Raw genomic sequence first — 126,401 nt, 5'->3', positions numbered from 1 at the left:
AGAAGCCAGAATGATGTGACAAGCAGCTTCCAGTAAATGTATTGATGTATTAATAACTCATGTATCAACGCCTACTTCTTATTGCTCTACCGCAGTGACACAATAACTGCCACACACCCTCACATGCACAAGGGTGCGACATTCCATTCAGATTGCAGCTTTCAATTATTTTTATACAATTTTATTTTATGTTTCTTGCCATTGTGCATCCTGGCAGTATCCTGTGCCCTGGGATTTAGCCTTTATGTAAAAGCTATAACTGCAAATATTTAAACGTGAAAACTTAACTGTAACAATCATCCTCATGTGATACTTTGAGTCAGAGCTTGGCCGTTTGCGTTTAATAGAAATGTCTTGTTGAACCTCAAATCTCTCCAGTCTGATGTTTAAAAAAAAAAAAAAACACAGAACAGTATTTACTTTTAAATCCTGACTGATGCTGTCCCTGTGTCTGGAGATTTTAATAATTAATGAAGTCATGCTGCTGTGCCATCCATGTGTAAAATTACACACAGCCCACAGGGACTACACCTGTGTGAATAATGTTGTTGTAATCTTTTCGAGTCTGATGATGTATTTTGATGCACTTATCGATCTGCAGCCGATGAAAAAGTATAGAAAATGGAAAGAGGCCACACTTGACATCAGTGAAAGTTTGCTGTTTGATTTTGAAGAGGCCTGTGTGTGTCATGAAAGCCTTGGAAATTGCCCTTCGTCTGCCATAAGAGCTGGTCTGGGCAGATTTTTCCACAGTGTTTCCCACAGGTTGACAATTTACTTGTAGTGGTGGGTGGTGGAGAATGCAACCCAGCTTATTTTCTCTGCCTGCAATTTACAGATGTCCCCCCAAATGCCTCACATGCAGGCTATCAGTAGACGTTAACGAGGTGACAGCGCACAGCGAAGTTACTGCAGCGCACAGCGGCTCAGACAGGTGTGTGTCCAAAAATGACTTAGTTTGAAAATAGTGAAATAAGGCGTTGCAATGTGAGCTTTACCTGTGGTGATACAGGGTGATTACATCTACCTGGGTGAGTTTTAATCTACCTGGGCAGGCCCCTCAAGTACAGCCTATGTCTGGGGAAACGCTGTTTTCATTACTAAACTGACTGTCTTTGGGTGATGGACTGTCAGTCACACACAAAAAGGAGAATCAGAATATTTCACTTTGGAAAATTGTGATGGACATTTTTAAAATCATTTTGTAATAATCATTTTTTTTTGCTATTCTGTTTATAAGTAGTGTAAGTCCATGGTTGGCACCCTGTTATTCCTTTTCCGGTATAAACACTGACCTTGTTGGGACCAGTATTCCTCGTGAGGGACCAGAGCCTGGTCCTAATGAGGCAAAACGTCTTTAAATGTTAGGGGTAAGTCATGAACTGAGGTTCGGTTAAGGTCACAGTTACATTGCTGTGTTTATCTTCTTGGTCTTATCATTTTTTTCTGACACCTCTTGTTTGTTTCATTATTGTGTACAGATCAGACTCATGCAGGGACATTCCAGTGTGACAGAGTTACAGGTTCATTGCCAATCCACTTCAACAGCCCGCTGCATTAAATCCCACATGCAGTGTTGGGTTTTTGTTGACCGTGTGTCCCAGTTAGTGGTGGTGTATTGTACTGGATTCAGTCATAATATTGGAGCGTGAAGCCTTAAGGCTGTACCGGCTTTAACACAGCTGAAGAAAAGCACGCAGGCCTAACCTGAAATGCAGGTGAGCTCGGCTAACTTTTACTATTTCCCTGCAGTGTCATCCGCTCCACTGTGTGGTTTGTGTTAAGAACCATGCCCTGAGCTCGACGTTGGCTTCGCTTTAAATTTAGGTTAACACTCTGACAGAAACAAAACCAAAACATGTAGAAGACTTGAGAAGACTTGTGTTTGCTCTTGCTTTCTTAGGCAAGACCCACCCTCTGGAGGCTGAAAACCAATCAGAAAGCACAGATGACAGACTTGTGACCATGTCAAAAATAGGGTGGATAAAAAAATATGACTTGGGTAAAACACGAGGTACCCAGCCACTAATACACTGCTGTGTTTGTGATGTGAGTAATGTAAATGTATTACTGCAGCTAAGCTTCCAGGACTCCATGGTTTCCCATAGTGTAAGACTCAGACTCACATTAGTCACACCGGTCTGTACCAGTGAAATACTGAGGCTCAGTTCCCAGCCCTTTTGGATTGTGATTATCAATGCAAAAACTCATATTAAAGAGACAAAAAAATAGCATCAGGTCAGTGGCTATATGTTACTCTGGGCTGTGAAGTGTACAGTGCAGAAAATGACCAGCAGAAACTAGCTGCTGTGTTCAGTATTATGCGGTATGTGTGTTTGTTGTTGCATCTCTCAGCCGAGATTTTATTAAAGCCTCAAAATAGAAGCGTGACAGAAAAAAAAAGAGCAGGATCCTGAAGTCCTCCTCATGCTGTTTTTGTGTAGCCATTTAATGTCTACAAGTTGACAGTATTTTGGCTGTTTTGTTGTGTTTCGGGCTGTTGAGCTGAATCTTTTATTTGTGTGTTGATGTTTTGGCTGAGGGCAGGGATTCAAATGGTTTAATGGATTATCATATTAAACCACTGAGATGATTAGCTCCCAAAAGTGCAGCAGCCCCCCCACCCCTCCCCCGCTTCCCTGCATCCCCCTCAGCTTCTCATAAATAACACAAAACCCCCTGTTCACTCTCTGAAGCAGTTTCCTATCTGCTACACCATAAACACGCCTCAGACACACAACACAAAAAACAACTTCAGCTGACACCAAGGTCACTGCCATGCACAACTACGCAAAAATGGGAGTGTTTATGGACAACGGCACAGCATATGTGTCATGTGGACTATATTTAAAGACTAATCACTGCTATTACACTACTAATTGAGCGATATAATGACACAGTGGGTCAATATACTGTGGTGACTATCCCTTTAATATCTGTCTGTATCTGTCAGAGTTAATTAAATATGAATACGCTAATTATATAACAAAGATCAAGACAGTTGAAATGATTAAAACCGATGGTCATCGTATGCATAGCATACCAGTGTTCTTCTGTTGAAATAAACTGGCTCGGTTTGGAAGATGAGTTTTGTATCAAACATTTTCAGAGATGGAAGGACCTGCTAGTCAAGCACTTGGTAATGTACTTTATTTTTATTGTAGATGATTTTGCTGCACAAGCAGGTGTCCAGGAGGAATGTGTCTTGTTCTGAACTTGCCTGACTAAAGTGCCAGCTCAAACTCTGAGAAAGGCCTCATGTTTCAGGTTGTAATGATTTCAGAGTCAAACCGTGGGTCATATTTATACACAACGTTGCATTAAAGAAAAGCACATTATCTTTTAAAAAAAATGGCAAAGCGTGGCTTTAATATGTAAATAAGCTGTATGTGGTGTCACTTGCTTACAGGCAGTGCAGTAGTTCTCTGATCCTTTTATCACACACAGTATAGGCTCAGATAGGCTAAACACGCGTCTACCATTCAAACTCTGGGTCTGCAAAAGCTGCATGTTTCTAATGAGCCTGTTTCCAGGCAACAACTTCATCAGGTTTCCACCAGAGGAAAAAAAAAAAAAAAAAAAAAGTCTTAATAGGGCCCCTGGGTGTCATTTCCCATCATCAGCTGTGGGACAAATCTGAGACGGTTAACAAATTAATCTGAAACAGAGGATCTAGAAATTGCTTATTTGTAGACAATTAAGCACCTGCTGTTGGTGTGTGTCTGTGTGTCTGTATCTACACACAAAGCAGTCTTAAGCCGCACATACTCCTAAAAATTAGTTATTGTAGGAAACTCATGCATTCAAGAAAGTCCTACCCGCCCCCTGACAAATCATTCCGCACAGTTTCCACTGCATTTAAATCCGACAAGAAACGTGACCTTACTGTACTGTCGAGAAGTAACATTGTCAAGTGATAGAGGAGTATAGAAGAATAGAGGAGTGGACACACTGTTAAAGCAATGAGCTTTACCAGTCGCTGTCATTAATGATTGATCTTTCAGTGATTTCCTTTTTTTAAATATTGGTTTAGTGAAAGAAAGTGGCAAAACATGCCCCTCAGAATGTGCTAAAATGCAAGGTGATATTTATGTATTTATTTATTTGTGTACTTATTTAACAGTAATTTAAAGGTGTCATGTTGGCCAAGTGGCCTTTTTTCAGAACCTCTGTGGCTCTTTGTTAATCTTCCAACTGATTCTGTTGCAAAGGGCAGATCAGTCCAACACATCCCATCATCAACCAGCCCTTTAGCGTAACAGTTCTGAGCCCTGCCAGCAGCACGGCTTAGTGATGGACCAGTTTCTAGTGAAATGTCTCAACAACTATTTGATGGACTGCTTGTGGTGTTTGGTTCACACATTCATGTTCCCCTCAGGATGAACTCTCATAACTTTGGAGAGCCTCTGACTTTTCCTCTCATGCCATCATCCAGCAATATTGGATTGTGACCAAATACCTGCAAAGCTAATGCCATTCCCATCATCCTCAGCTGTGCTTTGTTTTTAGTGCTAATTAGCAAATGTTAGCATGCTAATATGCTAAACAAAGATGGTAGGCATTGCAAAAAAAAAAAAAAAAAGTACTTGCCATTCATCATGGTAATAGCACTGTCATTGTTAGCCATGTTAGCATGACGACTTGAGCATTTAGCTCTGTGTGTCTAAATAGAGTAAGTCACTTGAAAAAAAAAAAGATTTTACTTCTACACTCTGTTCACTCTGCCCTGCAATAATGTCACATCAGTGAGCTTCTGCGACAGCGTCCGAACAGCTGTCATCACACGTGACTGTTACACACAGCTGTGGTTATTTATAGAGCTGGTGTAATTATTAATGAATCACATGTACATCGTCATCAAACATCAGAGAGGTAATCAGTTGTTGACACAGAACACACGCAGCACACGCTGTTGTGTGGAGGATCAAATAGTGAAATGATACAGTCACTGTAAATTAAAAGAATGATCACATGATCTTATGCATGACACTAGCTAATAAAAGGATATTCACTGCTGGACTCAACAGTCTAGAAAGAGAAATGCTGATAACAAAGATTGTTTTCGGAGCACGTTAATCACACAATTAAAAATCTGAGGGACCAGAGTTATTAGACTGTGTATTTAATTTCTTTGACTGACTGCTTTGAAAGCTATAACAGATCCAAAGAGGGGAATTATCTTTGTAGAATTTTAATTTTCCTTATTCAGACTGGCCTGTTGTGAATAGGGTGAATAGTTTTTTGTTGAGCTTCAGTGTTAAAGTTTAAATGAACAGAGCTGGACTGATTCTTCTCGAGAAAGCACAAAACAGCATACTGACACTGGATATTTCCTCCCTTTGCTCTCATGGATCAACCAGATGTTGGAGACCTTCCTTTGAGGATCTGCTCCATGTTGGGTCAGGGTTAGGTCATCTGCACATTCAAGCTGCCAATCTCCTGTTCTACCACATCCCAAAGGTGTTCTATTGGATTCAGATCTGGAGACTGAGCAGGCCAATGAAGTCCTATGATGAGTCATGCTGTTGACGCCAAATTCTGACCCTACCATCTGTAGCCTCAGCAGAAATCCAGATCCATCAGACCAGGCTATGTTTGCCCAGTCATCAATTGTCCAGTTTTGGTGAGCCTGTGTCCACTGCAGCCTCAGATCTCTGACAGGACTGGAACTTGATGTGGTCTCTGCTGTTGTAGTCCATCCTCCTCAAAGTTGGACATGTTGTTCATTCTGAGAAGCTTTTCTGCTCAGCACAGTTGTAAAGAGTGGTTATCTGAGTTAGCGTAGCCTTTCTGTCCTCTCCAACCAGTCTGACGTCTGACCTTTGACCTCTCTCATCAACAACGTTTGTCAAAGGTGTTGGTTGGGTGTATTTGGATTGGAATACTGAATCATGTGTGATGTTTTGTCCCTGTTGAGAGAGACGGATATTGGTAATTAACTTAATAGGGTTAATAATTTAGAGTCAGGTTCATGTACCCTATGTATGGTTTGATTTTGATTTATTTTATCTTGTCAGTGAAGACTCTGCCTGGCATCCCACCTCTGACTTTCTCATCCCTCTAATGCATTATATTCATGCGTCGCCTGACATTTCCACTTCTGTTGCAGCCCTCTGCTGTGACTTAACATGTTACATAGACTGATGTTGTCAGCGTCAGCAGTTCTGTTGTCAGCTACATTCGCTGACTACATTGTAGTGAAAGCCTTGTAGGCCTGGTGGAGGTTTGGTTGTGTCATCGACTGAGGTCAGAGTCCATTAGTAGAAATCAGACGTCAGCTAGGCTGCAGTAGGCGGTGCTCAAATACCAAATGGCTCATACATGGAAATAAGGTTTAGAAAGGAATTCTGTTTTCATTTTTCAAAAAAGAAGCGTTCTTATTTTGATCAGATTATGATACTAATATGGTTTAATACAGTCTGGCATTGATAACCGGCATTGCTTTAAGCCCAAAACGGGATTTCTACTGTGAGAAACATTTTTGGGAATTACTTAAGGATGGTTTGTGCACTCCATTACATTAGCAGTTTTTTTTTTTTTGGTGCTGCAGTGTCATGTTATCATCTCTCTTTCAACTAAGATGCAGTTAAATATGATATAATCCATTTACTTAACCTGACAACGCATGTACATACAGTCAGACCCATTTTAAATCCAGTAGATGGACAGTAAACTGCTCTACATGAACAGTAATCTTCACCACAGTAGGCTGGACAGCTCTATCCCAGACTAACCAGAGTTTAGTATTAGCCCAGCATTAAATAGAGAGCATTAAACATGGCGCGAATAAACTAGTGTTATACTGACATAGGATTAGAAAGGACCTGGTTAATTAAAGTGGATAGAGATGTGTTGTTTGAAAATAATTGTTTTCTTTAAGACTGGACCATAGAGGGTTGGAAAGAATTAAGAGTCTCATCATCATATTTCAGCCTCATCATATCAGTGTGTCCAGTCACAACATTAGGAGCTACTGTTATGAATGAATGCAAAACTATTGCAAACAAATGCTTGACAAAGTGCAGCATGACGTGTGCTGATATTACCAACAAGCTCAGACACATTTAGCATTTGTCTTGCACATACAGCACTGCATCATGTTCTACTTTTGATTGCTTTTATTATTTTTTTGTCACAGTCTGTTCAAGGAGGAGAACAGACCGTTTTTTCCTAATCGAACTACTTAAAATGGCAGTTTCAGATTCTCCTGGCCTGCGACCTGGTGCTGATGTTAATGAACACACAGTGACAGCTTTGGAAAGAATAGATTGTTTTCAGGGGAGCAGGTTGGCGACTTTGACTTTGTCAGAATCTCGACCATGACCGTAATCTTTCCCACACCTCAACCAAATGAGATGAGAAAGCTCATGGCATTCATTTTTGGAACAGTTAAACAGGTTGTCAGATGATGGATTGGATGGCAAGATTTCAAGTTATAATAACGAATCAAATGACCAGAGGACATCTGAAGGACTTGCCATCTTGATATTTCTTTTATTCTGGTATTTTCTTGGCACTTGTGTGTCTGGCTGTGTTAGAGTAAGGGGACTGGATGCAGCTCCCAGCATCTAAATGAAAACCAATATAACCAATGTAACTTCTATAGTAACTGTGTGTCTCTGTCTGTCTGTGTTTGTGTTGCTTGTGTGCGTCAATGTGTGTGTGTGTGTGTGTGTGTGTGCACACTGTTTCCTTTCCTAGATGACTGGAGTTAATGTGAGGCCAGTTATACAGAGATGTCAAACCCTTCTAGTTAGCAACAACTCTTCAGCGATGGGGATCTAAAGGAGGTGAGTGACTCTTTATTCTAACTCTCATATTTGACCACATTTCATTTCAGTGTTCAGCTTTTACTTAATCCATATAGAATACACTACAAAGCTACCCACAAACCAGAAAAAAAAAACATCTCCCTCATCTTCCTTCTTATTGTTCTCCATTAAGAGGGAGGGAGAGAGCAGTACATGTTAAAGAGCACTTAGACCTAGAAGCAGCAAGACCAGTACAACTGGCAGGAGGTTAGACTCTGGTGGTATTTCTTCCATCTCAAGAAGAAACGCAGGAGCCTAATTGTCTAGTGAACAGTGCGGGCCAAGTTAGCACTAGAATTAGCTGCCTTCCCCATCTACACAAACATTAGCACAAGCCGACTTTCCGGTACAAGGCAGCAATAATGGTTATTTCAGTAAGGGTTGATGGCGGAGATAAATGTTGCAAGGGTATGGGGTGGCAGGCCCCTCCTCCTTTCCGGAGGGAGTATGCCCATTGGCTGTTAAGAGCAATTTGCATTCGCTTCACGTTTGGTCTGAATGCATTCAACTCCCGTTGATCTGTTGGCTGCTCTTGATAGTGTGATACTGTTTCAAATTTAATAATGGGTGAAAATTTTCCCATAAAACCTCTTTCAGCCTCTTTTAATTCTCACAGTTACTGACCTTCAGGGACAATATATCAAGACGTAGAGACATTTGTCCTCTCTCGCCCAGTGTTATTCTCATTGTCAAATGACGTACAGTTTTTAAATAAATCCCCTCACGAAACAGAGAGTACTGACCAAAACTCCCATAGACTGCCATGTTAAACGGAGCTCTTAAATTCTTGTCAAGAACAGAGATGATGTGATTTTTTTAAACTGTGACAGCTCCTATAGTGTAAGCAGTAGCAACATAAACAATACATCAGTGCCTTCACTGAAGCCTTGTGATGCTCATGGTGAAAACATTTTGTTGATAGGACTTGTACTTTTCAAGCTATGAGGACATTTTTGATGACAAATTTTGGCTAATATACTGTTGTTTGCTGGGAATACAAAGTGGTTTTTTTTGTGTATTTACCAGAGGTGTGGACTCGAGTCACATGACTTGGACTCGAGTCAGACTCGAGTCATTAATTTGATGACTTTAGACTCGACTTGACAAAATGTAAAGAGACTTGCAACTCGACTTGGACTTTAACATCAATGACTTGTGACTTCACTTGGACTTGAGCCTTTTGACTCGACAAGACTTGCTACTTTCCTCAAAAACCCAAAGATTAAAAAGGATGTTATTAAGGAACGCTCTGTATCTTTCTTTGTATGTGTGCGTCTGTGTGTGTGTGTGCTGTTGGCACAACATCCAATCAAATTAGATCAACGTTGTTTTGATCCGACAGCATCCATCCAATCAAATTGCAGGACAACCAATGAAGACGGACTGTCAAACAGCGCGCTAGCTGGAAAAAATGATACCAAAGATAGTTTCGTTCGGGTATAAAAACTACGAGGTGGTCAATAAAAAACGAATTGCAGTATGCAAAACATGTGGCTCGAAGATTACAGATGGAGACGCAACAACTTCGAACTTCGTTCGACATCTAAAGTTGCACAAAGAAAGGTAAGTTCTGAATGAAAGCTTACATTTATTGGCTAAGTAGCTAATTTTTCTTTGCTGTGTAGCTAAATCATTGCAAACACGGTAATTTGTTGCGTCTACTGCGAGTTCACTCCCTTATTCATACCTTTGTTAAGTATTTTTTTAACAGGGCTATGGTTGAGGTACTTATACATAACATTAGTCAAGGTATCACACAGTAGACGGCGGTTAGCAGCAACGCATATTTTAGCCACCTACAAAGAGGCAAACCTAATAAAATCAAGGTCACTTTAAATGTGCGCTATATTAAGAATATGTGTACCGTTTTAGCTTGCTGTCAGACGGATTTTTCCGACAGGAAAACAAAGTTATACTGCTCGTTGCTCTTACTCTCTAGCAATCCATTGACGAAAAAACAAGTTAGCTTGCACACGTGAGTTGCTGGTCTACGTGCTGCAACGTAACACACTAAAATACAAAATATATTATCACACAATGTTAAGATTGATATTAATAATATGAGTAATTAAGAGTAGTTTCAATACAGTTCATGTGTTGCTATAAGGGATGTTCTGACATCTGTTTAATATGCTTACCTCTTACATAATATATTATTGCTGTGTGGTTAAAAGGACTCGAAAGGACTTGAAACTCAAAGTGTAGGACTTTGGACTTGACTTGAGACTTGTCAATCTTGACTTTGGACTTGACTCGGGACTTGCCTGTCTTGACTTGGGACTTGACTCGGGACTTGAGGGCCAAGACTTGAGACTTACTTGGGACTTGCAAAACAATGACTTGGTCCCACCTCTGGTATTTACTTAGCACCCATAGCAACCAGTGACTTAGTAGTATCTGGGCAGAAGTGGACAATTCTAACTCTGATTGGATGATTAGATTAATTAACTCTTAGTCTCATGAGGGCTGTGACCTCTTCTCATGGGGACCATTTTTACTGTCGGCCATCTTGTCCTCTCCTAGCAGGAAATATCAAACAGCATCTTTAAGGCAGATCAACACAGCTTTTTATTTCAAAGTCTGCTTTATTGTCAGTACTGCCATGTATAGCACATGCAGAGGATTGAAATTGTGTTTCACTCAAGACACATGGTCCAACGGCAAAAATATAAACTACTAACGTTAACGTAAAGATGTTGTTATCCTGGTCAGGGTCAGGATAAGTCTCCATGACATGAATAAAAGTCCCTGTAATGTCAAACATGACTGTGTACCTGTGAACCACTGTGATAAAGTTACTGCCTTTAGTGGTTGTACTTAGTAGTTAGTGTGCTGTTAGTAGGACTACAAGTGCCACAAATAACATCACCCATAGTCCTTCGGGTACTGTTGGATGAATGCTCCCTTGCATCCAACCTTACCCTGAACTTTGAGATACTTAGAGAGTATGGCTGTTACATTTGTTAGCCACCCTTGACATCCAAGTCGCTTTGGCTAACAGTATGGATTATCTGCTGACGCAGAAATGCTGTAAAATGTAACTCTTGGATATGCAAAGTAATCTGTCGACCAGAGTTTGTGAGGAATATGACAGGAGAAGATAGGTGTAAGATATGATTCACGCTTCTTTCACAGTCAGCTGGTTGTTTCAGTCCCCACCTCCTTCACACATCCCACCACTGAGCTGTTCCCTTCTATCTATCTGTCTGTCTATTGTAGGCTTCATAGGCATGCACAAGCCCAGGATTTAATTTCTGAGTAAAAGAGAGCTGCTCTGCAGCTCGGTGCAGAAGGAAAGCAGGTACGAGAAGCAGGTTAAGCCCACGCTCTTCTCTTCTCTTCTCTTCTCTTCTCTTCTCAACCCTGCTCTAAAGGCTGAGTTGAATCATAACAGTCAGTGGGCGAAAAGAAAGAGGGAAAAAAAAAAATCATTTCCACGCAGATTCTGACGTACATCTCTAGACGGCTGGGGGGTCGTACAGATGGGATGATGGTAGAAAAGGGAAGGGATGGAGGGATGGAGAGGGAGTTGTTGATAGCCCCCCAGCATTGCTTAGTCTCTCCCTCTTCCTCTCTGTATGGGGATTTTAATGGCTGTCTTTGTCTTTTCATAAAATCTATCCAGCTGGATGAAATCCTCACGACTGTCTTCGCTGCCGAAGCAGAATTTTAGTCAGAAATACTTACGTCAAGGAATTAACTGTTTATAGCAAACGGTTCTACAGCAAAAGCTTTTCTCTGGGAGGGAGCTGTCAAAGAATCGGAGTAGCAGGAACGACAAAGTGATGCCCAGCATTAAGTGTTAATTCGGTGAATTCACACTTACAGCACTCAGAGACAGCTGAAAACATACAGTACATCAAGCGCTAAGTTGGAGCAATCAGTTGACATTTAATGCTTAGCACCACGGCATTCTGCAGAATGCCCAGCTAACTCACTCCCTCACAAAATACTTTACCATTTTATAGAAACAGGAACACGTGTGATGGTAAATCACGCCACAGCTTTGTCACTGGAATAACATCACCACAAAATGTGTTTGAATGTTTCCCAGCTGTGCATAGCAGCACACTGAACAACCAGCTGTATTTAGCATGGATGCTTTGTGGTTTGAGGATCCTTCTATCTACTGTTGGCCATATACTTTATTTTATACAATAAAGGCCTGCTTAACATTCATAAGACGGTGATTGTAGACATTGTAACAGGTAAACATTGGCCTCACAGATCCAGTGATGCAGTAGTCTTTTGGACACAGAGTGGGCAGAGTCATCTACATGATACCAGTTGGAGGTGGTTTTTGTCTGTGCAGCCCCAGTTTGCGATTTCAGTTTCGGTTTCATATTTATGTAGGTATATTCCCTTGAACCAACCTTAGCTACTTCCTGTAGAACAGAGTCTCCAGTGTTTGCCCTGTAAGTGTGAGGTCAGGCTTTACCCTCCGCAGACACACACCTCTCTGGTCTCATTCAACCAACCACACAGCAGCTGACACAGACCTGAATGACCTTCTAACTCTGATCATTTTACAGGTAAATATATCTGAAATCACAGCACAGTCATAGTCTTTAAAACTTCTGGTTAGAAAATCTTTGTGGTTAGAAAATCAGGATTTTAGCAGCAGCAGCTTGCAAATGTCTTGAAGTGGCTGCGGGTTCACATGGATCTGAATGGGCTGAATTTCAGTGTCTGTTTCGTACTTGTTCCATTGTCTGACACAGAAGCAGAGAAACATATCAATGAGAACAGCTTTACTGTGAATTCAGCTGAATGAAACGACTGTATATGTGAGCACAGAGAGGAGGAGAGAGGCAGATACAGAAAACTGAAATTAGGCAGAATGCAAATAAGACGCCATTACATCATTAATATACTAATTAGTGTATCTAGTCACATTTAGTGACCTTTTGAGCTTTAGCTACCTTTTGTTGAACATAGTCCTCGATTATGATCATTGACTATACATGGCCCCAGCTGTATACGAGGGTTTGACCAATTGTTAGTTGCTTAATACAGCTGATAGCACCCAGCAACCACAGCACTTTCCCTGCGCTCACCTGAACCTTGGCCTGCCTTCTTCATGGAAAGCACCAGCATTCATAATAATGTCGGTGCACGTTCTGTGTTCAAACCTCGTGAGAGATGCAGCGATATAAATATCTGAGAGCAGCTGAAGAGTTTTCACTCAGCACCCACCGTCATCACCTACAGCAGGTTACAGCCACTTCACAGACAGAGATTCTTCTCCTTCCATTCAGTCTGACACAAGTCACACACAAAGATCAATAACGGATGTAGTATTTGTTATTCAAGCAGTCTTAATCAAGTTCCAGCTGATCTTCATCACAAGCACTTCATTCAGGAGATATTGGTGATTCTATTCTGGCAGTGAGTGTTTAATAAGAACACAGGACAGGTGTTCGTCAGTGGCTCTACTTTTAGTGAAAGAGTAGTGAATCATGCTCCTGTTTTACAAAAGCAAACACACACACACAGTGGTAGCATCACTCTTCACAAATGATTTACAAATGACTCTCACAAAAATGATCAATACCAGTAGTAAGTCCAGGGCTCGCTCCTGTTCACGCAGGGGTCACAAGTGTTTTGTGTATTTGGATTATGGAAACGAACAAAATGAACCGCAGAGGAAATTTTTGCTATGTTTCAAAGGGAGGAAAAAACAAGCTTTGTCCTGTGTACAGTGCTTTGGCTTGGCTGATTTAAAGTGGTGGTGTGGCTTCTGGCAGTTTTAGTGTAGTGGTCGACCAACAGAAACCAGTGGGTCAAATATGGCCCTTCACAAAAATAAGAGTTTTCCCTGCTTAGAAAAGCTACAGTGCAGCTACAGCACATACTTAGTAAGTCAATGCCACTTAACCAGGACAGATTTGTGTCTCACAAATGAAAGCTATAATGGGATTATGTTACTTATTAAAAAAAAAAAAAACATGTCCAGCCCCTTTACATCAGTCATAACTGTAAGTGCAGGTAGAAGACAAAGAATATTTATCAAGGCTGGACTAGAAAGCTTGTTGGCAAATACACAAAAGTCAATGAATTGGACAGTGGGTCATTATTGACCTTGAGTTTCCTCTGTAAAGATTTGCTCATTTAAAAGTGTCTATTTTTATCTTTGAGTGCCACTCGGACAAACTGCTGTGGACCTATTTCCAAAACGTGCAGAGAGGCTGTTCTTGTCATCAGATTGTTGTGGCGACTTGAGGCTCAGACATGCTGTTAATGTTGAATATTTTAGCACTTGGCAGATCTTAGAAAGGAAAGTTTGCACTTCTCCCTGTTGTATAGTACAGACTGTAAAGACTGAGGCTTCGTGTTTATCAGTTGGCATTTTGCTCTCAGCTGTTTCGTAAATGTCCACACCATGGACATGATAAATATCTCCTGCAGATGTTATGAAACGCAGGCCCCCTGGCTGTCCTGTCCATACGTCTGATCATTTGGACTAAGGGATGGTGTAAGAGGAAATGCTTTAAACTTTACTCCTGCCTGTGGGGTTTGATCTTCTCACCGCAGGAGCTTAATGCTCTTCACTTTCCTAATCCGCTGGGGCCCATTCCCCCGGCCCATGATGCACCCTTCAATTCAGCAACACTGTCCTGTCTTGAGGAATGAGGAAACATTTCACTGTTTTCACGCTGTTTGTTGTATGTGCTCTGCATGTCACGTAAGACACAGCTGATCCTGAGGAGCTTCCACGCCAAGGCATCATTCAGCCAGGGCCGAGAGAGATGTAGGGGTGGTGAGTGCGCTGCAGCACCTCCATCTGACTGAGGTGTGTTTGCATTATTATTGTTATTTTACTGTTGCATTACACCCCTCTCTCCTGGTCCCCATTGACCTTTTTTTATATAATTGCGAGTAACATGAGTTTTCCAGGTGCTTTCCTTCGTACGTGGTGACTCTGTGCGGTTGGTTTAGTTATTTTGATTTTCTTCTTTACTCTTTATACTGTTGTATTGTTTTGCTGCTATAATGTCATGATGCTGTTGAGATATGATTTACTATGCAAGGGCATTATGAAAGTTTTTTGGCTTAAAAAAATGTAAATGTAATTGTACTGCAGTGGTTTTAAATGGCAAAATATTGTGGATCTTATAAGGATCAAATTGCGACAGGTGCAGCTGCCTCACACAAAAATGAACTAGAAAAAAAAAAAAACCTAGCATCTCTCACCAGTCTGGCTCTGAGTTCTTCAATTCTGAGTTACAGTACTGTTGAAATGAAATGGAAATATGGACATGACTTCCATTGTTTCCCGTGATGTTTTTAATGATCTAAATGCAAACTAAATAAAATGATTTCTCTGGCTGTGGGGCTGAATCCGCTGCAATGAAAAAACGACACAGCTCAGGCCAGTTTTCAGGCTCTGCATGTAGATTTTCTGACTGAAATGAATGGGAACAAATGGAAAATGGGGTTTAACTGTGTGAAGCATAGCACTGATGTAAGGCAGTAATGTACCAATACCAATACATCTGTGATAAGCTAAAATCATCCAAAGTGGATGTAATGATAATATCTGTTTTTCTGTAAAACATTCCCAATGTCATTTTTATGCAGATGATACAACTTTGCATACTGTAGGTACCTGTCAGCCATATCCTGTCTACAAGCTGATTTTCAGGTCTTAACACAAGCGCTCTCTGATCTTAATCTGGTATGAAATGCAAAAAAAAAAAAAAAAGACCACGGTCATTCTTTTCACAGAAGACAGATGCCTATTTGCCTTGTATGGATGTCCAGGTGAACAGGTGGCAAACACTTCAGTCTCTGGATGGATGAGCTTACCCAAAAAAAAAAAATCTCCCAACAAAAACTCAACTTGGATTGCATACTGATGGTTAGTGTACATTATTAATTGCCTAGTTGGTATAGATTTGGTACAGAGCTACAGACACAGAGACAGTGTGTAGACAGCAAATTGTGTACCTACTGTACCTGCAGTATCTGACAGCTGTGTAACATAAGACAGGAATAATCTGCAAACACATCCAGACTGCATCAGGAAAAGCCTCCTGTCCTGGCTGTTTATAGGCAGTGGTTTTTCTATGGTGCTCGCTGAACATATAGTACAGTGAATGTTTTCCACTTTAAATTTCTGTTCACTCATGTCTGTTTCAACGTACTGCTGTGGTTACCATGGTGACACATCCTTTTCTCTTTTTAAGGCAATGAGACACAGAAGGAGAGACAAGTTAAAGGGAGAGAACATCTCTGGAAAAGACACACACACAAACACATGTGACGTGTTGTTTTAATGTTGTTTCCTTTCCTGGTGGATTGTTGCAATGGTAGCTGCAACTAAGGTGGAAAACTCAGAGGATGACAAAGTCAATTCAAACTCAAACAGTGTTCCCTGTGAAAAGGTTTTCGTAGATCAGCTGGGCAGATGTTACTTGCCAACGGTTCTAATATTGTGGGCTGTAAAGCTGCCAGTGCTGTGGTATCACAGTGGCGTGGTACGACAGGATTTGCTGGCAGAAAGAGCGGCAGCGTTATGTGCAACGCTGGCAGGAAGCAGACGTGAAATGGTGGAGCTAATTAAAAATACTGAGCTGTGTGGGCTGTCCCTGTTCCAGTCATCTCAGCTGACTGATGTCATCAACCTCATCCCAGTTTCACAGAAGGTTATTTGTACCAATTTCAGGTCCGCCGCAGAGGTCCGTCGGCCTCCGCGCAGGAGAAACACAATTCATCGGCCATCGTGCTATTCGTGTTTACTTTGGCTAAACCCTTTCCATTTCTTGTGCGCACCGCTGCACACAAAACAACAATTTGCCTGAACGGTTTGTTGATCTGTTGATTGATTATTTCTCTGTCACGAAGGCAGCAGGAGGTGTGTTGTATTATTTAGCAGGACTGCATTAAACATTAAGGCAGTGTGTGTGTGGTTTGAAAAGGCTATCAATAAGTCCTCAACCTAGAGCGAGTCCTACCATATTTCCCTAGCATAGGACTGGCACAGAATATTTCTTATGTATGGGTAATTATCAGAAAGTTCTTAGACACTATAGACTGAAGCACGGTGGTGTGGACCAGTCCTTACATAAGGTTCTGTGAAGACACACGTGTGGCTCTGTTTGCATTTGCAAACATCAAATGTGGCTGCAGTGTAGGTACAGCGTAGCGCTCCCAATGACCAGAAGGCCAGTGTTCACCAGATAATTACAAGCACTGATGTACAGCGAGACAACGAGATAACAAAAGACAAAAGCCTCCCAGGAAGGATGCTGGGAAGAGAGAGCGAGCGAGAGGGAGAGAGAGGTTTTGCGAGGGGTCCCATTTTGGATTGATTTTCCTCCACCTGCACACTGATGTCTGAACAGTGATTGGTTGACAATAGCAGCCCGCTAAGTGTAGACTATTACTACAGACCATTACACCTTTTATTAAGCCCCATCTTGCACAATTACAGCCTGAACCTCACACTGAGATGTGTTCTAATCTGGGCTCTGAGTGTGTGTGTGTGTGTGTGTATGTGTGTGGTAATCTCAGCATTTGTATTTGTTTGGATAACAGCATTTTTTTAGGTCACTGAAACTCCTTTCATTGTTATATGAATGGATTGAAGAGTCTGCCATAAAAAAAAAAAAAAAAAAAAAGACTACAACAAGCAGAAACCGTACCTGATGTGAATTTGGCCTCCACCTCCTTTGAAGTAGTCACCTTGTGCCGCGATACACCGCTCCCGGCACTTCCTCCCGTGGCTGGAACGCTGGATCAACTACATATGGTGATCAAATGGTGATCTTTCTCCTTGAATTTCATTTCGTGGGGAAGTGGAAGAAGTCGCAGGGAGCCAAAATCGGGCGAGTAGGGTGAGGAGGGGATGATGAATGTGTTGGTTGTTCCTGCGTAAGGTGGACTGCTTTAAAGGGGATACTGACCAAATCTAAATCATGTCTGCTTTCTGTTTATTGTAGCTGCAGTCTGTATACTGTATGTGACTTATAAACAGAATTCATGTTTAGTAATGTGCAACGTTATTGTATCCAGATGTGCGGCTTTAGCACGTTTTGCTTAAAGTCATAGACTTGCTATGTTCGAAGTAGCTCTCTGTTGTCCCTGAGCTCCATCCATCAGTGATGAGAGTAACTGATGAGAGATGAGTGCAGACTACGCTCCTTCAGACACTGCAGTCACAGCCGACGGCCGTGCACTTGAAGGAACCTTGCAGCAGGGCTTGGAGCCCTGCGATCGATGACTGTGGATGATACCATCGCAGTCCACGCTTTGGCCCAGTCCACACACACTTTGTCCACTGTAGCTGTGTAACACTCCAAGACACTGACAGCAGAGGCTCTTCCAGCTCATGGTCCGTATTTATCAAACTTCTAAGAATCAGATGTAAGAATGGTGTAAATAGTGTCAGCAGAAAGTTATTTATCAAGCTACTTCCTTCCACTGACACTGGAATGTAGGTGTAAAATGTGAAAGAAGCATTTTCAACAGAAACTACACCGAACAAATTCTCAATAAGCACATTCATGTAAAAGACGCTAAATGAATACATTGCTGATATTATCAATGCTTTGATATTGAGGTATGTCCCTACGTATGGAAGTAAATGTCCGTTGGGCTACATTAAATGAGTATCCTGTCTGCCTCCGGTGCTGGTATCCACCCTCAGAGGGTGACTCAAAGGCTTTTTGTTCGCCAGCTTCCATTTAGCCCAAAATAACTTGATCTCAGCCCCTATTTTCATTTCTCCTTCCTCCTACACACACAGCATCAACCCAGCCTGCCTGGCACATATGGCTCTTTGAAAAATGCAGCAGGAGGTGGTGGTAAGAGATGGGTGGGGGGGTTCAGCTGTCAATCTCTCATCTGTTTTTTTTATCCCTTCTATATAATCTGGTAGAGTTTGTTTCCGTTCCGCTCCTTTGCCTCTTGTTTCTCTTCGCCTCTCGCATAACTTCCCTTTTCTCACCTCTCCTCTAGAAATTTGCATTTAAGTGTCAGTTGTATAAATCTCCAGTACAGAGAATGATGTGTTCTTGCTCCTGATGTGTTTTGATTGTACGAAAGCAGACTACGTATTCAGGCAGGAAACCAAACCAGATCGTCCCGATAACGATCGGGTTTTGATGGCACTAGCGGACGCTCTGGTCCTGTTCTGATTAGTGGCTTTGCTTCGTCTTCTTTCTGCGGCTCTTTTTGTTACGGTTCTCCTCAAGACATGATCCCTCACCAGCTTCTCACCCCCGCCAACGCTGCCAATTGTACTGAGACTTGAACATGGGTTTCAATGGGCGGCACTACGATCAGGGCTTTTGACTGACATCTACGTTCTAAACCTGATTGATTAAAAATGATGCACAGTATCTTGTCTGGAATTTAAAAAAAAAAAAAAAAATAAATCTCAATTTGTTTGGTTGAGTGGGAACTTATGTGCTGAAAAGATTTCTTGAGGAACACCAGTTTATCCATCTGCACAGCACAGAGTCTCAGGCTTTACAACAGGCTGCCAGATACAGTTGGTGAGCGTGGGTTTTGGTTTTGGTCTGTGCACCGGTAGAATGCAACCAAACATGGCTGCCTCACACTGAAGGCAAGACTGTACACAGTCCCACAAAACCACACAATAGTCATTTTCGACTCTTCTGTTTTTAAACCAACAGGGTACAAGGTGTTGATATGTGTGGTTTCACTTGGACAGGCTAACTGTTTCCCCCTGCTTCCAGTCATTATGCTAAGCTAGGCTAAGCATATCCTAACACACAGGACATGAGATTGATGTCCATCTTCTCATCTCACTCTCTCAGAAAATAAGAATCTTTTTTTTTTTCCAAATTGTTGAACCATTTCTTTAAAGCTGCTAAATTGTCCTGTTGTGATGAACAGAATTTTAAGGTGGGTTTGGTTGGCTTTGGTTTCGGAGAGAGAGAGAGAGAGAGAGAGAGAGAGAGAGAGAGAGGAGAGAGAGAGAGAGACAGGCACTTTGAAGAGTCACCTTGGACATTAGCTGTCCAGGCCAAAACTGAATACTTGACTTGTACAGGCATATATGCTGGTACTAAGCACTTGCTCATACATGCATATACAGTACATACATATGTACAGCGCAGAAAGTATTTAGACCCCTTGTTATGTTGCATCATCACAAAGCAAAGACAGAACTTTAGAAGTTTCTGCAAATTAATTCAAAAGGAAAATCTGAAACATCACACTGACATAAGTATTCAGACACTTTACTCAGTGCTTAGCTGCATTTGTGCAATTCAATTTACATAATGCAATTACACTTCTCCAACAATAAAACAGAGGGTTGTGTTAACATACAACAATTTCACACAAACATATGTGTTTTTGTATCAAAATCAGAACCTCTGGACTCCACTAATAACAGTAGATCCATATGTGCAACTTTTTTTTTTTTTTAAGATCAAACAGTTGACTGAAAAAAATAAATCAGCAGATTAGGTGATTGTGAAATTAGTTGCAGCCCTAGAATGAGAGGATTTCTGGTTGTAGATTACAAGTTTGTTTTGCGGGAGGTTTACTCATGTGTTCTGTGGTGACCAGTGCCATTAAAGTAGGGGGGCAAACCTCTGCCCAAAAGGTCACCTTTGCTATCACTGAGAATGACTCATGAAGTACATGCTCAAGTCACTTTCTCAACCCTTGTCTGATGTAACCAGATGTATATTTCTCCTGACATAACAAAGACAAAAGACACTGCTTATTTAAGCCCCTGTTATTTGGGTTCTTGTACAGTAATGTCTGACTTCACCAACACATCATTTGAAGTGAATCACTTCCTCCCTTGATTCAGTGAAGTTTTATTTTTAGACACACTGTTGCGAGTACATTGTCTTTCCTGTGAGACATAGTAATTCAGGACTTCCTACCCATAATTATCCATGGAGCAGACATCCAGTGTTCACTCCGGGGGTATTCTCAAAACGAAAGGACACATTCAAAGAGGAGAAACTAATGATGGTTAATTTACTCTACTCATCATGTACGTCTGGTGAAGTAGATATATCTAAAGTCCCTGGCCTGTATTTTCTATATCTGTGTATAAATACAGTTTATACTCTTTAAGTTGTCTGACAACAGAAACAGGAAAAATATATAAACTAGAGACCACCTTGTGATGGGTTCACACCAGCTGCAACGCCAAATCAAATGTGCTCATAGGCTACTGTTCACACACATTGATTACTGTAGACGACTTCACGCACTTTCCAGAAGGTTGGAGGTTGGAGCCCCCAATGCTAATCAGCATTCATAGCATCAGAGCTCTGTGGTCGCTATCCAGCTGGCAGGATATGACTGAGAGTTCATTGGTCCAATAAAAGAGCAACAGATTCGCAGAGTCCCCGCCCCTTGGAACGTTTATCCAATTAAGTCCGAGCTCAGAACAACCGAGGAAGGAAAATATGATTTGCAGAAGCACAAACCAAAACACAGGCCATAAACTCATAAAGCTGTAGGTTTAGATGCAAATCACATTTCTTTGCTATTTCACACTGGAGCTCTTCTACAGTCTGGGATAAACTCTCAGTTATTAGTATTAGACTGCAAATCAATGAAATCCCAGCACTTGTGTTGACAGATATATCTGTTACAACGCTTACTTGATGATTTCCAAAACTATACACTTCGCTGATACAGATCCGTTACAAGATCACTCCCTGAGCAGCAGGTGATTTTAATTGTAGTTGGCCTGTTTGCTTTGCCACTCTAAACACACCACACCATGTGTGTCACCATGACGAGACTCTCCTGTTCAGGCAGCCTCAGTCCGGTTGTTTGGTCATCACTTGATATGAATTCACTTAGACTTTCCTAAAACTGTATTATGAGGTGTTTGGATTTGGAGAAGACATGATGTACTGTACTGTATATTGATGAACTATATTAGTTATTTCTTTTGCACAGATCATCAGTAATATTAATGATTTCATTTTGAAAGGCATCTTTTCAAACAAGAAGCCAAAACCCACAGATTGTATGTGATATCTGTAAGATTTATTCTGATGGAGCTGCAGAGAGAGAGTGGGGCCTCTACTGATCTGTGTGTGTGTGTGTGTGTGTGTGTGTGTGTGTGTGTGTGTGTGTGTGTGTGTGTGTGTGTGTGTGTGTGTGAGTGTGTGTGGCTTAGCCCATCTCACTGAGAGTTACTGTAACTTGTTAGCAGCCCTTCTACCAGTGGAGCTGTCAGGTTGTGTTAAGCAGTTTTGTCATGGGCCAAGTAGGACAGAGGAAACTGTCTCGCTCTCTCTCTCTCTCTCTCTCTCTCTCTCTCTCTCTCTCTCTCTCTCTCTCTCTCTCTCTCTCACACACACACACACACACATATCTATGCCACAACTCCACCATAAATCAAAGAGTGCATGTACACACACAGCCATGCATGCAGCATACCCACCAAGACCATGGCCCTTCATGGCTGTTCATCTGTAATAAAACTGCCTTGTGCGCAGTCTGATCCCTGGAGCCTTTTCCCATAGTCTCCTGAGATGTGGCCTCACTGTTATATAAGGTCAGAGAGAGGGGGGCTTCTTACAGTACTGTTACCTGCACTTAATGAGTGCAGGCTGAATTGATTGTGTTGGTGTGGCACGCTGAGTGGAAATAAAAAAAAGACAGGCCTTGATCTTGGGAAAGGACTGACTTTTAATACCTATCGTTCCTCTGTTGATTGTGCTTATGTTTTGATTACCGACCGACTGAAACAAAATCTGTTTGGATGGAACTGCTTTGCATGCTGGTTTTAGTCCCTGAATCATCCTCCCACATTTTAAATTTGGTCCAGTGATTAAGAGGTTTGGTGTTGCCCCAAGCAACGGTTTGTTCTCGGCTCCCAGCTGAGCCACTCGGAGCCTCGTTGGCGCGTCTCTTGTAGGTATGGTCACATTACGCTTCTGTCCTACGAATGTTTCCTCCACCCCTCCTTCAGCTCAAACAACAAACGAGCACGTCTTTGCTGTTCCAGCTCCAGTTGGCCTCCGGTGGACTTGCAGTTCAGAGTTCACCTTTATTCGGCTTTGACCATGTGGATGCGCACAGTCGGCCAGTAGAAACACTGATGCTCTGCAGTATGTCTGAAAAATGAAGAAGTCGCTATTCTGTAACAAACCCAGTATACCACCTACCTCATTAGTAAGAACAACTTGTCGTTCTAGTTGTTTTATTACAACGTGTTTACCAAAGCAAGCTGTAGGTTTTGAATGCTGATAAAATAGTTGTTGCTTTATCTTTGTGTTCTGGGGCACACATTAAGTACACATGCAAGTTAGCATAAGAAAGTGTGAAAAGGTGTGGTTAGCAGGCCCTCACAAACAAAAGATGAATAAAGGCACTTCAGCTACTTTGATTGTGTTCAAAGGAGTGAGACAAACACATATTTCAGCAGTGTCCATGTAGGAAATAACATCTTATCCTGTTTATAGTGTTATATAGTGGATGCACTGGGGAGCTCATTGATGAAAGAAATCTTTTTCAGTGCTGCTTATTAATATTTTACTTCAAAAAAAAAAAAGCATATAAGTAAATATTTGAACTGGAGTTAATGTAATGGAAGATGATTGTATGATGCAAAGCCGTTTTCTGCTACATTTGATCCAAGTTTTGTTGTTATGTTCACAAGTGCATAGTTGAAGTATTAAGCGTATTGGGGTGTATGTTCAGGACACAGTTGGATGTCCCTGCTGAGTTTAATCAGGATTGCACTAAGACAACTTGAGTTCTTGTCAGTTTCCTGCTAAGCCTTGTTCTTGGCAACATTTTCTGATTGCTGGCAGATGATTTTGGACTGTTTTTGGCCATTTGTAATACAATTGTGTATCTGAGTCCTGTAAGACTATACTCCAAATTTGGCATAACAATGTCCTTTTTTTTCATATTATGCAAATTAGTAAAAAATCTACTGTCCGAGACTTTTTGTTAAAGACATAGAAATTTACATCTGTGATGGATTTCAAGTCAGGCAGACTCACAGTGTTTTGGGGGGCTTTCAAAGTTTTTAAAATTTTTTGGCTATTAATTATAGTGCCACAGTCAGGCCTATTGGAATTATTTGCATATCATTTCCAGTTATGGTGCTGAGTTTCATGTCTCAAACTCATTCCAGCTCATGGCAGTTTGAGCCATGGCTTGAGCTGTCAGACACAGATGAATAGGCCCACATTCATTATTGAGCATGACAGTTCAGATCTTGCTGTGGCGTTAGACAACAACTGTTTTCAGCTACATTTGACCCAGGTGACGTGGAATGTTTTTATTGTTATTTTTGGAGGTATATAACTGAAGTATTAAGTGTCTTGGGGTGTGCATTTTTTGTTGGTAGCATCATGTAGCACGAAAAAAATGTTGACTGAGGGTGAGGGGGTTAGCTCTAAGTTCGAATGCCTAAGACTTTCTATGTGGAGTTAGCTTGTTCCCCATATATCTGCATGGGCTATCTCCAGCTGTGCTGGTTCCCTCCCGCTGCCCAAAAGACATGCAGGACCCGTGAGCAGGAGACTCTGCATTGGCAGTAGGAGTGAATGTGACCCAGTGTATTGTGGGATAGGCTCTAGTCCTCCGAGTCCTGCACAGGATAAGTGGATATATGGGTAGATGGACTGATGGCAAAATCACAATAAAAGTGCCAAGGTAAAGTGTGTAAAAATAAATCAGAACTGATTAGACATGCTGTTTTTTGTTAATGTGTGTGCTATATAATTAACTAAAATATAGTTTAGTCCAGTTTCTAAATGCTTTTCATGTGGGAACAAAGAGGATCAAACTCTGAATGCATACAACTGTGGGCCCCTTTAACAGATGCCTGTGTGATACATGCTATAATGGTCATAAGTTCACTAGCTGAAAGCACTTGACATCTACAACACTAATACAATGTAATTAAACCCGGTGGGTTGTGTCCTGATACATTGGATCCTTTGTCATTCCCATGGTATGACTTGTTTGTTTATGTTGGACTTGTTGCCTTGCATTAACTGTTTGTCTTGTTGTTCTTGTCTTCCTCTCTCTTCCTGTCTTCCAGAGTCTGCAGCTCTCCTCTCAGGGACAGTCTTCTGCAGCCCTTCACTGATCACGGGCCTTCCTGGCATCTCTCATCCATATCATTCCTCTTTCCATTCACCCATCCTTCCCCCTGTCATGAAAGGCTTGTCCAGCAGTCGGAGTCACCATCACGTGGTCTCCTATGAACCATCATATGATCCACTGGGTCACCATGTTGACCGCAAGCCATATTTGATCAGTCAGATGGACATGCCTGTGCCCATCCCCATGCCGCATCCAGCTGAGCTGCCCTACTACAATGCTCAGCGTACCTCGTACCCCTCTGACAGCAACAGCATCGTCCCATATGGAACCTTCCCAAGGAGGTGCCACTCCACCTCCTCAACTCACCATCCTGAGGTAAAGGATGAGTGTATGGCCATGGTACCATATGTAGGAGGAGGAGGGGGAGGAGGAGGAGGAGTAGCTGGAGGAGGCTATGGAGGTAAAACGCCCACCCGGGTACCAGCAAACTTTGCGGACCCGTTTGAGCGTCAGCCGTCATTTTCCAGAGATGGCTACCATACACTGCAGTACAAACGAGGAGTGCTGGCCCACAGTGGGGGGATGGGGGCCAACAACAACAACAATGACAGTCCAGGGAGAATTCGCCACCTGGTCCACTCAGTCCAGAAACTCTTCACCAAGTCACATTCATTGGAGGGCCCACACCACACACAGTCCTCCAAGGGGGCCAATAATGGGAGTGTTAATGGTGGTGGTGGTGGCGGAGGAGGTGGTGGTGGTGGTTCAAGGGCCAGCCCAGAGGGTGAAACTCCACCAGTGGGAGTGCGCCACCGGAAGCGCAGCAAGAGCCGTGAGCGCTGTCGATCAGCGGAGCCCAAGCATCGAAGCCACCACCACCACCACCACCAGCTCCACGGCTCAGCATCTGCTCCGGGCTCCGGATATTGGAGCTCAGATGACAACCTGGAACGGGAGCTGTGTCTCTACCACCCTCATCACCACCAACCTCCACCCTCACCCTCACCCTCCATTTCCCCCTCGCCCATCGCCATGACAATGGGCCGTTACCCCGGCAACAACCCAGACAAGTTCCCCCAATCTCCCCTGCCCCCTCTCTCCTCCTCGCAGTCCCAGCAGTACTTTATGATGGACCCTTACGGCACACTCAACGAGCACACACACACCCACGCACACCATGGCCACGCACACCACCACTCTGCACTCAAAGCCTCCAGGAGCAACAACGATGTGAAGTATGCAGCATCGTCGGCATGTGTGCCAGTTAGTGGTAGCAGCAATAACAGCGGTGGCGGTATCGGTGGAGGAAGTGGCCCCTTGCTGCCACTGGGTCTTGTGGACGGGCCCCTTGTGAAGAAAGGGGCATGGTCGTCGAGCCTAACGGTGAGCAGGGCCCGAGAGGTCTACACCAACAACAGCAGCCACAACCAGCTACGAGCCAGCGCAGGATCCGGTAACCTAAACCTAGATAGAGCTCTAGTCAAATCTAAGGGCAGTCAGCAGCAGGAGCGCTCTTGCCATTTCTTACAGGTAAATAATTCTTCCCCCGACTCCCATCCAAAACCAGTCGATTCACCCTTCTCCCCTCTGTTGACTCCCTTTTCTCCACGACTTACTTTCCTCACCAATGTTTCCTCTAACTCAGTGGTGTCCAGTCCTCTGAGACTTCAGGTTTTCAGTCCTACCAAACACTATTGTCTTGGACTTCTCCGAAGAAGTTCAGCTTCAGTTAGAGAAGGGCAAACCAGTGACTGGGATCCATTACTAAAGTGGACATTCAAAATTTTAAATCAATAATGAGTTCTGGGACGTCCACAGCTGCTGTCTCCACAGCTGCCATATTCCGTTAATCATTTTTGAGTCCCATAGGTCATGAAGTGCTACTTTAGCAGGGATTCCAGGCAGAGTTTTAGGTTATCCCAATGCCAAAATCATTTCAGTGCCCTGGATTCAGCTCCTTTAAAAATTCCCAGAATGATCTGTAATATACAGTGAGCATTATCACCGTCTGTTGCCACAGTCTTTGGGAAAGATTCCCATGGTGACAACTTGCTAGTGTTACTAATAACTCTCCACTCTGAATGAATAATGTAATGAACATAATATTCACAGTAAAACTGGGTTGGAAATATATGAACTATATTCCTAGGGGCTGACGCAGAGCAAGCTTGAGAAGTTTTTGGTCTTTCGCACTCCATCTCCAGTTCTTTGGTTTATTTCAGGAGAAGAGACAGCCATCTTACAGGGGGGGGAGGGCGTTTGTCTTCATATGGAGCCCGTGGGTGTCACAAAAGAAAATCAAATTTTTGTGCAGTCCAGCCACGAACACACTTCCCTGCATTGTGACTCACTACCTACCAAACTAGAGAGAGATTTGAAACTGTGGAAGTAAAATTAGTATGAAAAATGATTTGTTCGTCATTGAGTCTTTGTTTTTATCACTTATTCGCTTTGTTATAATTGTGTGCCTTTAGGAGGTAAGAGAAAATATCATGCTAATGTCATCCACGTGTTCTGTGCTGAGGCTTCTTTTCCCTGGCAGCTGTAACTGGACCTATGTTCATCTTGATAGCTCATATTAGCTGTCTTGCTCACAGACAGTTAATGGCTTCTTTCCAGTTGGTTAATATGATTGTTTTTAGCAAGAAGCCAATTGTGGCCTTCAGCTTTGTCTTAAAGAAATGTATAAATTACACGTTATCGTTTATTCGAGGAGATTCTCCCCTTGGTTTCAAGGTTATAAGGTACCTATACTCAGTATACTTATCATCATCTACCATCAGAGTTTAGTGCGTTTACTGTCCAGAGAGACTTTAAACAGGATCACTTTGATGATTTGGATCACTTTAATTATATAATTAATATAATAATATAATAATTTTAAGTATTTAATTATACAAATATTCTGGGACTTTTTCATCAGCTGAACATCCAGAGTGCTGTATTTTGACATTGGGACACTTTAAACCTTGTTATCTAGAGATAATACCCATCAAGTTATGATAAGATGGCACTAACCTAAAAATGTGGTCATCAAGACAAGATGCAGCGGGCAAAGAAACCAGATCAAATGTATTACTCTGTTATTTAAAGGTCAGGTATGGTTAGTTTATAGTCTGAATCAAAGGCCAGAGTCTTTTCTAACTCAGCCCCTGCATTGGCTTAGTGTTTGGTTGGAATGACACCTGCAGATTAACATGGCTGGAAACTATGACTGGATATCGCTGGCTAAGGCTGGGGACACACTAGAGCTGGTAATATGAGGGCTTTTAGCATGATTCAATCTTGACCACATTCATCAACCTACAGACACTTTTTTCTAATGATATTTTAAAAATATAATGATATATTTTTACTAACCTCAAGGCTGTGGAATTCTGGAAATGGTTCATTCAATTTTGTTTCAATTTGAAAATTGATTTATCTTATTAAATTAATATTCAAATTCATTATTGGTTAATGTGCCAGTTATTATTTTTTGACTCATCACAGTTTCCTGAAGCTCAAGCTTAATCATCAGATTACTATTTTTTTTTTTTCAGACCCGTCCAAAACTCAGGTCATGTTCAGTTCAACTTCAGTGAAGAAAATCATCACATACTCAGATCTGAAGCTGAAACATGAGAATGTTTGGCATTTTTATAAAAAATTTTTTTTATAAAAATGCCAAACATTCTGTAACCTTTAATCAACTTTCAAATTTGTTGCCAATCATCTGTTTTGTCAATCAACTAATCAATGAATCAACCAATTATATGCTCTAATTATCATACTGTTGAATGACATGGGTTAAAAAATGCTATGTACTAAATGTTAGCTTTAATATCTATCTATCTAATCACTTGTGCCTTGTTGAAAGAGTAACCAAACCCAGAACTGTGTGGAGCCTCAAGTCTCGTGGTGAACAGCAGGTACTGATGTTGACCTCCTCTGTCGGCTGGTGTTTGGTGATGCTGCTGTCTGCAGCAGATGGTGACGTCACCTGACAGGTTTCTGACCAGCACCATTTCATTAACTGTCAGCGTGTATGGAGAAAGTAAGAGGAACTTGACCATGGACATGTGTCAATGTTTTTATAGTTATTGTTATTTGTCTGTGCACCTCAATCCATATAAGGTTTTTTTTAATTATTTTTTTGCGTCTTTGATTCTAATTTCTCAACCTGGTCTGCCATGAAGGAAAGAAAACCCAGATCAGGTTCCACAGCAAGACTAAGAATGACAAGAAGACACTAATGCAATTAATGGAATATGAATGAGTACAGATGGAGAGGGAGAGGAGAAGAGAGGAGCTCAGTGCATCATGGGAAGTCCCCCGGCAGTCTAAGCCTATAGCAGCATAAGTAGGGGATGGTTCAAGGCAAATCTGAGTAAGAGCTAACTATAAGCTTTATCAAAGAGGAAGGCTTTTAGCCTACTCTTAAACATGGAGAGGGGGTCTGACCCAAACTGGTAGATGGTTCCAGATTAGAGGAGCCTGAGAGCTGAAGGTTCTGCCTCCTATTCTACATTGGGAGACTCAAGGAACCACAAGTAAGCCTGAATTCTGGAAGCTCAGTATCCTATGGGTCAAGGGTAATATTGTGTATTATATATAGTCAGATACAGTATATTTGAGGGATAGAGACTGTGAAAGAAAGAGCAAAATCTCTAGTGCTTGACTATTCTCCCTCATCTCAGTGTGTATATAAACATAATGACCACCCCCCCCCCCTTCACCAAAGACCAGTAATGAGCGAATAACCATGCGGTTTCACACAGGTTTAGGTCTGGGTCTTGGTTACTTAATAACAGGACTGAAAACATCAATCTACAGTGGAGTTCAGCAGGGCAATAATTTTAATAAGCAAAATCTCCAAGCATCCTCGAACAGCCCTCTCCGCAGGGCTAATACCTGTGCAGTGTGTTTTCAGAGTCAGGTCGTAGTGTGTCCGCAGCCATAGAGGGAACATTGCTCCCTATCACCAGTCTATTACTCTAATCTCCGAAGAACCCCACTGCCACCCCCCCCCCCCCCCCCCCCCCCCTTCTCCACCACTCCTCCCCTCCCGCCTTTTCTTCACTCACCCAACTCACCCCCACGCTTCCTGTCAACCCAACCCCCTCTGCCACCCACCAACCCACCTCCACCTCCTTTACTTCCTCTTGGTTTGAAGAGCCTTCCTCTTCCTTCTCCTCTTCCTCCTCTGTCCTCCTTTTGAGTTGAAGAGAGAAGTAAGTGCAGAGCCAGTAGCAGCCTTACTCTCTGAATGCTAGGTAATGACATGAACTCATGAAGAACGACATCCTTTCCCGTTTGTAGACCTCATTTTTAATTTAGTAGTGCTTTCCCTTCCTGCCTTTCTGCCAGTTATTGTGCCTTTCCTTAGTGTTTGTGTCTTGATGGCTTGTTGTTGTTGTGCTGTGCTGTGCATTGGAGTGCTGTGCTAAGTGTTGGGGAGGTGTTAAACTACAGACTACCCAGGAAGTAGAAGTGTTGAAAACTCTGGAGTAATTGCCCAGTGTATTTGAACACAGTAGAGTTTAAGTGAATTGATTCTATTATATTGAATTTGAGTAAACTCCCTGGCTGGATGAACATGGAAGAGTGATTACATGACAGAGCTGTGAAGGCTTAAAGGACCTCACCAGTGATTTTGCATGCTCATGCCAAACAGCTACTATCTGCTTATACCCTGTGCTGATGCCAGTCATTTCCTGAAGCATGTGACTTTATTTTAGCCTTTTAAGTTTCTGTAAAACTTCAAAATGTTACACTCACCAAAACACAGTTCATCTGACTTCACTCTAAAACAATCTTTTATTCTTGGACTCATTTCCACAGTGGAGATATACATTCCCACTGTGTAGTTCTGCGTGGAATCAGTCAGCAGGACAGATGTCCCGCCTACGGGTTGTTCTGATTGGGCAGACTGTGCTGGGTGAAACACAGGAGGAATGAGGAGTTTTATCAAACTTAGTGCGGAGCTGCTAGAGAGCACTGAAATCAGGACAGCTTGTCACACTTACAGGTTCATCCACTGTACGGTTGCCTCGCTATGACTCCTCCAACCATTGTTTCGAAAATATGGAAGGTAGTTCATGGCTGCGAATGAACATTGCTAATGTTGGTCAACATTTTATATCTCATTTTCAGGCTTTCTGCCTATTATGTTATTACGAGTCTCAGTTGACTCTTTGACTTTACTTTTAACTGAACGTAGAAAGCTGAACCAGGAACATGCCACATTCAATGCTGAATTCAGATCTGATAGAATTCAGATGATGTGACAGAGAGCTGTGGAACCTTAGCTCGTGGAATGGAGGAAAGAATTCGGTTCAGCTCGTTCCAGGCTGCTGTAGCTGTAAAAATGAAATGACCTCCCCAGCACATACTGCTGCTGTTTATTTGTTACCTGTCCTGTGCTGTGTGGGATGATCGTGTGCTTGAATGTATGTGTGTGTGTATATGGTTAGAAATTCAATGATACAGTTCACATTTATGACACACAGCAGAATTACCAACATATACCAACAGAACATACCAGCTAATATATAGTGACAGACGATAATCCTCATGATCTCTGATGTCTCCAGACAGTATAATGCATACAGTGCAGTATAAATCAGCCTTAAGTTTTCTGTCCAGAAACACATTCTTTGGAGATGTTCCACAATAAAAGCCTCCAGGAACATTCTTTGCAGATGTTCCACAATAAAAGCCTCCAGGAAGCTCAAAGGATGTGTTTGAGCAAACTAGTAAGAAAGAAATAAAAAGTACAGCAACTGAGTGACAGAGCAACAGAGAGACGGAGCAGTGAGGTTGATAGGACTTTGTTGTTGTGCTGACGGAATTAGCCATTATAGCACAGGTGACTCCACTCCTGTGAATAAAAAAAAAATAAGTGGCCTTCATTAGGAACGGGCTTTTATTGGTTTGTGCTCTTCACTCTTTCAGACATTATTTCAACTTGACCTTTTATTATGATATTATTAAATAGCAGCTTCAACAGAAATGTGTTTAGCTCTTTTAACAGTGTATCACTTTGTGATTTCTGACCCTAAAAACCATTTTGTGCCTCTCATGCGTTAGCGTACCTGTGGGTACTTAGTGTATTTCTGACGGTATTTCCAGAATCCCCAGAGACTCTTCTAACCCCAGCTGGATGAAAAACATTCTGCCCACTGAATGACAAAGACAGGTTTTTTTTTTAACCCTTTCTGGGTTCAAACCTCACCAGTTAATGGTCTTTTAGAGAAACTGCTGGATCCCTCAGTAACACACGAGAGGCACAAATTGCAGCTATGCTGACCTCAGCTGACGGGACAGGACAGATCATCGGAAGCCCCGTGTATTTCAGGAGCAGACCTGTGTGGGCAGGAGACAAAGAGATCATTTAGTAGCTCAGACTTGTTGTTTCACATTCACTCTGCTCTGCCTCCTGTCAGTCTCAACAAGCTAGGCACGGTGACTCATTTATTAACTGTGATCCAGACGCTTATTCAAAATACTGCAATCATGTCATGAATTTGACAGAAAGTGAAAGCACACGCTTTTTTCTTTAGTTCTGAATATCTTCAACACTCTGTGTATAAAGAGCAGATAAGTTTTAGACCCTTTTTTGTTCCTTGCTCAGCTCATAAAATTAAGAATTTTATATAAGAAACAATAGTGACTGCATTTTCTAATATTACATTCAGAACAGTTGTTAGAGGGTTTTCATTTGCAGTAACATTTTGTGGAAATTTTGTTAAGAAACTCATCATAAATAAACTATTTTTTTTGTCTAATCCCGCTAATTAAATTCTCAAGATTAAGGCACTTCTTCAAATTGATTCAGAAATCATAAAAAAAATCCAATATTGTCCTAAATCAGTCTTGCTCATTGACTTTCCAACACACACACACCCTAACACAGTTGGTATGACAGTTGATAAATTTATATTCTCACACAGTTTAACTTGTACAATCACTTAACCCTAGTTTTAGGGTGGAAATGCTTAATAGAAGCATGATGAGTCTGTCACTTACATATGAAAGTCGCCGTTTATTTTTTTAAGTATGAAGCACGAAGGCAAAGAGAAAAACACAAAGTAAAAAAAGTGCACACAATCAAAAGCTGAACATGAAAAGAAAAGAAAAAAACTACACTTTGCTTTCAAACAACAGTCTTTCTTTGACTGAGGCAAACGGCAGCTAAAAAGCAGCGCGTCAGAGCTGCTGTATCACGGGTGTCAGGAGAACACATTAAAGCTGTCCTCGCGCTCCCCTCGGCTGTATATGTTCAATCTGCAAATTATCATCTTCAGCATCTCAACAGCACGCCTGCTGGCAGCACGGTTACAGTACCTGTTATCTCTAATGCTGCTGCCTTAAGCCATCAAAACAGCCAAAGTGTTGCCAAGGAAACAATGTACAGGCAGCAACATGAGACACACAGTCGATGCTGTGGATATACTTTATAGACACAGATTCCCTGTGACTTATTTCTCAGTTCCTCGGCTTAATTGCTAAACCTCGGCAATGCATCAGATGTCCAGCGAAGAGCATGTAATGCACTAATGACAGTGTGAAGCACATAAAGCATTGTGTTCCACTGTTCTTCAGCCATTACAGTAGAATGAGTGAGGAGCTGCAGTGGAAGCGAGGCCTGTGCGTGGGTGAGAGGCGCTGCTGATGCTACTGCAGCTGGTCCTTTCCCCGCATTCTCTTTTTATAGCCAAACTGCTCATTTGTGTTTCTTTGACGTCACACACACACGCATGCATGCACGTACACACACACAGAGAGAAAGAGAGGGTGAGAGAGAGACATTTAGCCCAGCAGATCTGTTCGGCTTCTTTCCCTCAGTGATTCATATGTAATTAGTCAGAGTAGCGGCGCAGTTCTCCTGCTGTCTGTCTCTGTTATTGTCTGTCAAATTCTCACACTCCGGGCCTGCAGTCTAAAGGCAGTAAACGCTCCCAAGTTTGACACACTGAGCTGGAATCGCTCCAGCTGGCACAAGCGTGCTTAAAAAGGTGTGGTTAATTAAAAATAATGAGCGGTAGTAGCTTGTACATATACCAACCATAGACTGTGAGATACTGAGTACTTTCATTTGCTCTTTTAAAAAAAGTGGATTAAGTCTCGCAGACCCTTATCTGGCTTGACATGTGGACTTGTCACACACAGGAGGTACCGGTAATATTAATAATGGCTGTATTGGAACTCAGGTGTGCCAGTTTCAGGGTTCTGGTGCGGTGCCTGCCGACTGTCATGGCACAGTGGCACAGCTAAATGGAGCAGAACCTCATTACTGTTATTAGTTCCACCTGTGTTTCCCCCTGCTATGGGTGGACATGTCCAGTGTGAGTGGGCTGTGGTGACACAGGCCTGCATGAGAAAGCTGAAACCATCCATACTGCTGCAAAGATGAAACCAAACGCTGCTTCACTCTGTGTGTTAGCAGAGATGTAGGACCTCTGAAGCACTGTATATGACAGTCTCTATAACATGTCAGTGACTTAACATATCTCTATACAATACATCACGTATGTCAAACAGTTATCGTAAGAAATTAGCCAACTGCACCAATGAGCCGCCCTCACACTGCAGGCTTCAGACTGATTCAGGTTTAATGCTGTGTCTCTTCATTGGTTCCTGTCTCGTCTTTATTGTCTTTATATTATTTCTCCTTTAGACTGGGAAGAACACTGAAGACTCACGCACTCACAGCATATTTATTCTGCATTGTACACTGTACACAGTATTGTTCTCTAGTAGTTGTAGTCAAGTGTCCTCTAACTCAGGACTATTACCAAACCTGAATCATTCCCCTTTGTTAAACAGCTGACTATCAGATTTTTGTTTATTAGATCCTATGACAATTATCTGAGGCACATGTGGCTCTCTGGCTTTTCATTAGTGGCACAAGGCTAATCCTTTAAAGGATCATATTTTCTTACTTAAGGCCAGTGTTATGTAGTAGTACACCTACTTTCCTTTTTCAAAGCCATGCCTACGAGTTGTGCAACCAGTCCAACACAGTGTGTTTGTGGCACTCAGAGCAGTAAAAGATTTATTTTTGAAAAAAAAAAAAAAAAAATCAACTTGACTTTGAAAAGCAATGTCCTCGGTTACTCTGGACAAATGAAATCAGAACTATCGGACTGGATTGTAATTTTGGTGAACTCATTTCTGGAAAATGAAAACCATTAAAGTCCTGTGTTATCTTTTCTCCCCCGTTTATCATTGTGAAAACATCATTATCATGAAGATGTCTCTGTTAAAGTGCAGACACATATAAACACACACACACACACACACTCTCATGTGCTCATGCATGGACTCAGTTCTGTGTTGATGAACTGAGCTGACTCCTGGAAAGCAGATGTATCAATTAGCCAGAGAGAAATTTCAGTCCGACCCAAGCACACCCATACACATACTGTTCCATGCTAATTAGCCAACAGACTGTACCACAGCAGTGAGGGAGCTGTGCATGGATGCATGTGTGTGTGTGTGTGAGAGACAGTGATGGATTAAGAAAAATGCCAGCCATCAGTTTAGTCTGTATTGCGTTTCTTTTGCACTGCATGTTACCTCTGTTCTTATAGCTTCCATGTACCATCAGGCCAGTTTAGGTAGCCAGTTTGGTGGCTGGGACTCAGACAGCAGTGGAGTGGATCCTCCTGACAGCGTTTCTCTTTCTTCTCTGCCCGGTCATCAGGTACCTCAGGATGAGTGGAGCGGCTTCTCTCCTCTGGGGAAGGAAGACGACATCCCCTGTCGGAGGATGAGGAGCGGCAGCTACGTCAAAGCCATGGCTGAGGACGACAGTGGAGACTCTGACGGGAGTCCCAAACCCTCTCCCAAGATCCAGGCACGCCGGGCCAGCTACCTGAAAGCCACACAGCCATCGCTGACTGAGATGACCACTCTACAGTAAGAGATTTAACTTTTTTTAAACCATGCATCACATTTCACATGAGTTCAGTCTCCTCATATTCCTTTAAATAAACAATACAGAGATTTATGGACATCTACGATTAAAAGCACAGTGATCAGAGAGAAAACCACAGAAAAACAAAGTGTTGTCGTGGTTAAACAAGCTTTGCAATGGCCGTGTTATAATATTTATTAAGGGATGACTGATATTTTGGCTGGCTGATAAGTCCTTGGTCTAAAGTAGAACGAGAGCCATAACTCAGTCTGAGAAAATGGACAACACTGGACCCAAGGAGGTCCTTGGCCTGATCTGACCTGATCTAGCCCTTCAGACTACTACCTCTTCCCCAAGATGAAGAAGGAGCTCAGTGGTCACCATTTTGGCAGTGATGATGATGTCATGGACCACTTTCTGGAGGTCCAAGATCCCGACTTCTACGAAGTAAAGGATAGCTTGCAGTGTTTGCCCCTGAGAGAGGTGTAATCTGAAGTCGGATCTACAGCTGGAAGCCTGAAAAATCAGCTTTGTCTAATGAAGCTCTCACAGCTCTCTGAACACAGAGTCATTGCTGTCAGTTTCTTCTGTTGTATCTTCTTACTGTGTCACACACACTCCCTCTGTCTGTAGTGAGAGGTGTAGAAGCAAACCACAGGCCAAACAGAACAGAAAGGAGCTTTCTATCATTTTTTCTTTTTCTTTTTTTTTGTAATCTACATTTTGATATGTTATCATGTTATTGATGCCTAGAGAGACCACGGCAATAGAAACTGCATAATTTGACTGTGAACAACTTGTACAGCAGAATCCTGATTATAGAAATGTGTGTGGGAGAAGTTGAACCTGCAGAGAAGAAAACTGGTATTTACCATATGTTGAATATACACAATCAATAATTAAATCCCACGTATGTATTACTTTGCTTTGTCATTTACAAAATGACAAGTCTTATATTAGTCTACTTTCTCTGAAAGACCCTGGCAGACTTCAGGAGACTGACATAGATGTTGAAGAAGAACATTATCACACAAAGTACAGGAAAAACAACATCTAGATCATCAGAGTCATTCGTGGCTTCAGGAATAAATGTCTGAGATCAATATTCCTTTAAAACAACAACAGTTCTACTCAAATATTCAATTAGAGTGACTAACATTGTTAGCATTAAGCCTAGTTAAACTGCTATTGGCCTGTATGTGGGTCAGATGTTTTTGGGGAACAGAATTTTTTTAGCCTCATAGTCTTCATTTTATCACTGTCACATCTAAGCCATATGTTTGATTGACGCTTTTTATGTTGTGAAAAAGAGCCTTTAATATTTGTGCAAATAAAAACAGCCTGGTTCTGAAATCTTGACAGCACATATTGACAAAACCACGTAATGAGCGAACCGCATGTTCCACTGTACTACAGCAGACCGCAGCTCTGAGCTGACTGAATGACAGATGTGTGACAGCAGAGAGGCTGGCAGCTTCAGAAGCTGCTGTGGTTGCATGTTGAATGAATTCCGCAGCTGAATCTCTGAACCTCCACATCTCTGTGGTTAAATTGTGGTTATTTTATGTAACAAGGATAGTGACTGAAATAAACAATGTTGACTAAGTACAGCAATAACGTGTGTTTAACTCTCCATCCCTGTCGTCCCTCTGTCAGGATTTCAACGGAGCACTCTCCCAAACTGCAGATCAGGAGCCACAGTTACCTGCGTGCGGTGAGTGAGGTTTCAATCAATAGAAGCCTGGATACCCTGGACCCCAAAACCCTCCTCGACCCCAAATCGCTGCTGTCCTCACCCCAATACCGCTCACGCAATGAAAGCTACATGAGGGCCATGAGCACCATCAGTCAGGTTGGTTGTCAACACTGCTGCCTTTTTATTTACAGTACGCCCCACCCAGTCATGTCACCACAGACACACAAAAGCTTGGATGGATGTGATAGTGTTTGAAATCATTTTCATGCATTCTGCTGTGAAACAGAATTTGCTGTTCTACACTGGATTGAAAATTCCTGACTTGTACTTAATACCTGTTGTATTATACTGCATTAGCTTAATCTGGCAAGTAAGTGTAGATTCATCTAATCAGTGTGTCGTAGTAACCCCTTCCCATAACTGGAGAACCGGTGTTTCCACTGAAGAATTTATGATGTGAATTTATTTCATCACTGGAGTCACTGACAAATGTATTTTTACCATCAGCAAGGAAAATATCTAAAAGTATGTAGACTTTAACAGCAGTCTGGAATGTTAGTTTGAGTCACTTTCTTACTCAGACATGGCCATTGAAGGAAACAAGAAATATACAAAGGTCGAATAACAACGTTAGATGATGCCTCTACCTGCTGTCACTCGTCCTTCATCACGACAACTGTGACGTAAACAGTAGAAACTCACTATTTGTGTTACAAAGTTATCTACTAGTCAAGTTACACAGTACCTTGGTGAATGACAATGCATTACATTGAGTCGAATGATAAGACTACATTCAGTCCAGGTTGAAAAACAGGGCGTCCGTTCTTGTTTGAAAATGGTTTCAAATACTACCTGACCCCGGGTCTGTGCACAGAGCACCACCAGCATGTCTGCACTGTAAGGCCTGTACTGAGGATGAGAGTCATGTTTCCATCTCCACAAAGCCATCCATCACATTACAAGTGTCTTCTTAAAGGATACGACTGGTGATATTCTAAATTCTTCTTCTTGTTAACATTATCCATATGCAGATCCAAACCAAAACTGAAGCCTTCTAATCTAAAGTATTGCGTGTGTACCCAAAGCCCTTGATATTAGATTTGTCTCTGTCCAAAAACTATTAAAAAAACACATCAAAGAGCTGCACTGTTGCACTGGGTGATATGGCCATTCATTACCTTGAACACACAAGCTGTAGTTTAAAGTAGAAAGATGAAGCTGTGCCCAATAAGCCTTCATTTGTCCCACCTTAAACTTACCTCAAACCTCCACTTGTATCCTAAACCTGTCCCTAATTATCATTACCATACTGAATTGCCTCTATTACCTGTTTGATGTCCTCCTCTGCATGGATTTAACCACAAAAACCCCCATTAAACCACTTGCCACAATGTGTTGTTGTCAATTACAGTTTGTTTTCAGGTTAAGTCAATGTGAAAATCAAGCTCATGATTAGAAAAGAATAACAAAGGGATAAAAAATGCTAAATAGAAAGAGAGATGTCAAGTATCTAATTAACTTTATTGAAAGAGGTTAGATTTAACACCATAGTTGAAATACTTCGTTGTAGAAACATTATTTTCAGCTGCAGAACCTGGCAAAGTTTACAGCGTACACAGTCTTAATGCTATTTTCTTTAGACACAAGTACATTTTTTTAGCGTGTGCGGCTGTTTAGGAAGTTGAGATTTTGTTTATTTTATACGTTGGTGCTCATTTTAGCATGGAATTGTGTTCGTATTAAAACTTTCTCAGACCACGTCTGTCACAAATGCAAGGACATTGTTATGGTTTTAGTTTGAGTTCTTCAAAATCACTCTTCAAAATCAATTATGCATGTTAAGTTTTGCCTCTTTTATTTAGTCTCATTTCTTTTGATGACATCATCACCGCCAAAATGACAACCACTGAGCTCATCTTGGGGAAGAGGTAGTAGTCTTAGGGTGCCAAGTCAGGTGAACAGGACAAGTGCTGGACAAGTTCAAATCCACATTCTTGGATGGCAGCCATCGCCACTGTAGACTTTTGGGAACATTTTCCTGTTGGAAGAGCACTTCCCATGCCAGTTTCCCAAGTTGAATCGTCTTGATTTCCTCCCTTAGCTGTCTCAGGAGATCAGCATAGTAAGCCCCTGTGGTAGTGTGACCCTTTTCCAGGTAGTCCACCAGCAACAATACCTTTGGATCCCAGAACACCGAGGCCATCACCTTGCCCACCTTGCCTGCAGACCTGAACGATTTGGCTTTCTTGAGAGCCGGAGACTCTGAGTGTTTTCACTGTTTCTGTTGTTCTTTCATTTCTGGCTGGAAATGGTGGACCCAAGTCTCATGCATGGTTACGAATTGCTGGAGAAATCTCTTGGGATCCTCCTCAAAAATGGCGAGATCCTTTATGTCTCTTACATGGTGTACCGCATCCGGTTCTCATCAAGCCCAAGGAGTTTCTGGACCCAGCGACACCCTGGAGTTTGTTATGGATAACTGCATGGTTGCATTGATGCAATGTACCGTTGTGTTACTTCAACATGTCAAGATCACGGATCTTGTAAATGGATCTTGTCAACTGTGATGATGGTGACTGGCCTTCCAGGATAGGGGTCATCCTCTAGGCTCTCTCTGCCATGTTTTAATTCAGCAGCCCTCTTCTTTACCATGCCATAAGAAGGGGCATCCTGCCCTAGTGCTGCCACCGTGTCCTCGTGGACCTCCTTGGGTGAGGTAGCAGATGACTGCACAAAGGCCGATGTTGGTCCGAACTGTACGCCTCATATCCTTCTACCTTAGGCAACAAATTAATCCATCACTTGTCGTATATATGCAATAATAATCTCCCTCTCACACCACATGGGGTTGGTGGTGGTTGTGTGTTTCTCTGAAGCATGGGTCCTCTACCAGTGACCTGGGAGTTTGAGGGTTCTGTGCAGTATCTTAGTTGTTCCTAGGGATGCACTTTTGTGGACAGAGACCTCAGATGTTGTACCTGGAGTCTGCTGGAGCCACTCTTCCAGTCCAGGGGGTCACAGCTCCTCATGCTCCCATTACCACTGGGGCTATTTTGGACTTCACCCTCTACGTCTGTTCCAGTTGTTCCTTCAGCGTCTGGTACTTTCTTACTGTCAGCTGGGATTACCATATATCACAACTTCCCTCCTCTGCTCCTTGTCAAACACCACTATGTATGGTTGGGTGGTCAGCAACTGCTTGTCAGTCTGGAACTTGAAAGTCCCACTTAGCTCTCTGTGCTGTCCTTCAGACCAGCCTTTTCTAGCCATTGGAAGGATTTCTTGATGTCAGCCACTTCCTCTGGTTGCTGGCACATCCCATGGAGGGGCTTGGTCTTCCACAGTACTTTCTCTTCCTTAGTTGTCCTCATCACTCTCTGTCTTCTGCTGCCTGAGGCACTCTCTTAGCAGTTCATCCCAGGGGGCCATCTTCATGATGTATTCATGGATGCTCCTTGTTTAATCCTGGACTGTGGCTCTGACACTCACTAATCCTCTCCATTCCTCTCTTTGTTGATCATACTGTCAGGGTACTGGACTTTGGCTGGATTTAATAGGCCACCATCAAAACGGTAAATAAGACTAGTGTTCTGGACTAGAGTCTTGCAGCAGGGCAGAAAACATCAAGCAGAAGAGTATGGTGTTTTCTGCGCCGCTGCAGCTGAGGACACACTACAAGATTTTTTGCTAGATTTTACCCACGATTCCCAGTTGGGCAACCAGTCTTCACCAGTCAGTCCTATTTGGGGACAGTCAGCATGGGTAGTTGGCATAAAAATCTGTTAGTGTGTGAGGGGGTGAAGACTCGAATCTACAGGTGTGTGAGGGGAACAGACCGGACCTCAGATGCAGTCAATCAAACGTTTGAATTTTTTGAGCCGAATCTGGACGCAATTGGGTAGTGTGAACTGATTACTGACCCAACTGCAAAGACATGTTGCCGACAGCCAATGAAAAAGATAGGGTGGGACACAAGAAATAGTGTCAGAAGATGACGGGAAGTAGCAGGAATATCGGGAGAGTGGCGTCAAAGCAAACCTGGATTACAGAAATGGAGGAGAGATTAATTGAGTCACGACAGGAGTATGAGTGCCTATATAATGTTGGTTGCAGTTCATAGCACAACCCTCTTCCTTCTTCTTTGAGTTTGTTGGCAGTTGGCAAACAACAAATTGATGCACCAACTGGTAGTTTGTTTACCCTTCAAACTGTCGCCCTCACGAGAGTTTGTGCAAGAGTTTGATGCGTTCCGTTGGCTTTAGTTGGTTTGACAAATCATGTAGTCTCCCTCATCAGGCGCAGTTGTTAAGTGCGATCCCCAGTCTTTCAGTCGTGATACAAAAATCTGCTGAAGCCAGCCTGTTAGTGTCCTAGTCTTTTCAAAATCTGTAAAAACTGTGAAACTTGTGTAATGTGTCCCCAGCTTTAAGATGCAGCCTTGCTTCATCCTATTTGTGACAGGAACGGACTGCAGAGTTCCGGCTTGTCTCCAACTCATTTCATGCCATTTTGGAGTGTGTGCACTGTATCAATGAACTTGTCTGCACACCCGTACTTGATCTTCCATAGGCCCTCCTAGCTGACACTGTCAAATGCTTTTGTAAAGCCAACCTGTGACCTGCTGGGATGTGTTTTCTGTGGCAGTTACCATCAGAATCTCAGCTAGTGCTTTACTGTAGTTTTGATTTTCACTCAACTCTTTCTTAATTTGCTCATAAATCGTTTCCAGCAGTGAGATATTTTTGCCACTCATTTTTTATGCGCGATAGCCAAGGCCGGAGGCATTATGTTTCCGGGTTGTCCGTCTGTCCCAGATTTTTCTACCCGCTATATCTAAAGAACACTGACTGTGAGTACTCCAGCTATGAATGGACTTTGTTGGACCTGTTTCGGCTGAGCTGGCCTAGACTTACACCTAGACTTGGATATGTCCAGAAGAGAAGGGAAAAGATTCGAACTGAAGTAAAGGTAACCTAATCGTACAATGTATTAACTTCTAACAATACACGCTGAAGCACTTTGGTTAGATTGATGATAAGACATTCTCCATTTTGAGAAAGATCCATTTGTGTGATTTGTGTTTCTTATTCAGATATAAAATACTATGTAGCAACAATGGTCATACCGTGTGGAGCAGCTGGACTGGAAATAACTCTGCCATAACCCTTTTGCCATTTGATTTCTGTCACTGTCTCTTATCTCTTTCCTTTCACCTCTGTGGTGTCCTTCATCCACCTTGCCATCTCCCCAGTCACCTTTTCGTCTCCAACTTTTCACTTCCCTGTTGCTCTCTTCCTGGGCTGCTAGGTAGAGACCTACATTTAAAAAAAACTCATATTTACTGTTGCCATCGATCCAAGACATCCAGTATTTATCCAGTAATGCTGACTAAACGGCAAAAATCCTTTTCTCTGAGCTTCAGTTTGTAAGTGTAGTGAAAGTGCACTCAGGCACTGAGCTTTGAATGAACTGTCACTGCACTGCTGACTAATGTGGCTTTTTGTTTTTGGGATTCAGGCCGAGTGAATTTAGTGCTTTGTAAACCGGGTGCATTTGTATGTTGCACTTTCATAACTGATCTTAAATGTGGATGTTTGTGTGCAGAATGAGTAGTTTCAGAGAGGTTGTTGGCTGCAGGCCATCAGGCAGTGTAGCCAGGTTTAATCCATCCTTCACACAATCAAACACAAGTTAAAAAAACCCGCTTCCACAAAACAACCCTGTCACTATCCGTCTGCGTCTGCACTGCATTTCTAGTTTTGGAAGTTGCCAACCCTACGCACACATTTAGCAGGAAAAAAAGCCATCAGCAGTTGTTGTGTGCGACTGGGACTGGGACAGAAAGCTGTTGGAGCAGGAAGACAACATAAGGAGCTTCCTGCTGCAGGGACGGCTAGTGGCAGCTGGGCGAAATCGGTCTTGTTACCAACCCTGTGTCCTCTCAGAGTTCCTGGCACCACGCTGCAGCAAGGCAGTTTGTTTGTGTCACATTTTATGGGGATAAAGTATGTTTTTGACCTTCCATCTTTTCCACACTCTCCCACCCTCACAACTTCTCACCTGGAAACCTCGCCTGAGCTGATTAGCTTGCTTTTTACCTTTCCGAAGTGAACACAAGCATTTGTCAGCATATAAGACATTTGAGCATGCATGACAAATGTTTAATCAACACTAGCGAGCCTTCAGACATGTTTGCTAGCTAGCAAACACCACACATTTACTCCACTAGCCTGATTATTATAATTTCTTCATAGGTGAACAGTAAGTATTCGCTCATTCCTTCACCATATGGTCTGCTGTCTTCTGAATCACATGCACACATGTGACCCCCTGCTAGATCAGCCCCTGTTTCTCACCAATAATATTATCTCACACTAGCAAGAGTGATACGTGTGTTTAAGCCCCAGTTTGTGATTTGAGAGAGGGGCTTTGTGTAATTTTATACAGCAGCTGTGAGTAAAAAGGCCTGATCTGACCTGATTGGGCTAGACTTATTATGGCTTATTATGAAGACCTATTATAATTATTGGACTATATATAAGAAATTGGCTTCCCATTCATGTCTGTGTGGGTCAGGGCAAAACACATCTGCTTCCAGTCAGGTGACCCACCTGCTTAGCTGCGGACAGGGTTCAATGCGGTGCAACTTTGATCCGTGAAATCATGAGACCGGTTTGAGAGAGGGGGTGGGACAGAACTTTCATATATGTCCCATATATATTTGTATTCCTGTTTTAAAAGTGGAGGTGAAAGAATACAAGTAGCAGAGAGGACCAGGAGTTTAGACCTTGTATGCTGTCTCAGGAAAGTCTTTGTTTAGCAGAAAGGGATTTCTGATCCACCAATTCAGCGGCAGCAAGCCCTGCCCACTGTAATGGTAGTTCGTAGCTCCACCCCTGACATCCTCACTGGCACATTGACTCTGTGACTAACAATGTGACTAACAATAGTTTGCCTTTTCAAAAAAAAAACTGTAATGTTTTGAATGACAATAGTTTGAACATTTCCCCAGTGCTCACCCTCTTCATTCCTTCCTCTGCTTGTCTCCTCTTCTCGTCTGCTCTTCCTCGAATGTCCTCTCCTGTCCTCCTCCAGTTGAGCGAGGTGGAGGTGAACGGGCAGATTGAGCAGGTGTGTGAGCAGGTCTACAGCGAGATGCAGTCCCAGGCCATGGACGCTGCCATGGACAGCATGGACACCATGGACACCCTGCCAATGCCGGGATGCTTCCGGATGCGGAGTCACAGCTATGTGAGGGCGATCGACCAGGGCTGCGCTGGGGAGGAGGAAGGAGAAGGAGGGAGACCACTGCTCCTGCTGCCGTCTTCCCCACCACGCACGTCTGCTACCACCGTCAGGACCATCCAGAGCAGTACAGGTAGGGCAATGCAAGGCGGGAATGGATGTCCAAACATTTCATACCAGGGGCCACAGAGAAGAAAAAACAATTAGTTCCGGGCCATTGGCCTTTTAATTCCAGGGACTGTGTTAATGAGTGAGTTTGAAGCATCTTGTACTGTACAGTTGAATCTGCAGTGGTGCAAAAACCATAGACCATCATCTGATTGGTACCACGGGACTATGACAAGTAAAATGGCCAACAAGCCCTTCAGCCGGACTACCACAGAGGTCACTTGTCCCTACCCCTGGATACGATCCCATAGGAGCGTACCAGTGGCAGACATAATGGACATAATGGATCTTGGGCGTCGTGGTAACAATAATAAAACCATGATTAATCTAAATTGTTAGATTAAGGATAAGATTGTGTTTTGGGTTAAGATCAGTGCTTCGTTCTGTTTGGAGGACCTTCATTGTCATGGTTACAGTAATTGACAAAGAATTGGATCAAAGAAACAACACTGACCTTGGCTTTCACTTGAGACACCAACAGTAGTCCTCTGTGTGAAAGTCCTGTGCGTTATCAAACCATCCAGTCACCCCAAACTCCTCTTAACATAATTTATATTGGCTTTTTACATTTAAAATATAGAAAATTTATTTTACTTTTCATATTTTTAAGCCTTGCTCACATTCAAATCTCACCTTTTACATGTTGCTTTGTATGAGAACTGCTGTGCTGGTGCATCATTGGCTAGTGCTTGTTAGCAGCAAGCATAGTGCTGCTTTAGTCTGGGAACCGTATTCAGATCTGAGCTGATCTGATGGTAGAATGGGCCAAAAAAGGATCAGCTCCACAGCTCTCAAGAGAGTCGACAATTATCTGGCCTCTATTTTCTAGTGTGGAGTCTCATGAGATGGAGGACTGTTTGTCACATTTGTTACCTGCATCATTTCAAACATGGCACTTCCAATGTTTTACTGCTGCAAGAAGATTTTCAGGTTCTTACATGCAAAAAAAAAAAAAAAGTATCAGAACAAGGGGGTTTATTTCAACTTATCTGTGTATGGATGCAGATGTGGAAGACCTGAAAAAAAAAATGTGGGCCACTTGTTTAACAGGGATCAGTTCAAAATGCATTTTGTTATTGTCTTCTTTTTAATCTGGACTGCAGTTGTGTAGATTACATGAGTAAATAACTGTGCTTGCTGCAGAGATCCCTGGAGGGGGCGGGGGCGTAGTCGCGCTTTTTTTTTTTTTTTTTTTTTTTGTGCTTGCTTGAGTCTGGCAGCTGTTTCCGTGGTGCAGCTGAAAATCTATAGATTTTATTATTTAGTAAAACGAAAATATTGTTATACTATCGTTACTACACTATACACTACAGTGTTTTTGAATGTTTTAGTTCAGTGGTTAACTCCATGTCTACTGCTGTATTCTCAGAGGCAGTTTGATGGGACTTACAGTAACATTAGATGTGTAACACACACTGTGCAGTGACAAACATTAACGGGAGAAGGAGGAATTAGAAAATGCTTTGCATAACTGCTCTCTGCGCTCTGCTGTGCACTGTAACAATGAACCAGATATCTCGCAAAGATAATCTTGTAAAAGCCAGAGGAGGCTGTCTTCATGCATGGTGTTTCAGATGAGAACATGCCAGAGTGGACGCCACAGGGGACTGTGTGTCGGCTGTTTGGTGTTAGGATAGTCTTTATTCTCAAAGTGCTCAACTGGAGATGACCTACATTTGCTGCTCCTCTGGGAATTCTTATACAGTAAACTAAGAGGATACATGGACACACACACACACACACACACATGCAGATAAGCACACGTGTGTGTGTATATATCATTCACTCATGCAGACTCTCACACATTCTTCTGCAGTAGACACAGTACAGTAGATGGTCAGCCCTGCGCTTCCACATGACTGGAGTCTGTGCTGGCAAATGTTGCTCTCGATGTCCACTGAACTGAATTATCCACTCAGGACAGTTGTACAGCTAAATTATCACCTCAGGACTTCAGCAGCTTCATTTGGCATTTTTAATTGTTGACTCATCTACAGTGTTTGTCTGATCAAACAGGAGTTCTGATTCATAAGAAAAAAAATATTCTCACAAAGACAGACAGACACCCCATCTCCACCTGGTGTTACAATACGATCCTACTTTTTATGTGTTCACACCAGCAGCAGCAGCAGCCGTGACAGGAGGTATTCTGGTTTCTGGTTGTGAACGGAGGAATCTCAGGAATCGGTGTGGGAATTTCCTCACATTTGTTCACAATGGATGGCCTGACACCCTTCTGTGATGAAACCACAATAGCATATCATACATTTACAGCAATTATTATGCCAGACGCAGACAAAATTAAGTGGACACTTGTAAAGACAATTGATTTATTAGTTTTCTGGAGGTTATGTGTCAGATTTTGGCCCCTGAGCCCATATAAAATCACAAAGTGTTGTTTTTACCCTTTAGTTTTGCTCCACAATAAAGGACCAAATAAAACGAATCCATAAAAATAAAATTCACTGAAACAGTTTTGCGATGACTGTGCCTTCAGTTGGCATTGATCCTCTAAAGAAAACGTTCTCTGTTCGTCTGGGACGTGCAGGTATTATTTGGCGTGTCTTGAAATGTTGAAAGTACAGACTGTAAGCCCTGTAATGCAAGGCAAAATATTAGCTAGATAAAAACTGAGAGCTTTTGTCTTTTAGTAAATACAAGGTTACGTTCAAAATGACTCACTAGTGAGAAAGGCTTAAAGAAATTAGTAGGTGGAAGGCTCTGGTGGAACTGAATCCTCAGAGTACATCTAGCTGAGAGACCAGGTCCCACACATGGTTTTCTTTCTGAGGACTAAATTGAAGCAGATTGTCATTTTAAATTGGATGATTTGACTTGGGTGTTGAGAGAGCACTCCATTAGAGCTGAATCAGTGGAGCCTGTCTCGTCATGTGTTTCAAAGAAAGGTTCCCTGCTGTAGTTTCTCGGCTGATGTGCTTGACAGTCGAGAGCAGTGTGACAGCTGAAGCGTGGTGGCATTTGTGGTTAATGAGAGAGGAAGAATAAAAGATCAGCCGTAAAGAGAGAGAGAGAAAGAAAGGCCGACGGGGGGGGGGCAAACACCAGCATCGAAAATACACAAACATGCAAAGACGAGAGTCCAGCACGGAAACGCTGCGGATGCCGACGGGACTGAAAGAGAGAGAGAACGACAGAGTCAGAAGTTTCAATAGTAAAAGGCAACTTAAATGAGGTCAGTCTGAATTAAGAAGCCGTGCAGGCTGATGAGCTGTGTAAGCCCAGATAATCACCTCCTCTCTTTCTGCTGCCTCGCAGATCCAACTTTCCCACCAGCCCTGTCTGTGTTCTCCATTCAGAGTCAGAAATCAGCCCTCCAACTTTATTCATACTCTCATAAAGAAAAGAAGAGCTTAGCCTTCATGTACCATGCTGTAAGAAGGCTTTTTGGAATGCTTTCTCTCAGCGGGACGTTGCACCAGGCCCCCAGTCCTTCCAGTCTCTGTCCATCGCATCACTGTCAGAGACAGGCAAAAGAGAATCCACTGCACAGTACAGCTCAGGTAAATAAAAGTTCTAACTAGGTTTATTTTTAGTGGCTGCTGAATGAAGTCCTCAACAGTTCACCCTTCACCAGTGCTTCACTCAACAACGCATAACGGCCTGACTGCACCTGTGTACGTGACTCAGGTTAACTTAGCAGGTTTGTTGTGTGAAGTGAGTCTCTCTCAGCGCGTGAGAGAAATAACAGCACCATAAAGTGTGTAGATCAGCTCAGGTTGCTGTATGGTATCAGAGCTAAGCTAACCCAGCGTGGGTTTAAGAAAGCGAGGAGAGAGAGAGAGAGAGATGCCCCCACCCCACCCCCACCTAAATTTAATCCGTTTTTCTGTTCCTTGGAAAACGTCCAAGTCAGCTCATTTTATTACAGCTTTATTCACGCGTCTGCTACATGACCATGTCATGTAGCCCATTAGTGCAGTTAACCAGGCAACTCACCAAGGCATTGGATTAGATGATTAATTTATTTATCATTATATATATATATATATATTACATATGGTGGGCTGCCACGCCAAAATGTTAGCATGAGAGCACAATATCAACTAAAATCCTATTATTATTATTAAAAGTCCATTGTAACAAATGGCTTAAATGGGCCCTTATGGTCTAAATGCAGCCCCCTCTGTTCCTAATGATATTAACCATAAAGTAATGGCTACACAGTGAACCCGGAGCTTTTGGGAGCCCTGGAGGGTCTGAGCATGGGGGGGGCTTTTTGCTTGCTGATAACCGAGCCTTTGTCGTTTGCTTCATTGGTAGGAATGTGCACAATATACACATGAAACCCTCCCATCAGCAACAGCCATCAGTGTAGTATGTGTTAGTACAGTACTGTATGAAGAATTCTGTCACATATATTGTCAGTATTGTCAGTAATATAGAGAAGCAGAGCACATTCATTTCAAACTGAAGTGTTTCTACTGTGCATTAAATTTCACTGCTGGCTAGCGATGCCTCCTTACCCACAGATGGAGGAGGCAGAGCAGCTGACATTGACCTGACTTTGATGCTGGTGGTCATGCAGGCCAGTTGAGTTGGTGGCACTGAGCCAAGTTGGAGATAAATGTATGAGCAGTGGAGGCCAGCGGAGCCAGTTACAGATGTCCACTGTACAAGGTCGAGCCCCATACTGGGAGACGCATGCAAGTCGGTAAAAAGTTTTTGCACTTAATTAATTAATTAAAACAGCTTCCTGTACAGGTGATGCTTGTCTTGTATGTGAAAAAAAAAGTTTCCTCCCCCCTTTTGTGGGAGTCAGGCTAAAGTTCCCACAGACTGCTGAAGGCTTCAGAGCAGAGAAGCAGTTTAGGAAATAAGGAAGTGGAGAGAAGCTCTGCTGCAGCTGAGAGTTTAGCATCCGCTATCTAGCAGGTCCTACACTGTGAGCTCTGGCAACACAGCCATGTTTCATGATACCAAACTGATACAGATTCTCATTTCAACAACTAAACCAAGAACAAAACCAAGTAAATCAATCTTCAGTGAATAAAAAAGTGAACCGTAACACGTTTTAACACAAAAACCTTATTCCACAGCCTGCATCTGTGGAATCTCACCCTTTAGCTCCTGATTAGTAAAACAGGATCCTCAGCTGTTCAGAAGATGATTCAGCCACTTGACTTGTTGCACCAACTGATAATAAGAAACACCTTACAAAGTCATGAGTCTGTCAGTAACGATCTTTGAAGTTACCCGTTCTCAAAAGAAATAGATTTATACACTGAATTTGTTTAAAAAAACAACCCAGAAAATGAAGAGTGTTTTAATTCAACTCAGTTCAGTTCAATTCAATATTATTTATATAGCTCCTTCCACAATCAAAACTGTCTCAAAGCGCTTTACAGAGACCCAGAGTCTGACCCCAGAGCAAGCACTTAAGGAGACAATGGCAAGAAAAAACTCCCTTTTAACAGGAAGAAACCTTGAGCAGAACCTCATACTTACATTACCCAAAATGCAGCTTAACCACTGACAGTTCAGTCAGAGATCGGCGTGTGTTGTAGCAGCTGTGGGTCTGGTAAGCTCACTTCTTTCTAACTCCATAGCCCCAGATTATTTGTACTTTTCAGATTTGTAGTCCTTAGACCCCACCAAGGCCGTCTCAGGTGGTGTCACCCGAGGACATTTATCAGACGTCACAGCTCCCTCTGGAGACACTGAAAGCTTTATACTACTGTTTTTCTGAAACACACACCGATGTGGAAAATCAGTGGCGTTCACCTTTAAGACTTGAAAAAAAAAAAAAGAATATCCTTAAACATACAATCAAACAGCCAAGCAGTTTCTCATCACATCTCAGTGAAGTCAGTCAGTGAAGGACTTGACCTCTAAGAGCAAGAGGCTAAAGATCCCTTTTTGAAAAGAGGCCCCAGTGAACCTTTAGCATTCTGAAGGTTGCTGATGCATCAAAAACCCATTCATGAGCTGCCCTGACCCTGTCCAGCAACCTGAATATTCTGCTGAAACACTTGAATTGGCGACAAGCTAGCTCTGTCTGGAGATGAGCAGCGGGGAGAGGAGACGGGTTCACCACAGTGGAAGACTGATTTAACAGAGACAGGGAGGAGGAGGAAGACTTTACTCCCTGCAAATTTAAATTCAAAGGGTGAAAACCTCCCTCAGTGAGGATTATCCTCATATTCAGTGTTTAGCCCTGAGGTTGCCTTAGAGCCAGCACTCAAAGTTTGTTTCTAAGTATTACAGAGACAGAGATGGAGGCGGCAGAAGACAGATGTGGGCAATGATGACTTTGATTTATCTGTAGGGATTCTGGCAATTACAGTGCACCAACCGTCTCCTACAAATGACATTTACATACCACTTACCATAAACAGCATATTTGTTTTGAAAAGAACATAATGCAGACTGGGTTATATTTTCAGCTAACATTTAAAAAAAAACTAAAAGATTCACTGACAACATATTTCATTTATTTCCTGCCTAAATATTTGATCTTAGATCAGTAGATTATCTGCACAAAGTGACTATACAGCATTATTTGGGTTCATAGAAACTGCTGATTTCCGGGTCACTGCTTGTGCGGTGACCGGTTGGCTCGCAGAGTAGTTTTTGTACATTAACTTCTCTGTGTGCCTTTAAACTGCCCCCTGGGGGACAAATAAAGTGTTTTTGAATTGGAATTGAATTGAATTGTGTTTCCACCTACACCTAAGCCTGCCCTAGCCTGTCGTGTCACAGCCCTGTGCTTTGTACTCCTGCAGTCCACCCTCCCTACAACGTCAGTGTGGTAGAGAGTGTTTCATTCACTCGGTGTAATAAAGAGATGAAGGGTGTCAGCCACAGTGTAGCTGGGAAAGTGACTGAGTCCTATATGAAAGTCATCTGTAGGAGACAGTGTTGACAGACAGTCATCACCGTTGACATTTCTTATTCTACTTCTTGTGATTGCATCTTGTGATATTTCTATAAGCATCTTTTGAAAGCACACAAAATAACATGTCAACAAAAACTGTGTCTCATCCAAATTTCATTTCATTTGAAATGCAACAAAGTGTGAGAGGAGCCACCATGAAAGGCTTACATTACAACATGAGCCTCAGAGGGGCAGTTACTGTAGAAACAGTGATGTCAGAATATGCCCCGCCCCCACCAGGTTAAAGACTTTGATTCAGAATGAAAACTAACCACAGTAACAGCTGTGACTGCACAGCACCAGAACCAATTACAACCAACCACTGGACTCAATAATAATAGAAGCTTTTCTGCTGGCCCCACAGGAACATGGACTGATAATGCTGAATGCTGAATTCCATTATTGCAGTTGTTGTTCTAACTCTTGCTCGCAGCTCCTCTGAGCCTTCCACCTGAGACCAGCTTATTACTCTTGATAATTTAAGGGTTGAAGCCTGAGATCTGAAGATAATTCAGTTGAGTCCTGGACCAACTTTTTTCTGCTTTTTTCAGTGAATGGGGACAGTGCACTTTTCCAGGTACAGAACACATGCAGCTACAGTTCAAATAAAAATATACATTGATTGATCTGCGGTTTATTTTACTGCCCCTGTAGACTCAGCTGAGTTCATCATCTGTTTCCATCTTGTTTGGTTCATCTGTACACAAACAGAAATGCTAAGATGGCAGTTTGTGTACAGCAGTGCATCCATCTGCCCCGCAGCACTTGTGTGCTCTGTTTCGGGCTATCTATGGTTTGCATGTTTTAGTCTCTGTAAAGGCACAATGGTTCCAAACCTGAAAACCTCACTGTGATGGAAAGACTTCAGGAAGCTACACACACGGTTACTGCAAAGCCTCGATGTTTGCAAGTGCATCTTGTAAAAGGAGAATTTCCGCCTCAATGGGATTTTGCCTGGTTTAAATAAAAGTAGAAAAAAAAAAAGAAAGAAAAAGTTTCCGGAACGTAACTCCCACTAAAACCACAAATAGATTTACAGATCACACAGTCTGGCATTGACTCAAACTTTTTATGCAACAACACAACATCCTGGCTGTTGTAGTTTTTCTTTCATATTACGCTTGGAGACCAGTGTGAGTGAGCTTGTTTCTTCTCCAGTGTGTCCATATAGCCCATGATGCTACAGGAACAAGGAACCACACTGAAATATGACAGATTCCAGTTTCACTTCCTGTTTAGAGTTTTCACCCTGCACCGTCACTCTGTCCGTCATCTTTGCCCTTTTTCCCCCTTTCTAAGTGAAACAAGCTGATATTCTTTATCACAGTATTTGATTAGATCAAAGTATAATACAACAATATGAACAGAACAACGGTGGCCTGGACTGATGAGGTTTAATGAAAGACTTGCATTGAGCTAAATGCTAGCATCAGCATGCTAACGTGCTCACAGTGACAGTGTTGACAGATTAGCCGAGGCTGAATTGAACGTCCTTCTTTTTGCAGGTATTTTTTCTGAAGATGGCGCCGAACAAAAAAAAAAAATCAGAGAATCACCAGCAGTTATTATAGTTCATCCTGAGGGGAATATGAATGTGTGTACAAAATGTCACTTAGTTCCATCCCATAGTTATTGTGATATTTAGTATCAATGCATACTGTCCCTGAAGCCACTGAATTAGCATGGCTAAAACCTTGTACAGCAGTGTGGTTCTGCAGAAAACTGGTTTACTCCTGACGAGACATTGGAGGTCAAAGAGTTTGGTCTTTTCGGTTGTGGCTGTGAGTATTTGTGTGTGAGAGAGCTAAAGACAGTGGCAGGGCATTGATATTTAGATACAGCTAGCTGCATATCTAACAAGCCGGTTTAGTTCTCCCTCAGGCTGCGTGTTATTTATGAACACATGAGCATGAATAAATGTCATTTCACATCTATATTTAGATTTTTGGAGCCACCGGCTAAATAAGAAGCATGGCTGCAGATTGTCAAACAATGCAGATATGGGTGAGAGGAAATGGCTGTGTTCCACTGCAGCATGGGATGAATGAAAGAAAGAAATGGATGCTCTGTAGATGCCGTGCACGCTTAGTGACAGCTCCACCAGTGCGCCTGCAGAGGACACACTCCAGTTTCGAAGCGACGGTAATCCAACAAGGCTTTCACTCATCCACACTACAAAATGGATTACTATTCAATTGAGCCAGGCTAATTATCATGAATTTAACTTTTCGCTTCTCTCTAATCTCCTCCACCGCCGTATGGAAACTGAAAGTCAATTAAAGTAAATTGAATTCCAAGCCTGTTCCTTGAATCAAATTTAAACCTGAAGTTGGCACATGAGAGAGGAGAGAAGGAGTGGATAAAAGATACAGGGAAGAGGAGGGGGGGGGGGGGGGGGGGGGCTAAAATGGTTTTGCTTTTTTGTCATATTTTGACAAGGTTTTACATATCTGAAAAGTACTGACAGAGTGTTGCTTCTCTTAAGGGGTAGGCTTCTGGATACCTAGTGGCATAGTCATAAATGACCAAAATGAACTTGCTGCCTGCCTGACTCCTTTCTACAGGGCCAATAATATCTATTCCAAGATGCTCAAAAGAAGTGGAAATGACAGGGAGTGGAATGAGGGAAGCTGGAGCTATATGCTTCCCTGCAGTGAGTTCACATTTTGGGCACGTTTTACAGTAGTGTTGAACCTGGCTATGGAACAGTATCCCCTAGCCTGAGCACCTCAGCCCTTGACACCATCTTCAACCACAAAATGCTCAGAGAGAGAGAGCTAGGCTTAGCCTCTGCTTTCTTGAAACACTCTGCTAGTGTGGTATCATTTCCCTGCTGAGGAGCAAGGTTACAGGGAAAAGAAACATCTTCCACGGGTAGCTCTGGTGCCTCAAATTCCTGCTCTGGCTGGTCAGCTTTCTGTTGTAGCCAATCCCAGACCTGGTCACTGTGTGACGGCAGTCTATCTTTCTGTGTGACTCCTGACACCACATCTACTTGTATTGGTGAGAACATTAGGTGTATCTGACTGCAACACTGCTGATGGTTGTCCATTTCTGGGAGTCCCCAGGTCCAGCTGGAGTTATGTGGCTTGGTGGTTAAGCACACTGTATTTGTGCTACAACTTTTTCCTGCCTTCTTGGGAGGCATCCTCTGCCTTGTTTTAACTTGACACCACATGTAGGATTTGGCCCACTGGTTGAAAGAAGAGATTCAAAAGTCTTCACCTGGTGACATAGTAAAAAAAAATGTCAAAAAGGAAAATATAATTAGCAGAATCACCCCTCTAGACCAGCTTACATATGGTACATTCCAGGTCGTCCTCTCTTCTAAGGCCTTTGGAACCTGCCACTTCCAGTTTGAAAGATTGATCTGAAAACTCTTCATGAGGGTGATCACAGACGAATAAACCCAAGTTTAATCCACCAAATGGCCTCAATGACAATGTCATTCAGGACCTAGAACAGTCTCAGTGCTGTGGTCGAAATCCAGACAGGAAAACATCAAAACAGTTGTCTTAGGCCAAGAAGGTACTGAAAAACATATTTACAATGATTATACTAAAAGATGGTTTGATATAGGCTTGTACTTGATCATCTGTGAGGTTTGTTCTGTGATGAAGTGGTGTATGTACTGCAGTTTTTGAGGGCCTGTGGGAAACAGCCCGACACTATTTGCAGAAAAGCTGATGTCATTCAGTTACATTGCATGTAATATAGTCCCTACACCCGATATGGAGGAACTGACAGCTTGTCTTGTTTTCTGAATGTTGTCAGTAAAGAATGATGCAAATTCATGACATGACTTGGATAAGTGGATAAAAGTTCAGAGACCACTGTCACAAGAGGGTTTGTCAGCCTGTCAACAGCAGCACAGAAGGCCACATGCATAGTTGCTGTTTTTGGCACTGGTGTCAGAGTGTAAGGACTGTCTTTGCCTTAGTGGAAGCAATGGGCATCCATAACATTCATAATTTTAGAATGGAAATTCTCTACAAGATCACTGACTGAGACTCAAGCAGGGGGCCACTGTGGAAGAGAAAGCATGAATCATTCACAGGTGTTCTCAGTGATAGATAGATAGATAGTTTTTTGATTACCTCTGATCTGTAAGAGCACCATCAATCATCAAAACCTTCCAAGTGTTAAGACCCTTGAAGATGTTTTAGTCCAGAGTGTGGCCCTTACTGTGTGTGGACATCCATTGTTTTCCAGACTACAATACAGTTCTTCAGTGCTGCTGTCCTGAGCTTGTCAACATGAATGTTAAAATCACCAACAATAACTGAGGAATTCAGCTGAAAGACAGCATATTCAAAAGGTGCCTGATTTCCATAAGTTATCTCTTTATATGTTTTCTCTTTGCTCCACACAAGACTTTTTGCCTTTTCTGACGGGTGGAACTCCTCATAATAGACTCCCATGTCCAAACGTATCAGCATCTATCTCCATTCCTGTCTCACTGAGATTGTTAATGGTTCAAATCTGTTTTTCCAGCTGTACTTTTGGGGGTGACTGTGGTCCGTGTTTATGCTCACCTCTGGCTGTCTGCCACATGTCTGGGGTCAAAGTTGGCTGAGCTAAATCCACAAATGTTGCCCTCTGTGTGACTACAGCCTTGCTCTTATCTTTAGGTTTTAGCCAAAGTATCCCAGCAGGTGGAATTCCCAGGCACAGAAGATGAATTCATTGCTTTAGCTTAAATGAGTCTTGGGAAAGTTATGGTGTCATTTAGAATTAGTTGTTCATCTAAATCTTGTGGAGTTCAGTTCTGATGAGCTAACTCACTGACAGGAGACACTGGGAGACACTCATGGAGTTCAGGCGACTTCCCCAGGGACAATATCCTTGTCTTGAATATGGCAATCTGCTGTAACAGTTTCTGACAGTCTGTGCACCTAATCGATTCTGATGAGCAGAGAGGCATCGAGCAGTCTAAGGCACAGTTCTGCCTTTAGTCCACTGAGTTACTGGTTGGGTTGCGTTATCGCTGTGGGTGACAGAGGCAAGCCAGAGTTGTTACCGATGATTTAGATGTTACAGGAAACCTCATGTGTTGAGTGTTTTCTGATTTCTCACATATGGTTAAGGGAAAGATTTTGGTTAAAAGAAACCAACGTTTATTCTTGGTATCAAATGGGATCTGAATCTGAATGGGTCCGTTGTGTCCACTGTCAAAGTCTGGACCAGTATGTAGGGTTAAGGGGGATCTACTGGCAGAAATGGGATAGAGGTTTCTAGCCCAGTATGGACAAACCAAACGCTGGCCCTAGAGAGGGCCTTTTACGTTACCTGAACGCCATAGTAGGTTTTCCTACTCACTTGGAAAGGGAGAGATGAAGGGAGGGGGGTATTTCGTTGGTTGCAATCTGCAACCTCACCAGTAGATGCCACTAAAGCCTACGCACTGTGATGATGATGATGATGATGAACACCTCCAAAATAAAATGCAAGTGCTGCAATAAATACTTAAACCATAATGTGTGATTTCCTTTCTTCTTTCTCGTACTTTGTAGTTTCATCTTGCATCACCACTTATAAGAAAACCCCTCCACCAGTGCCACCCCGAACCTCCACCTGCTCCACAGCCTCGAAGCCCTACATCTCCATCACAGCCCAGAGCAGCACAGAGTCGGCACAGGTACTGGACAGAGACATTATGATAATCTGCTCCTTGTGTAGTTAACAGAGCATCAGAACATCAATCTGTGATGAAATGATGTGCTTTCCTGCTGAGACTCCACAGATAAGCTTTATTATTACCATGCCTGTGCACAGTTAGGTTATTGGATAGCCACTTTGTTCGTCTTTCGTTTAACCAGGTAACCTCACACCCAGGCAGGAAACTCAAAGCTCCCACCTTATACACACCCTTGTTTACCTCTCACACACACACCATGTAGTCCCAGCAGCCATCTTTGAGTCCACCATCTTGTTTGCAGGTTCCTTTGTTTACACCATGAGGGCCCAGCAGCCATTTTGAATGAATTAGTTTTTATCTGTTTTCACCACAGCTTTATGTGTAACCAGTCATTGGCTTAGATATTGTCTTTGTTACCTGTTAAATAAATGATTTTGAACGGGAGATTCACCAACCTCTACTTTCATGTCCAAACCCTTCAGCCTTAACTGATGGTAGTTTTGGTTGGAGTTATTAAGTAGGTTATTCATCAGAGTTTCAGATTGATAGTTTGTGTGCTTTATCTGACTGAATCAGTGGATTGGCTGACCTCTGCCTGTATAAGGGTGGTGCTGAAGTGGATTTAATCTAAATTAAATCCAAAAATTGATAAGGTGCTGCAATTACAAATGTACTTTCACTATCAGTAGACAATGCTATGAAGATGACAGCAAATCAAATCAATGAATAAATGAAAAACACAATGTGAGCCTTTGCTGTCATTGAGGTTCACTCTGCTCCTTATGTCTTCTCAGTGTGTCACACTGCGATTCATCCCAGCACAGCAAAGGGAACGTGCATCAGTCACGGGCTGCAACATTGTGTTTTCATCCAAAATTAAAAATTCATAAGTAATGCTATAGAATATTAAAGGTCACATTAGCACTGTGTCTTGAAAGCGATGTTCCATGTTTTGTAAAAACCAACCAGGATGCATACATGGAAGAGGAGGGACCCAGAGGTGACATGACCATCCAATCAGGGCTCAGTAACTCAACAGAAAGCATTGACAGCATGAAGGCCTTGACAGCTGCCATAGAAGCTGCTAATGCACAGGTGAGTCCTTTTTTATTGTTACCAGCCATGACAGTGTGGCAGTGTTTTCACCTAGTGAGTGTGAATAAAAAAAAAAATAATAATAATAATATTATAGTAAGAGACTACTGATAACTCATGGAATAATACGGTGATGAAAACTGAGTACTCGTGGGTCATTGATGATTGTGGCTGGTGCGATTGCATTTTTTGTGAATTGAACTGTTTATGTATAAATCAATATTTGCCTTGTGCAAGTAAACAAGATGTAACTTTGTAATGACCACCCAGAAGTTATTTCCCAATCACGGGATGTGATTATTTGTATAGACTCCTTTTGGATCGCTTTTCTGAATCTATTGACAGTTTAACATGCGCTCTCATTATTCACGTGTAGGTCCATGGACCAGCCAGTCAGCATGTCAGTAACAGCACCATGACAGTCAGCACCCCCACCCCCTCAGTCCTGAGCAGGGGGATAGTTGTTGAAGACCACCGGGAGGAATACAGGAAAGAAGCACTCAGGAAGGGCAAATGTCTCTCCATAGGCATCCAGGTATTTATGAGTCATCAGTGGAGGTGGAGAGACACAGAGGAGGAAATAATGGGCTTTAGTTATTTATGCAGTATATAGAGCCAGTGTGTTCGTGTTTCTGCCTTTTAATTTCCGCTCACAAGATCACTTTACACAAAAATAAAACCAAATAAAAAACCCACCAAAAGCAGTTTAATGAAACAGTGTGCTTTAATTTTATTATTAGTCTTGATGAACAGGGATTTATCCTGTCTGTAGGTGGACGGACCAGAGGAGGTTCCGGATCCAGAGGACCCGTCCAAATTCACCTCTGTAGGGGTGCAAGTGGAGGATGACAGAGGGTGAAGCACACGTTTTTCCTTTACTCTTTACGCTTTTATAAACAAACAAGGCTGGACCTTTAGTTTCAGAGCAAGCAAGGGAAACACATTTATTTACGAATTACAGGCAGGTGCCCCTATGAAACACTGAAACAGGGTTTGCACACTGTAGTCATTCCCCCTGTTAAGACTGGCCTTTTAAAGATCATGCATTTACAGCATAAGTGATGGGGGTCAAAAATCCACAGGAGGTACTAACCTTTCTGATCATTCAAGTCAGCCTCCTTGGCTTTGAACAGGTATCTTGTATAACAGGGGAAAACAATCATTAGCCACACATATCCATCCTTTTTCGCTGTTTTCCCGTGTGCTTGTGTTTATTTCCTCCAACAGTTCAAAGAATTCTGAATTGCCTGTAAATAAATGAATGTGGTGAATGTGTTGGGACTAACCTAGCAACCTGTTCAAGGTCTTTCCTCAACCAGTCAGTTCCCGTAGCATCTCAATATCTGTGAATAGAAATGCATACGTAGTGTGGTGCTTGGTGCTAACATAGACCTACCCTGAATAGACACAGGTCTCACAATGTGTAAGAGATAAAGCTCACTGCCTGTTATGTATGTTTTTTTTAGTTAGTCACAATATTTAAACACTGTAATCTGATTAGATTATATATATCAGTCACATGTGTTGTTACATGTGATGTGTTTCCCTCAGACTTTGATTTGAGCAGATTTGGAAGTCTAGCTGAGTCATTTCCGGCTGTTGTGCAATTATTTCTCTCTTTGGTCACAAACAAACACCCACACACTCATCTTCCAAGGTTACCCTCTGCTATAAACTCTAATAACTGTTGCTGAGTGTCACAGGCAAAGGAAGACAGCCCAGACATCCTTTTTCCTGATCCACATCCAGCTCTGGAGGATCCTAAAATATTCCCAGGCTGAGCTATGTAATCCATCCATTCCCAAGCCACATGTGATATACAAATTCTCCAGCATGTTCTCCAGCATATTCTCCACTCCAAGGTCTGGCCCCCCCAGTTTCCCCTGTTCTGGTTGAGTTGCTGCATCCCTGTCGTGGCTGATTCATTCAGGGTCTGTGAAATGCTCTTAGTCTGGCCCCTTATATGGGACCAGTTTGCCTTGGGAGACCCCATCAGAAGCTAGCCCCCCCCACCCCCCAACAATACAGCCAGTTCGCTTTATTCACTTTTTGTTTTCTTCTGGTGGTCAGGTATCGTCGGTTCCAGCGCTCCAACAGTGTGACAGCAGCTGTACAGGTAAGCCCCCATTACTGCTGTTACTCTGCTCAAATCATTGTGTCCTGCATGGGACTTGTCCACTCTTTGCAGTCAGTAGAAATTAGGCATGATTGTCTGTCACTATTTGTTTTTTTTTTTTTTTATCTAAATCCAAATTTGCGGGCATATATTTCAGAACTTTATCATAAACTCTATGTTATGTGCTTCACATTTCCTGAAAACGTCTGCTGAACATCTCAGTCAGTCAGATGAATGTACATGACAGCATATGTTCACATACAAGACATATGACGTAGCTCAGTTGTCATCAAATTATGAGAGTGCTGTAAGTTTAATTTGTTCATTCCTTTACTTGTTCCTTGCCTCAGAGGTCAATGTGAGAAGTGTCTCATATCTCATATGACACTTGAATATAAACATTTGTCCATTCATTATTATTACAAATTACAGTTAGAGGATTGTGCAGTCTTGGCAGATCACTGTTCAGTGTAAGAACATCCTTTCCAGTACAGTTTATAGTTTCCGAAATGTTGAATTTTAGTGCATTCTGATTTTTTGAGAGTGAACCACTGTCTGAGTCCTTTTCATACCATTTACTGTTTGAAGGATAAGGGCATTTCATTGAAGCACCTGATAGCAGATACTCCAAAATGACCTTTCCTTTCTCTCTTAGCAGTAATTCTTGTGAAATCCCCTGCAACAGCCTTTAACTCTCCGCTCGCACATTTTCCCTGTAAAGCTTTCAAGACTGTGTTCATGAAGCTGAGGCAATGTTCAGTTGGTCGGAGAAAAAAAAAAAGGCATTCTTGGTGATTTCTCTAATGTGCCGATCAAAGCAGAGGGCGGGCTTCAAAAGTGACATCCAGATTCTTGACGATCAAACTTGGAGAGATCATATAGTTGTTGAGAGGTACTGATCTAATTGATGATTATGTTGAGCAGGGTTTTTTTTTTTTTTTCTTTTTTTTCTGAATATGGCAGTAGGAAGTCATACTATGGCATTCAGTGAGTCACAGCAGCCAAGCAGGCTCTTCTTTTCAAAATAAAGCATAATGCAAGAGCATCTGCAGTGGAGCAGGGAAAATCAGCTCCATGAGCACAGCCCTGAGGTACATCAGGGTTGTGATGATATATATATCTCATGCTTGTGATGAAAATCTCTATATGCTCCTGTTAAACACACAGACCTGAGACCCCCGGCAACACAGTGGAGTTCTACCCTGCTCAAGTAGACTGAATATAATTTGGAAGTGGGGGGACCTCTAGTGGTCAGACATGCACATAACATACCTATAATGGACAAATGGGATTGTCCATTTGTCCATTTGTCCATTTAGTCACTTATTAAGAATTTCTCATTATCCCATCCAGGCAGATCTGGACATGCCCGACTTGCTGGACACCCCTCTGGACTCCCCAGACACTGACTTGGAAGTCCTGTCATCTGGTGCCATCTCTCGACAATACTCCCGAGATGCCGCCACCTCCACCGTCAGCATCCAGGGCTCAGGGAATCACTATCACGCCTGTGCCTCTGATGACTATGAGGATGTGGGCTTCGACCCGTCCATCCTTCCCCCTCCAGACCCTTGGATAGACAGTGTAACAGACGACCCGCTAGATGTCAGCTTCAACAGCTCTTCTATACTGGAGGTATGTGGGAACTGATTGGGTTATATGACGTGAACAAGTCCATAAGGTAAAAGATGATTTCATGAAAATAAAAACAACACAGGGTGCTCTCTCTCTCTCTTTCTCTCAGATTCAGGTATCTTATCTCTGCTCTCCTCTCCAACAGTGATTAAACACAGCTTCCACTCTGCGCTTATTAATTACATCTGCTGTGAGTGCCGCTGCAGTATTTGCATTTTCAGTTGACCCTGTTTTTAATAGCACTTCTTTAGCAGAGGAGACCAGCTGCTCCCGGGTGGTCCAAATGTTTCAGTATTTTCAGGGATGTTGTTTCTGTTTTGCTCGCTGTTGTTTTATTTATACAAATTAGTGTTAAATACACAGAAATTCAAATATTAATGATACAGTTATAGAAAATAAATTCCTAAGACTAATCTGACAAGGTCATGGATTTTTAACCGTTGTTGACCTGGGGTCACAGCGTCAGCAGTAGTAAATGGAACTTCACACCACAGAGCTTCTTCTTCTGGGATTTTTCGTGCTGCTGGAAATGTGCAGACAAAAAAAAAAAAAAAACCCAAACACTTTTAGCTGAGTCAGTAGTTATAAAAGCAAGCAAAGCAAAGTGGTTCCTGACCTTTCGGGGAATAAGTCAAGGGGGACGTGATGCTAATGGAGCTGGAGGAGAGAATATTATTCAGCAAGCGATGTTACGGTGTTTTTGTGTGATGGAGGTTGTACATCTAGACAGAGACCTGCAGGAAAAACCCTGGGGCAGCTGTAAGAGTGAGACAACTTTCCAACAACTACTAACACGGAAATGCTGATGAACTTGTGACTAGAAACCCTCGCCATACCCTCGCCGACATACACCCTCGCCCAGGCGACCCAGCCAGGGTTGATCATGGCCTGTATAATGCTGTCCATCCAAAGCCATCTGGATGCCCTCTCTGCAGCCTCTGTGGTTTTGTGTTGGCTTTTTTACTGTGCCGTTTTGTGATGCCAAGGAGCTTGTTAGCATCAGACATCGAGTCTGATTTTCATAAAATATACAATAATGTCATTAATCTGTCAGCCCTTCCAGGAATTTTTAATCTTCCAAAGTCATATAAAATGAATCATAATAGCTCATATAACAGTAACGCTTATATGACCACATGATTGTCTTTATGTTATTGTGGAAAAATTGCTTCAGCAGGTGTGTCGGTACATGTTGTGAAAATGTGAAATGTTTGAATAGCAGGTGGTGCAGCGTTCAGTGTGTCAGAGAGACGGACGCTGGTTTCTGAAGCTGCTGCAGGCCGAGACCGACCGCATGGAGGGCTGGTGTCGACAGATGGAGCTCGACCAGCGAGAGAATGACCTGCCTGAAGATAGTATGTCTTTTTGTGTGTGTGTGTGTGTGTGTGTGTGTGTACTATGTAGGAAAGATTTCAGAGAGAACCTGTTTATTTTCCATCTAAATATCTGATCTTTCAGTACAACATCCACCTGTAGTGACTCCAGCATCATGGAACTGTTTTCTGGTAAAAAAAGTAAAAAAAAAAAAATAAAAATAAAAATTGTCACAAGTTAAAAACAAATAATTACACTGAGAGCGTCTGTAGTTCACGTGCTGTACATCAGCACGTGGAGATAAAACAGTGTGCGGTACAGTGTCTCAGAAACAGATGGACGGACTTTAGCTTTAGTTTCTTTCTGAACTGTGTCTTTGCTCCTAGTCCTTGGGAAGATGAGGAGTGCGGTGGGAAGTGCTCAGCTTCTGATGTCCCAGAAGTTTCAACAGTTCAGGGAGCTGTGTGAAGAGAACCTGGTGAGTCTGAAACACCTTTACTCACACTGAGAACAGGCCATCAGTCATGTACCATCATGTTTGCTGTAATGTGTAAGAGATTTTTGAACAAACTAAGATTAGAATGACATATTCTCCTCTGGAATGCAGACATTCAGCTTTTGGCTGTCCCCCCACCATCAGGTCAGAATTTCAGTTTGTCCTATTCTTTGGTTTTAAGACCAAGTACTTGAAAAACTAATGTCTTCAGTCTCAGCTGTGGCCTGGGTTAAGTGCAAAATCCTTTCAATTCATTTTGCTCATCACTGAATCGCATCTTTCATACTGCTTCTTCTCCATCTTCTCCTTCTTTTTTTCCCACTGTCACAGAACCCCAACGCCCACCCTCGTCCCGTGGCCTCAGACTTGGCTGGTTTTTGGGACATGCTTCAGCTGTCAATTGAGAACATAAGCTTGAAGTTTGATGAGCTTCACCAGCTCAGAGCCAACAACTGGAGACCCCTGGATCCCCCGGAGAGAAAGGTACACACACACACACATAGAAGCTTCTAGTGTGCCAGCAGGCCGACTGGTTGACCAGGGATGGATACATCATCTGGATGGCAGGTTTAATGTGTGCTAGTTCTTTCACTCCATGGCTATTATGACTGTGACTCATGAACGTCTCATTTTGGCAACAAATGACTCCTGTCTGTGGTGCCCAAAGGGATATTTCACTGCACCCCTGCACCTTTGCTCAGAGCAAACCCAATGTTTTTAAGATAGTTGAGGTAAAAAATTTGCTAGCTAGGTTCAACAGAAATCTCTAAAAGAAATTCTATAATAAATACTATGTTCTGCTCAATATCTAATAAATATCTAATAGAGTAGATATGAAATGAAAGCTTCATTTCGGTGACCATAATAACATGTGAAATATCCCTCAGCTACATTCTAAATCATATGCTTTGCAAAGTGTCATGTTGCCAGTAGCCTTGTGAGAGCCTGTGAGAGTACACATGTTACACCGTGCTTTGTTTAAAATGTATCGTCATATCATTTGCAAATGTGTTTGAATACTGCTGGATCTATACATTTGAAGCAACACCCTGATTGGCCTCAAGGGGGCACTGCATCCGATTTTTTTCCTTCAGACTCAGAACTATTCATACCTCTGGTGTCAGACTGCTCGGTGGTGTAAATGCCTGTGGAGTCATTTTAAGATTTAACAGCCGAACATGTGTGAACAAGAACCGATGTAGATAAAAAGTGGAAATGAATCCCGCAAAGTTACCTTCTCATTGAACCAAATTCCAAAAATATTTGCACTCCATCAATGAGATTGTTAATGTGGTGGCAATTTAACATGTCAGTCTCATGTCTGAACAAGCACCCAAGGTCTCTTTTACGTCAGTCGGTCGCTTTACATATAGCATGTGAGCTAATAGGAATTAAATGAGAGTATATATATATATATAATATATAATGATCACACACGTGTTGGGCAGTCTGAAATGCCTTTAAATAGAGATCATAATCTGCCACAGGCTGAGACTAAGACAGATAGATTTCCCTCTGCTTATCTTTAAGTGTAATCTGTATATCTTTCTCACATGTCTTCTGCCTGGTCTGTTGCTCTCTTTCAGCAGTGTGTCTGTTGTGATTCTGCATCTTTGTGAATATTGACTCTGATGGCTTCCTCATTTGTGCTCTCATTGTTGTCTTTTTCTTTCTTGTGCTTTTTTTTTTTTTTTTTGTGTTGACAGTGAAGGCGCTTGCAAACAGCCACGCATCAGTCTGCATAACTGCAATGCCACCACACCACAGGGCCTTGACAACCTCTGGGCCTCCGTAGACCCATCCTGTCTGTCCTTCCATCCCGTCTGTCCACGCTTTCCTCCTTCCCTTATTCCTTCCTTCCTTCTGCCGCCTGCAAACCTCCTCGCCATGCGTGTTTTTTTTTTTTTTTTTTTGTTCTGTGTGTCGCAACTGCCAGTGTGAAGACAGACAGACAGACAGGAGAGTGTGCGGCTAATATTCATTCTCCACAAGTACATTATGCTGTGTGGAACCACAGTTTACACACAGTATAAACTATAAATGTAAAAAAAACAGCAGGGAGCAAATATTTTTTTATTTTAAAACACCAGTGCAAAGATGGGAATGCCAAATAAGTCTATTGCTGAATGTCCATATGTTTGGGATATCTTTGTCTCGCCACATCAGCTGGTTGAACCTGTCAGATCATCTGACTTCCTCCATTTCATGACCCATCAGATGTCAGTTGTTGGAAGCCATGCGTTCTAAGATCTCAGCAGTTACTTTGCTGAGATCTTGTCGTAACTGATAGGAATGATGGACAAATGCATTTAGTTCAGTTCAATTCAGTTTTATTCATATAGTCTCAAATCACATAAGTTATCTATATAAAGTATTTATATATTAAATGCCTGCCGTGCATGCATGAAAGCTGTGTCACACACACAAGCTCACATTTGGCAGTAATGCACAGTAGGTCCAATTTTTGCTGTCCCCATGTCCCCATGTAGATAGATTGTTGTGCACAACACAACTGAAACACTGTGTGATGCTGTATGATCAAAAACAGAATGATGTATAACGTCTGATTCTTCTCACCTCTGTAACTGGCATCACAGGCACACACACGCATATACACGCATGTCTGTCTTTTTCCTGAAACGTTCTGCCCTCCCTCCCCCTACGTTCCCTCTCCCACCAGGAGAGGCGGCTCCCACCTCCAGTGCCCAAAAAGCCGCCCAAGGGCCCCCACCACCACCCCCCTCTGGCCAGAGACCGCTCACTGGAGAGCTCCGAGAAACAGCGGCAGGAGGCCAGGAAGCGCCTGATGGCCGCCAAGCGAGCCGCGTCTGTACGCCAAAACTCAGCAACGGAGAGCGCTGACAGCATCGAGATCTACATCCCTGAGGCTCAGACAAGGCTATGAGGGACACTACCAGGGACATACACAGGGACGACATGCAGTACACAAACACGCGCGCATACACCATAGATAACACAAACACAAAAATGTATGGTTGTCCACACCAAGGTATAGGAGGTGTAATATGAATACATTATTCATTATGAATGAATTATTCATGTGTTCTCAACATGACACTGCTTCCTTTCGGATTCACAACTCATCAACACACACTGGTGTCAGGGTCTGTCTCATTACAATCATTCCAGTTGTGCAGTGAAGAGTAAAACTCCTGGGGATCTTCGCCGACATACTGCTACTCTCTGGGGTCTGTTTCATTTCTGACCACACCTCTGACAGGTGTAGTTGGTTTTTGGTCCCTAAATGTGCTCTGTTGCATCTGAAACCACCACCCAACACTGATGTCTCGGGTCTTGAAGTACACCAGTACATCTCAGTAGAATCAGTGCAGCTCCCTGAACACAGAGCCCTGCCAAAGCTATTTGAATTTCACAAGATGCTGCATACCTTCACCCTTCAGTGAGTACCTTCAGGTGACCATGACCTGTAAAGAGCTGTCCAAACTTCTTATATACTGAGACAAGAAAGGAAGCAGTGTTTCAGCTCTCACAGTCCACATGATTGTGGACGCAGTTAGTTACTCCCTTTTGTACAATCCAGTATGTTTCGGCTACAGAGACACACAAAAGACAGAGCTGTTGAGAGAGCTCAGGGACGTGGAGGGGGGGGGGTGCAGCCAGGGGGAGGCTTGGATTGATGCGGTGATGGACAATCTTACACACACACACACACACACATATATACCCACACAGTAGGAAACACATAATCCTAACCTTGTGTGATGTGAAAACACTTGACATGGTTTACACACACCGAACACATCAGTACTCACAGGTAAATCTTTCAGGTCTTGTGGCTGTATGAACACTGCAGGCTGTTGTAATATAAAAACAGTGTGTCTCTCTTCGGTGTGGAGAAGAGAACGCCATGATCACTGTTTCTCTTTCATCTTCCTCTCTCTACGTCTGTATACACCGCACCGGTTCTTTATGGAACTGAGGAGCTTCACGTAACGATCAACTGCTATTTTACCCTCTTAACAATGGGGAAAAGATTTTAAAGGAAAATTCTGTTCTTTTACAATTTGGATGTTTTTTTTTTTTTCATATATTTGGACATCATTCTTTTTGGTTGAGATCTTTTTTTTTTTTTTTTTTTTTTCCCAGTGTTTTGACTACACAGGGCAACACAAGCAGGAGCCATCAGAAAGGTTCTGACCACGTTTTCTAAAACACTTCTTGTGTTGCTCTGTCTGTATTTTATCCATTCAGCTTTTGATCAAACCAAAACAAGTTGTAAAAACACAGAATTTTTCTTTTAACCCTCCTTGTGTAACATAGAAAGCCATGAAGTGAAGTATGAAGTGCTGATCGTGTCACAGACACTGTGTTGTAGGGGTAAATAACAAACAATGCCTACAGTAATAGCGTGTTGGGCAAAATGAATTCATTTGGGTGTTTGTATAATGGCCGCCTGTGCACAGGTCACACATTTCCACCCTCTTTGGTTTGACTTTTCACGTGACCTTCTCCTTCTTGGATTTCGGGGTGATTTGTCTCTTACAGGGTACATTTATACTTAAGCAATATTTAGTGAAGACGGAGGTGGACGGAGGCGCTCGGAGATGAACTGTAACATAGGACTCTATGAAAAAAAATAACACGGAATGAGTCAAATATGCAGTGTAGTATTGATCACATGGAATCTCTTAAGACGGACCAGGCGGGGACTGACGGTTGTAGAGAGGCATCAGAAGCAGAGGGGGAGAAGAGGTCAAAACTCCAGCAACACTGAGCTGATGCATTTTAGCTTGTGGCCTTCATCTGGGTCAAAACAGTCTAATCATATGCATCCACATACATCTCAGCCAGCGAGGATCCTACAAAGACAGGTTGGCGTATGGTCATTTGGCCTCAGGCCAATGGTAAGAGAGATAATGGCAGTGTCCAGTAGAGGACGTGAGTGACACCATGATTGGGCTATAGCGGGTGGTTGGCCAGAACTTGAGCTTGATGTGGCACAGACCTGTGTTTTCGAAAGACTTTGAATCTAAAAAAAAAAAAAACTTTATCAAATGTTTTACAGCCAAAGAGTGACATCATAAAAACACATAAATACATCCAAACCACAGCTGTATGTGGATCCATTTGATTGGTTGTTTTTCTTTTTTTTTTTTTTTCCTGCTTAATTCCTGCCCTGTTTAAATGTTGTCAATAGTATGATGATGACCTTGTTGAAGGCCACTAGCTGAGACGAAAAAGTTTTGACAGACACCTTTGGGGGACACAGAGCTCTAAGTCTAGCCATTGGTAGTCTTCTTAGATTTGCCAAACAGGAGCTTCCAGGGAGGTAATTCAGCATTTTCCTGAACAAAATGCCAAATGGCTGATTGTTGTTTCAGTAATACAGATCCTGTTCCAATTAGACAACACTGACTGACTGACTGACAGTGAAATTTGGCCTTCGTTCATAGCTCTGACATCGAATCTGACACAAAGTCATCCGTGGGTGATATGACCATGTTGTCTGAGATGGCCTGACATTATTACCTACTGCATATCATCACCTTTTCTACGCTGTGATTCCAGACAGCTTCATCCGGAGAACTGATATACATACTTCCTATTCTCTGCAGACGAGAGGGACAGAATTGGAACTGAGAAGCGAAATGATAGTCATGTTTTAGTATTGAGAGTTTAGTTTTCATGTATGTAAGAGTTTGGCATGACTCTGGTTAAGCAGGACAAATCGTTAACTCCACCAAACTGTCCGTGCACTGTTGAAATGTCCCCCGTGCGTCAGAACCACAGGAACAGAAATGACAATACAAGTACATTCAAACTGTTATGAGTTAATGGTTCCCAACACATTTAGCATCAGAATACTCTTTGAGCTCACAAATGAATTTCACTGTGTTTAGGCCAACATTTTGATACTGAAGTAGCCTCTGAAATCGAATTTCTCGAACACTGTGCAACCAAAGATACAAAACACTGATCTAAATATTCATTTCAGATTCTTTAAAATATTTGATTTATTCGTTTAACGTCCTAAGTTACACCTGAGGACGTTAAATGTTATTCTTAGAATGAGTGTCAAGCTTAACTCTCCATTGAAATTTGACAGTCGAGTTCAAATAAATCAGTGTAAATGTACATTTTTTGCTGTTAGCTCAGCTCAGCTGCCCAAAATATAGCTGAATATCACAGCACTGATTTTGTTACTATCTGTCAAATCGAAGTCAAAACGACAGGGTACAAAAAAAAAAAAAATCTCCTCCTTATTGTCATTTCTGCTGCTGTCATTTTAAAGGGGAACTCCAGCGACTGAGTCCTGCTCAGTCCCTGAAAACAGCTGTATCACGTCCTCTGTGTCTCTGTGGAGGACTTTAGTCAAGTCTCAGAAATGAAGCCTGAAGACATCACAGTGATGTCGAGTCCCACTACTGGGTGCTCACCCAGTAGGAAGGGTCGAACAAAGAGCTGTGTTATGGAAAATGTAGGATCCAGCATTTCGGAAGCTTGAAAAAATTGTTTCTTATGAGCATCCCAACTTTATGCAATACTAAATTGCTGGAGCTCTGCTTAAGGCAAAAAGCACACTAAACTTTTCTGTTCTCCTACAGTGAACACACCAACAGCCACTGAATTTGGTCACTGAGGTGAATCAGGACTGAGTTAACACTGCTGACAAGCTGCTGTTTCTAACTTGCTACACTTTTCGGGGGGAAGGGGGAGACTTTGTGATCAGAGTACTAAAGTGCCATAAGAAGACATTCCAAATCCATCTGGGTTTCATATATTCCACAGCTGGACTCCACACCTGGTTCCGGCAGTGACAAAGAAAACACATCTCTGGGGGGGGGGGGGGGGGGGGGGGGTTAGATGTGTGTGCGTGTGTGTGTGTGCGTGCGTGTGTTGGGAGGGGGTGTAATTTTGTACAGGATCAGATTACCTCTATGTTTAAATGACAGTGACAATGACAGTGAGCCATATTCAATGTGAAATACCCTTCTTATCCAGAGGAAAGGGCCATACAGATGCTGAATGAGTTTTCTGTTGATTTCTTTCCTTTCTTTCTTTAGTTTTTTTTTTTTTTTTTTTTTTACAGAATTACGTCCTTAGTGTTCCAGTAGCAAGCTTACTGTCTGTCTGTGTGTTTGGGAGGAACAGTAGAGCAGGAACAACATGGCACGATGGTGAACCAGCAGGGAAACAGGAAGAAATGAACGTAGTGAATCTTAAATGTTTCCGTTTGAGGCTTTGGAAGCTTCTCAAAGGAAAACCTTGATGACTCTTCAGACATGATGACTCACGTTACAGTAGAACCACTAGCTTCCTCGTCAGTGACTATAAAGTCTGGCCGTTCTCGGCCAGACTTTATAGTCAAGGTGTCAGAGGTGACAAATGTGAAACTAAAAGGTTTGTACCTCTTAGTTTTTATTCTGTGGAAGATCAAGGATGCCAGTATTGAAGCAAAGGCTTAATTTGAAATTTCATTTTCCTGCCAAAATTAAAAATGAAACTCTTTTCATTATTATTTTTTTTTTTTTATGATTCAACTGTACCACCAAAACATGAAAATGAAACCAGACTTCATTTTTGCTTTAGTTACGTTTTATTTGCACATTACACACAAAAGAAAAAAAGAGAAACTGTGATATGTCATAGCAAATACTCTACTGCCTCCCCGAAGCAAAAATAAACAATAAAATACTTTCAAGTAAACAGAGCAAAGGAGCACAAATCAGCTGGGAAGAGCTATAAGAAAAAGTAAGAATCCATCTGTTTTTTTTTACTTTCTCATCAGTCAAATACATCTTGAACATGTGTGTAGTGAATTCCGTTTACTGACACGTCTTTATATCTTTAACGCGTTTTGGTTTTTCCTTCAAATGTAAGTAAGATCGTAAGATTTGACTTGATTATAGAATTAACTTTCAACTTCTACCATCTTTATTAGTGTTTTTATTAGTATCCAATGTCTACATGTGAAAAAATCATGTTGATATCATCAACACACAAAACTTTGAACTTATAAGATAAGAAATCCTTTATTAGTCCCTCAGTGGGGAAATTGCATTCAGCAACAGCAGGGGTACAGTACAGTAAGTAAATATAAGTAAGAGGCCAATATGGCCGGAACAAGATTAAATAGGCACTATTCCAATAACAGAATAACTAAGAACTAAACTAAGAAAGATCTGTAGTATGTACATACATAAATATGAGATGAAGATTAATGTTGCACATTGATATTGCACTTATCACATTTGTGATCAAAGTTGAACTTTTGAATTGGAGATATACCCTGAATTAAGTTCATTTCTTGTCTTTTTAAGGTCAGTAGCAAATGATTTATATGGCCATAGTTCACACTTTCAAAATCCCAGGCTGCAAATGAAATTGTCAAATTTGAAAATGTACTTTTTGCCTTCAGTTTTACTGCAGTAACAGCAGTACCACTGTCTGTTATTCTAATTCTGACTTTTCTTTTTATTCATCATCAAACACAGATTGAAATTGAGCCATACATGATGTGCACGCAAATGGAAAATGAAATTTCAGTTTTTACGTAATGAAAATAAATAAATAAACAGTCCAGGCAGCCCTGGACTTCCACAGAGGAGGATATGCTTGGACGTCATGCTGCTGAAAACCCATGTAACTCCAACCAGTGGTGTGCTGGAACTGGCTTCATGTGCTGTTTTGTTCTGTTTTTTTTTTCCTCAGGAAGAGTTTGGAAATGTAGTCTATAAAATCAGGGTCTCCCAGACATGGTGGTGTGTTACTCCAACTGTGTGTGAGTGAGTGAGAGAGAGTCTGTGTTAAAAAGCTTGTATGGGTTTCATATGTATATAGTACCATAATGGAAAGTGCAATGTGTGTGTGTGTGTGTGTGTGTGAGGTCTCTATAAAGTGCTTCCTGAGTCCTTGTTTTCTATGTCGGGCCTTTCCTCAGTACGGTCTAGTAGCCTCATAGAATCATTCTGTATATTAACTCTCCACTCGTACCTGCGACCGATCTCTTGTGTTTGTACAGAAAATGGTTGAGGGTGTTTCATGACGCATGCAGACACAATATTAGTACTTATGAACCTATATCTAAGTTGAAAACATGTATTTGGTTTATTTATGCTCTTATTTATTGATTTTTTTTTAAAAAAACTATGAGATTCTGTTGAAGTGCTCTGTCATGATCTTCTGATCTTATGTTGTATTGTAAAGAGATGATTATATGTCCATAGCTATTGATGATCCCATAATAAAATTAATTATCAACTCTTCTTCTGTGATTCTGTAGGCTGCTTTACACAATAAAAAGAAGCACAACAGAAAATTTAGCAACACATCAAATAGGGTCAGAAAATCAATTTAAAAACTGAAGTAAATTTAGACATAAAAGAATAATTTAAAAATGTAACATTTGTTTCAATGCAATGTCTCTTTGAAGAGACACAATGAAGCTGTGCTGTAATTATATTTTTGTACTGATAACCAGACAGTAAGGAGGATACCGCTTATCCTCTGAGGGTCTGGAGCCTCAAAGCCAGTCTTATCACAGGGCTGACATATAGAGACAAACAGCCAGTCACACATTCATACCTATGTGCAATTTGGAGTCTTCGGTGAACCAAGGTTCAAGCCCAGAACCTTCTTCCTGTGAGGGAACAGTGATAAGCACTCAGTCCTGTAAGAGAAGCCTGCACCCTGACTCTGAATGTGTTCTCCCCTGTAACCACATGATGGCGGTAGTGTGCCAAAGATTAAATCACCTGCTGCAGGATTATACCCACTGTCCTCCAGAGGGACCAGTGCCCAAAAAAACAGTCACAGAGTCAGTGTGTGATTTGTCCCTTTGAAGCTCATAGGTTAAATAAAAATCAAAACGGATCAGTTTAAAATAAAGTCATAGCCATTGTTCTCTGCTCTGCGGGTTTTATTTTTTATCTCACCTTTACTTTTCTTTAAAAATCTCTCTATCCATCTATTTCTATAGTCACGTATATGTAGTATATTATAATGGACAGTTAAATACAAGGAAGATATTGGATGCAGCAGAAACAGAGACATCTTGACACCCATGCTTTAGCCTACAGCAAAGACAAGGAGCTGGCTCCAGAGGTCTGCTGAGCATCTTTTCTAATGAAGGAATCCCTGAACACTGCCTTTAAAGTCACTGTGTGCAGTGTGTGAAATAATAAAAAAAAAAAACACGCCTCACACACATCTGAGATGAATGGACTGAAATCAGCCACAGTCACTGTACTTGTTTTTATTGGGCTCATTTTTTCTACAACAGTAGCTCATCAGGGCTATCTGACCGGCACAGGCACAGATCACCTGAGCTGTTCCCGCAGGATGCTCAGTTATGTCCCTTAAGCTCTGAGTCAAGCCAGAGGCCAGGCAAAACACAAGACACAGTGGACGTCCAGAATACTGATCTCTTAATCCGGTCAAAAACTGCTAGAACAAAGTCATTTACCTTCAAAATACAATCAAGGACTCTGGATCCCAGTTAAGGACCATAGATCTCACTCAATGACCCCTACAACCCTGTCAAGGACCCCCTAGATACCCTTGTACCCAGTCTGAGATCTATGGTACCCACTCTGACAAGGACATTTAGAACTAAAAGACGTCCAGAACCCCCCTGCCTGACACCAAGGACCATCGAAGCTCCCTGGGAGCCCAAAATTTCCAAAAACAAATAAATGTGTTCACATGTGCATGCAGGACTTTCCCCCAGACCTTGACCTCATCTTGTTGCTCCTATAGACTAGCAGACAAACAGTTCAGCTGAATTGTTTCTGCAGGACGCCTCAGAGATCTTCGTTAATCTTCTTCAATCCTCTCTGCAGCCGTCAACAGCCCCCAGGCAGGGCCGGACTCTCTCCAGTCTCCTCACATATTAGCCTGGCTCTTAGTCTGGAGCCACCAGATTAACGCCCAAATCAATTAGAGCCAGCAGCAGATGAGTCAATTACCCCCCCTCGGACTGACCCCAGCCCCCCTCTTGCCCCCTCCTTACTCAGCTAGCACCCTCAAGGACTTGTGAGGATTATAACATAGACTTCAGTGGTGTTTATACTCGTCATCTCGTAGGGGAAAGGAAATGGGAGGGGCACTCTGGTCTCATCATGAGGTTGTGTTTGTTTAGAGGTTAAAGAGTCTGAATCGCAAGATTGCCTGGAACTGTTTGGGTGGCAAAGAAAGCCCCCCCCAACACCACCCCGCCCTCCAACAGCTACTGTGAAGGTGTCCTTGAGCAAGGCAATGAACCTCTAACTGACCCAGAAAAGCTGTTTAGTGTTCAGAAACGGGAGTTGTTGCCTCACCTTTTTTAAGTTTCTCCTTTATGTGTGTTTTCTTTGTAATTTTGTCATGTTCTCAGTGGATGTGGTTCACTTCCCTCTCCCCGACATTCACCCTTTTATTTGGTTGGTTATTGTCATTTATACAATGTATTTGATCTCCCTTTATATGTTATGTCCCTTCTCTGGAATGAACAAAATCTTGAACATTAGAACCTTGATGAAAATAAACTTGACCATTTATAGTAACAAGAAGCCCACAGGTATCAGTGCGTGCATGCTGCGTGCTGTGTTGACCCAACAAGTTGACCCAGCAGTCGGTAAAGTTGACCTGTGAACATACATGTCATGCCCTTGACGTGAACGAGCAGTGGACACTCGTTATCCTGCGCAGAGAGTCTCTTAATTTGTCTGTCAGCCTGCAGAGTGAGCACCTCCTGACATCTGTCTGTGTGCTATAGCCGCGTCCCTCGCCTGCATGTGGCGGGATTCCCAGGCCTCCCCGGTGCTAAGGCAGCAGCCTGCACACTGACACACTGTGACCTGCTTTCACCACTGTTTTGGATGCATGTGTGTGTGTGTGTGTGTGTCTGTTTGAGTGTGCGTGTGGGACAGAGATGCAGAGAGAGAGAGAGAGAGAGGGTGGAGGGTTATGAGGGGGCACGTATGTTCAGTTAACAGGTGTGGTGGGATGCATCACACTCAACAATCTGAGGCACCCACCATCGCTGTTCCTGGCTGAGTGCAGTTTGCTGCTCCAGTCAAAGTCCAGCAGTTATCAGCTGAACAGTGGAGCCCCCCCCCCCCCCCCCCCCTCCCTCCCTTTATCTCTGTCATTAGGCTGCTGCGGACATAGCAGCCCACAGGAGACTGTCTCCTCTCTTTGATCAAACAGCTTAAAACCACCTGTGTGTATGTGGAGGAGTTTCAAAGCAGGAAGTATAATGTAACATGCATTCTACTAGTGAAAAGTAAGGCTGTACCCGTCCGGGTAGTGAATGGGAGTGAAATGTCCCATTCCATTGTCCGATGAGGACCCCAACCCACCCCCACCCCTACTTCATTAGCAAGAAACTTATAAGAAACAGACAAATTCTTGCTGAAAAGCCAAAAAAAAAAAAAAAAAAAAACCAAAAACAAACACACACTTAAAAAAAAAATAAATGTGAAGTCTCCAACAACTAAGCTTTACATGTAATGTATTCACTAAAAATGGTAGAACACAGTCAGGCAGTTCTACAGCTTTGTCAAGAATCAGCTGAAGGCAGATACCTTCAAATGACCAACAAAGCAAAGGTTATGGTTGAGGCGTTGAAGATGCATCTAATCAAGCTGTTAAATTACTGTTCAGTAAATCCCTTTAATTTGTTTTAGTCATCCAGATGGATAATCCCCCTGTAGCCAGAGATTACAGACAGATTACCCCTGAATCACTCTCTGGGAGGATTAGCTCAGATCTAATTCCACACATTTTGTCTGCTTTAGTTCACTTTCTGGATTTCCTTTTCCAGTTCCTGACAGGCAAGGTGCTCACAGGCACTGAGGAAGCTTTAAAAAAAAAAAAATTAAATCATTATTTACTATAAATAGCATCAAATTCCATTTCTTCTGTAAAGGAAACCTAAAGGAAAGAATTAGAAATGTATCTGGAAATTATGGACACTTTAAACAAAGTACAACCGTGAAAAGTGAAGTCCCTTTCCATAACTTGTGTGTTCATTTACTTAGATGTAAAGTTTTAACAGTAGAGGTAAATGAGAAGTATTATATTAGCATTTCCTTTTTATTTTTTTCTCCTTTTTTTTTTCAAGATGAAGATGGCCCAATTTAAAAAAAACGATAACACTCCACATCTCATTGATTCTTCCTCTCTCTCTCTCTCTCTCTCTCTCTCTCTCTCTCTCTCTCTCTCTCTCTCTCCGTGCCTCTCTCTTTCTGTTCAGTGTTTCTACCTGTTTAAAGGTGCTTTTCCTCTCCACTGTCTCCAAGTGCTTGCTCTTGGGGGAAATGTTGGGTCTCAGTAGATCAAATTCTTAAGAGTATGGTCTAAACCTGCTCTATATGGAAAGTGCACTGAGATAACTTCTGTTAGGATTTAGCGCTGTATAAATAAAACAGACTGGACTTGACTGATTATATACAATCAACAGTGTCCTGATGTTTTTTTTTTTTTTTTTAACACATTCTCAGTTTTTCGTAAGTGTTTTTCTGGTCTATATTTCTTGATTTATTTTATTTATTTATTTACTTAGGTTTACAAGAACAACAATTTAACCCGACCAGAAGGCAACTGTGTGTATGCTGTTTTTTTTCTTTCTTTTTTTTTCTGTGTGTGTGTGTGTGCCCCCCTTTTTTTTACACGTCCGACACCACCATCCCCCGGAGTGCACCGTGACCGGTGTGGCCGGTCTTAATGCACCGTCCAGCCTGCTGCATGCTGCAGACCGAGGCTCTGCATGGGAACTGGAACACTTGCTCCGCTCGCGCAGGTCGGCCCGTTCAGAATGACAGCGCGTTCATCAATGAGGCGGCGTGGAGCGCGCGGTCACGGCGCGTTAAAAACCTGCACGGTCCGAATTATCATCTGGTTTTCAGCGAAGTGAGGAGTGGAGGGGACACACACACACACACACACACGCATTTTCTAACATGTCAGTGCAAAACACACGCTCTTACACACACGGTTCACTTGGCTCAGATATACAGTTTTAATAAACACAGAGAAAGAAAACCCAGTGTGAAGATTTTTACCACCTGTTTAACAAATATCCACTGGTTCGTGTTCACAAATGAATTATTTTTGTTCATTTACTATTTCTATGCTGCTTTTAAAGGCGGTTGGTGGTGGATGGTGAACGAACCAGGTTCACATCCAGAACCTCGTCTGTGATTTAAACAACTAGCTGTTTGGTTAAGATTCAGGAAAGATGATGTTTCAGGTTAAATGTAAATAAACAGGTTGTAGTTTTTTTTTTCTTTCAGTACAAAACCAGAAGTAGGATGTTAGGGTTAGGGTTAGGTAGATGTTGAACTGAACATAAACATTTTATCAACAGTATATAAAAGAATATATATTATAAAACCTATTAGCTGATGCGGTTTGGTTGTGTGTGAACATGATTTGTAGGGAGACCGGTTTGAACGAGAAGAAAGAATAATAACCACAAGGCAGATCCTGTCTCTGAGTCTGTGAGAAAAGTTAAAGTCACATCCACATTCTGAGCAGATTTGACTGTGTCATTTAAACGCAACTGTATTCATATAAGATCTACATCTACATCTAAACCCCAGGGCTGAAACTGGTCTTTAACTGGTCTCCATGGCTTTTTTTTTTTTTTTATTTAACTTCTTTAAAAACTAAAGAACGTGGTTTTCGGTTTAGTTGTGTTTGATCAGGGTGACAGGAATTCTCTGGGTTACAAGCTGAGGTTTTAATCACCTCTTCATCTGAACTCACTTTCATAGTCTGGGTTAACATGACCACTCTGCCTCTAAACTCCGTGTACTGTGACTCTCCCTGTCTGGTCCAGGTTCTTCCATCTCTCACTCGGAGGACACTTCCCTGGGATTAATGGCTCCACGTAGCACAAAGGAAGAGGAGGAATCCCCCCTTATTTGATGAAGCTGATGGAAGACTGTGGTGTCTGCTGAAGGACAATGATTTCCTCTTATGGTGGGGGGGCGCAGATTCAAGTGCAAGGTCCTGTTCGGTGTTTGGTGTTGTGTTCAGCACCTGGTTGGTACCGGGGCGTGCGTGTATTGTTGTGTGTCTTGTTCTGAGGCATGCGGTGCTCTCCCCAGCTACAGCTTCATTATGTAGACAGCAACACAAACCTCATTTATAACATGACATGTTGCACAGGCTGGCGATATAGGGACGCAAGTGGCCTTCTTCCCACGGCCACGGCCCGTGTTGCAGCTTTCTATCTCACCGCCACCACGGTGCGCGCACACTCAGCCTGCCCCTGCAAAGGCTCCATTTTCTCCGCAGAACAAAGTGAGCCTTTTCACTGAATGGGCTGAATAGATACGTACTTACAGACCTCAGACCGGTGGGCAGTCTCCTTTCGGCGGGGAGCGTTAATTTGTCGCTCGAGGTGTCAAGAGAGGCGCGCGCGCGCCCCGGGGGCCCCACCACTGTGCTTTTATTTGTCAACCAGCTCTCCCAGTCAAAACCGCACTGGCTGGCACAAGTGGCGCATCGACCACTCTACTGGTGCACGTATTTATGGCAGCAGCGCTGCCCACTTACCGCTAAATAAATGACCGAGCAGAGGGATGTGCCGCACATCAGCAGCAGCAGCAGCAGTGGGCTCGACTCACAGCTTTCCTCTACACTGCACTCAGTCATGTGTGGTTCCATACACTTTAACAGAAATGCTACAAAAGACAACACGACTTTCTTGACGACTTCATTGTTTCTCTGTTACGTGTCCCCTGCATAGCTAGGATCACAAACTGCCCAGGTGCAGAGGATAAAAAGAAGCATTAGGTGTGAATTTGGAAATATATTTTGGGTCCTTTGGTTTTTCAGAGAAGCGTGTGTGATTTTATTGGTATCATTGAAAGTTGGTTCCATCTGTAGACTCCAAAAAAAAAAAAAAAAAAAAAAAAAAAATGCTAGTTCGAAATAAGAGATCAGGAAAGTGACATTTAAAACTCTGAAATTTAAATTTGAATTTTAAAATAAAAAAAAATTAAAATGTAGTGACACATTTTTAATACACTTCTACAGTTATTTAGGCAGACAGGAATTTAGAAATAAATGAAAATATATGCAAAACATATCCGTAACATATTTACAAGTACCATTTATAATAATACGAAAAAAGTAATGATAATAAGAATAATAAGAATAATGATAATAATAATAATAAGAAGAAGAACAATCATAAGAAGAAGATGGCTAATAATTTTACGTCTCCATCACAGTAGTGGAAATTGTAGTTCTCGTTTATAAACCAATTTTAATAACTTGTTTATTTGTTTCCTTTTCGGAGTTTTTCAAGGAAAAGCTTCACAGGTGGGTCGGCAGACCCACACAGCTCATATATATATATATATATATTATACTGACGTCAGGGTCCTCTGTACGAATATTTACTGTAACACTAACGTTTGTTGTGTTTGTGGCACCTGTTGCTTTCATCAGAAAAAAATAGCAGCATATCCTGTGATTGCCCTGCGAGCCACGTGTAAGGAGAAACTGCAGTGACACGAGCTTGAAGGACACCTAGTTTCAGCGGGATACCAGTTTGTTTTAAGCAAAAAGAGAAAAGAAGAAGAAAACCAAACTAACACGCTTTAATTGCTTACTTCTATTCATCTAAAATGAAAATATATGAATACCAGATGACAGTAAATATAGTATGAATACTGGAAAAGCACGTTTTCTGTAAGTAGATCTGTAGGAGCAGGTTACACACTGTCACTACTTCGTCAAAAAAAAAAAAAAAAAAAAAAAAAAGTCATGGTCATTACGGTGTACGGAACATAATCTCCCTTCAGACCAATGACTCCTTTAAAGCTGTCAGAGAGAATGTTTAGGCGGTGTTAAACAAGGCAAACAGTGAACGGAGTCTGGTGCAGGGGAACAGCCGCTGTCAGCGCTCAGTTGAGATGTTAGCTCTGCCCGAGCAGCGAAGGAGACAGGGGGGCGTGGCGTTCCGGGGGGATTATCTCCTAGGTGCGCCTCGCGGACCGAGCTGTGATTGGTTGGCCCTCCTGGCAAACGGCACGCGACTATGGATGTCGCTATAAAGAATCCTCGCGTGCCGGTTCTCAACTAAAACTAAGTGCTGAGCGTGAGCAGCGAGCACGGAGCAACGAGCTCATCAAAGACCGAACAACTTGTCATTGTTACCGCAACAACAGGAGAAAGACGCCTCGCGGACGAGGATGGACAGTGTGTTGGACCCTCTCTCCGGACTCGACTCTTTCTCCTCCCCTCCTTATTTCGACGATGACGAGTTTTTCACCGACCAGTCCTCGAGAGACGGACACTTGGACACTGATGACTTTCTGGATGACGACGTCGACTTCCTCACCAGTCACTTCCAAGACTATTACGGCAAAGACGGCGGCGGCAGAGCAGCGCCTCACGATGGAGACTACGACATCGGCAACTTGTCCTTCTCCTCCTCCTCCTCCACCTTCTCCTACGGCTGCGCCGACAGCACCCCGGACCTGTCCCCCCAGACGGGCCACCTCGGCGGGCCGTTACTGAAGCGGAGGAGGCGGATGAGGTCGGAGATGGAGATGCAGCAGCTGAGACAGGCGGCCAATGTCAGGGAGCGGCGGAGGATGCAGTCCATCAACGACGCGTTCGAGGGGCTCCGCTCCCACATCCCGACCCTGCCCTACGAGAAAAGACTGTCCAAGGTGGACACTCTGCGGCTCGCCATCGGCTACATCAACTTCCTCGCCGAGCTCGTGCAGTCGGATCTGCCTATTAGAAACTCCAGCAACGAGATGCACGCGCAACCCAAGAAAGTCATTATCTGTCACAGAGGAACAAGTAGGTGCATTTAAACTTCATACCTCCACATCCAGCATTTTTAGAAGTGTCGTGTCATGTCCTAGCATGTCCTGTCCAGAGTTTTGACATGTGCATTTATTTGTATGTATCTCTCATTCTTTTTTTTTTATAAGAATGAGAGATTAAAAAAAGACAATGCTGATGAAAAGGATGAAAAAATGTATTAATGTTCATGTCCTCCTTTTCTCCTCCCCCAGGGTCTCCCTCCCCCAGCGACCCGGACTACGGCCTGCCTCCGCTGGCCGGTCACTCTCTGTCCTGGTCGGATGAAAAACAACTCCGGGAGCAGAACATTATCCGCACCGCCAAGGTCTGGACACCGGAAGACCCACGAAAACTGCACAACAAACCGGGCCTCACAGATATTGAAAACGAGCCTCCTTTCGGCCTCGTGGCCTAAACAAAAAAAAAAAAAAAACCCCAGCGTCCCTCTGACTTCACCTGTAAAACCGCACACTGTAAATGTGAAGGCCATGAAGTGGACTGTGCTGATGTATGTTGATGTGCACTTAAAAGCGCATTGTAAAAAAAAAAAAAATGTGAACACCACACGAGCTCACTGTACAGTTTCTGATGTTGGGCCTTAGTTGTAAATACTTTTATCATGTTGATAATTTTGTTTTTTATTTTTTTTAAATATTATTTTGTAATTCAGGCAAACTGGCAATCATGTATTTATTTTTTCACAAGTGCTAATATATGTTTTAATTTAATTGCAATGAATGAGAGAAAACATATTTTTATATTGTTGTACAATGATTTATATTTATATGCAATCTGCAAATAAAAGCACCTACTGATAGAAAAAGAAAACTGTCTTCTTCTTCTTCTTCTTCTTCTTCTTCTTCTTCTTCTTCTTATTATTATTATTATTATTATTATTATTATTATTATCTGGTCGGTCAATTCAAGCGTTGAGCTTGAATAAATTCTTGGACACAGGTTCACTCTCTATGTCTGAGTGGGAGATTTAATTAAATAAACTCCGCCTGCTAACGACGTCCACGGAATGTGACTGAAAGCTCCTGCTCCTTTTAGTCTAAGTAACAACAAATACTGTTCTATCATCATCATCATTATTATTATTATTATTATTATCATTATTATTGTTATTATTTTATGGAGATTTGACCCCCCCCCCCAAAACGATAAAGAATATAATATAATAATATCTAATAATAATATGTAATATAATAAAACACAATACTAACGTTGGCATTCCTGTTGTTCGTGACAACACACGCTACGTTGTAGTTTATCCGATGATAAACTATAATTTCAGTTTCATCTCCAGCTCTTTATTCACATCATGAGAAGAATTTTTTTTTTTACACTATTATAAAATTTGGACCTTATATATATAAATATAATATAAATAATAAATGTCTATAAACTATGAATTTTTTTACCTAGTGTTATTAGGGTGAGGACGCGCATTGTGCCCCACTGTCTCCCCCCTGGATAGATGAAGCTGTAACTAAAAGTCTGGTTGGGGCAGATTAGAAGGGGAAGCTGACAGTGAACCCAAACTTATAAAGCCCAATATTGTGACATAAATATGCAAATGATATGCTAATGAGAGGACACTGTATACCCACAGCAGCTGAAGGTGTTTAAGGCGCAGGCGGGCGTGCAGCAGTATGGTGGGAAGCTGTTGAATGCTGCTCTGTGCTGCCAGGTGCTGCCGGGACAGATTTTCCCGTGGTAGCGGCATCCCTCCAACATGTGTCCCCCCACGGCCTCCACTGTGGCCGCCCCCCCCCCCCCATACCACCAACACGCTGCCGCCTATATGAACCATGTGGGCCCAAAAGCTGCAAGCACAAGGATGGAGCGACGTGCAAAGCGCGAATGCAGGGGCCGTGTGTGTGTTTAGGACTCTGGATTTTGAAAACCTCCAGCACAACAGGTGGGTTATCTCACATTTCTGTTTTATCATGACTAGAATGAATTGGTTCTTGTGCGTTTTGAGCTTTTCTACAGCTCAGAATTCGGGTATTGAATGTTCCTTGGATTCCGTATTATTCTGCTTTTTAACCTCTCAAATTTTCGGGCAGCTCGAGTGTTCTCTCTCTCTCTCTCTCTCTCTCTCTCTCTCTCTCTCTCTCCTCAGCAAACTCTCCAGGTCCTCTGAGACCGTTTGCTTCTCATTACCAGCGCCTCGGGAGCATGTAATCCCATTACAGCTATTAGAAAGTCAAATGTTAGCGAGTCAATGCTGGGCAGCTTCATCTCTTTGGCAGGAGGGCCGGTTCCACTTACTGACTTACGCGGCAGCAGAGCCCGGGGGTTAAAACAGTGGTAGCATTGTCGTTTCTCGCACCTTAACGCCTTTGTGTCGTTGATGGTTTTTTTTTTTTTTTTTTTTTTTAGAGTGCGGAGCGCAGAGCGCCTCTCAACAATCCTTTGGTGCGGTCGCAGCCAAGCGGAAGGGACAGGCTGAAATATTCCTGGCTATCTTGTCACTCCGGGGCTACGGGCTTGGCAAGGCTTAAAAGGACACGACCATTTTAACTGTCTGACAGGTTTTATTTCCTTTAGTTCTCAGCGGGACTGGACATTATGGGCCACGCCAAGCGGTAATTTGGTTGAGAAAGGCTCGGCGCAGGGGCTCAAAAGGCCGCTGATTCACCATATAGACAGGCGGCGCGCTTTAACACATACAGCGCAGACTGCACAGAGCTCCTGACAGCGTATGTGTACAAGTATACGAGTGTCAGATCGTGGAGACTTGTCCTGGATTATTTCTGAGATGACTCTGAGAAAATTTAAAAGGAGCCTGAACACTGACAAAAGAGGAAAAAAAAATCAGAAATTAAATTTCAGAGAAAGAAAGAAAAAAAAACTGAGGAGAAACTTAGAGGAGTGTTCACTTCACACCGTGTTTTGTCTAAGAACTCCAGTGTTTTCATTTCCACTCGCTGTAGATTTGACATAAACCTCTGCTACATTTATCTGATGGCTGCTGTCAGTTTGTCATGATGCATCCATAAAGATCAAAATACCAAAAATTAGACACGAAAGGTTCACACAACACTAGGAACAGCTTCGGCATGACTGAAATCACACACAAAAGCCCGTCAGTAATTAAAATTGTGTTTCTGTCTGCCTGATGAAGTTTGCTGCGCGGTTATTTATTTCCATTTCTTTTTTCCACCTCTTTCCTTCAGAGCGAGCAGAGTTTCATGCCTGCACCTGATCGAGCTTCCTTTAAAATATGTGCTCCGACACATAAATAATGTGAAATCAGCTCAATATATTGTTCTACTGCAGTTTTACACCTTAAAGAACTCGAAGGCTAATTAAATATTTCAGAATGTTTTTCTTTGACCTGTTGATAAATGATCAAACTCGGTTGCCTGAGCTCTTAAAATATCTGTCATATTTTCATGGAATTATTATACAGACATAACATAAAGATAAACAGGCTACTTTTGAACCAGTAAACCACCCCAGTCCTCCCAGCTCACCACTGCAGACATTTGGCGCTAATAACGGGCACAGTACCAGGGAGGATATCAGTGACTTATTTCCCCACTTTCACGCTGAGGCATTTGTAGCTTTTTTTTTTTTTGCTTTTCGTAGGGGAGCTTTGAGGCGGTTCAGTCCACACTGCTGAAGGCCGTTTGATGTCTTCATAGAGGGGGAGATTTAGCCGATTGGCACTTTACGCATCAGTGGCTGTGAGGTTTTTAATGTGTGCATCGGTTTGCATCCATGGATGGAAAAAGAAAGAAAGAAAGAAAGAAAGAAAAAAAGGAATGAGGTTCAGTAGCCTGCGTGAGTGAAGGTGTGAAGCTTTAGTTAAACAGCTCAGATTCATGAGGAGGAAGTCAAATCCGCTTTAAGCTCCTGTGTTAGCGCACTGGGAGAGACGCTTAACAGGAGCCTAATCGGCTTGATTTGCCGATTATCTCGCGGTGGAAACATGGCCCCGGACTCGTTATTAACACCTCGGACTCCCTGCTTCTTTCTCTCCAGGATGGCATCAGTGTGCTTGTACTGAGGCGGGCCCCTGGCCAGACTCTCGGATTAAAGCAAGGTGGCTGATCTGTGGCCGCGGTGAGCCGCTGGTACAACCAACAGGTGTCTGCAAGGGGTTCGCGCTGGAGAAGGTGCGCGGCAGGGAGAGGAGGAGGAAGGAAGGAAGGAAGGAAGGAGGGAGGGAGGGAGAGAGGGAGGAGGTAGCCGGGATCATTCATCCTTCCGTGTGCGCTCTTTTCTTTCAGACGTGACCTTCCGATCTAAATCGCATCTTTATGAGCGCTTTCTTGTACCCCCGGCTGGAAAAAGATCGGTCTCCGCTCCGTCTTCTCCGGGGGGAATGCACCTGGTAGCTCAAACGTTGTCTCTTTTAATGTCCTTGCGCCTGGAGTCCCTGGACAGCAGCTGCCTAAAAGCAAGCAAAGAGAGAGGCCCTTGCAGTGTCTTCGAGACGGGTTGGCACCGTTTTCCACGTCTTTAATGTTCCATCAGCCTTTGTCCAGGACACAATATGGCAACTGTAAAGCATGACGTTTTGCAATAATAAAACACATTTTCAATGATGTGACACCGGGGCCTGAAAGAGCAGCGCGGGCCAGCCAGGCTAAACACGTCCCTGCGTTTGTTTTTTTGTGCGCCCCCAAGCCAATTAACAGCGAGGTCTTTTCGCCGCGCCTTGATAAGCCCAATTAAATTTATGTCTTCTATTTTTTTTTTTTTTTCAAGGAGAGAAAGGAGGTGGATTTGGTGTGTTCTCCTCCTCGGAACGGAGCGATTTTCTAGGCATCACCTGGCGCTTTCTCCACAAGAGAGCAAAACTGTCCCGGGGAGCCCCCCGGAACCATACGGCTCTCACCATCCTTGCACCATTGTTTCTCCGCGTTGATCACTCATTACCGGGATTTAACAAATCCTCTGTTAGCCATGTTTTGTGTCATATTTTCATCCAGCAAGATTAAGCAGATGCTGCGATTGTAAAATCCAAACTGTAGGGCTACTCAAGGCTGAAAGAGAGTCGGGCACTCGGTTGCGAGCAAGGGAGAGAGGAGAAAAAAAAAAAAGCTTTGGGCACATCTTCAGAGGAATAAAACATTTAGGAGCCATAAACAGACTTCAACCTGCTCTATTTCAGCCTTTGTCTTGTTTGTGAATAATTAATGTTAATAGGGACAGGTTTGTATACTTTGAATGCGGGACCACAGGTGCGGTGTGACAGGATGAATAACCGGCCCTGATTTTTGCCAAAGCTCGAGGGCTCTTGTCCAGGGTCTCCAAGCTGATGGAAAATATTGTCATCTCTTTGATTCGCAGCATTACTTTCACCGAGAACAAAGCCGGGTGATGAAAAGCTTATGTTGGAGTGAAACGGTGCGTTGACGGTGGCCGCTTCAGACTCCTGAAAGAAAGAGAAAGGGGGCGAGTCAATGGCAACGCGCGCTTCTGGTTTTGTGCGCAAGTGCTCCATCTAACTCAAATAAAGGAGCCTTTCCAACTTTTAAAGGACCACTTTTTTACCTTTAATAAAGCCTGGACGGCTGTAGCCATTAAGCATATGGTGCTAAGGCGCTGGTCTTTTGTCCCCGTGAAGCCCTTGAGATACTAACTTGTGTTCTTTCCGGGATATTTAACTTCTGAAAAGCTCCAACTTCATGCGCCGGCAGCAAGTGGCTCCAGGGCGCACGAACAGCTCCCTCCCTTTGAGGGAAGCAGGGTGGCTTACACAGAAGAATTAGTGGGTAAATGATTAAAAGGGAGATTTTATTTCTTTCTGACATGCACTGTCGCACATTTTAGGGAAATTATTTCATATTTTTGACCTTGTTTGCGAGATGCTTTACCCTGGATTTGTTCCAAACGGCTGTTGTTTTGGCGCACGGACATCCATGGCAACTCACGGACAGACTGGAGCTGAGAGAGAGTGCGCATGGACTAAATCTGAACTCTCTTAGAATTCTAGAATAAAATAAGCTAATTTACTTCGAAACGTCACTTTTGCTGCCCCTCGTCATAAATCGCGTGTTGTCACAGTAACGTGTCAGTTGTGGTGTACAAACGAAACGTGAAATTCAGTGAAAGAGGATGTCTAAGAATATGTCAAATAGAAATTTTTACCTATGAGCTTCCTATGAAAAGGACATTCCTCTCATGATCTCTGCTTTCCGGTGCAGTTCATTCATGCGTAAAAGCTAAAGGTGTGTTTCCAGCTTCGGCTTATTGCGTAACAGCGCGCATCGGTGTAATGCATGTGCACTTGCATGTCCCTCCAGAGACATGCGGGGTGCCATATCAACAAGCAGGACCAGAGCCTTTGTCCAACACTTGACTTTAAACGGAGGCTTTAGATAGGAAGCGACGCTGGTCCGTCTGAAGCAGAAGCAGAGAGAGGTCTGACATTTCTCTCTGTGTGATTGATGCCAGCCATTATTCCATTACTGCGGCCTGACATCACGCGTCCTCTGACACATTCATGATGCAACATGATAGTTTTAAGCAGCAGGTCAACTCAAAGACAAAAAAAAAAAAAAAAAAGTAGGATGTGACGAGAAAAGTTATTTGTGTGGAAGCTGTAAATGTGTCACATAGTGATGCAGGGTGTTTTTAAAGCGTGTTGTAATGAAGGCATCTTCTGGCTCTGAGGAAAAACAACACTCCTATCACATCTCACTAAAGCTAAAACTACACTTTTTTTTTTTAAATATTACTTTGTCAGTGTATGTAAAAGTTGTCTTAGGTCTCGCGAGAAAAATAGTCTGTTTTCCGAGTTCTTTTCTGGGCATCTTTCCTACAGTGATATTCACAGCTCAGTCACCTTCTCCCTCACCTTAAATCCCGTCGGAGCCGAAACCCCTGCTATTTGCATTCTGGCCTCATAATACCGGTAAAATGTGCGTGCGTGCGTGCGTGCGTGTGTGTGCGCGTGTGTGGTGTCGGTGTGACGGAGCCAGCTGGCCGCCTCTGGCCCCCTGAAAAACCCCCCTGGTGGACGGAACACGGCGGCCTGACCTCCGCGCCGGAGGACGGGAGATGCGCCTTTGACTGAATTAGCCACAAAGACGTCTTGCTATGATCTTTGTTGCGGCTGAAAGCAGGGTGGATATGAGAGGCATTGTGCACAGCTTTTGCGTGCCCCATCATGAAATATTACAGTCTATTCACGAGGAAGCTCCTTTGAAAAGATATGGAAATGAAGCAGACCGAGCTGATGTCAGGGGAGGATTTCAAGGCAGAAGACAAAAAGCAATAAATCAACACAGAAATAAGTAGATAACCACTTCTTGCATTTCTTTTTTTTTTTTTTTTTTCAGGAAAACAGGACTTTACCAGAGATTCGTGTCCACACATTCACACACACAGCCTAAATATTCTGTAGAAAAGCCCCACCCTCAGCGTGCAACCCGCACGCGTTGACAAATGATCGATTTTCTTTTTCTTTTTTTTTTTTTTTTAACTCTTTAAAAAAAAAAAAATCCCTGAATAACTCCACAAAAGTGATAATTTACTAATATGCTAATTTCAGTCACGGCCGTTTGTACGTGTGCGTCACCATCCATCTCCTACATTCTGCGCCGCTGATCCCCGTCGTGCGCTAGAGGACACTCAACCCGCTCAGACCGGGGGCTCCTTTGTTCGCCTCCTGAAGCACTGACTTCAGCCTCCAGGGAAGGGAAGGTTTTATTTCATTTTTTTTTTTGGAGGGGGGGGGTTCCTACCTCCCCCCCCACCCCCCCACACCAAGCCCCATCCCTTGCTCTGTCAGTTGCCAGGATTCCGAGGTGTAAAAGCATGCATCATTTTTCACCAGCTCTCCGTTTTGATATCGACAAAAGCGGCTGCTATGGAACAGCCTCTCCGCTTGTTCGCTGGCTTGAACTTCACTGATGTCCGACTGCTCTCTTTTCCTCGTCTGAACGCGGCGCAGCGGGGATGGATTTGCAAGACAAATGCAGCTGTGTGTGTGAGAGGGAGTCAAGTGGCACAAAAAGGCCGTTTCAGTCAGGGGATGGGATGGAGAAAGTCAGCATTATGCGCACGTCAAATCAATCAAAAACAAAAGCCGCATGCAGAAAATACAGAGTTTATGGTGCTGAAGTGGCAGCTTATTTTTTTTTACTTTTTTATTTTTTTGTCAGAGTAGTCTCACTTGGTTGGTGAAGTTCTGACACAGCTAACGAAACTGGTGAAAATACTTCCAATCCTGCAGACACGCAGGACATTTTTAGTCAACAAGTGGCAGTTCTGCAGTGACACCGAGGGGAAAAGTGTGATCTAAAGAAGGAGAAAACACTGGGAGGACTGTGGTTATTCAGGATTTTTTTACAAAAACTTTGTCAGTTTGGATATGTGGTTTAAGTGGACTCCTTCTGAAAAGCAGACATAAGCAAGTCCTGCGTTGAGTTCTTTTTCTGAAATAAGCAGTGGAGGTGTAATTAAGAATTAAAAAAAAGGGAAAAGCGCCCATGATGGAGAGTGTTGAATGATCAGTGTGTTAACATCCATGTTTAGAATTTTGCCTTTTCTTTAGCAAGTAAAATAATTATTAACAAGATCATTTAACTCAGAGGATGTGGTAATAAGTGTATGAATGAATGATTCATGCTTTCAGTTCAGTGAAAGTGAGTTTTTTGTGTGTGTGAAATGGGACTTTTTGTAATAGTAAATAATAATATCATCATACTTATTATTATTATTATTATTATTATTATTATTATTATCACACAGAGCAAGTGTGGAGACAGTGGGACCACTGTAGACCACAATGTAAAACACAGCATGAGACTTGTGTCCTTGCAAACTAAATGTTAACCCCAGTAAGCAATGGTTCAGTCTACAAGAACAACAAAATCATTTTTAGACTGGCTGCAACTGCAACGCGCTGAATGAACAGACTTGTTTCCGAGAAGATGGAAAAGGACAGCCTGATAAAAAAAAAAAGAAAAACACATTTTGTCCTCATCATCAGGGTGAACAGTTCCCGTCTAACAGTTCTCTCTCTTCCTCTCCCTGCAGCTGAACCCCAGCTGGCTGTGCTGTAAGTCAAGAGCTTCCAGTGGCTGGTGGCCAGTGCCTGACTGGGAAAGCTTCCAGCCTCAGAGGGACCGTGATTAACCCAGGAGCGGTCAAACTCGGCAGGACGCCTCCCCTGCAACCAGCCACTGCTATTTATCCGCTTTCCAATGAAACCAATTACTTTTACAGCGAGCCTCGGTGCCGACACTATATGTGTTGTTCTTGCAGACCAATAGAGTGCGGCTGTGAAAGGAGAGGCAGACGTGAAGTAGGAAACCCTCCTGAGCTGCTTCAACAGGCTGTAAAATATACCTAAAGTTAGTATCCATGGAGACCCACTGATGTGTGAGAGCAGCCTGAGGGACACACAAAACCCTTTATAAAACTCCAGCATATTATCATTATATGCCATTTTTTTTTTCACTTGATATCAAAGCAACTTTACAGTTCTCAAGACATCGCTGACTTTTTGGAGCCAAAACATAAACCCAGTTTACACTTTGTCTGTTTTTTTTTTTAAACATTGTTTAACCTTTTTTTTTTTTAAGACTGAACAACAATAAACTCAGCTCAGCCTTTATCAAATTCAGCTGTTTGAGTGTTTTATTTAGTCAAGGCATCTCAACCCTGATATACATGGTTTAGTCTGTAATCATGTATTATGGAACATAAGGTTTCTTCACCTTCTTTGCATCATTACCTGGTCATTTCACTAAATATGAATATGACCGCACAGAGGATGCATTAGTTATTGTCAGAGTGACAATGCCTCTGCAGCTAAATATGCAGAATTATATATTATATTATATATTACTTTCTACAGTACCTGTGTAGTGCAGCCGAGCTGCAGTTACTCTCTGGCCCATGACAGAATGCACACTCCTGCATAAAGGCTGTGAACGCACTACATGTTCTCTCCTCTTTCAAAGTTCACGCACCCAGTTTAAAACGGAGGTTTCCTGTTTGAAGTCTCCAAGATGAAATAACCCCAACCACTTCACGGTGGAAAGCATGTTCTCCAAAGAGCCTGAGAAGACATCACACAGCTAAAATCCTATTCATGAGTATTGTAGGTGGATTGCAGCACAGATGTCTCATGGATGGTTATGCAAAAACACATCAGGGCCTGATAATCATCTTCGACAAAGATCATCATACTGTGTTAGAGTTCAGCATTCTGGATCACTCTAACCTAATCTTTGACGTGTTTGAAATGGGATATATTATGATAAAAGAATTCACCAAAGTCTGCTTGATACACAGAAGCCTTTTTTTTTTCCTTTACTGCCACAACAGGGCTCCACACCGGAGGAGCCGCAGCCTCGGACGACATTGCCAGCTCGAACAAGCTGAAAAGAAAACGAAAGGAAGCCGCGGTTAACGCAGATTTGAAGTGCTGACAAAATGCCAAGTGAGAGGCTTTGGAAAGCTGCTTCTCTACTTAGAACCTACAAGTTCAAAAGTCAAACGAGTGGCGCTTTTATTGTGGATCCATCATGTTGTGCTGGGAGTTAGAGCGCGAGGCATCCGTCTAATAAATGTCGAGTAAAAGTGTTGTTATTAGGTTACTAGTTGTAAGTAATAGTAGTGAGCAGCGGAGGAGGGCAGCTGGCTCAGCTATTAAAGCAGTCATATCCCCCCGATCACTGCCGAGGCTAATTGACAGCAACATGAAGAGAGAGCAGCTAATTGATTATAGGCTTGTCCCATTCCAACGCACCAGGGGGACGGATGGGAAGTGGACGGAGGTAAATTTTGTGTCTGACTGTGTGTGAAATAGTCTGAACATTTGAATTGGTTTTTTTTTTTTTTTTTTTAGGAGAATCTATGCTGTATATTTCTTTGAAGTGGGTTCTTTTATTTAGCAGGTCCCTGGTTCTTTAAGGGCCCATGAATAAACCAAGTTGTTATTTGTGTGTTTGACAATTTGAATTGGAAAAGTCCTACCACACAGCAGGGGACTCCTCAGACTCCTAAATGCACTTCCACAGAGACTGTATCCCATTAAAGAAGTGAGGGATGGTTTCGTTTTTTGTTTTTTTTTTCCTCTCCTGTCCTGAACTGGGCTAAATGTAAAGAAAGGTCTGCATCACGGCCTTCCTCCCTGCCCCCTCATTGTGTGTCTGTGAACTGTTACTGAAAGAGAGAAATTCCTTTAAAGAGTCCTTGTTGGCATTCCTCTGTGTTTTGTGCACCACAGAGGCATGAAAGCTACAGGTTATTCTTCACTCCAACCTCCGGATCTTCATGTTCTGGTTTCCGTGCTGCCACCTGTTCGTTTATTTTGGAACATGATGAGGAAGAGGCAGGCAGCTCATCATCATCATCATCATCATCATCACCAGATTCATCCTCTGGAGAGCCTGACATCTGAGACTATAAAATGTCACTATGAGAGTTTTTCTTTTTTTGCAGTGTGATGTTTTCAAACACTCTGTGCTCCTACTGTGGCCCCCAAACTTTCCCCTCAGTTTTCATGGACTTTCATTGACTTCCTGACTGCTCAGCATTGTTTTTCCACTTCAGCTGAGCTGAAAACATCTAATGCAATGAATGTGCGAAGCAGCATTCTGCTGTAAAGCTGCTAAATAACAGCTTGTTTGGGAAATACCAGCTGACCTCCAATAAGAATGAAGTCCCTGGTTCATCTCCATCACCAGGACTATGTAACAGTGTTAAACTGTAACTCTCTACCATCAGCTCTATGGTGAACAAAGAACACACAAAGCAGTCTTATACCATTTATAGCTGAAAGCTTTTCAAAAAGCTGCTAATGCACCTGTGCAGTGTCTGAGGTGTAAGTTCAACCTTGTCACTTTTCACATGGGAAAAAGAAAATAAAAAAAAAAAAGAAAAAATAATACTATTTTTGCATTAACTGTTTCTGTTTCAGGGAAAACTTCCCTTTGCACCCATGGTCCTATATCCGCTGCATCAAAATCCGCCAGCACTGTGTTTCGCCGTAAACCAGGCAACTCATTGTGGTTTCAAAAAGAGCCATTGGTTTAATCCCACCCCGAGTCATTTTTTTTGTTACCTATCAAAGTGGATGTCAGGTCCGGCCCATGGGAGGGGCGACATGACACTTCCACGGCAGCTTCTAAACAGGTCAGCCAAGGGAACCATGGAGTCCAAAGCGGTGGGAGGGGGACACTTTCAACCAAAACCGTGTAACTGAATCTAAACCAGTGGTTAAACCCATTCACAAGTGTAGGAATGGGGAAAGCCCTAACAATACAATGCCATTCATAGGCTAACACAGCCTGTGGAACACAGTGGAATGACCAGGGAGGGGTTTTAATCAGGCAGAAAGGCTCTCAGCCAGCCAGCCAGCCAGCCAGTCAGTCAGTCAGTCAGTCAGATTACAGAGACCCTGGCTTCTCATAAAGCCCCACATCTCCACACCTACATCTATCTCTCTGTTGTTGGTTTTAGGCTGTGTGATGCTTGACTCCGTCATTCTTTCAGAAAGTTTAAGGAATAAGAAAAATGTAAAGGCAGCGTTCAGTTGGCAGCGGCTGAGAGATGTGATGAAGTGAAAGGGGAGCGAGGGGATGGAGAATGGGGAACTGAGAGTCAGTCTGCCCTCAGCCTGACCTGCAGCTTTCAGGGGGCTTGAACACATCAGAAATCCCATTGTGGGAGGTGATTAATTGAGAGTGATAACTTACCATGAACAGAGATTGTTATAGGCTTTAATGTGGTAGGCCTGGCTTTTTAAACGCTGCTTTCACGTAGCTTTGTAGTCCAGCATATGGGCCCAGACGTATTCAGTGACAAAAGACGAACGGAAATTTATCACGCTTGTACGTCCTGCTAACAACGTGTTCTCTCTCTTTTTATTTAAACCCCAACTCTCTCTCTCTCTCTCTCTTTTTTTTTTTTTTTAGCCTTTCTGGCTTTTGAACCTTAGACTCTGATGGGAAAACACATTCATATTGTCGCAATAACATGTTTTTCTTAATGTAGCTGCAACTCATAACTATTTTCATGATTGATCAGTCTATTTACTCATTTAAAATGTGAAACCTGATAACTAACACCAACCTACAGGTTACAGGAGCCTTCAAACTGCTTATTTTTGTCAGACCAACAATTATATATTCAAAATATATTCAATGTTATGTAAAACAGTAAAAAAAAAAAAAAAAAAAAGGAAATACTACTATTACTATATTAATCAAAATTGAAAGCTATGATGAAAAATGTGTGTCAACATTTTTTATTTTTTTTCCCACCAACTAAAATGACTCAAAAGTCACAACTATAAATGAAACACTGATGTTCTGACACCGATGTTGGCAAATTGAATTGAGCTTTTCTTGAATGAAAATAGCAACACATGGTTGGATTAAGTGCTTTAACATATCTATTGAAACTCAGAGGAAAAGCAGCAGCAAAGCGATAAACCACACAAACAGGAAGGCCAACGCCTCAACCGACCAATATCACATTTATAACCTTATGGCTAGTCTTAGCTGCTGTTTCAGCGGCTGAAGTCAGTGAACAGCTGAATGAATCCACATCAGTGGATTAGCTGCTCTGCAGTGGAGAGAACAGGTAGCTGTAACAAACAACAATGAAAGGACTGAAATGTGAGCAAGAAACTAAAACTAAATCAAAATCAGGTGCCTAAATGAACACTGCCATCCATTTACTGAATCTGATCAACTGAAGGTTTCAGCTGCTCATATTTAAGGTGAAGTCTCTGCTTCTATCACCACTGCAGAGATGACGTGTTGATCTTGACTGCAGCTCAGACCTCAGAGTCCTGTCGGGGGGTTTAAACAGATGGACCAAGGCACCGAGTAACAGGGGAAAGGAGAGGCAGCAGAGCCAAACAGGTCTTGTATGGTGACACACGGTGTTTGTTCATGGCTTTTCAGCGGTGTCAGGACCCCAGGGCCTCGTCTGCTGGCCCTTATCTATCCCAACTCAATTACTGATGTGTCAGCGGTGATCAATGAGCTGAGAAGGGCAGAGGGCGGGGGGGGCGTTGGGCGACCTGGCTGGAGGTGGCCTGGGACCACATAGCTGGGTCATGGTGGGTGAATGTGATTGTGTGTGTGGACTGGGGTAATATGAGGCTAACCAAAACTTCTGGTGGTGGTGTGTATAGGAGGAAGAAGGGGGGGGGGGGGGGGGGGTGAAGTTGTGTGCAGCTGGCTTACTGGGTCTAATTGTATCTTTCAGGGTGTAAGTGGCTGAAGGCTGGTTGCTTTTCCAAGGGCGACTGCCCTCCAGCACACTCCCTGTCAGCCCTGTTGACTTCTACTTGACTGCAGCACTCAGCACAGAGAGGACAGAGCACACAGAGAGAGTCAAAGAGCTCTGTTCACAGGCAGGACGGACGCGGTGATAGATGGTCGGACATATGCTGAGCTATTGATAGTTCTCTCAGTGCGTGTGGATGTGGAAGGGACGTGCTCTTTGATGACCAACGGAGGACCCAAGGGTTACTGCCAAATCAATCAGAGAGCTGGGAGAGCTCTCAGTGCATCCTCATACATAAAAGTCAACAAAGAAAGTCAGAATTGCAAAAGTATAGTTTGCCACTGATGATTCTACGTTCATTTTTTATGGAGAGCAGGGGTTGATCAGTTTGTTAGAAATCTCAACAAACAACAAATAACCTCTGAGTGGCCATTGCTAACTTCAGTTGTTAGCAATAGTTCAAATCCTACCTGGGCTACAGGTGGTTCTGTGCTGCATGTCAGGAGAATCATTTCATTGTTCAGCGACATGAAAAACATGTATGCTTCATCATTGCTTTGAAAACTAAACCTCCAACAGCCTTAAATTTCATTATCTCAAATATTATCTCCTTATTAGCTTATATGTACCTTAAGAGAGAAATAGGATTCACATGCAGTGTACAGCAGCCATACATTATCAACGATAAAAGCCACATGCCATACAGCTGCTGGTTCATAGCACCGGGACCTTCTTTTTTTTTAAAATCTAGACACTGTCTTATTTTTAGGAGATGCTCCTCTGATAATGAAGAAAATCCATTGTTTCAGTTTTACACAATACAATCCATACTTATTAAAGTGTTTTTTTTATGAGGTGGACTGATTTATATTACCACCATACTATATAAACTTCTACAGTTACCATGTAATCCTCTCACAGCCTGTCCTTTGAGGTCCACTGCAAAACAATGGCATCATCTGCTGAGATTAACCGGCTGGCTTCTGTGCATCAGAGATCAGTCTCGGTCTATGGTGTGAGTGAGCTTTCGTACTGATTTGTGTGTGTGTGTGTGTGTGTGTGGAGGGGGGGGGGGGGGGGGGGGGGGGTCATGTAAGATAAGCTCATTAAGCCCAGAGACCAATTATCACTAAGTCAATATGAGCCCAGCAGATTATTGCAGTGAACTCAGCTGCTCGGGTCAGTGTGAGTCTCAGCTTCCTCATCAGGAGCTTCAGCAGGAAACAGCCACGGTCTTTGCCTGGTGTCAGAAGGTGACAGGCAGTGTAGACTAATGTAGTATGAGGTATATTTGAAGAAGATCTGACACTAGATAGCTTTGAAAAATGATTTGTGATGTCCGTATTGATTAGAATTGGCTTCAAACTAAGTATTGAACTCTTAAACCTAAGTTCTGAAAGCTCTCTTCTTACAAAAAAAATAAGCATAAGATAAGCTCACAGTTTGGATGGAGAAGCTTAAATGATTTGGGTCAAACATCTTATGCACCACAGCACAAGTGAGAAGACAGTTTAGTAATTTATAAACTGTGTGACTGGCTCTCGACTCCAGCTCTGCACAGACAGACACAAAATCTGTCACAAGAACATAGAATTTTGTACTTGATTTGTACAAAACTGGGAGTTACAAGTCAGAGGCTGACGTGAATGATGGTTCCCACTCAGTGGCTCATAATTATCCTTGTCCCTTTTTATTTATAAGTGTCACAGACCAATTGTCTTGGTATGCTGAAGCATTAAGATTGCCCTTCATTGGTGATAAAGGGCCCAAACCCTGAAAAACAGCCCCCATACCATTATCCCTCCTCCACCAAACTTCACTGTTGGCACAATGCAGTCAAGGCAGGTAACGTTCTCCTTGCATGTGCCAAACCCAGACTCGCCCACCTGACTGCCAAACAGAGAATCCTGATTCATTGCTCCACTGAACACGTTTCCACTGCTCCACAGTCCAGTGTCAGTTAGCATTGGACTTGGTGATGGGACGCGTGCATGCAGCTGCTCCGCCATGGAAAACCCTTTTCCATGTAATGTTTCTGCTGGTGAGTCTGCCATGAATGAATTGTTTCTCTTCCTCTCACAAGCTGCATCTCTGTTAGAGCTTAGAATCTATTAGGCCATTGAAATCTTCATTAATGATCAGTGTGAGAGACGCTTGCCCTCAGCGAAGCCATACATCAATACATTTTAAATGTCAATTTTATCATAGAGAATTCTGCTGCTTAGTTTCTAGTGTCCGATTTCATTTCTGTTTGCTCACACGCTGCATATAATGCCTTTTTACACACAGAGATGCTCATATTGTGATCATGCAAGTATGAAGACCTCATTGAGACATGAGACAAACATGTCAAATTACCAGCACATTTATATAACAAGGTGCATGTCGGCAGTGATAATGATCCTATCCTACCAAACAAATAGAGAGCATCTCAACTGAAACTCCATTTACCTCCATTATATTGGAGAAGAGAACAGGCAGAAAAAAACTACTGGGACTAAATGAGAATATGGGTTTGTTTGTGATTTGAGTTCATTTTCCATGTTGTTCAACTCTGGCCCATTGTGCCATCACAATAAAAACAAAGCATCCTTCTTAGGGTGGAAGAGGAGACCTTAGTGCATGTGAGTGTTTGTGGAGCTGCTTGTGTGCGTGCGTGTGTGTGTTTGTGTGTGCTGTGAATGCATTTGTTTTCCCCCGTGGCTGAGAAGACAAATTAAAGTCTCAGTGAATCAGCATGGACGCAGCAGTATGAATATTCATCGGCTGAGTGAAAAGCTGGATGAGACGAGTAGGGCTTAACAGGACCTGCACCTGGTGAACCTTGATCTGCTTGTATCAAAATGTTCTGCAGTGAAAAAAAACGAGTGGAAGAAACCAGTTCTCAATGATGTGTGTGTGTGTGTGTGTGTGTGAGAGAGAGAGAGTGAATCAATGAAGAGATTAATGAATATGTATGCTTCATTTTGATGCTTGCTCACATACAGTTCTATATGAGGTAAATATGATAATGATGAATATGATAATTGCAGTGTACTTTGACACTCACACAGTGGATGTTTGGACACTTTCTGTCTTTTCTTAACCACATCTGGATTTTATTTCACATCTTTTATGTTTGACATGTCTCAGAGACATCTCTTGTGCTGTTGAGGTTTTGATCCTGTCAGTCCGTCTTCTTGGCTGCTCTGCATCCCTGGTTCAGCAAACAGAAAATGGTAGAGGAAGTCTTGTGTCGTCCATCGATACACAACCTGTTGTACAAGCATGTAGTGTCATTTCTGTGCCTTCATGTGTTATGAGGGTGCAAGCGAGTGTGATCCTCCTTTTCTAGCAATTGTTGAAAATTTCATGCATGATGTGTTCACATTTCATTCTGTCATTGTTTCAGTTGAGCTGATCAGGCCACTGCTCATAACAAAGACAGTGATCATGGTAAGGGATTTCATTAACCTGGTGTTCTGACACCATGATTGGGAACCAGTGGGTTTGGACCTGCTTACACAGTCACCGTGTCTTGTAAACTTGTGTGCGGTGCTTCTGTAATGTGTGTATTCATGTACAAGAAATCGGTGAACACTGCTGCAGTTTGACATTTAATTTGAGGTCTTTTAATTAGGTGGTACTGCGCTGTTTTCATGTTCTCCGCTCTGCCAGTCTTAAGGCAACCCTTGACGATGGCTGTGCATCCGACAACACATTAATAGATCACATGTGACTCAGCAAAGACGTCATTCACAACATGTTAAGTCTACATCCCGATTAAGGAGGCGTTGCTTTGGATGTTTCTTTAAATCCTTTGTGTGTTTTCCTGCCATTCTCAGGCTCCACCCAGTGAATGGAACCATTTGTGCTTTAAGTGCTTGCTGTGCCATTAGCTCCAGCCCCCTACAAAGAGCCTGGGTTGACCTGGCTAGCGCTGTCCTTTCTCATGGCCCATGGTCCTGCATTGTGAATGGTCGTGCTGGCCTTTCTTCGGGACCTTCGGCCAGTATTGTGAATGGGGTGCGGTGGCTGATTTAAAGCTTGTGGTCAGAGAAGCAGGTGAAGGTCAGGGCAGCGCAGGTCAACCCCCGTAACATCCGATTTACTCAGCTTCAATATGCCTGCAGTCACGTAGATGGAGCTGTAATGACCATTAGGACTGGAGCAGTCTGCCAGGGCAGCCAGCGCACTGTCACACACACATGATGTAGCGCTTTCAGAGGCAGCCATGCTAGTTTGTACACTGACAAACAAAGTCAAGGCATTTAAAGGGTCAGTTCACTCAAATTACAGAACAGATATTTCCCCCTGTCCTTCCCGTGGTATCTGTGCGATCAAATCATGTGATTTTATTTGGATCCATGCAGGTTTGGCAACATGTCAACAACATGTCACTTTAACAGTGAATGAAGCCTGATATTGTTGGTTCCATTGCAGCTATTGATTGTATAGCGAATCGGCCGAATCTTCTATCAGCCTTTGATCTTCTATGAATCTTTGATCAGCCTCTGATATGAGCCTATATAGCCTTTGACCCTACGAAAAGATAAAAACTGTACTCAGTGGTGCAAAAGCTCCAAAAACAAAGAGGGAAGTAATAAACCTTTGCAATATCTGTCACTATTAGTGAAATTTCTAAAACTGAATTTGACACTATAAAGTTCCAGAGCTACGTTTGTATCTGGCTCCGAATTTCTTCCCTTTAGCATCCAGGAAAGTGCAATGCTTTCTCGTGTACAGACCGCCAAAACGGTGCAACATTGGTAAACAAATCTGCTTTACACTATTTATGTTATCATTAGATATACAAAAAAAAAAAAAAAAAAAACCTGGGGCACTCTGGCCTGATCTGTGAGCGCATATTGAAGAGAGAGTAGGAAGTGGAGGGAGCTGCAGCAGCAAATTGCATTGGCATGGACGATCATCATCATGCTAATTAGCTAAATTAAGCCAAATTGGCTTATTTCAAACAAAAAGAATGTTTATATCTAAAAAAAATGTTTAGCTGTAAAATAGGATGATACGTTTGCCTTGTTTAATTTCATCATCTCCACGATTTCACAACTGATGAATGCCGTGCTTCCATGAAAAAAAAAAAAAAAAAAAAAGCAATGGTGTGGGAGTAAGTGGTTGCAGTGGTGTGAATAAACACAGCAACTGCTAAACTGTTAGAATATGTGTACTGTAGGCTAACCAACAATGAGGCTGAGTCCAGTAAAAGGCCGTGGTGTGGGAGGGATTCCCAGCACCATCTTGTCACATTATCAACTGGAGTGAAAGCATGGGTTAAAAAAAGGCTTTGAGTGCCACTGGGGTGCTGGCTGTGTTTGTGTGTATGTGTGCGTGTGTGTGTGTGTGTGTGTATGTGTGTGTGAGTGAGTGACTGAATAGCAGCCTGGGCTGTCACATTAGCCATGGTTGGGAGTGTTAGTGGGCGTTTTTTTCTGTTGCTGTGTGTTCTGGACTGGCTGAAACAAACCTGTCAGAGTGAAACCCTCGATTCTCTCTCTCTCTCTCTCTCTCTCTCAGACTGAGAGGACAGAAAAGAAAGACCACAGTAAAAATGGAGGAAGAGAGAGACAAACAGACCTCCTGCTCGTCCAGTCCCTGACGTGCTTTGTGCGTTCCGACAAGACAGTAAATGTGTAGGTGTTTGTCGCTGACAATAGACTGAAAACAGCATCATCTTCCTGCTTAGATCCAAACCTACAGCTGCCACAAATCACTGACTGATGCCACTCACTCTGCAGTCTTTGGAACCTGGATCCCAAAAGTAGAACAGGCTTTTTTGTGTGATTAGTTGTGGGACACACAAAAAGCTACTTTCCCACCTGGCAAAACGCATAAGACACAGCATTATCCGAACATTAAAGTTACCCAGTGCAGTGGACTTTTGAGTCGTGGGTCCCAAATACATCATATCCACTGGGGACTGTTCCCCCCTTCACCTTTTTCAGGTTCATTTACTCCCTAAAGCTTGAATCTGTTGTTTGTTTTAACTTTATATTCTAGAACTGATCATCTGTCAAATATAAGGTAATGTTCGCATTTATTTTGGACAACAGCAAACTGAGCCTACACCCTCATTGGATCCCCATGCACGCAAGATCACACATGTACATGTATTGGATATGTGGACAAGTTTTGACACGTCATGTGTACAAATGGAAATTTAGGCCTGATGGGTGGGTGCCAATCCTCCTCTGGGTGCTGTGAATATCAGTTCCAAGCTCAAGATACTCTTCATCTGGGTCAAAATGTTGGGCAGACGTCATTCTTTGAATCATTAACTATGATTATCCATGACTTTAAAAAAATGCCTCCTCTGGATTTGTCGCGGTCACCCTTCTCTTGATCAAGGTAGTTGAAGTTTATTTTTAAAAGGGTGGATGGCAAAGATCCCAACTCTCCACCTCCATCTGCACCTATGGTCATTTTATGTTTTATGTTTAGTTTGTGCTGCTGTTGAATTGAATTGCATTATACCAAGAGGTGTTTCTAAGGTACAGTAATTGGGATGGATTTATTGTAAGACGGTTGTGTTAGACTGTATTTGGGTGAGCCTGATAAACTGGTCATTCAGTGAATGAAAGATGCATGTTAGCCTCGTGGAAGTCACCGTAGTCCCCTCCACCTCATATGGGTGGGATAATTTAACTGATGGTGTTGTGATTGGTCACTTGGATCTTGTTTTTAGTACTCACCTTGTCAATACTGTTGGTGATTAGAGTCTGTGTGACGCTGCTGTTTCGTTGGACTAATGATCTTTTTGTCCTGATCTGTGAAGGGGGGAGGTGGAGGGAATCCCTGGCTCTCCATCCTGTGGGCTTTTTGTGAAGTTCATTATGTTCCAATGGAGACCTGAAGCCTGGAGCTCAGTCATTAAAGTGCAGTAAAGGTGAATGCAGAGAATCCTCTTTTAGTGCTGGCTACCATTCTCCTCTTACACCCACCACAAAGACTTCTAATGTGTGCAGCTACTCTGGCTACAAGTGACTATCACTTAAAGGTCCCCACTTGACCAGTGGATCTCAAGTGCAGTTTAGTCACACCCCCTCTTCCACGTGTTCGTACAATGGATGTATTTCACAGGTCAGAGAAACAGTAGAATGGATGAAACATCTTTTCAGACTGAGCTTTTCAAATGATCCAGGTTTGACTGCTGTTGTTTGTTACTTTGACACTTGATTGTCGGCCAAGACTCAACACTGTTTTCACTTTTATAGTGAATTTGTATTACTTCAATTTTATAAAGGAAACATCAAATCATAATGTACTGTAATGTACTGTATGGAATTATTTAATTTTCTTCTTAAATTCTTTGCCCTCTCCAGCTTGTACTCTCTTTTTGTCAGAGAAGCTGTTAGGATTGAGAATGCAGTTAATTAAAGGCTTGCACAAATGAATGATGACTTTCAACATTAAATAGACCCATTCATATAAATTAACTGACGAAAATAATATTAACATTGTTAATAAGTTGAAGAAATCAAGCAGCTGATTTTTATGAAACAAATGATCATCCATCCAGTGAATTCAGCAATGCTGAAACTGCTGCATCATGTGAAACAACTGTCAGATGACAGATTTAAAAAGACACCAAGCTCCTAACTAGAAAGCAACTTCCTTTTTTGTATCGAGTGTCAGGAACATAACACGTAGCAGGCTCTCATTCCAGAAAACAAGGTAAACTGTACTGTGAAAAGGTTCGAGCATCATATCAAAAGCTGAACGTGCCAGTGAATTACTTTTTAAGCCCTGTGTCTTCCATAGCTGCTGCTTTAATCTTGTGCCGCTCTCTAAGATCCTCCAGCGTACACGCACATTCCTAATGTTGGTAATAAGTGTTGGTTTGAACACCCTGATGAATGCACTTCATTGTTGACTCTGTGCCGAACCAGCGGTTGTCCATTAACTAAAAATCAATAGCGGTGGGAGCCTCATGTGTGTGCAGCCCCTGTCTGTTTTCTCTTTGTCTGATAGCAGCAATGCTGTGATCAGAGGCTGCGAGGTGTTGTTGATTAAGCATTTAAGAAACAGACAGACGTTAATCCTCCTGCCACTGGGGGCCATAGGTGACATGTTTACACTGACTGTGGCACGTTTCTGTGCCTGAGTCTGAACTCAGCCGTCTAATGTGTCAGATATCTTCTTTAGACGGATTTCACATGAAATCATTTGCTCAAATATTAATAAAAATACAGTTACTGTATTAGATTAAAAAAGCAAGTAGAGATGACAGACCTAACATTAAGTTAAAATGTGTGCAAACCTCTTTTCTGGGTTCACTTCTTTTTATGTATGTGGGACAGTATCTTGAAGTGTTTCCCCCAATACAGTCGCTGTCATCCAACCTGACATTTTGCTAAATACCAATCAGCCACTGCTCTGAAGTCTTCACTTTACAATACCACAGAATTACAGGAGCTTAATCTGTTTCTAGCTAGCTACAACATTTAGCAGGTTTGATTTAGCTGCCTGGTGTTTCCACACAAATCAGTTTGGTATCAGTCTGTCCAGGCACATGCTAGTGAAGCTTATGTTAGTAATCTGAAGACACATAAGTGAATTAAATTCATACAGACTAGAACATAATCCAATGTTGTGTTCCCTGGTGGATGGTGGGTGACACCATAGTCTGGTGTTCACATCCAGAGTCCTGTCTAAAGTCAGCGTGAAACCTAAGTCCCACCACGATCTTTCCCCGATTTGAACCAGTGGATTAGAATCACTGACTATACCTTTAATGTCATGTAATGTGTAACCATCACATCTGCCATCATCTTGTATCTGTATTTATTTATTTATTTTATTATGTATGACTTTATCTATCTGTTCTTTTGCTGGTCTGGGTTGTTGCAGGATTCACCTCTATTTAACTGAATGGAGGCAGCTTATTCAAAATCATCCTGATCCATCAACATCAGACTGGAACAGACCGACACCCTAACACACACACACATGATAGCACCTTTAAAGAAACAATGATGTATCATTGCTTATTTTAGCCATTGCAGTCCTGTTATGATAAAAAGCTCTGGGCTCTAGCTGCCCTGCAGAGACTGACCATTTATGTGAACATAGCACCTTTTACTTAAGTCCATATTGTCCTCCAGATAATGATTAGTGATTTCAGAGATCCTGAAGGATGTGCATGTTTACTCTTAACACCCTTAGGAAAGTGCCACTTGAGCCAGCTCAAAAAGCAGGTTTCTATTTAAAACTCAAGGGAAGGAATTATCGAACAGGTCTTTAAGTGCCGTGGTTGTAAAAGTAATATAGTGGCTAGCTTGAAGATGCATGTATCTGTTTGTGCGTAGGGGCTGAGAGGCCCATCATTAGGACTGGACACAAAGGTCCAACACAATACTGTGTGGAGACATAGCCAGAGATGGACCAGAGGTAAAAGACTGCACCTGCTTGTCTTTCTGCACCTTGCAGAACAGAAACCTTCTTATGTGGGAAATTGTCATTTGGTGATTTTTTTTTTTAAAAAACACCCAAACAGTTCCTCTGAAAAAGGTACAGCAGTAATTGCTAGTATTTTATGAACAAGAGCACTACACATACTTAAACTGTCGTACTGTCTATTTATTGCCACCAGTGCCAGCGCACTAAATGTAAAAGGTGGAAATGAGTACTGCTGCCCATAAGGACAGAGTCAAAAACTGATAGCCTGTCCACACAGGATGCTTTTCATCATTCATTCATGTCTCACACACTTCTTCAGAACAAACAAGCTTCTATTTGAATCAATACAGCAGCACATACAGGCCACATAACAGCTCCTGCTTTAGTTGTGCTTTATGAGAATAACTGATGCAAAGCATCTATATAGTATAGACACACTCAAAGATGATGTGATATATTAGGGAAAGATTCATTCTTTCTCGAACCTTAACCAAAGCGCTTTTGTTGCCTAACCCACCAGCAGACAGGACTATGTCTACGTCCTCCATCCTCCCCAGCCATCCCCTGGCAATGCGGCTGCTGTTAATACATGTTGAACCTCATTCATTCAAAAAGAGAAACACTGCCTCTTGAACATAATCCAGCCAGCGATTACGTTGCCACCACAACCTAACTGTTTAGTAGTGTACGAACATAATTTCTTGGAGACAAGGTAGCACACTGGGAGGCCTCTCTGCTTTCACACTGTTCAAGCCTGCTTTCATTTCCACATTGATCACGACAAAAACCCACACTTTCCAACCCATATTTCACACTGTAGGCCATGCTGCTGTGCCACAGTGTGGAACCTGGACACCAAACTTTGTATTTCCAGTCAAAGGCCTAAACACACACACAAACCAAATAAAAAAAAAAAAACCCAAACAAGCGGAAACACTATAATTGTCATGGTGTGTGGATGACTGGGGGATAATGATGTGGCAGGCAACTGAAGTGACCTGAGGGGGGAACGTCTTTATTAGCAAGAGGTCGACAGTAAAGGGGGGGGAGGGGGGGGGGACTCCAACAACAGAGGCTGCAGCCAGCATCTGCTTCTATACCATTAACTCCACTAACTTTCATCCTACCATTTATCCATTTGTTTGTTTGCCTGTCCATCCATCAGTCCTTCCATCCGTTTGTGTGACTGTCCACAAATCCATCACTTTGTAATAAGCACAGCGGTTCTGTCTGTGAGAATAACACTATTGATCTTAAACCAATCTGTCTTTTATCATGTTCCCTGCTTGCTCAGATTAGATGGGTAAATTGCCTGTTAGCATTGCGTTGATTGTTGTTGCATGCTGACCCTTGGATTCCACTTCCATTCACTTAGCTGTGAGGGTAAAGTGCTCTCTCCTCTCTTCATATTTTCTCTTTATTCAACTGCCCAACTACTTCTCTCTATAGTACAGCTATTATTGTCCCCTAATAGACTACTCTAGTGGTTAGCCTTGTTTCGTTTCTTTTTTTTAAAAAAGGTGCCGCTGAAGAGAAAAAAGCGCTTCTACAAATAGGGTCAAGGAACACCCAAGTAAGGCCGTGGAGGTCCCCTGACTTTATCTCTCAGCACTGTTGCCTCCTCATGCTAACTGTTGAATTCGAAATTCATTGTGAAATATACATTTTTCATCTTGGTCTGTGGGAGTAGATCTGACCTCACGGGGTTCTGCAGTCTAATTCTGATGTACGTGCATCAGGTACATAGAAAATAACTGCTGACCACAGGGTTAATAGGTGGAGTACTGAGAGATCCTTGAAGGGATAGCTTCATGACATTTTGGGAAATATGCTTAATTCGCTTTCTGGTGGAAAGTTAGATGAGAATACCAAAGTCATGTCTCCTTGTTAAGTATGGAGCTACAGCCAGTAGCTGGCTAGCTTAGCTTAACACGAAAAGTGTTGCAGTTTCACGAGGGCTTACCAGCTGAACTATTTCATGACCGTAAGCAGTAACTTTCTGGAAGTGAATGATCCGAAAATGTTTAAAATAGTTTGACATCTTATCCAGAGTGAGAGGACTGCACTCAGTGATTTACAGACGTAGGACCAGGACATGTTTAGCCAAGCTTAGTACAAACACAGCAAATGGACACTGCTAGCTGAGCCCAATCAATGGTCAACAAAATATACTCCTTGTATCTTTACTGAAACACACATAGAAACAGGAAAAGGGACACTATGGCTACATCCTTTTACATCACTAAATGATTAATGTGTTTTTTTCCCCTTATCAATATAATCTATGGTGCATCAAAGCTGAGGTTTTACTAGTGCTGAGGATGTCACCCATATAGTCTCCTAAGAAGAGATGGGGGTCAGGTCAGGACACTTGTGTGGTGAAGTGCCCTCTTTTAGTCTTTCAACAGCGCCTTTGTGTGTTTGCAAATGGGGGATGTGAAGACGGGTGACGGCTCTACTCAAAGTCTGGTGCTGGACGTGTCCTAGAACGGTAGCTAACACGACTATAAAGAATGTAAAGATAAAATCAGATATGGAATCAGTGCTTTAGGTTATCTGTTACTTTGGACATATAGTCAGAAGAGCTGATCATCCTTCATTAAACACAGATATGAAACTGCAAGGAAAACGGTTTCACTGTGTGTATGTGTGTATCCACACGTGTACATGCATATACATATTCATATACACACTTGGATACATACAGTACATCCAACTTGGCAAGAAGTCTCTTGTGTAGTATGACAGTGTCAGTTTTCTGTTATTTCCTGTTATCCCTGGACAGAAGGTGATGCATGGAGCGATAGCTGATCAGTACAGAGTATCCACCGTATTCAAACAGAGGTTTGGCTTTGTGCAGTAATGAATACAAAGCAGGATTTGCTTTAATTAATGATCCATAAATAAGTCTTATAATTTGTCATCACTTCTGTAAAATACGTTTGGATCATCCCCTATGGCAATAGAATACACAAGTACAGCACAGTTGCAAAAAGATCACAACATAGCAGCTTTCCAGCTGCTATTTCGTTCAGAACCCTCCACCCTGAAAAAGAAGGTCACCGACCAGAAAAGTTGTTCAACTGCGCTCTTTTTTCTGTTTCTCTCAGTTTATCTTAAAAATAATTAAAAAAAAAAAAAAAAGATTTCCCTTTTTTTAAAAATTAAAAAAGAGAGTGGCAACAAAAATCAAAAGTGAAAAGAGTGGACTCAGCATGTCAGGGCTCTGGCAGAATGCCAGTATACTTCTAACTCATTATCAGTATTTGCTGTTGGCTTGCCGGGAACCTACAACACCACATCATAAAGATTCTAAGCCCCAACTCCACCTCACCCATTCACCATGTGTTTTAGCCATCTCACTGTACAAGCATGTCAATCATTAACTGGCTCTGTGTTGCCTTAGAAAAGACTGATAACATCCAATAAAGACATTTAGTGTCTCTCTCCGTCACTCGCCTGTTGGTTGGTTTACAGTAACACACAACCTCAAATCTATTGGCATCTATTACAGGCCTGTTTGATGGATGGTTGTACAAATAGAGAGAGAGGCATGAGGTGGGGTTGAACTTTCACTGATCAGAAGTATAGGAGTTATTCTAAACCCCCCCCCCCCCTTTTTTTTTATACAGCCCAACATATATTACTAAACTTGCTATCATTGCTCGAGTTGTTTTTGTGTACTTTAAAAATCAGTAATTTCTCAATTTCTTTTAACTCAAGTGTTTTACTTCACGACAAAAACAAAAGTCAGATGAAATCATCAAATGAAAAGAGCCAATCAGCAGCTGCAGCATTGAGGAAGCTGCTGGTGAGGCTACAGCATCATGGTCTGTGGCTGCTGGAGGGCAGAGCTCCATGTTCAGAGAGGGTCCTCTCTCAGCTTCACGCTCTACATTCATGTCCTACGTGTTTAGGGTCGGGGGGGCATTAGCATTAGCTCAGCATCGATTAATATTGCTTCATAACAGCTTATGAACACCGACTGTGATGTCCAGGTGTTTCTATTATTATTATATCACTTCACATAAATATCATTGAGGGTAGGCTAAATAACAGTAACATCTCTCTGTATAATGCAATACAACTTAGCAGCAACCCCAGACTACATCCTCCAAAATGACCGCACAGCTGAAGGATCAGCTGAAGTTCAGAGACCATCCTCTCTGAGCCACTGAACTGTTTGTTTCATGTTACCAACTTTTGTGTTCCCATCAAAATTAACTGACCAATTCTAATTGTTCATAATTACCACTGATCTTTTTATTAAACTTACTCTGACAAGTTTTACACCTCTGTTTGGCACTTGGTGTTTTGGTAGATCTGAACATACACAACTTGTTTTGGCGTAAAATAAATGATTACCACATGAAAACTCAACTCAAAATGACACTACTGAATACTGAACATTACACAGCAACAATAGCAATAACAGAGTTTTAGGCACAGGATGCTGGATTTGACATCATGGTGCACAGAGTGTGAACCTCTGGCTTTGTCTCTTTTGTGTGTGAGGGGTATAGAGCTTGGTCCTGACCCTTGTATGTCTGTCATCAATCTGGTAGGTGCTGCTGCTGCTGCTGCTCAGACAGGATGATTGTCTCATTTTAAAACGAGAGCCACAGCCACAGTTTGGAACTACGGACAAGTGTTTCAAAGAAGTTTAGCCTTAAATGAGCCCGACAGCAGCTTATCAGTCAGGCCCACAATGCTATTAGAAAATAATGATCATCCGAACAAGTATCCAGTGTTCTCTGTGTCCAGTTTTACATTGGTGTTTTAAGCACAAAAAAATGGAATTACTAGTATAAATACCTTTGGAAGAAAAAAAAATGCTTGTCGAATGGTTGAACCGCTTTAGAAACCCTCACTGTAGCTTTCTGAAACTGCTAATTCAACATTCACAGCCACCTCCTGCACTGACTGTCCTGCTATGTGGAGATGCCACAGTAAGAAGGGCTTGAACTCTGGATTTTCACCTTCTGTGCAACTATTTCTGCTCCGTTTTTACGTGAACAAATGACTGACGCTCGTCTTGGGGTAAAAGAGGGTTGAGACAGAAAAGAGGTACTTGAGTATAGAAAAGGGTTAGTGGAAATTTTGAAGTTGTGTGTGTTTTTCCAAGACTCATTGTCTTTGGTCACTCTCTTTTGATGATTCAGTTGAACTCGGAGGGCCCCTCTTCGTCTTGACAGGGTCCTGACCAGGTTCTGACCCCCCAAACCACTGAGTTCAGAGTTCTAGTCTCTGTTTGCGTCCAGCTCCTCTAAGTTAGTCACACTAGTATAGAAGAAAGCCTGTGGTAGGTGGCTCTTTGCTTTGCTTTTTCACTCTACATTTTCTTAGATTAACACATCAGTGCCCTGAGCTGGTAATATGCTCCTCAGGGCTTTTGATGACCACTGGCACAAAAGGCCGTCAGAGGCAGTGACAAGATTTCATCCAGTCTAATCTGCTAATGAGCTTTCAATGGAATGAAAATGAACCTCTAACCTTGACCATTTCAGTTTTTAGCCAACCAGCTCGCTGCCCACTGAACGTCACAGGATTATCAGCCACTGCTGTCTCTAGTCCATGCAGAATTACATACATACACAAATAATGTTGTGTTTTTACCAACCTTTCATTCTCTAGTATGCATAACTCTAGGGGTGGTATAAGAAGTCAGGCCTTTTTTCATCAGTCTGTGAGCAGCCATCTGATTTAAAGTGTGTGGACATTAAGAGAAGCTGGTTACCTGGCTGAGAAGTTGGAGGTGTGAATTTTGAACTTGGTGTAAATTGGTGTAAAACTATCTACTGTATTCAGTTATTTAATTTCTTGTGCAATCAAATTTTAAAAAAAATGTGCTCACTTTACAAAAACAGTTACAATAAAAGTTGCAGAGTTATGATAAACACAAAAATGTTTTGCTATCTTAACATGAAACTGCCATCCTTTTCTTTGTTTTGACAAATGTATTATTTTTTTTAGGACACAGCGTTAAGTAAACATTGTCAATAAATATTCCCTGTGTGAGATTCACATGAAGTCGGGCCCCGTACCTGTCGTACGAGTCCTGAACAGAAAGACTGGCTCTCCTCGTGGGGGAAACACACTCGTTTGACTTCAGAATTATATTGGCTTCATCTGAATTCATTTTGTTGAGTTTAAATATCACACTAATAGACTTTATTAAAACAATACACAGTATATGACATATAACATTTACTGAGAGTTTTTTTTTCTGTGCTTTTACTGTCAGATTTCATCACAGCAGCTTCTACAATTCAGTAGATGTTGGGAAATTCTCTCTCTGTACTTTTACTCTTTTCTAATTGTTCTGGGTCTAATGCAACGACTGACTCGGCTGAATTTCTTCAGTTTGTGTTGCTGATTTCTGACACAGCAAACTTGAGGCTCTGCAGAATGAAATTCTTCTTCTAACTATCTGGTAAATTTTTTTTGTGAATGAAACTTTGACATTTGTAGCAGAACAAATAGCCTTATATGGTGATTTTAAGGGTGTTGATTATGGTCATATCCGATTTATGACCAATGAAGATAAGTTGGTGAATATAGCTTGGGACAATCCTCACAGAAAAAGAACCAAGAGTAGTTCAGGACAGGAATATGAAAACGTTCTTGTACCAGACCCAATATGGCTACATGCAAGAATCAGTTTCAGCCTGGTCAGACATGCTGACAAATCTAAAAAGATAAATAGTGATAAAAAATGTTTCTAAAACGGATAGCATCTTTGCTTTAAACAGCTGCAGGTGTGAAGATGTGACTGAAAGTCATTCGAGTCACAATCAGCAGTGTCCAGTGTGATTCCAGTCTCGCCCTAACAGATCACGAAGGTCTTTTCTGTTCATTCAGATGATATTTGCCCTAAAAGTGTGGGCAAACATCAGCGGCTTAATGGCTGTCCCTGGTGTGAACAACTCATCAATCACTGACAGATATGGTGTATATGAGTCTTGTTAGCCTTTCTACTGGAGCCCTTGAGGTGGCTGGCCAAGTTACATAAGCAAAGCTGAATGGCAGTCAAACATTTGTGCTAGATAAAGAAGCCCTTGAAAGCTGTGAATCCACCTGTATGTTGTTTGTCTTCTCTCAGAGAGCTCCCACACATTGTACGACAGTGGTCAGACATACAAGTGTTGTCAAACAACAGCAGGGTGTGCGCAGCTTCCCTCTTTATGTATTTGTGCATGGATATACATCTACAAGCAGACCAGCAGTCAGTGGCTGTCTAAGGTTCTTATGTGACTGTAGCATTAAGAGGTGGATGAGTAGGTCCATTATAACTAGGACCATTAGCATTTTAGCTAAACTGAGAATGTGTTGACTGTTTTAAACAGGCTATAAATGTGAGACTGGGATCAAACCAAAGAGGAAGTGTGGTAGAGATTCATTTGGATGAACATGCCAGTCTGGACCTTTGAGTGCCGCAATGTTTCTTAAGATCTTGATATCCTCTAAAGCAGAAGTAGCTGCGCACACACACATCTGTATACACACTCCACAACTTCCTTTTTCACCCTCAAAGGAGCATGAGTGTGATTCATGGTGGCGCTAGAGACAAAATCAGGGGCTCATCCCTTGTGAGCCCCACTAACATGATAACAGCACTGCAGCATTTCTGTCCGGCACTGATGTCCACAGCAAATTTCATTGCAGAAGCATCACAATATCTATAATAACACAACAGGTTAGATGGGTGTCCAGGAGATTTTAAGATTATTATCAGATTATAATCTGATAATAGCTGATAGTACCATATCATCCTAACAGATTGCTTCGTTCCCAGAATGCAGGTTTGCTTATGGTTCCCAAAATCTCTAAAAGTAGAATGGGAGGCCGAGCCTTTAGCTATCAGGCCCCTCTCCTATGGAACCAACTGCCAGTTTGGGTTCGGGAAGCAGACACCCTCTCTAATTTTAAAACGAAGCTTAAAACCTTCTTGTTTGATAAAGCTTATAATTAGTTGTAGTTACAGTCCTAGTTATTTATTAAACTTATAGTTAGTCACAATTATCTCTATAGACACTGTTACAGTTAAGGATATAGCTCTTAGTAGGGCTGGCTCAGGCAACTGAATCATCCCCTAGTTATGCTGCTATAGGCCTAGGCTGCTGGGGAACTTCCCATGATCTACTGCGCACTTCTTCTTCTTTCTCTTTCTCTCCTCAGACCCACTCTCAAATTTATTAGCCTTTATTACATGTCATTAACTCTGTGTCCTCTCTGTCCCGTAGTCCTGTGTTTGTTTCTCTCTGGTCTCTCTTTCTCTGTACCTTTCTGCAGGTACCTCTGGCTCCGGAGCTGCATGTCCTGTGGTCCTGGCTCCACCCACCTGCTGCTGTTTATTGTTTACAATGATCTATTTCTAACATGTTTAATGTTCCATTCTGCTACAGATAAATATTTGATTAATATTCTTTGCAAACTGTAATGTAAATAATTACCAGTCATGACAACTTTTTGCCTCCGTGCTCTGTTTCATAATTCTAAACTGCTGAGCATACATTATCAAATAACTGTTCACTAACTGTAATGTAAATACTGACCCACATTGTCTGTATTATGCTGCATGTCCTTCTCCTCCTCTCCTCCATTCCTAGCTGTCCTATCTTCCTCCTTTTCCTCCTTTCACCCAGCCCGGCCATCGGCAGGAGGGTCCCCCATCTGAGCCAGGTTCTGCTCAAGGTTTCTTCCTGTTAAAAGGGAGTTTTCCTTGCCACTGTCTCCTTAAGTGCTTGCTCTGGGGTCAGGCTCTGGGTCTCTGTAAAGCGCTTTGAGACAATTTTGATTGTGGAAGGCGCTATATAAATAAAATTGAATTGAATTGAATTGAATTGAATCTGTTCAGTGTTCACTAACATGTCCTCTGCAGATACTGCAATGATCACAGGAGCTGCTGATCTACCACACAGCCCATGATACACAGCCGCTTTCCATTTTCCTGCAACAAATACTCAAGACTGAAGCTGTGACCATAATGCTGACACCCACTTCATACCCACACATACACACACACGCACACCCACACACACACACACTATCTTTTCTGTTCTCTCTCTCTCTCTCTGTCTCCCTACCTCTCTCCCCATCTCACTCTCCCTCCCCATCTCTCTCTCTCCCTCTTTTTCTCTTTCCCTCTCTCCCTCTCTCCCCCTGACTCCGTCTCTCCCTGTCTTTGAAATGAGACCAGTACATTACATACAAAGAGTATAATTCACAGGCTCTGTTTGTTGAGGTGGACAATGTGCCTCATACTGGTGCTTGCTGTCACTCAGGTCACTGCTTTGTATAGGGCCAACTTTGGCAGCTGGGCCTGTCCACCCACAAATATAAAGTGTGTGTGTGTGTGTGTGTGTGTGTGTGTGTGTGTGTGTGTGTGTGTGTGTGTGTGTGTGTGCTCTGTTGTTTGTTAAGATAGATAAGGAGACTCCTGCAAAGTGAGGTTGACTATTTATTTGGATATTAGTGTATTGAATTTGAACAGCTGAATGGAAAAGCTGTGGATTCTTCTCTCAAAAAAAAAAAAAAAGACACTAACTTGTGATTTTTAACATTCATTTCTTTGTTTTCTGCAATGAAATGTGACTTTCACTGAAAACTGAGATGAAATTAATGTTGTGGATAAAATACTTAAGTTAAATACTTCTTGATGTTTAAGTTAAAGTTGTCCCGTCTTTTGAATTTTAATGGAGATAGATACATTTGCCAAACTCATTAGCTGTTTGAAGTTTACAACCAGCCTGACATCATCAGTTCCCAAAGCTATACAAACACATACAGAGCTGCTGTTTAAAGTTTAGACCATGTTAAAGCTGTTTTCTGTGTGGAAGGCAGAGAGATCAGGATACAGATTTAAAGCATTGGTTCACATGTCAGTCTCTGTGCAGTTGTCAGGTGTCAGTGTGTCCTCAAAGAGGTTCTGTTGTAATCATTTCTCCTGTTTATCATGGTAATTAAACTGGGGACAAATTCCAGAGTCCTCCTTCTTTACAGACTTATATTGGGGCATCCATGTGGATTTTAAGCCTTTTTAGTGCAGAATTCTCTGACATGAACTTCAGATACTGTCAGAGTACATTTCTGCACAGGACTGTGGATTTTGTCCTCCCACAAGCAAGTATGAACACCTCTGTTTCACAGTATGTTCTCTATTTGAGTACCTCTGGTCATGACCTGCAAACCATGTTTCGTCATGTTTCATCATTTTTTCCACATAAAATATCTTTTATAAAACATAATATGTTAGTAAAATATTATGGCCACCTAAATAGAACCATATCCTTCACTCTGCCTGCCTATCTGCTCTGCCTCTGGACAGAGGGTGAGACAGCAAACAACCATATTTTCACCAAATTACTGGGGCCCCGGGCCCCTGGTCTGTGCTGTCTGTGGTCATAGAATGGGAGGCCGAGCCTTTAGCTATCAGGCCCCTCTCCTGTGGAACCAACTGCCAGTTTGGGATCGGGAAGCAGACACCCTCTCTAATTTTAAAATTAGGCTTAAAACCTTTTTGTCTAACAAAGCTTATAATTAGTTGTAGTTACAGTTTTAGTTATTATGACTAAACCTATAGTTAGTCACAGTTATTTTTATAGACACTGTTACAGTTAATGATAAAGTCCATGGTAGGGCTGGCTCAGGCAACTGAACCATCCCCTAGTTATGCTGCTATAGGCCTAGGCTGCTGGGGAACTTCCCATGATCCTCTGCGCGCCTCTTCTCTTCTCTCTTTCTCTCCTCAGACCCACTCTCACATGTATTAGCCTTTATTCCATGTCATTAACTCTGTGTCCTCTCTGTCCCGTAGTCCTGTGCTTGTTTCTCTCTGGTCTCTCTTTCTCTGTACCTTTCTGCAGGTACCTCTGGCTCCGGAGCTGCATGTTCTGTGGTCCTGGCTCCACCCACCTGCTGCTGTTTATTGTTTACAATGATCCATTTCTAACACATTACTATGTTTAATGTTCCATTCTGCTACAGATAAATATTGGATTAATATTCTATGCAGACTGTAATGTAAATAATTACCAATCATGACAGCTTTTTGCTTCTGTGCTCTGTTTCCTATCATAGCTGTAACCTGCTGAGCACAGTATCCACTAACTGTTCTGTAATCTGAATGCTGGCCCTCTAACATTGTTCACTGTTTGTATCATGTATTATGCTGCATGTCCTTCTCCTCCTCTCCTCCATTCCCAGCTGTCCTATCTTCCTCCTTTTCCTCCTTTCACCCAGCCCGTCCATCAGCAGGAGGGTCCCCCATCTGAGCCAGGTTCTGCTCAAGGTTTCTTCCTGTTAAAAGGGAGTTTTTTTCTTGCCACTGTCTCCTTAAGTGCTGATCTGGGGTCAGACTCTGGGTCTCTGTAAAGTGCTTTAATTGTGGAAGGAGCTATATAAATAAAATAAAATAAAATTGAACTGAACTGAATTGAATTGAATTGAATTGCTAAGCTTCAAGCTGATGATCTAGAAACACTGCTGTCTGACACAATCTTTGTTTCAAGCACAAGCACTTGGAAAATTGGAATGAGTGTGTGTGTGTGTGTGTGTGTGTGTGTGGGGAGGGGTGTGTGTCAGCAGTAACACATGTCTGTCAGGAGCACATCGGGCCTGCACAGAATACACACACACACACACAACCATAGCACCTCTCATAATTTTCTGACAGTGTGACAAGCATGAAAGATGGTGTGTTTATGTGTGTGTGTGTGTGTGTGTGTGTGTGTGTGTGTGTGTGTGTGTGTGTGTGTGTGTGTGTGTGTGTGTGTGTGCCCCCTCCTGTACTCTCTCTGTGTTTCTCAGTCTGGTTTTATTCACTCTGAAAGACGTCAGTCCTGTTTTGTGAGCACAGATCATATTTGAGTAAAGGGAGCTTTTTTTTTTTGGCCTCCACTGGAAAGAGTCCAGAACCTTTTCAATACAGCAGAGGCGACAAAGGCCTCCATAACAGCCGCTTTCAATCAGGTTGGCAAAACCACACAGTGAAACGCAAAGAAAAGGAAATAAAAAGGAGGGGAGGAAAAAATCAATTCAGTCAGTGTCAGAAGTCACGCTTCATGAGGCTGAGTTTGTGAATGCTAACTGTGTGCAGTCAGAGGCATGACAGAGCGTCATAAACAGCTTCAACAAAAGAAATAACACAACAATCACTCAGGGATTAGTGCTTAGCATCTGGGCTTCAGTGTGTGTGTGTGTGTGTGTGTGTGTGTGTGTGTGTGTGTGTGTGTGTGGTTTTGTTTTGTTGTCCAGTATGCTGTGCTTGGCTGGCCAGTTTTAGTTATTGTCTATGTGTTGGTGTCTTGCTGGCTGACCGGCCCTGGCTAATTGCTGGTGTGCTTAATCTGTATGGGCACTGAGCCATTCACCTTGGCATCAACAGATGACCACTGTTGTCGTCAGGCATGTTTGTGCTCCAGTCACAGCACAGGTCCAGAGGAGCAGCACCAAACCACTGGGAGAAAAATGCTACAATTTTCTTTCAAAGCAACGTTTATAAAGTGTTGCTTGGTTGTACTTGTACATGTTTTACTAATGATTAATAGATCATTTACCAATACGTAGTAGATCTGTAATAAAGATCAATAACTACTGGATTGCCAGGTAGTGGAAAATCCCTTTTGGTGGTGTCCAGTCTTCTCCTGCACTCAATTTGTAGCCATTTTTAACTCCATTATTGTTATAGCATTTATGATTGCATTATTGATACATAGATTATAAATAGGAGTCAAAGGGATGACCCCATATTCTCCTTATTTATGGCTAATAACTGATCTATAAAGCTTACATGATGTGTTCTCTTGTAAATGCTCATAACCTCACAGAGGATAGCTCAGATTTTCCTGTACTGCTCTGCAGACCTGTGACACTGTTTCCAACAGCCTTGGTGACACCTCAGGTTCTTTGATCCCATTTTTTTTATTCATAAAAAATTCCCGGAAAGTGTTACTACAGCCTCAGAGGCACACATCCCAATTCTCTGTTCAAGGAGGAGTAAACTTCCAATTGTCTGGCTGCTTCACAGTTTTCTGTTGCCAGCTGAAAAGTATTACTGATTTCATAGTGCCATCAGTGGCTGAGCGACAGGAAAACCCAGGAGTGTATCAGGAGCCAGTCATCATTAAATCATTAGCATCCCAACAAACTTTAATTGCAGACCACAGTAACGGCTTCGGTCATGAAAGAACAGCAGACAGAGCAAACATGTTCATTCATCTCGTCTCAGTCGTTAGTCTGGGACCATTATCGTAGCAAAACAATTTACAAATGTGTTGGAAAATACACTTTCTGCTTTTACTCAACAGTGCCCCAAATTCTCTCAAATCTGCCCCCCTGCCCACTGCTGAATTTCACGGTGCAATTCCACACATCTGTAAATGTGAGGATTGGAGGCTCTGTTGTGTGTTGCAACAATATGGTTAAATATATGTATATGAAAGAATACACTGATCCCCCTGTACGTCTTCCCTGTGTCCGCCTCGGGCCTTTCAGCTGGTTCACTGCAGAGCTCTCTGAACTCTGTGTTGAGATGAATAGGGACCACAGTGTCTGGAACTGGCCGCCACAAGCCTGCCAATCAATTTGTTTAACTCCCCAGGCGAGGGCAGTGATTGGTGGACCCTGCACACACACTCCCTTCCTGCCAACAAAGCAGCCCATATGCCCTCCCAGCAGGGGCCGGCCCTGATATGGGGGCCCGTGCATTTAGAGACCCAGTTATAGGAATTTGGAGCTAATAGGATGAAAGGACTACCATCAGTGAATTGAAGCACTGAGCAAATCAAGTGGAATGCACATTCAGTGTGTCACTCATCATCCAGCCTGGACCTCCATGCCACACTCCCCACAGTCACACAGCAACACTGATAGGGACTGAACTCTTTCAGTACATGGAGGCTCGTTTCATTTCAGCAGAACATCTGGAATAAAACAACTCCAGTGAGTCTGATGGTTTTTGTAGGTGACCTAAAACATTAGATCTTTGAAGGATTGGAATATTTCCTTTGTGATGTGTTACAGTTCAATTGGGTGCTGAGTGCCTCATTTTAACTATTTACATAACTATTATTACATTTTAGAACACCATAAATAAATACCTAAATACATACATAAATACAATAACAAAATGTATTATATAGGATAATGCATATCACAAACAAAATAATTTAGCCACACTGAGTCACACATAAGAATTTATCAGGCAGAAAACTGGCAGTACTCAGCTGCATTATGGGATGTGTAGTTTGACCCTATACATCCTAACTAAATACATCCTAACTAAAAGTTAGGATGTATCAGCTTCTGCTGCATTTAATTGGACTAATCTGTCTCTTTCCTGTCAAATGATAAACTTGCAGCTTGATTGTTTTTCAAGCCTGTCTCCTAGAAATTACAGTTTTATGTTACTAAATTGTTTTACCACTTTTGTTGTGGTGATGAACAGGGCCAGGATCTTCCCCTGAAGAACCAGAAAACAGAATCATGATACTGGAGTCACTGCAGGTGGATGTTATACTGAAAAAAATAAAAACCAACAGGTTGTCTGTGAACATGTTACTGGCATGTTCAGTATCAATATTTTTGTGACTTGTCAGATATGTGAATTAACTTGATTAAAAAAATTAATTGCCTCATTTTATTCATTGTAAATGTAATCTGGTTGCCATTACATCTCCTTCAGAACATATGCTGTTGCAAACTAGTTGTGTGTGAATCTACGAGACAGAAATAATATGACAGAAAATATGTTGAGTACAATGATGTGTTAAAAACGTTGATAAGTATGTGAAGAAGATGAAAAATGAGTCCTTTATTTACAGTGTCCTTATGGTTAATAACAACTCATTAAATCAAGAAATGCAGCTACAATTACATCAAATAAGTCAGTCACTGACAACAGGTTGTAACTGTAACCATGACAACAAAGGTCCTCAAACCTTAACCTAGTACTTATTTTAACCCAAACCAGGAACTTGCCTTGAACTTAGCCAGGTTTTTTTGTGCCTAAAATGGAATCATGATCACGACATAAAGGAGTCAGTTACACTTGCAAGAAAAAGTATGTGAACCTTTTGGAATTTCATGGTTTTCTGCAAAAATTTGTTAATGTGATCCGAAAATAATAACACAAAAAAACCCCAGATCTTTCATGTCTTTGTTGAGAACAACCATAAAAACCTCATAGTGCTAATGGAAAAAGTAAGTGAACCCTTGAGTTAATGATCTCAAAAAAGCTAACTGGAGTCAGGTGTTAGCATACCTGGAGTCTTGTTAAGAAAATGAGTTTGGAGGTGTGGACTAGAGCTACTTTGACTGATAAAAACCACTCAAACTTTTTGAGCTTGCTCTGCACAAGACCAATATGCTTATGTGAGCCATGACTCACCAAAAAGAGCTTTAAGAGGATCTGTGATCAAGAATTGTTGATTTGCATAAAGCTGGAAAGGGTTACAAAGTGATTTCAAATTCACCAGTCTACAGTTAATCTACAAGTGGAGACACTTTGGGACTGTGGCTACTCTACCAAGAAGTGGGCGCCCAATCAAAATGACCCCAAGAGCTCAATAAAGACTCATCAGTGAGGTAAAGAAACAACCCAGAGAGACGGTCAACGATTTGAAGGCATCATTGGAACTGGCTAACATCTGTGTTCATGAGTCTACAGTATGTAAAACATTGAACAAGCAGGGTGTCTATGGCAGGACACCATGAAGGAAACTGCTGCTTACTGAAAAGAACATTGCTGCACGCCTGTTTGCTCAAAAGCACACTGACACTCCACAGCAGTGTTGGCTAAATACTTTGTGGACTGACGAAATTAAAACAGAACTATCTGGAAAGAACATCCAGCACTACATCTGGAGGAAAAAGGGCCCTGCATATCATCATGAAAACATCATCCCAACTGTAAAATATGGTGGAAGAAACATCATGATTCTGGCCTGCTTTGCTGCATCAGGGCCTGGACAGCTTGCAATCATTGAGGGGAAGATGAATTCCCAAGTGTATCAAAAAATTCTTCAGGATACCGTGAGAATGTCAGCTGAAACTCTGTAGAAGTTCAGTGATGCAACAGGACCTAAAACACCAGAGAAAGTCCAAAACAGACTGGCTTTGGAAAAAACAAAATCCACCCTTTTATGACAAATTAATGCAGAAAACCATGAAATTCCAAAAGGTTCACATCCTTTTTCTTGCAACTGTATTTACTGTTCAGCAGTGGATTGAAACAGTTTATCTGAGGCTTTTCTTCTGACACCGTGGGATCATATCAGAAGGTAGGGACAACTTCTATGTTAGATGAGCACAGTCAGACAGTACTGTCAGAACTGATCCCACAACTACACAAATGTTGTAATAAAGTGTAATAAAAGCTTTTAATATTAAATAGCATTCAGTGATGCCCTATTTGTTTTTGGCCCAGTAGACTATGGGTCTGGTACGTGCATCAGTAGAGTGTATGATAACACAGTAGCAACTGCAATAGCTGGACAATCAAGCAGAATTAGAAATTCAGCCAATTTATGCTTAACTCCATACAACGTTTTATGTATGCATTAGTAATTAATCTGTGTATTTTATCCATTTAACTTGGATTAGTGTTCATGACACTGTGAGGATTATTAATTATACCACAGCGAGATATGGTTTTCGAAGCTTCTAATTGGGTTTTGGGAAACTTTCTGGTAATATCTTTTGGATTAGTAAAATCAAGCCAATTACAATCTAACCTCCCAAACATATTGAAACCAGTGGATTTGAGAGGATTTGTGGGGGCAGATTTATCTTCCAAAACCATCGCTTTTACATCTGTGGGCCATTTGATGCCTGTAGTTCTCCCCTTAATCACAAAGCTGATTGTTTTCACCCAACAAAACTATTTGAAAATAGTTGCTAATCTCCTTCCCCAGTGGAGTCTGTTTTGGTCAGACATAATCTGCCAGAGTCTGATTGAGCTGCATAATCCCTGGATGAGGAAATGTCCAACCCCCCGCCCCCCCTGGCCCCCTCTGGCCTCTATTGGATATCTCTGTTGGCTGGAGATGTGACCCCACCCCCGTCTCCTCTGGCGTAGCTTCTCTACTGTATGAGTCTGCCCTGGGGGCTAAACAATATGTTCCTTTTTTTTTTTTTTTAATTAATCAAAACCTAAATCTGTGTCTGTGTCAGAACTGCACTGTCTGACTAATTATGTTGATTGGTTAGCCTTTATCCTTCCTTTTTGTCTTCCTTCATCTCCATCCTTCCATACATTGTTCCTGTCTTTCCATCTTTCTCCCTCTTTCCCTTATTTCCTTCTTCTCTCCTATCTTTCCCCTGCTCTTTAATTGCCTTACCTCCTTACTTCCTGCCTTCCTGCCTACACTCCTTCTTGCTTCCCTCCCGCCTTCCCTCCTACCTCCACTACCCCAAAACCCCCTCTCACCCCAGTTTATGTCGCTTCCCTCCTAACCTCACTCACCCCCCACCCCCCTTCTCTCCATCTCTCTTTTCTTTCTTCCCTCTTCTGCAGTCAAGTGTACCATCAGTAACTGATTCAGGGTCAGTGTTTTTGTCCCGTGATCACTGGTAGCAGTTGAGCAGGCAAATTGCATAACTGAGCCCAGATAGGCGTCTGGAGCTTTACTGTGACAGTGTGCAGCCGTTGGAGATGCAGTGACGTGGAAGTGACTGACAGCTGGGCCGGTCCAGGAATGAATGGAGGATCAATGACACATATCAACAGACAACTCCGAGCTGTGGGTGGGGTGGGGTGGGGGAGCGGGAGGAGGAGGGGGGGGGGGGGGCTGTGCGAGAGTGCTTGTTTCCGGCTACAGACTTGAGAAAAAGTCACTTATGTGTTTCTGACTGAAGAGTAGAGTCCATATTAATGATAAATGACAAATGTTCATCATGTGTTAATTGTTAACCATCCACATCAGAAAACAATGAACTAAGATTTATTTGTTTTCTAGTCGAGTCCCAATAATGATTATGATTTTATTAATCAGTCAGGAAAATTGTTTAACAAATAAAATGTTTTAAAACATTTCAAAACAGCAGCAAATTTCATATTTCACGAGTGGATAATATGAATAATATTATATTGATATATTCCATAATAATACAGAGATATTAATATTTATTTTCACACAGCATTTGTGGTCCCATCCTGTAAGAGCTTCTACTTTTAAATCCAAGCTAAAACCAGCACACAGCTCTCCCTCCACTGACCACTGACTATGGACGTTACATTTCCTGCTACTGCTATAAATGCTCTGTAAAGAAAGATGATCCAATGACTTATGATCATCGTTCATGGCTATGTTGTGTCTGTGTCAGTCTCCTCTTGATTTCAGTTCATTGCTCTTTCCCCTCGGTGTGGGCACCCCCTTCTGGCAGTACTGGGGTTGAGCATCATTCCTTTTTTAGACCCTCTCTATAAGGAGTCTCAAACTACCGCCCCAGGACCTATTAGAAAACTCCATATTCAAATGTCACCCACCTCCCCCCCCCCACAATTTTGCTCCAGTGATTATTTCAGATTAATTGTTTAATTTAACAAGGCTGCAAGAACACAGTAGAAAAATAAGCTCTTTATTTCACATTGAGAAAGTTGCACTTAACTGTAAAACCTGTGAACCGAAACATCTAAGCTTGGACCAAAGGCACTGACAGAAAGGTTGACCTGCTTCCTGTCTCATCTACAGGGAGGCAGCTCCTGTTCTACAGCACACGCAGGGACAAGCGCAGACTCAGATCCATTTAGATGAAACTGTACCTGGGATCTGCTGCAGGTTCAAATTCCCCCAAAATAGAGAAAACCACTGAAAATGGAGTATGAGACAGCTGCTCTTCATCATTTATAGATGCAGCAAAATGTCTCTTAGTCTCTGGTTGTGTATACTTGTGCCTGCTTTTTTCTTTTTGTTTGTTTGTTTGTTTCAGAGAATGTGGTTGTGTTTGCTGTTGTTTTTGTAGTTGAAGGGCCAAGTTGTCAGGGTACAAACACATTCAGACCACAGTGGCTGAGAACAATAGACCATCTGTGATCAAGAACAATGGTAGAGTCGCCATAGTTTGGACACACACACACACAGACACAGACATCGAGTGAGAGTGAGAAAGAGAGAGAGACGGGGTGAAAGGGACTGAGGGGGAGAGGGAATGGGAGAGAGAGAGAGGGAATGGAGGGAGAGAGAGATGGCAGGGGGTGGGGGGTGGAGAGAGAAAGATTGAGACAGGCAGAGAGAGAGAGCAGGAGGGAGAGAGAGAGAGAGAGAGAAAAAGTGAGAGATCCATCCTTCAGGAGAAGGGTGTTGATGGGTCCTTCGTGGATCCTTCATAGATCCTTCGTGGATCCTTCATAGATCCCTCCTGCTCCAGGGTCATGAGCTCTGTCAGTGTTGGCTGGTCTCTGCAGGAGCCTTTTAGTCGATTGGTCTTTAAAATAGTCTGTATATGTCTCCCTCTAGTGATCAGAAGAGAGTACAACTATGCACCGAGACACCATGCACGCACGCACGCACGCACGCACACACACACACACATACGTTAATATGTACTAGAACTTTACTGGAACTTGTCTGGTTGTTGTTTTCCTGACATCATGGCATTAGTTTTCTTCATATTTGCTGTCAGGGCCAGTGGTGGAGGAAGTACTGAAGCTTAGTACTTAAGTAAAAGTACAAATATCCCACAAAACATTTACTCACTTACATCAAAAATCTTACTTAAGTGAAAGTACTAAGTACTTACTTTTAAATTTACTTTAAAGTGATTTTTTAAAGTAAAAGTACTCACGCAGTGGGTTGTCTCAGTGATAAACAATGTCGATACACTGATTTATGCCTCTGCCGATGTCACTACTCGCAAGCAACTATACAATATATGTGTATTGGAAAGGTTGGTGTACTTATTGTGCATGCTCTCTGTAATACTGTACGTGCTCTAACTTAGAATTCTGTGAATGACAAGTTATCTACTAGGTATTACCCACTAATTTACCATAAAGCTAAACCAATTAAGACATGATATACTTTGAAATCATTTACTTTTCAAAGCACTATGCTCTGTTAAGAGCAGTAAAAGAGAAAGACGACAGCAACCAAACACCAGTGGTGGGGTGGCACTCTCAAGAATATGGCAGTACAGGTATGAGTGCTATTCTGAGCCCTGTGAATTTTGTATCAGCAGTACATTCTGTTTAACAAGAGCTGCCTTCCAAAGTCCTTTACCCTAGCCTGCATGAAAAACAAATGTAGTCTAATTGTAAAATCAGATGGAGGTAATGGTGTGTTGAGCTTGAGGGACAAATTGAAAACTGTGGGCACTGACTTTAGAGTGTCCGTGGAGGTAGCCGAGTTGGCCAGGTAGGCATCCAGCTGTTTTGTGGTTTCTTGGACATTTCCCTTCATAAGGCCAAAAAAGTCCTCCTCCTCTGACCTGGAATGGCTACCTAATGATGAGGCTGGGTCCTCCTCCATGTGTCTCTTGATGTAGTCCATACCTACACAAGAATAACCCAAACACAAAATACAGGAATCATTAAGCCTATATGAAGACGACTGTACTTCTCTCTAACCTTGTAAAAACCATAATTATTATAGCTTTGGAATTTCCTATAGTCTCCTAGTGACAATAACATATTATTGGATCAAGTTTGAGGCATTATTTGTCGTGGTCCTAACAGTTTTTTCACGGATGTTGTATTCAGTGTGAATAGCACTGGCTAGCATGTCGTAAGTATGTGCCCCTTTCAGTCTTTTTATCTGGATCAATCCAGTGCGCAGTAACCCCAATGAAGCTTTGCCTACAAGCTGTCCAACAGTCTGTAGTTGTGGCGATGTATGTAACGGCCTGCATTGCAGTCTTCACTGTGTCTTTCATTTGCTTTGTGTGTTTGCCTCTTCTCTCTCTCAGTGTTGTACATGACATGACTGTGTAATTTGGGTGATTATGCTGCACTAA

The 126,401-nt window shown here is 42.3% G+C and overlaps 2 protein-coding genes across 2 annotated transcripts; both read left to right on the top strand.

Annotated features, from left to right (window-relative positions):
• The first annotated feature begins 24,944 nt into the window (after window positions 1–24,944).
• Window positions 24,945–66,939, top strand: LOC121193022 (disks large-associated protein 1-like). The gene is made up of 14 exons (XM_041055120.1): window positions 24,945–26,363; window positions 35,524–35,738; window positions 37,393–37,588; window positions 44,528–44,810; window positions 57,254–57,378; window positions 58,348–58,473; window positions 58,850–59,008; window positions 59,246–59,328; window positions 60,544–60,589; window positions 61,943–62,194; window positions 63,447–63,579; window positions 63,925–64,016; window positions 64,365–64,517; window positions 66,715–66,939. Exons 1-14 carry the CDS (start codon window positions 24,945–24,947, stop codon window positions 66,937–66,939), a joined length of 3,507 nt encoding a protein of 1,168 aa, XP_040911054.1.
• Window positions 66,940–81,208: 14,269 nt separating this feature from the next.
• Window positions 81,209–82,248, top strand: ptf1a (pancreas associated transcription factor 1a). The gene is made up of 2 exons (XM_041055933.1): window positions 81,209–81,827; window positions 82,046–82,248. Exons 1-2 carry the CDS (start codon window positions 81,209–81,211, stop codon window positions 82,246–82,248), a joined length of 822 nt encoding a protein of 273 aa, XP_040911867.1.
• Window positions 82,249–126,401: the final 44,153 nt, after the last annotated feature.

This window comes from Toxotes jaculatrix, chromosome 14 (genome assembly GCF_017976425.1).
Source record: "Toxotes jaculatrix isolate fToxJac2 chromosome 14, fToxJac2.pri, whole genome shotgun sequence".
NCBI lineage: Eukaryota > Metazoa > Chordata > Actinopteri > Toxotidae > Toxotes > Toxotes jaculatrix.
This window is presented reverse-complemented; position numbering and strand designations above follow the sequence as displayed.

Excerpts from the sequence above, each read along its gene's own strand:
- LOC121193022 (XM_041055120.1), top strand. The coding sequence starts at position 24,945 with ATGAAAGGCTTGTCCAGCAGTCGGAGTCACCATCACGTGGTCTCCTAT. Across the intron at positions 44,811-57,253 it reads GACCATCCAGAGCAGTACAG|TTTCATCTTGCATCACCACT; the intron begins GTAGGGCAATGC and ends CGTACTTTGTAG. Across the intron at positions 57,379-58,347 it reads GCAGCACAGAGTCGGCACAG|GATGCATACATGGAAGAGGA; the intron begins GTACTGGACAGA and ends AAAACCAACCAG.
- ptf1a (XM_041055933.1), top strand. The coding sequence starts at position 81,209 with ATGGACAGTGTGTTGGACCCTCTCTCCGGACTCGACTCTTTCTCCTCC. Across the intron at positions 81,828-82,045 it reads TATCTGTCACAGAGGAACAA|GGTCTCCCTCCCCCAGCGAC; the intron begins GTAGGTGCATTT and ends CTCCTCCCCCAG.